Genomic DNA, 120,367 nt, shown 5'->3' on the forward strand with positions numbered 1-120,367 from the left:
CAGAAAAAAATGAGGACTGCTAAATAACTTCCCCAAAACCGAAAGAAGTTTAGAAAACAAACTTGAAGAAACTGAAAAGGAAATGATGAAAAGGAATCTGGATTGGTGTGTGTGTGTCGAGCCAACCCCTAAGTTCAAACTGGGGTATGTGCTGCCCTGTAGTGTTGATAACAAACTTGTTGGAGAAGGAATTTTAGTTCTGGCACCAAAAAGGTTGCGGTGTTGTAGATCTCAGCACTGCTGCCAAAACATGCAAACCCTCTTTGTGGGAGAAATCATTTCCTTCTTCTGATGCTAAGTGGACACCACCCACAGATCTGATTGTATCCCAGCAGAGGCTGTTTCTCTGTAACCACAAGATCCCCTCTTCCTGCTTCACAATCTTAACCTAAAGATGTTTCTTAAAGCAGGACTCCTTTTTTTAAGTTTTGACCAGGTTGAAGAAAGTAAGCCAAGAATTGCTTGGTTTGGAACAAGCTGGCTCCTCCTCCCTCCCAAAAGCCCTACAAGAATGAAAACACATGAAGGAGGGAGGAAGGCGTTACCATTCTTGAGATACCATTAAAAAAAGAAAAGAAATGCTTGAAGTTCAACTGCGATTTCACGGGGCTAGAAAAAGTGACACATCAGATTTTTGTTGTGCATGCAGAGTTGGAGAACAAACACACGCACATGCACCCTTTTTCCTCCAGTCAAAGTTGCCAAATCTGAAAAACACGCAAAGACATAGACTTGAATTTTTGGCAAAATTGCTTGTTTGAGGAGAAATGATCTTCTCCTTTTCTGTCCAAAACTTGACCAGTCTTTTATTAAAAACTTGTAGATAAAGTGAATTCATAATGAAAGCTTCAACTAGTTAAGTCAGCATTATTTCCAGCCTCTTTGAGTTTAACAGCATAACGTTGTGTGTTAACCTTCAATAAGGGACTGAGTTGGACTGTGTTGACATTGGCTTTAGTTCTTATACGCAGGCTCTGAGTCACTTTGTTTACTTTGGATTTTATTCAGGTTACAATATCTACAGACTCCAGCAGTTGTCGACACACAGCAAAGAGCACACAACAAAGGAACTTACCTAAACTGGATGCTAGTGCTGTGTGGTAATGCTCATTCTGGTATCAATCTGATACCAAGGAATACAGAGCCAGTGTTGCCAATACTTCTAACAAATAAAGGCAGCTTATATAGGAGCGAGCAGCGTGTCATGATTTATGAGATGAATCCTCATTCATTTGAAAATTCTGAACACATTTCACTGACTAATAAATCATTGTAATTTCCACAATAATTAGTTAATACAACAAAACACACCTTTCAGTTTTTAATTAATTTTTTGGAGGCCTGAAATGTAAATGTGCAGAAGCTGATTTGGGGTCAGTCAACACAAAAAGGGCCGGACATTTTTCATAGTTCATGTTTGAGGGATATTTTTTTTATTTCCAAAAGAATAACAATAATTAACACGGTTCAGTGGGCTAAGTACTGAACTTAATCGGTAGGTACTGTAAGGTATCGACCCTCTTGCACCAGTATAGATCCGATACCAATACCAGCATTCAGTATTGATACTGAATGCCTTTCAGGGCGTGCTGTTCCCACCTTCCCATGACATCTCCCACTCCAGTGCTGAAAGTTGTGACACACGTCGGCCTTTGAAGAGGCCAAACTTCCAGTACAATACAAAGAACAGCTTCATCCACCAACACATTTAGCTTTGTGGCTTTGATCAGCGTCAGCATAAAACCCAGACAGGATTTAAACTAGGATATGGTATAAATGTGGATGTGATTAGCTATAACCCTGTTGGCAGGTGTGCTGCTGGAGTTTTGACCTCTTCTGAATGAATACTCTGCAGCTCATACCCTGTTGCCATGATTAAACAGTCAGATTAGCATTTTTGTTCCCTTCAGGGTTGCAGATACAGAAATTAAACAAATGCACTGTTTCCATCCACAGTGCTCTGAAATTGTAAGCAGGGGTTCTGCAGAACTATGATTGTCTGCATATCCTCCTCCCTTCCAAAAGTCCAAAGACCTGCAAAGATTAGTCAAAATTAGTCCGTGCTGGTTTTACCCGCCATTTTCACAGGCAGCTGCTCCCCTTGAATCCAGTAAGCGGTGAAAAAACACAAAGATGTGTACCTGACCAATCAGAAGTGTTCAGCACTGCCCGCCAAACTCCAAGTTCTGTACTTATACTGGCCCCAAGCAGGGACTGTTTAAGGTCATTAGAACCTAATTTAGACCCTGGCACATGGAACTGAAAGTCACTGAGTTATTGCAAAGATTCAAATTCCTTTGGGAGTTCCTGCAGTACTGATGCAGTTGTAAACACCAAACGTGTCATATTTTGATTTATTGCTTATTTATCTCTCCTGGAATGATAATGATAAATGGAAGGAATGAACTGCATGCATGCGGCACTAAAATAAATGATACTTAATACATGTGTCCGTATTGTAAAAGTATCGCCTAAGATTCAGTCTGAACACACAAACAGCAACTCTGCACTTGCCCACAGATGTCAGAGGAGGTTTTGAGGTGGTCCCCGTGGGCCACGTGTATGGCCGATACATGCTGGGCCGGGGCCAGAGGAGTGAAACACAACCCTGTTGTAGCAGTTGGTCCTGAGAGTAGAAAGGCCTTTCATTCACACACAAACAGCTGGTAGATAACAGATGATAGTTTTATGTTGCTTAGTGCTGCCCAGCGTGTGACAATAAACAGTGCGGATGATATCAATTAGAAATTGGCACTCATTCTGCTATGATGATAATTCCCTAAAGTTTTAGTTACAGCCTGGTCTGTTAATTATATACTTATTATTTATTTTATTAATTGTGGTTTATTTATCCAGGTTTAATAAAAATCACTGAGGTTAGAATCTCTATTTCAAGAGAGACCTGCCCAAGAAAACATGCAAAGGTTAGATTTTGGAGATAGTAACAGATTTAATATTGTGTTCAAAAATAGTAAAGGGACACTTTTAATCACATTAAAGCATCAAATCACTTTAACTTCTGGGATATCGATCTGGTTAGTTAAAATTCAGAATGGGTGAACTAGAGGGGCAGCAAAACAGGAATGACATTTTTCCCTGCTCATCTTTTCTGTCTCTTTTTCACTGGTTTTGCATTTACCAAGGATCGGTGTCACGACTGGTAGCGTGAGGTAACACCTGAACCCTACTGAGGTTACACGGGTAGTCCAAATCCTCCAGCATGACACATCAATACATGCCATTGCCAGAAGGTTTGCTGTATCTCCCAGCACAGTAGCACAGCACAGGAGATTCCAGGAGACAGGCAATTATGCCAATAGAGCTGGACAGGGCTGTAGAAGGTCTTTAACCCATCAGCAGGACCAGGATCTCTTCCTTTTTGCAAGGATGAACACTGGCATTGGCATTTCCCAAAGAATACCATAACTGGCAAGTTCACCACTGGTGCCCTGTGCTTTTCATAGATGAGAGCAGGTTCATGCTGAGCACATGAGACAGATTTGCATGTGTCAGGAGAAGCTGGAGAACATTATGTTGCCTGGAACATTGTTCATAAAGACCAGTAGGTGGTTTGGGGAGGCTTTTCCATGCAGGGCCACACAGACCTCCACAGGCTAGGCAACAGCACCCTGACCGCTATAAGAAATTTCATCCAAGGATTAATCCTTGGACTCACTGTCAAAATTTGGGAATAACTGGGAACAGCACATTGGAATTGTCCAGTTGTGTTGGCAAAGCCGCTGTAATTCATGATCCCTGACTGTCCATGTAAACAGAATAATTCTACCTTTTGTTGCTCAGTATCTTTTTAGCTCCAAGACGTTAGCAGTTAGCTTATTGGATATAATGTAGTTAATAAGTTAATAACAGGAAGGACAACCTACTCTATATTGCAAACATGTTTTTAGCAACTGACCTCCAGTCTTTTCTAATCCCATACAGTTCATTCCTCAGCTGACTACACAGCCCCACCAGCAGGGCAGCTTCCCTCTGAAGTCACTCAAATGGCTTCTCTGGCTTATGGCCTGACCAGAAAAACAGATGATTCCTCCAAGCCAGGACTGAGCAAGTACCCTGGCCTGTGAGAAAGGCACTGTGGTCGTCCTGCTTTGTTACTCCCTTTGGCTGGAACACTATTGTCATGGAAATCTCTGTTTTGTTTTGTGTGTGAGAGTGTGCACATGTGTGTGTAATACCCCACAGTGGAGTGGGATAGACTAGAGAGCTCCAACCAAGCCTCCTTTTATCTTCAGTCCACCTCACCTCCTCGTCCCACCCCAGAAATCACGAACAGAGGCCAAAACCCCAACAGGGAGTCATCGGGGTGGCTCCCAGTCACTCAGGTTATCTGATTTGGGTTGTGTGATTGTTGGGGTGGGGTGGAGCTCTCCCTCCAGGGTTTATTGTGTCACTGCATGGAGCAAGAAAAACAAATTGCATCAGTTTTAAGACACACTCATTAAAATAAAATGGAAAACAATTTGGGGGGGGGTTTACCTCACCAGAGAACAAAAAATATTTTTTTTACCTGATGTTGTTCTACAAATTTTTACGGTTTGCTTCTGAGTCAAAGGTGGGTTTGTAGAAGAGAAATACTGTGCAAACTCTGTGTCGATTTTGGAAATGAAACGCACCAATCTGTAACTCAACCCGAGGAAGTGCGGTCCTGAGGTGGACCTGAAGGTGCAGGAGCAGGGTGGAGGCCCAGACGTGGTATGCAGGACCCAAGTGAGAAGTTATTTTAAGCAAGAACCCTTCTGGAAATTCAACAGCAATGTCTGCTTCCACTGCTGTTCATCACCGGCGTCGCTCCGCAGGCCACCACGTAACAATGTGAACCATCCAGTGGGTGGAAAAACTTTGCTCTTTAATCAAATTCTAAAGCAGTCGAGAGTGTGGACTGAATATCTGTTTGCCAAACAATGAGCTTTATGTTTGCAACCAGTGCAAAATATAAAAGGTTTTCAAGGGGAGTTCTCCTGTGAAAACAGCTGTAAAATGTTGTTTTTTAGCTCCAGCTTTGACAAGTCTGAGAACAGATCAAGTGATCATGACAGTATTGTAGGTGTGCCTTGGAAAAAAAAAACTTTAACAAACTTTTAAATGTGCAGCCTAGTAGTTAGGGATGGGTATCGAAAGCCGGTTCTTGTTGAGAACCTGTTCCCATTGTTTCAATTCCTTGGAATTGTTTGCCATTTTTGCAAACGATTCCCTTATCGATTCCAGTCGCCCCGAATGACGTCACCACGTTGCGGAGCGTCATTTACCTGGCAGGAAACACGGCGGCTCAAACGCTCAAAAGTTTGGTTATACTTTACGAGAGCGGATGACAACAGGGCAACTTTCAATACTTGCAAAGTAGATATTTCATTTAAGGGAGGAAACACTACGAATATGCAAAAGCATTTGCTCACAAAACACACGATGACCTTAAATGAATGTCGTGGTTTTAATTCAGCTCGTGAATCTCAACCCAGCAGCAGCGGTAACGTTTGCACGTCCTCTCCCGTTAATGCGGCAGGTAAATAATCAACTAACAGTGCATATTATGTTAGCGCGATCTGGCTTATTACAAACCTGCCATTACTGTGCATTTAGGTGACCATGATGAGAGAGACAGAGTCTGGCTCAGATGCTGGCAGTTCTCGCTGCAGTCTACCGGTAGCGTCTCCTTTCAGGCCAGGATAGACGAATGTCACCGAGCAGTGACTAAGTTTGTGGTCAAAGGCTTGCCACAGCAGATGCCCCGATTTTCAGTAAGTGAATGTGTTTAATTGTAGGCAGGGACATTACTGGATATTCTTGTGCAATTGCTACAGAACAATTTATGTTATACTTTGTTATTGCTACAGAAGAATATTTATTTTATTATTTTACATTTACAATTTTTTTTCCTGGGGACCCTGTGACACCCCATTGAAGAGCCATAGGCTGGATCTCTTAAGATCTCACTGTTGGGTTTGTAAGGCCATGTTACTCCTAAATTTCTATCTTGTTCAAAGAGAAGATATAAAACAAAGTTCTAAGCTAATCGACCTTAGTGTTCTCCTTTTTTAAAAAGAATCGATAAGAGAATCGATAAAGAATCGAATCGTTAAACAGAATCGAAAATGGAATTGGAATCATGAAAATCTTATCAATACCCATCCCTACTAGTAGTTCATGTTTTTTCCCATTTGAATGTGAGAAACGTTTACGGATAATCTTTTTTAATGCCATTCTGTCAGATGATGTGAAGGTGATGTGAAACCAGTTGAAGCAAACATCGACCTTCAAGCCATATTGTGAGCAGTAGCAAAATCCTCAAAGTAATGGCTCAAAAAGAAGAAACGAAAGCTTGTGAAATTCCATGGTCACCTCGACTTGCAACAGAAAAGGTGAAATGATTTCAATTGCAGGGGGCAATCCCGGTTTCTGAGACCAAGGGTGCACTTACATCATCCACTGAAGAATAAATGCTTTAAAAAGTGCATTTTCTTTGCGGTGTTGTACATGTGCAGCAGCTTTACTTGATTTAAAGAAGATCAAACATTTTTCTTGTTTGACTATGTCAAGAAAAAGTCAATGACAGCTATGCAGTGTCCTACACTCTAATATGAATGCATACATAACAGTACTGTCCTCGCTTCTACCATGGCGTTGTTTTTGTTTCGGCACAGGAAAACAATGTGCACTTTGCACAGGCCTGAATCATACTAACACATCTCCTGTGAGTTCACTTGACAGTTTAGACACCAGGAATGTGACTTGTTTACAAAGTGAGTGGGTGTTTTCATTGCTGGTGAGGAAGATTTGCTGGGATGTGGCTAATTTCTGGCACTATCTGTTCACAGTTTAGTCTCAAACCATTGAGGAATGCTTGAGTCAGAGGAGGACAAAGACAACAAAAATCACGGGCTGCAAACATTACAGGAAAACAAACTTGGCATGCCTCCATGGCTGAGCAACCAGGGTAGATTTAGCGTTTTTGTCTCTTTTTTCCCCCTCTTATCGTCTTCCCTTTGGTCCATTCTTAAACTCCAGCATTTGCACAGAGCGTGAGGTTACCAGATAACCAGGCTCAGCTCATTCACTCCTGTGTTGTAGGTCACACTCTTAATGTAGACTCTTTCTGGGATTTGTATTTTCCCACTTTGAATTTCACCTCTAAGAGTAACTGAGAAACTTTATAAAGTCTGCCTGTTACACTGAACGGATACTGAGGGACTAGAGGTCTACGACGAACTACTATTAAGTGTCCTGTTAAGTCCTTAGATAGTGTCGCAGGTACTGAGGTCTTTTTGTTCGTTTTCTTACTTTTATTCTTTTTAAGAACTCAAAGTGGGATCACTAGTATAAACCGTTCAAGGCAACATGTCTTCTCCGAAGCTGAAATTTCCCCGTTTACCATTGAGTATTAAGTCTGTGAATCCAGAAGGATCAGGATAAGTCTGTGATCATGTTTTGGGAATGTGATATTTATTTGTGAACATTTTATTCCATTTTCTGTCGCTATTCCTGCTCTGGGTTATGTGGTCAGCACTCTAAACATAGACCTCTAGACCTTCCTTTCCCTGAGGCACCTCTTCCTGCTCTTCTAGGGGGACACCAAGGTGTCCCAAACCAACCAGGAGACATTATCTGTCCACCGTATGCTCAACCTGTTCTAGGGTCTCTTCCTCAGTCAGACATGCTCGAAACATGTCACCTAGGAGACATCCAGGAGGCAGTCAGATGCCCAAGCCACTTCAATTTACTTGTTTTGATGTGAAGAAGGAACAGCTCTACTCTGAGCCCCTCCCAACTGACAGAGCTCCTTAACTTAACCTAAATCTAAAGCAGAATTCATGCAGAGTGTGTTTGCAGTCTGCTGGCTGTCCGGGGATGGCCCATCTACCTGCAGTAAGCTCTGTTTTCAGGTGGAAGCAGTGCAAAGTATGTCATACAACTGGTCTCTGGGGCACTTTTGGTTGTGTTCTTGTTGGTTCGTCACCCTGGAGAGGAACGAAGTTATAACAGTCACTGTCCAGGCAGTCACTGTCTGTGCTTTTCATGCTGTATTTTTCTTTCAGTCACTACTAAGACCTCATGGCCGTAGGGGTGAGGTGGGTAGACAGACAGCTTTGCTCTTGCTTCACAACAGCAGAATAGTACACTGTCCACATTACTTAAAACTATGCATCAATCTGTCTGTTAATCTCGCACTCCCTTCTTTCCTCATACGTAAAAATGAGCTGTGTCCTAAGGTGAGGATTTCAAGGATTTAAAATTATGTAAACTCCTCCACTTGGGGCACAACTCATTACTACTCCTAACCCATAGTGGGGTTTTCCAGCAGAGAAAACTTCAGGTGGTGTTAAGTTTTCATCCCAGCTGTTTCACACTTGCAGAGTGTGCAAGCGGGAGGTCATCACTTGGTGAAGTCAGCAAAAACACAGCATTTGCAAAAAGCAGACCCTCTGCACTTGGCAGCCCCTACAAACTCTGGCTACATCCACACTAATGCATTTTATCTCCGTTTTGGCCTCCCGTCCACACTAATCGCTCATGGAAAACGCAGCGTTTTCAAAACGCTCTCGAAAACGCATACATTTGAAAATGGTGCTGTCACGTCGCAGTGTGGACTAAAACGATGACATATGTTAGTCATATGATGCAGTCATGTGACCAATTAAACTAAGATAGCGGAGTAAATAAGCGGCAGACTAAATGAGGCAGGTCGAATCTTCTTGTGTTTCACGCATGCGCAGTACTGGAACATAAGCGTTTTCAGCCATTTCAATGTGGACGCGCAACTCTGTGAAAACGACTAAAAAAAACGTTAGTGTGGACGCAGAGAATTTTCAGATGAAAACGCAGTTTTCAAATCTATCTGGGCTAGTGTGGACGTAGCCTCTGTCTGAGAAGAATAAGTCTGGATTACTTCTGAGAATGTGAGCCAGGCTCTTCCTACACTTGTACAGGGACCACCACACACCACACCCCAAAGGATGAAGTCCTCACACACTGTTCAATATCATCTAGAGGATATTTGTGAAGCTATGTTGCAAAATGTCAAATCTCACAGCGTGAATGAGTCCTTAAAAGATTCTGGGATCCAGATCAAAAGCTCATTTAAAAATAAAGTCCCGCCTTCATTAACAACGTTCATGCCAGTTCATCCATAATGTTTTTGAGGGTTGCTTCTAGCAAACAGGCAACCAGACAAATAACCTCCTTGGTGGAGATTAAATCTCAGATACTAACACTCTATTGTGTTTCTTGTCCCTCGGCAATATTTAAGAAAACAGGGGGAAAAAACTCATGCCCAAAACTTTTTCATACCAGTTAACCAGTCCCAGTTGGATGTATTTCATTCTCAGAGTTTGTGTTCAATGATGGAGGGGTTGACTATGAAAACATTCCAGTGTTTCATTCCAACAATACATATTCACCATTAAAAACAAGCAACTGAGTAACACTCTTCCCAAAACAGTGTGGTCAATAACACTAAAGTGGAAACATCAAGCAATGAGTACTGTACATCAGAGAGCAGTGAATCACAAAGCGTGGACGTCTGTGTTGTTGGAATAAAACCTTTTAGTTACGCTTGGCTGTATCATTTCTACAGCCTAGTGTTAGTTTTTCAGTGTTGACGTTTGCTCTGTTTCTCAAACAGATTATCTGTCCCGAGGGAGACCAGCGAGGAGCAAGTTTGGTATGAGATAGCTTTGCTAAAGTGTGTGTATAGATGGCTGTCACTGTTAAAATCATCATTCCAGTGCCTGTCTAAAAGAAGCCTGTGGTTCTTTGTTTTGTTTTGTTTTTCATCTTACACTCAAAATGAAAGTGAAGGCAAGATTCTTAAGTGGTTTGGGCCTCAAAAATATATCTGCAGGATCTGATTCATTAACTGGATAGATTTTTTTTATTGTTATTATCATTCTCGGCAGATGGACACCCATCCCCGAGCCTGAATCCGCTGGAGATTTCTTCCTTTTAAAAGGGAGTTTTTCCTTCCCATTGTTGCCAAAGTGCTTGATTTTTGATGATTTATTTTTTTTTTTGGGGGGGGGGGGGTTGTATTATTGTAAGGTCTACCTTACTCTATAAAGCCCCTTGAGGTGACTGTTGTTGAGATTTGGTGATTTGGCCCGTTCTTAAACCTCTAGATGTCAACAATTTTTTCTTTCCTGCACTCTATTTGAAATACATACAATACTCAAAGTTACAGAACTCAGTGTTACGATCAAGCACATACCATTGTGATTCAGTGCAGTCAGATATGTTGGTACTAGCCCATTAGTTGTACAGAGATAAAGTTGCTACATTAAAAATGCCTGTTGTCATTAGGCTTATATGAGATCATTAAAAAAACGAGTCCATGCCTCCATCCCTGCTATGCGATGAAGGTCTCGTCTGCAGTCACTTGAACCTCACCTGCAAACACACCTGCCTCTCATTCCCTTGAAGTAGTTATCAGCAGTCAGTTGTGTTTGCACAGCCACACAACTGTCTTCTGTCTTCTTGTTTGCTTGTCTTTTGGGAGGGGATTGTATTTTCATATTTATTTACATGCAGTGACATTTACTTTCATGGAGGTCTATGCCTTTATTTTTTTTTTATTTATAAGATAAAATCAAAAAACAGCGAAGGTAGAATATTCACTGTCATGGAAACCACCAGATACTGTACGTGGACTTACTGAAGGTTCAGTTTGGTGAGTTTATTTACAGTGAATGATGCACAGTCGAAAACACAAGAATAATGTTAGTGATACTCAAACACAAAGCACTGCTCACCGTATTCCACAAATAGGTCTCTCCAGGAGAAAACATGCATAAACATGCTCATTTATTCCAGATATTATTGTAATTACTTATTGTCACTAGATTACACATGCAAACCTGTCTCTGGACAGCTGACAGTGAGCCAGTTAAACAACAACAACATGTGGTTATAAGTTAAAATTACACCAGCTAATGTTAGGCTCAAGTGTCCTAAAAATCACACTTTCTAAATAGTTTCTGATTACAACAATGTTAAATCCACTTCCAAGAAAGTTTTTTAATGTTAGCTAAAAGCACCAAATTGAGGCTAACAGCAGCTAACAGGGGCGAAAACCACAGCACTTACCTGCAGACACGTTCAAGATATACTCAAAAAAATAATCAAATATACTCATATAACAAAAATATACTCAAAGAAGAACAGTGGCCAGACTTGTTTGTCCTACAGCAGCTAACGTAGCTAGGGTTATGCACTTGAACTGAGAGAGGTAAGAAAACTGAATTCAGTTTACTGCAATCAACAATCTTGTGACATGTAGCGGTGAGATTTTACACGCTGTGCCTTTGAAGTTTCAATATCTATGAAACTGAATACAGTAATGTGTAATTCATCAGCTGCATTCAAAAACTGCAGCTTCCTTGGTCTGATATTTTTCTGCAGTCATGTCTAGCTTAGAAGAAAAAGTGTAGCTGTGGATCAATCGCTAACATTAAAATGACTATCCCATTTTGTAATGCAGAGTCTGTTAGATTATTATGATTCACTGAGAAAGCTGCTGAGTGGACTTGAGTAATCTGTCTGTGAAGGTTCTCAGTCATCCAGGTCATCGTAGTCAAAGGAGCTTGCAAAGAAAAGCGTCTGGACTTCTTTAAGTTACTTGAAGACGTTTCACCTCTCATCCGAGAAGCTTCTTCAGTTCTAAGGTCAAATGGTGGAGAGTACCTCCTGTTCGACTCCCATCACCCTCTGGAACACAAACTTGGAGTAATTAGGACCCTACACCACCGGGCAGAACATGTTCCCTCTAAGCCTGAAGGAAAAAAGAAGGAACACACACATGTAAAGGAAGCACTCAAAACGTGCAGCTATCCTAAATGGGCGTTCTTAAAGTCAGCAAAGAGGCACAGAAAAGAAGACCAGACACCAGCGAGGGAGGATAAGAAAGACAGACGCAACAACATTGTCATCCCCTATGTAGCCGGTGTATCAGAGAAACTCAGGAGAGTTTTCTCCAAGCACGACATCCCGGTGCATTTCAGACCCAGCAACACGCTCAGACAAAAACTGGTTCACCCGAAAGACAAAACGCCATAACACAAACTTAACAATGTGGTGTATGCTGTACAGTGCAGCGAGGAATGCCCAGACCTCTACATTGGAGAGACCAAACAGCCACTTCACAAGCGCATGGCACAACACAGAAGAGCCACCTCCACAGGACAAGACTCAGCAGTCCATCTGCATCGTAAGGATACTCTTTCGAGGATGCCAATGTTCACATTTTGGACAGAGAGGACAGATGGTTTGAAAGAGGAGTGAAAGAAGCCATCTATGTCCACTGTGAGCGACCATCTTTGAACAGAGGCGGGGGTTTACGACACCAACTCTCTGCCATCTATAATCCAGTTTTGAGATCCCTTCCCAGACGCCTTAACGCCCACTCACATCCTGGGCCACCTGATCTCAGGAATTCGCATGATAAGGTGGGGCCAGGTTTCACAATGAACACACCCGAAACTCTGGCTGATTGGGTCCCACACCCAGTTTCACACCTTGGCTCAGTGGATTAGATGAACATCAGGGGGTCCTTTTGTCCCTCTGTGGGGGGTCACTCCCACTAGGTTTATATCTGGGACTCTCCACCATTTGACCTTAGAACTGAAGAAGCTTCTCGGATGAGAGGTGAAACGTCTTCAAGCAACTTAAAGAAGTCCAGACGCTTTTCTTTGCAAGCTCCTTTGACGACTTGAGTAATCATTAATACATTTGCCCCACCTTGGCTTGTCCTACTGCAGGAAATCTCAATACTGTGAAATAGGGCTATTGTTACGCCATAGCCTTAAACTTTAACCCTGTACAGCACAGCACTGCCCCAGGACAACAGAAAGTTTTTTTAAGACAGTACATGTGAACTTAAATGATGCCAACCAATCAGAGTGTTTGGGAAAGTATCACATTTCTGTCCAACCACCACTTCCAGGTGTAGGGGCAAGTTGAAATGTGGTCCTAAATATAAAATTGCACAAAGTCTGTGCAATCCCAAAAAACAAAACAAGAAGATAGGGCAAGCCAGTGGTGGGATATCTTAAAAGTATGAAAAGAAGAGAAAAAAGCAGAGATCCACAGCTCGCATTCCAGATCAAAATCTTATCTTGGACAATACAATATAATATATCACTCTGGCCAACATCACCTCAGCTAGTCGTGGCAGATGGCCACCCCTCCCTGATTCTGGTTCTGCCGGAGCTTTCTTCCTGTTAAAAGGGGATTTTTTCCTTCCTGCTGTAGCAGGAAGGGCATTCTCTGTAGTGTTCTAGGTTCATTACATTACAATATAGACCACCTTAAGGCAAACTGTTGTTTTGATTTGGCACAGTATAAGTAGAACTGGATTGAATTGAACACGGCAAGATGCAGGGTTCCTGTGGGCATGTGTACCTCTGTTTTACAGCACAGAAGAACTGTTTTGGAAAGTTTTACACAGAATGACAGCAGCGTCTTACAACATGAGAATAAATAAAACATGACATCAGACGATTCAAACCTAAGTCCGTATCAAGTCATATAAGGAAATACGTTTCAAGTGTTTTTCAATTCTTTGTTTCAAAATGTTTGGAAGACTTTCTGATATTTGTATTGCTTTCTAACAGTTGTGTAATGATCTACGAGTTAATAATTTTCTCTTTTGTTTTACACCATTGTTGCACAAATATCTTGGAGAGGGGATGTCTGTAATATAAAACTGTTTGTCCTGGCAATAAAATGGCCCAAAATGAGTCAGAAAATTATGTTTAATAATTTCCACCATGTTCCATCAAAATGTGTGCGCTCTCACTCCCTCTCACTTTGTGTCATTTTTGGAAAATAAGAACTGCTGCACAGTACCTGCTCAGCCACAGGTGGACAGGGACAAACAGTCAAAGCATTTAAACCAGGATTTATGATGTGTATTAACTCCATATGGTCCAAAAGTATCACAACCATTCTAAATATATTTCATTTCTAGTGTGAAACTGTAGGGACTAGTTATTCTGGGAGCCCTCAGCAGCTGAAGAGACAGACATTCCTCTCAGGACCTACCTTCAGTAGTTTCTGCAGGTTTCAAATGTGTTCATATGCAAAAAGAAGCTTTTTGGTGAATTTGACACTGTCAGGTTAGTGCAATTACTTTTATATGCCAGAAACATCAGGCATGCAGTAATACAGACTCGGCAATTCATACACACTCAACATGTCTCCTGTGTGAAGTCTGTTTGCTTATTTGTGTGTGTCAGCTCAGTCTCGCCATGAATTCCAGCTAATCGTTCCATTTTCTTCCAGGCCGCTCTCTTTGTTTCCCCTCGCCTGTAAATACAGTGGGTGCAGACATTAATGTCTGCCCACATCTGTCCACTGTGTAATCACAAATTCTCTGGAAAGCTGCGGCTAACTTTCAAATTAGTTTATAGAAATGCTAGATAAGCATCACAGGCAACAAGATCATTAGGAAATTTTTGAATTTCAAAACATTTTACGCTAAAATGCACTCAGTTTTCATCAACGGCAACACCAATGCTCAGACTGAGGATAACTTGCAACAGTTTCAGGAAAGACTAAGTGTGTCCTTTAGCCTACTTATTTCTGTTGCCATGGTGGGAGTTTTGTCAGTTTAGTCATCTAATGTTTAAAATGAAGTTCTATGAGAATCTGTGCTATACGTGGTGTGCACATCACTTCAGTCTTTGCACTCTAACTTGTCTGACAACTTCAGGAGAATGTTGGCAAAAGCACGTGCAACTGATTAGTGTATAAGATAATCTGTAGAATAAAAGAGGATGGTTGAAGTCTTAGTTCAGACAATGAGATAATGTTTTTTTGTGGTTTTTGTTTCCCATAACAGGAATGTTGTTTACATGGATTGGGCAGTGTTTCAGGAATGCAGGCTGTTCTGAGGAAATGACTGTTGTCTCCAGAGGGAACTTCTACCGGCTGACTGGAAATCCAGAGGGAGAAAGGTTGACAGGGAGAGACTTTAATGGCACATTCAAAGGTTTCCTAGGAAAAGGAATACAATCTCAGATTTAATGGCATCCCCATTATTAGGTGACTTGGCATTTCGTTTAATTTCTCTCCTTGAAATTGAAAACAAAGAGTGGTAACAGCCCAGTGAGTTGTGTCATTTTTCAGTATGACGAGAGAGAGGTTTGGTTTTGTGTAAGTACAGAAAACAAGAGTTGATTATTTGCTTTTCTGCCCACACAGAGTTATAGATTGCTAAACTGTGGGCTGGGTGTTTCATCCTGTTTGATGGAAACACATAATTCTCATTAACCTGACGTTGAGTCAGAGGGGGTTTGCGGATAGAAGAAAGCGGCGGCTGGTTAACTCAATTTTCCCTTTAGATCATTCTTATAGAATGCAGAGAAGAATAAGTGGATAGAAAATTATTCTTAATGAGCAGCACTGATTTCAGTTTTTCTGAGGCTCATTAGGTGCAAACTATGGTGCCTAAAATATCCAAATCCTTTATAGCTTGTTGCCTGTCAGTGGGATCAATTTTAATGTTTTAATTCTTTGCACATTTGTTGTTTTTGTATTTATCTGGCTACAGTATATGTTATTGTTACTGTATGTATTTAAATGGTTATCAGCTGCTGGTGTAATGTACATAACAAAGTCATAAAATATTGTGATATTTGGGAATCCCCATATGCCACTCCCCTTATTGATATGTGTTGTCAATACAAACAATGGCAGTGAGAAACATAGTTTTGAATAGCTCTATATGGGATTATTATCATTTAAAGAGAACCCGAATGACACCCTGGATTCCAACCCAGGACCTTCTTGCTGTGAGGTGACAGTGCTAACCACCAAACCACTATGCTATTACTGCTATAAGAAACACTGCCCTGTTGCATGTGATCAAACACCTACACTGGGGCCTCATCAGGCAACTATGACTTTCAAGCTGACAAGAAGTCATTTTTTAAACATACTTTTTGAATTGAATATTATTTTAAAAATCAGTCTGGCACTCCTGCAGGATCCTGAAACTTTTTATCGCTTTGACAGCTTGTTAGATGGGCAATCTCTTGCAGCTGTTCAGAAGCCTTCAGGTTGAAGGTGATGAGGATAATTTTCCACAAGATGAAATCCTCCAAACACAAATGTGCTTCCATATAGCTCCAGTAAATGCATCCCACTCTAGATATCGAAAAGTGTGGGAAAGGTCCAAACACATTGTTCAAGTTAAAGAACTCCAGGCAGTTTCAAGAGAGCAATCAAGTCAACAAAGTCACCAAATAAAGAGCACCAATATTGTGTTGCTTTGTTCAGTTTTCTCTGATGGAACGTCTTTTGCTTTTGAGCGTGTTTGAGTGTTAAACCTGCAACAGGCTGGCAACCTAGCTATATGTGACAGCTGGTATAAGCTCTGCCAATGTTGAGTCGGATAAGCATGAGAAAAAAATGGATGGATGGAGTAGATAACAAATAAAGTAAAAACAAAAAAGGAAAGGGTGTCTCACACAAATGCTTTCATTTCCAACTACAGTTAAACAAAGGCTTTTACCACGTGTAACATTACTAAACACTACATCAAGGGGGGCATGAACAAGAACCCATGTCTAATCTCCTCACTGTCATGACAACATCACTAAAAGGAGGGGCAACATGAGCCAATCAAATTTCATGTGGGACAGGGCCACCCCTGGCCCTCCCTTTAGGCCTGCCCCTGGAGTTGAGTCTGACCAAAAAAAATAGTCTACCTACCTCAACTTAAAGCACTCATTAAAACCAAAGAGTGCATTAGGAAACCACACGGCCAAGATTGAGTCAACAAGACAAAACAGTCACAAGTCAAAGATACCTAAAAAACTGCTGTTGTTTTTATTTCACTATTACAAACTACTGTTGCTTGAAGTTTAGCAGTTTAGCTCTCTGGCAGTAAGAAACTGCTGCACATTTCACATGAACTTGAATAACAGGCCAAATTCTAAATTAGAGCTCAGGGAAATATCTGGTGCTGGATTTAAAATAACGAGTTAAGGTTTAAACAGATACAGAAGTACCCAAATTAGAACTACCATCACTGCAGTTTCCATGTGATGACACAGCAGTCCTGTGTCTACATTTTGTTTGAATTAGAGAGAGAGCAGTCTGGATGCAACAGCGTGTTTTTGCCCGATCTCAGAACATTTTATGTGCCCTGTATTTGTCTGACCTAAGCCTGAGTTGTCGTTTCCCAAGCAGTCCCTCTGGTTTCCTGAACTACCTCATGCCCGACTCGCTTGCTATCTAATGATCTTTGGATCTTTTGTCATGTCTTGAGAAACAGGTCTTTCCCATGTGACGCCATTAAAGCAAGTGTTACTTATTTGGGCTTGTGGAAAGGAACAAGGTTCTTATCATTTTAAAGCTGCAGCACACACAAACAGCTCAATTAAACATTTCGATTAACAAGATTAGTCAATGACATTTTTTTCTGCCATCTACAAATGAAAGCAAATAGATGTTACACAGTGTATAAAGCTTAATGTGACAGTACTGAGATGTACATGGCAATGAGTATTTACTACACGTGTCTTTCAGAAGCCAAAACCCAGTCACAAACTGCATTCTGATGTCACATTAGCACACATTTACAGACCATTAGTACAGATGAAATATGATGCTGGCTCGCAGAATCACTTCTTCTTTGTGTAGTTGCTCCAGGCTGTACGTCAGTCTGACTCGTTGGATTTCTGGTTTTCCATTTTTTTGCCAGCGTACTGTTCATGTGTATCACTGCTGAGTGGACTAACAAGTAAGTCAAATATTAAAATGTCTGTCAGTAAGAAAAGATACTGGGTTTGGATGATAAACCCCGTCTTTTGGGACATTACCGCTGTCACACCGAGGGTAAGGCTGTGTTGACTGGTCAGATGGCTTACCAAAAACACACACAGAAAAAAAGAAGAAAAAAATAAACCAAGGCAAAAGATTTTAATGGGACTTTCCAGAAGAATGTAGAAGCTTTTTGAGTCCAGCCCACTGGAATGTCCTTTCTCAACCAGCCTTTAGTCTATGCTGTTTTAGTAAGAAGTATTAAAAAAAAGGACCAGAAGAGTAAATGTGGAAGCCAACGGAGACGTGACCTCTAATCTCAGTGTTGGTATCTATAATGTGTGTGTGAGAGAGAGGCGGGGGTGGGGGGGAGCAAACTGGAGTTTTCAAGGCTAACGTTCTGTGCAGCAACAGAGACAAAGACTTCGATTTCTACTGGCTTGAGGAGACTTGACATCTGTTATAGGTGGCAAAGCTACACGTCTAATCTGCAGGGCTTACCAGGTAGAAGAAAGCGCGTTCACCATCTGAGAAACACTTTGATTTCTCACAGTGATTTTTTTTTTTATTTAACCTTTATTTAACCAGGAATGTCCCGTTGAGATCAAAGACCTCTTTTTCAAGGGAGTCCTGGCCAAGAGGCAGCACATTTCAAGACAAATACATACGAACAAACAAAGTTAAAATTACACAAAACAATTACACATTATTGAGGCAGCCTGTAGGCCTTTGAGTTTGAGTTTGAGTGATGCATCTGGAACCAGTCAGGCTGAAGTCTAGGTCACCCCACCCCCTTATCAGTATTTGAGTGGAGGGCAAGAAGACAGAGGGATGAAGGAGGGCAGACAGAGAGACATAACAAGACAAAGGTCTAGACAGAACAGCAGCCAAAGGCAAACAGAGATTTAGCACAAAGAGGTAAAGATTAAGCCTGAGAAAGAGCCATGCTATGAACTAAACACAGCAGACACTTTACTATGTACGCTTTGCCAGTACCAAGTTGGACACCCTTTATTTAGGCTTTCATTGCATAGATTCAACAAAATGCTGAAATTCCACAGAGATTTTGGTGCATATTAACCTGATAGTGTTGCACAGTTGCTGCCGATTGCCATGATGCAAATCTTTGAGATCTGGAGACTGTGGAGCCCAGTGGAGGTCCATTGTGGTGCTCAAGAAACCAGTTTGAGATGATTTTAATATTGTGACACAGTGTGTTGTCCTGCTGGAAGCAGGCATCAGATGATAAGTACCCTGTGGTCATAGAGGGGCGGACATGGTCAGCAACACTTCTCAGGTAGGCTGTGGTGGTTAACCATCCACCACCACCAGCGGCCTGAATGTTTGATACAAAGTAGTTTTTTTCATGTATTATATGCCAAACTCTGACCCACCATGTAGATGGTCATAGCAGAAATCATGGCTCGTCAGACCAGCCAGAGTTTTAACAGGTTTGACACAGTGTGTGACCAGAGACGCTCTGCTGCACATCTTGGTTGAAACGAGTCGCTATTTGAGTTACTGTCGCCTTCCTATTAGTTTAAAGCAGTCTCTGCATTCTCCTCTGACCTCTGACATCAACAAGGCATTTTCAACCAGAAAACTGTCACTCACTGGATTTTTTTTTTCTTTTTCAGACCCTAGAGATGGGATTGTGTGAGAAACTCCCAGCAGATCCCGTCTCAAAATTCCATCTCAGCAATTTCTGAAACAGTCAGACCAGCCAGTCTGGCACCAGCAATAACCACATTAGTTAGATCACTTTTCTTCCCCAATTTGATGCTGTCTTTGAACAGTTCAGCAGGTCATCTCCACCCTGTCTACATGCTTAAATGCAGTTGCTGCCATATGATTGGCTGATTAGATATTAGCGTTAATGTGCAGTTGAACAGGTATACCTAATAAAGTGTCCGGTGAGTATATGTCAGTGCAGGTAATTAACATTTTGTTACATTAATTGATACTTTTATGCTCACTAATGAACAAATAAAGTTCCCTCTTATGTTCCACAGTAGCAGAAATGATTGTGTAAAATCAGTGAGTGACCCTTTAAGGTCCTCTTTTGTTTTGACGCATCCTGAGAATTTCCCAGAAGACGAGTACTTCAAAAATAATTCCCATATGTTTCAGAAACACTACAGTGACCATATTTTCATCAGCCTCAACCCACACCTGCCTCTGCACACATCTCACCGTCATCTCTTAATGAAACTATTAGCTGACGCGTCAAACAGTGGAGGACTTTAAACGGCGAGTTTTGCTGACTACATCTGTACACTGTTTAGTCTCGCGATACATAAGTCATCATTTGCTGAGAAGCGTGGCTCCCACACACATGTGTCAGTTTACAAACATAGTTTCTGGAGCCGTTTCGAACCAACTTGTTAAAGATGTGATTCCACATTTAAGGTGGCCGTGTTAAACACACTGAAATCCTCAGCAGTGCTAAGCTGCTGGGTCCTACTGTAGGGGTTTGGGACAACCCTAAAGAGATCCCAAGGTATCAATTTAACTGTCAATATTTAATTTTTAAAAAAAGATTTTTGCATTAAAATCAATCAGTCTGAACAGAAAAAAAGTCTCTATATTTGAATTCCAGAACTGAATGTGAGCAAACTTATCTGGCTATAAAGTTAAATCTGTAATCCAGGATTTGCCTCCCAAAACGAAAATACATGGAGCCACAAATCTGCCTTTAAAGTTGGCTTCTTCTGTTTTTTTCTTGGCCCAGTTGTGACGTTGGCCCCAGCAGCAAGCGGGAGGAGCCGGAAGAGGGATTACCAGACCCACCATGTATTTTGATTCGACCATCTGTTGCCTTTGTTTCCTTCAGATGCTCGAGGAGGAGGAGAACGCTGTAATCCTTGTGCACCGTAGAGGTCAAGTCCATGTCATCGCAGTGGCTGCAGAAGCCAAACAGCTCATTCACAAAAGCAGCAGCATCCTCAGTGTATCCCTTTGAAATGCGCTGTGCACACGATTGCAAGCTCCAGGGAAACTCACTCCCGGCTCACTGTGAGACCTCGGATTTTGTATTATTTTTTATTAAACGTGTGATATACGTTTGGTTGTGCTGTTGCTGGGACATAAAACACATTAGCTTCTGTGCTCTGCAGCTCTGACTGATTTTTTCATTAAGGGAAACAAATGAGAACTCTGGGCATGCAGTGTCCTCTGAGGTATGCTGTCTGTGGGGCTGGAGGAGAAGTTTTCTTCCCCAGACTCTGCACGCTGAAACCTTTCCTTCACTCAGCATCCCCCCCCCCTTTTTTTCCCCCCTTTTTTTAATAGACATCTGCTGGCACTTTAAGCCATAACGTTTTTACCATGTGCCCCTGCAGCACCACTCTGGACCTTAAAGAGGTCCAATCTTTTCCCAATGATGAGCCAAGCGAGCTGCTTTGGGATTTTTAAGAGAAAGAAGAAAAAAAAACAACAACGTATGAGCCGCAATATAAAGGTGACTTGATGATTCCAAAAGCATGTACCTGTAGAAACAGGTATGTGAAAAATGAAACACTGCTATGTTTGCAACCATTTTAAGATTTTTATGATAAAAAAAAAAAAAAGCTGGATCTACTTCGAATGTTTCCTTCTCTTTGGAAAGAGGTGGTTAGCTCATCCAGGCTTCATCCAGGCTTCAGCTGCATCTGACGGAAAAAACCTCAAAGAGAGCAAAGTTGAATTTGTTTTCACCCCCTCCTCTCTCCTTCACCCCACTTCCTAACTCACATAAACTGAGTCACGTTGGAGAAGTGCACTGTTAGCACTGCTCTGGCAATAGGGTTTGGAACTTTTTCCACGGTGTCATTTTACTGCCATTGAGGCCTTTTTGCTTCGCTAATGCGTTGCGGTAACCATCAGGAGTGTGGAAGATGCACTCAACTGTTCTGAAGATGCTTTTACTTTCACGACTTGAATTATAGAGCAGTGATTAATGCCTCGCGCTTAGGTTTTCATCCTTCTGTCAGTCTTAGGTTTCTCAGTGAACCTGGATGATGTCTATTCCTGGTACGTATCATGACGGTGACATCATCCCACAAGCCTGAAACACTAGCCTCCAAGCCATGCGCTGGGTTTAACATCTGGATGTTTTTTTTCTGCTTTTGACAGCCAGAGGTGTATCTGCAATCTGTTAGCATCACTCTGCAGGATGTCATCACGGAGGAACTTAAAGGTTAACAAAGTAGTGTCATTAAGACACTATTAAGACACCTGCCGTTGGGGTTAAAACAGAAGAGGGCGCTTACGATTGTTAAGATTAATGCCAACAACTCCTTCACTTTAACAACCCAACATGTTGATTTGAGCTGTCCAAATGAAATGCTCGCTTCCGAAACATCTGGAACACATTAAAGAGAAAAGCCTGGGTTCACTTGAACATATTGTAATACTTCTTTAGGCGATAGTTTGGCATTTACTATGTCTCAGAGAATCAACTCCACGGGACAGCCTCATTCTTTAAAGAAAACTTTCCATAAAATGTTCATCAGAATGTGTGTAAATGCAAAAGGTTAAGGGGATCCCCACCGTAAGTAGACCTTCAGCAGCTGTTGAATCAAAAGATTCCCCAACCCCAGTTTTTCACATGGTTAGCCAGGATGTTCATACATTTCTTTGAGTCTTATTTATTTTGTTATCATCTCACTGTCTATGTATGTTTACGCAAACTGGAAAATTGGGATAACAGCTCCCGGCAGTGCTTGTTTTGGTTACTTTAGGGGGGAAAACTGTTTGCATGTGTTATAATATCCTGTTATCACCAATATCCTGACGCACAGAGTGGACACAATAAAAAAAGAGCCTATAAAAATATGGAAAAAATCCCAACAATCAAAACACACCCTATGAGCAAGCACTTGGCAACAGTGGGAAAGAAAAACACCCTTTTAACAGGAAGAAGCCTCCAGCAGAACCAGGCTCAGGGAGGGGCGGCCATCCGGTTGGGGGCTGAGAGGAGGAAGACAGGACAAGCAATGCAGGCTTTAGTTATCAGCTTCTTTAAAAAGGAGGTCATTGTGAATAAATAGAAACACAACAGCTAAATAGTGGAGATGAAATACGTGCAGAATAATGTTAATGCAGGGCGTGACTTCTGAATGGACGACAAAAACAAGACAGCAATTACCATCATGACTTTTTATTAAGATTTATACGTCCTCTTCCCCTTAATCAAGTGACACATTCCTTACTGAAAAATCACCATCTGGTATTTCAGAGGAAGAAGCTAAAGCACAGAGCTCCTACAACTCACAAAGTCAAACATCCGTATTAAGAAACAGTCATCTGTGCGAAATGTCTTTCACTTAACTTATCGGGCAGCTTTGGAACATAAAGAGGTCTTCTTTTTTTTTTGCCTTACATGTCTTTGTATTCCCCAAATCCTGCACCAACCTTTTGGTGTCCACGATCATTTCTTTGTGGAATGTTTCTCTTTTGCTTTGTTTTTTTTTTTTTTTTGTTTGTTTGGTCTTTCCAAATATTTGAAACAGACTGAATAAGAAAACCAGAGAGCATTTATCATTTCACAACAAAACCGAGTGCCCCAGTAGAAAAATCTAACACATCTTTGGTCTGTCATGAGTGTAGATTCTGACAGAAATTTAAAAAAAAAATAATAATAAAGAAAAGAAAATACAATTTACGTATGAAATGCAAAAATTTCTTCAAAATTAGACAACAACAGGCAGTCGAAGGCTGCAGTTGTGGACTGAAAAGTACCGGTATCTGAGTCACACACACACACACACACAGACACACACACACACACACACACACACCAGAGCATTCGTTTGCCGGGAAACCTGCATGCCGAGTCAGCATGTTTTTTTGTTTTTGTTACAGGACACTCATAAGATTCTAAAAGACTGAAATTTGCAGCAGATTTTCACGAAAAATGAATTCATTCCACTTGTCACCCAAACACACCACCGCTAGATCGACCCCTGTTCAATCCCAAAGCAGAGTCAGAAAACATTCCCTCGAGGTAATGCTAAAGATAGTCTCGTCTAAACCGCAAGTTGCCATGAAAATGTTCTCTTGTTAAACCAGATGAGTAAGTGGACCTTCTAGCCCTCACAGCCACTTGCTGTTGAAGTAACGGTTTTATGTTGGGAAAATAAGAAACACGTATTTGATTTGTAGGTCGAATGAGAGGATCAGTTCCACTCTCTGGTCAAGTCAGTTACGTGAGAAGCTCTAGCTGGCACCTGGTTTAGCTTAGCACAAAGACTGGAAAAGAAGGAAAACAGCTAGCCTAGCTATTACTAAAGAAAAGAAAATCTGCCAGCACTGCAATAATCTATATTCAGCACATTGCATCTGGTTTGCTTAATAAGTACAAAAACAAGGGTTAAGGACAAGTTGGTTTTACAGGAGGCAATTTGATGGGCTACCTGTTCAAGAGGTAACAACAAAACAACTAATAAAATCAGTAACTAGAATGTTTCCACATCAGTTTTTCAACAGTTTTAATTTATGGGAATGTATACATCCATTTTAATCATCAATGGGACAGAACCAGGCTACCAGGCTCCCGATTATTTTATTTATAGCCTAAAGCACATTTAAACAACAGATGTTGACCCGAAAGCGCTTTAGAGACAGGAACATTAACATTTCAGGTCTCAAAAAAAAGTTTCAAAATACATGAAAGGATGAGGGATGTGTTTTGTTGTATCAAGTAATTACTGTGGAAAGTAGTTACAATCACAGTAATCAGAGTAGTGGTAGTGGTAATTAAAATGTATTCAAAATTTGCAAATTCATGCCTTTATGGGTTAAAGGTATTTGGTATCGGAAATATATTGGCCCTGTATTTTGATTGACACCAAAAAAGTATCACACTACTAATCGTCTATGAGTGTAGAAGCCCCGCCCACTTGCTGGTAAAATCTTGTTTATTAGGGACAGCCAATCAGCTGGAAGTTTGCTTAGAAGCTAAAACTGCATATTTCTTAACTGAGGGAGTGCAGTAAGGCCCAGTGTGCTAATAATCTCCTCATCCAACTAATGCCAAGGAAGTGAATTAATGCATTTCTTTGCTATGGCTTTAGGAAAGAGACTAAGTATTATTTTGTGAGCATTCAGTGTTGTAAAATGCTTAATATGAACACAAAACTCGGGTAATACACGGGAGGAATGTGGTCTCGTTTTAACTATATGATTACAAGTTGCTCCACTTAAACTACCTGAACACTTTTCATATGAAACTTACAGATACACCTGCTGCTACATATAAAGAAACATTGTTTTGTCCATCAAGGACAAGGGAATTGATCTGCACAGCGTTACATTCCTTAACCCACACAACACATACACACCCAGGATGACCTAACAGTATAATAAAAAAAAGGAACATGTGCAAACTCGTCTCGTAACTGAGCTCATTCCAACAATTCGCCCCGTAAAACACAAGCCACACTGCAGACGACAGACAACGGTCCCCCTTAAAGGCACAAACGTCACGGAGAAAACAAAAAAAGGACTCACAAAATTACACGTTATCAGTACATTTTTCACATGGTGCAAAGTTTAGACAGCCATTTGTCTTTTTCGTTAAAGTAACTAACGTGAAGTATGAAACGCCTGAGCCACGCGAGCAATCGACAGGGCTAATTCCTCTTGAGCGTACAGTGCACTTCTTTGGCCAGGAAGTACTGATGAGGACATTCTGGATAGTTTAATGAAAGTTGTTGAAAGTTCAGCTAAAAGTTTAAACATTTTACACTGGATGTGACTTCAATCAATCACCGGTGGAGGCCACGCTACACAACACTCAAGAGAAAAGGGACGACTTTAAAAACAGAACCCGTTTCTACTATAGATCCACTATGAATATGAAACCTATACTCTTACTTTAATGTAACCAACACCTTAAATTATGTCAAATAAACAATATGCTGTGTGCTGTGTATTTCAGAAATAAAAGATACAGTAGGTCTTAAAAAGAAAACACACAAAAAATAATAATAAAACATAAACTTTTAATCTATCAAAGTGAAAGAGTGACTGGCTTTGCATGTCTTTCCAGTAAACCCACGCTTCATTCATCTGCAAATGTTTTGTTTTGTTTTTTTTAACTGAACCATTGATGAAAGAGTCAAGACTTGAATCTCCCTTTCCTTTTTCCACTCTGTGTGTGCGCATTCCCTTTTCTCTCTTGACATCCTGACCCAGAAAGCAGTCCGGTGTCTTTACAGACAGTCGTACATGCGCAGGGTGCGCTCCAGTTGCTGGACAACACGCTGGTAAAAGGCTATCTGCTCCCTGAGGTAGGCCTGCATCATGTCTTTGAAGTCCACCTCTCGTCGCTGATGGAAGTGGCTCATTTCCGCTTGGAGGGCAAAGCCCACAGTCCGGCAGCGTTTCCTAATGCCGTCAGCCTCATCCTGGTCCATTTTCCCTTCATCACTCATCCGCTGGCTCTCCTTCACCTTGGCAAAGGCACCTGTGTCAAGAAAAAAAAAAATGCCAATAGGTTCTCATTAACTCGGTGGCATGTGGGGCAATGCACGTTTGTTTTGATTTTACTCTCCGAGCTTCTGAGAACTGCATTTTTTATTCAGACGTAATAGCGAATGACACAAAAACCTCAAAGATGATGCCCTGTGGGCATTTTTTTTGCCAGGCTTGCAACACTTTTTCAAATGTTTTACTCTGTATTTAATAGCGTCTCCAACAAAACTCCATTAAAGAGAGAAATTTTGGTGACCGCCACATAACAAGCTTTCATTACGCTGAACTTGACATTCAATTTAGAGCGATGATCAATATGACTGATCAATCAAAATGGGGATTTATAATAAATCTTATTTTAAATGGAAAAAAAACCACCACACAAACACACACACAGATATTAATAATTGCTGTATGTGTGACGATGTCTGAAAAAAAGAAAAAAAACTGACTTTAACTGAATTAGTTACATGTAAATTTGTAATTTTGTTGCACAAGTACAATGTAAAATGTTACCTTGAGTTGGATAAGCAGAGGAGTTGGATAAAATAAACCTTTTGGCTTTTGTTTTTTTTTTTTTTTTAGTTGTGTTCTACTCAAAATGATTGCTTTATGTATATTGAGGGTGAAGAATTACCATTTTTGGTGCACAACATGCAGACATATATACACACATATACACTAAAATCATTATAGTAAGACAATTAAGCTTTGGTTGCTCTGGAGAGTCTGCAGAAAACAGCTCAATAGTTTCTTAGGAATCACTTTATAGCTCTGGGTGAAACGTGAAAGTGCTAGCAGAATTATACAGAGTGACTTATTTAAAACAAGAAACATATTTCCCAGTACCTCTATTGTTTTTGGGAGGATGCAGAAATCTAAAATGATAAACCAAGCAAATAAAAGAACACTACTGCATGCTAAACACCATGTTTTTGTCTAATTTGCTAAATCTAATCCTTAAATGCCAACCCCTTTCACCTCCCAATTAAATTGTCTGTGGTCTTTTTTTTAAAACCAAAAAAATCCCCATATGCTGTAATAAAAGATAAATACAGCACAGAAACAGTCACAGACTTTTATTACTCACCATTATAGTACAACATGCTATATCGCTATGCTGATTTTAATATCTCAAGATAAACATTGGAACCTTCTCCCCAGACATTAACTACTGTAAGCTATACACTTTACAGGGTAGCACACCGAGGAAACCACACAATCACTTCTTGTTTCACTGCATACCAAACGTCTACTTTCAGTGTGCCTACTGCTAGTCGGGACCACATTCACCCAGACTGCTATGAAGTAACTTTCCAATTGCCGAACATGGCAGTCGGATGGCACGTCGCCATTGCTGCATTTCCCATCAGACCGTCAGCCTCAAAAAGCCTGAGCTCAAAATCAGGAAGCAGGACTAGTCTGGACAAGCTAGGTGTTCTGCTTTGTAAGTACTTGCCTGACACTCATCCATTAACTGTAAATCTGAGGTCATGCTACACGGCATTTCATTCGAAACTCCTGGCAGAAGTGTGGGAAAGCATGAATAGCAGCTGGAGCCGGTTCCAGCAGAAGAGGCATGTGGACTGCAGTCTGTAGCTCTGACCTACATTTATGTATTCTGTTTTCCACATGAGAGGAAAATGTGCAGCACAAGAAAGCATGTCTGCGGGACATAAAGGAAAGGCACTCATAGCTCTGTGTGTGTGAGTGAGACTGAAATCATAAAGAATCCCACAACAGCTTGACGTGCTCTTCCATGCAGCTAAACGTCCTCTCTGACTTCATGCAAAACTATATAGTAAAATGCTGCTGCTTAGCTTTCCAAAGCAACAAAAAACAATTCCTCTCTTGAAATTCTTGGCACAGCTGATGCACAATCTCGCCACAAAGAGAATCTTGCTTACAGCTAAACACAAGAATATTTAAAGCCACGAAATCCACGAACAAAATGAAGAAGAAGTGCATCAGGCTAGAAGTAAAACTGAATTAGTTTCCAAGTGTCGTACCGTTTCCCTGTTTTACATATGCTCACTGATACACAACCAGTGGTCTGGAAAGTTGCTAGATTTGTTTATCTTGCCTAACCAGACCAGCTACCACAGTGTTTCACATGTGACAGATTAATGGGCGTGTGTTGGAGAGATATTAGAGCTCTACAAGAGGTTGGAGAAGGCTTTGGACACAGAGTGAGTGAAAGAAAGGAGGAGGAAACAAAAACGAGAGGCAGCGGACAACAAGAAAACTTAAATTCAGCAGCATAAAAATCATTCTTCCTTAGCAAAAGGACTTGGGTGAATAGAATAACTAGCTGAAGATGGTTGGTTTGTTTGCGTTCATGTAAGCGATTAAATGCTTGTAGTCCATATTGTAGCAGCACTTCCAACAGCTTTGACTGAATCGCCACAAGTAAAAAGGATTATGCAACCTCCTGTGATCCACTGCTGCTGCCATCACGCTACTTCTATTGTCTTGGAAAATATTTTATAGCGTGAATGCCTGTGCGGTCAGGTCGCACAGTTTTTGATAAATGCAATTATACATTTGAGGTTTAAAATGAAGAGGAAATGAGTGAAGACAGTTGAGATAATAGACATTGCTACATTCCTCATTCCCACAGCCTCTCACTTAGCCTGGGGTCACTGCAGGGCAAATTCGGGAAACGCACGTCTTCACTGAGAGCGGAAAGTCCGTGTTTACAGCATGTTTTGATTGTATACTTCACTATTACTGTGTCCTTATTAAGCACTGTCATTGGTATTTTTCTCCAGAGACTGCAGATTTCTTTATGATCCAGACATTATAACGCAGCACTTTTTAGGCAAGTGTGTCTAATTTTAACTCTGTGTCATCTGGATTCCGGTCACATTAGATTTAAATCAGCCCTACTGTTAAATCCTGAAGTGTAGTCATCTTTAAACTGAAGCGGAGCCTCTTCAGATATGGATAGTGTGTATAAATCTAAAGACAAAGTTTATTGGTTTGCTGCACAGCTGCACTACGTGTTGTCATATATAGAATGAATCAGCTTGTCTGGGTAGCGAGAAATGTAGAACTATACTATGTAAATTGTTGCACATGAATCGTAACTGTGATCTCTAAATACTATGTGAATGGCTTTTATAAAATTCTAACAGATGCATTAAACACATTTTAAAGAAAGCATGAGAAACCAGCGACTTACACCCTCTTTGGTTAGGGTTCGGTTTACGCATCAAAACAACTTGTTTTGATTTGGGAAGAGATTTTGGTTTGGGATAAAATACAAGTAGGGATGCATCAGTCTGATAATGGATCAGATATCGTTCCAATACTGACCCAAAAAGGTCGATCAGACACAATAAGCGATGCAATCGGTGACAATAAGCTGATTCATTCAGTTCAGTTCTATGCTGCTCCGTGTTTACTTAGCCACACCACAGCAACAACCTCAGCACTGGGAGATACTTACCCACAGCCAGGGTAATGGTGTTGGATTGGAAGTGGAAATAGCTGAGTTGGTGTATCCCTAGTTAGGAATGAAGTCATTCTCACTACTGCCACAAACACACATCACAGGACCGACACTAGACCTGAGAATTCGTTATCTTTAGGGTGTAGCTCAGTACCTCAGGTCATGTAGCAATTGAAAGGCTGGTGTTTTGATCACTAGCTGCTCCAGTCTCCATACCAAACTATTCTTGAACTACATACTGAATCCCAAGTTGCTCCCGACGCATTCACCAGAGTGTCAATGCATGTAAATATCAGACAGAAAGAACTTTGACCAGGAAAAAGTGTTTGTGTGAACGTGTGCATGAATGGGTGAATGAGGCTTGTTGTATAAAGCGCTTTGAGTGCTCAAGTTGAGTAGAAAAGCTTTATATAAAAGGTATGTGACTCTTGGAATAGTATAGAAAGCTTTATATTATTAACATTCGACTGCACAATAGTGATGAAAGGGGCCCATCCCTATGTCACAGAGCAAAAGGCAGGGTGCACCCTGGACACGTTGCTATATCACAGGGATAACACATAGAGATAAGCAGCCATTCACATTTATATTCAAACCTATAGCTGGGTAACCTGATATGCATGTCTTTGGACTGTGAGAGGAATCCAGAGTGACACAGAGGTGACACTTGGCCTGTCGCCAATACTAAGCAGTGCACTAACGTGTGACCCATGTTAGGGCTGTGCGATATGACCAAAATCTCACATCCCAATATAAGAATTCTATCGTCCCGATAACGATATAAATCACAAAAATGTAACATCTTCTGTAAATTCTGTGAATCTCGACTTGCAGGAAGTGTTTTCAGCTGCGCATCATAGCTGGAGTCGAGTGTTTTAACCGATGTATGAAACGATACAACTTACTGTATGTCTAAAAATGTAACGGCTGCCGTTTTCTTTGTGAGTATTTATTACACGGCGTGCTGCGGGGAAAAGCCTGTTCTAACGTTTGAGTCTAAGGTTTATTTATTAGCACCTGGCGGCTCTTTTGCACTTCTCATCCGTAAATAATCTGCTCTTTCACGTGATTCAGTTTATTTTGAAAAAGTCTCAACAGGATCTTGAGCTTTATTGTGAAAGGTTTATTTGGAACATAAACAAGCGGTCACGCAAGGGTTTTACCGTCGTTGTTGCTAACCACAACGCATAAAAACAGGCGCTTGTCCGTCCGTAGTGTGGTTATATAAAATATAAGAGAAAGAGAGAACTTTTAAGAAATCAATATAACCACTACAGTGACCATCAAAACGATGAAAAAATATTGTCGTAAACAGTTTATTTTGCGACACCACGAAACAAGCGATAGCGTAAACTGAACCGATAGACGTTTTTATATCGTCATCCGATATATATATCATTATATCGAATATATGTTGGATGACCATGATTTTCAAACACTTGAATAGTCACCAAGTAACAAACTGTCAGTCACAGATGTACCACAACTATGCAGTCACTGGAGAGGAATAAGAGGTGGGGTGTGAAAACCAGTGGAATAGCCAGCTTTTGCAGCTAATTGATGGCGTTGTGAACACTTTTCTAAAACAATAATTAGCTTTTTTTCCCCCTCCCTACCAGCACTAAGTTGAGCGGCAGTGAGCTGAACAAAAATGACCCTGTTATTACAAAATCAACACTTCCTCAAGAACTATTAAAAGTAAGGTTTAATTTGACCTCGCCTTTTTAAAGAAATTCTTTGCAGTTCTCTAGAGCTGTGTGCATGTGTGTTAGTTAAACTGTACTGGGCTAATATGTGAAATGTGCAGTCTCCAGTATGTAATGACATCACTACTGCAATGAAAACCACAAAACACATACCCCCACTTTCCCTTTAGGACTCAGAATTGGCAAATTACTCTCTCTCTCTGAAAAGCAAAAGGAAAAATATCTTGCAGGTGACGACATGACATTTTAAAATCCATAAAAATGTGCTGCAGTCGCTGAACTGACGGACTTGTATAATACTGTATGTGATACTAGAGTAGTCGTCTATAAGCCTTAAAAGTTTAAATACCAACAAGAAAGCCATTCTGAGTCTGCGTAATCAAAATGAATCTTCGGCGAACAGTAAAACAAACAAATCTGGAAATACTGTTTCAAAGATTTCAAACACCGGAAGGACTAACGTGCCTGAATAAGATTAGTCTGTGTTATTCATACTGGACAGAGGTAAACAGAAATATTTCTAAACTGAGGACAAGTGAGGCTTGTCGCCACAAAACACTGACCATTAATAATGGGCTCTGTGTGTGTGTGTGTGTGTGTGTGTGTGTGTGTGTGTGTGTGTGTGTGTGTGTGTGTGTGTGTGTGTGTGTGTGTGTGTGTGTAAAAGGGCTGACGTCTGTGTCAAGCACCGCAGTGAACTCATGACATATTTGTTCTTTGTTGGCCTCTCAGCTTTGAGAATGTAAACGGCAAAAAAAGAAAAAACAAAGTGCACTGTGGAACTTGTGTAATTACACAAACAGTGTCATCACATGCTTGTGACGAGGAACGGCCACAGATGTTAGAATAGAAGGATGGGGCCTTTCTTTTATATAATCATGCCACCTTTCATTTGTAAAGTTGCGTTGTGGTTGCCACCCATGGGTTTTGAAACCAGATGTGACAAGTGACTCTTGGCCTTTTTTTAAAAATATACTCAATAAATCAATAAAGTCATCAGGAGCCGAGGACACCAGAAGTCTCTTTACAAGCGCAAAGATCAGCCCTCTGGTGGCCATTAACTAGAATGCAGATGTTAAGACGTTCCCTCACTGATCTCACTTTTCAGAACTGGAAGCTACACATGTCCGTCTTCATACTGCCTGGAAAAAAAAGAAAATATACCAGTAGTACTGTGTACTATGTTTTAGTTTCTTTAATGTTTATGTGTTCTACTAGTTGCTGCGAGCTATACTAGCCTCCACCATCTCTATCAATACAGTTGCTCTTTGTTAGCTTTGTTTGTTAGTTAGTCGTTAGCCTTGAGAGATTAGCATTTTTACCATCGCCATCTTGTTTTAAAAAACAACAACAACAACAAAAACGCAATATAATGCTGTACTGTGAAATCACATATTCATTGGCTAACAAATGCCTTCACCAATCAGCATACCACAGGTAATCCTCCATTTTGAAATATATGACCAAAGTTTATAAAATAAAACTGAACCCATTAAGTGTTTACAAAGTTCAAAACAGAAAGCTATTTCCCCATAGACTTCTATATATGTGGAAGCCTTTTTGTCACCATAGCTATCGCCATCTGGAGGTCAAAAGGCACTTTCACATTAGCTTTTCTTTCTAACCAGGAATCTACGTCCATGTTTTATACCATCTATAGTTACACCTGAAAGTGTCTAGCTGGTTAACTGCTCAGCAGCCTAAAACCTAGCGCGCTAGCAAGTCTTAAATATGCTAGGGCCACTTCCTGTATACTGTGCCATTTTCTTTTCCCCCCCCTACCCCTAATACTTTGTTATCAGGGCTGTATTTTGTTTCATCATGGATGCATTACAGAAAACTGGATACAGACTCAAATTACTACTAATACTTATGCTCATGTGTTTTACCATAACTCTATATTTCAATGACATCACAAAAAACAACTATTATCTATTCAGCTCCAAGTCTGTTGCTATTAAAAGCCTTTAAGCTGATTCAGTCCAGAACATGCCTGTAGAAGCACTTATGATTTTTATTCAAACAAGGTAATAAAGCACAGAAATCTGAAGACAAAGATAAACACTGACATTTAATCTTAATGGAGGAGAGTACAGGAACAGAGGGGGAGGGGGAAAAAAAACAGGAAAGGAAGGGAACATCATGTGCAGAAAAGCTGAAAATAGAGAAGAAAAAGAGAAGAGACATTTCTTCAAGAATGTATGACGGGGTCAAAAGGACTCTGCGATATCTGCCGGCGTTTAAAGTTGGCCTTAAAAGCCTCGAGGATAGACAAACATGAAGAAAAAACCTCTGCTGAGTTAGCAGAAAATGTAATAGTGTTTACAGCAGCCAATCAGATACACAGATAAAACGGAGCTGGAGTTAATGACCTGAGCTGGAATGCGCTCACAACCAACTTTTATCCATCTCAGAAATGTTATCTTTAAAGTCAATGCAATGCATGGACACACACACAAAAAGCAAACGTCTCGAATTTTTCAGTACTTTGAGGATGAGGAACAATTTTAAAATAAAACAGAATGAGTAATAGTCCAAAATTCCTCTGCACCCTGGATAATAAGTTTTCAACCATGACAACAACGCTTACACTCGCAGAACTACAACAAAAGACTTCCAACAGCTCCAAAGCACAAACTGAATCTCTTAATTGAAGCCATGCCCTGATGTGTTCAACAGCTGTTCTTCTTTTTAATGTTTAGAGAGACTCTAATCTTAAACTACTATATATTTCATATTTACACAGACAGAGTTATAAATTTACCCTCGTGCCAAACATTTATGCTAGCATGATGTACTCATTTATTAAGAAAGATATGTACACTTATGCTTCTCGCTGGGTGGGGGTGGGGTGTTAAGTCACAACGCTCCCCTTCAAAGGGATTTATTTCAATTCTTTTCAAGTCGGGTTTCCGACATCTGTATGTCGACATGAAATCAAAAGTTGGACTGGACGAGGATGAAAATATTTGGCATTTCCAGTTGCCAACTGGAGCAAAATGTCTGGCCTTGTTACAAACTTAGCTGTTCAAACTACCTCACAAAAGTTCAGACAACAACAGCATCAGTGCTGTCATCGCATATCATGCAAAACTAATGAGCAGTTAGCATTAACTGTGACACCACGGCTCCTTTGTATAACTATTTATTACTAAGATTTGTGAGACAAGAGTCGGGTTGCCTTGAAATCCCTCTGGGTTTTAAGGCTTTCTGTTGTGTTTCTGGTTGTGACATCAAATTCATATATAATAGTGTCAGCTCTTCTTCTGTGGAATAAATGGAGTGTTTACTTTTGTCTAATTGGAAGTGTTGCAATGGCTGAAATTTACAAGAAAGAAAGAAAAAGTAAGACATGCAGTTCTGATAAAGAATGTCTGGCCAGTATGACTTTAAGGTTGTTCCCGTGGTCAAAATAAATTCATCCCTGCTTTGTGGACTGCCTACCTTAGTCAGCACCAATTAAAGCTTAGACATAGTAACAAAACAAAAACCTGGAAACCACCACAGTCCATTGTTAACTTTGGAAATGTCTTAAAACTAAATTCTTTTTAAAGGATAGTAGGGGTCAGCTCCTCAGGCTTCAAATGGCCCTCAAACTTTGGCATCTTTGGGACCTTAGTGAACACTTTCTTGATGACTTCAGGGGCTCAGTTGATAGTTTTAGGTCACACTAAGTAAAATATCAACTAGCAGATTATGGTAGTTATTGGGTGAGAATCATCAGACAGCCCACGATACAATGATATTGCAATACTTTTTGTTAATTTTACATTTTGTGACATGTTGAGTATTGTAATATCATATAAATCATATATTGCATTTTATCACCTCAAAAGCAAATTATGTGCTCAAAGTTAAAAGCTGTCAACAGCTGTTCAGTCCTTTTATCCAATAAGACAAAGTTATCTTACTTCAGTTATTTATTCTCCTGCAAAATGAGATAAGATGGAGTCAGTCTGCAATCTGCCATCTGTTTCTTATAATTGAGCAATTAACTGTGATAAATGGTCAAAAATCACATATCTGTTGCTCTTAAACATAAATTCATACTTAATTATCACATTACTGCTCATCAACCCCCCAGCTCTATAGAGTTATAACCAGCATACTGTTCAAGTTGAGTCAAACCCCCTCAGGTTTTGCTCGACATTGATACAGACTCATTCAGACTGACGGCAACATGCTGACAATCTGTCTGCGCTTTACACCATTCCTCATTCACCCAGTCATACAAGCACTTTTTTCTATGCTTAAGTTTTCTGTGTTTCCGGCTAGGGCTGCCACAAACGATTATCTTGATAGTCGACTAGTCACCGATTATTTTTGCGATTAGTCGACTAATCAGATCACGCATCCATTGGGCGTAAAACGTACAGCTTACTGCACCAGCAGCATCTGCTCTTATATAACTATCATTAGCTTACAGCTTTAAGTGTTTAAGGTATGTGCTAACTAAAAATAAAGACAAGATGATAGTTTATTAAATTTTAATGAAATTTGCAGATTGTTTCGGTGGAGTTTAATAAACTGAGCCGTCTGCTCCTTGCTATCTAAAATATAACAGGACACTGGAGTATATTCTCAAGCATCTCACACTTCTGATAATCAGTTGTCTGCTTGACGTTTATTCAGTTGTGTAAAAACTATAACTTTAATCTCAGCCAAACCGATTTACTCAGGAACAAATAAAATACTGAAAAAAGCCAAACAATAACATTTTTAAGTTATCTAAGTGACTTATGTATGTTTAACCTGAGTAGCGAAAGACGGCGGTGGGTTTGAAAACGATTTGTCGGGAGTCCGGTGCTCTCACGGGTTCTAGTGAGCCTTGAACCCCGGCTCGCTATTGAGCAAGTTTACACAGCAACATTCTCGCCTGAAAATATGTTAAACGTTTATTTTGTGACCCAGAAAGAATAATAAGAGTAATATTAAAACTAACTAGCTGCCGCCATTGTTGGAAACAGAGCAGAGCTGCGCCATGAATTCTGGGATGGGTTGGGCCACGAAGTATACACCCGACCCATCCTTCAAATCTGGGGAAATGAAGGACGCATTTGTGGGCCGCATTTGTCGGAGTCTACAAATGCGGACACAGGAGGATGCGTTTCCTGAATTTGGACACAGCTACGATACCGGACACTGTTCCTTCTTCTTCGGGGTTTAACGGCAGCTGGCATCCTTGTACATGCAGTGCTGCCATCTTCTGTTTCAGTCCGTTATTACACTCTTAAATCCTACTACTTATTCCTGTGTGTTTTGGGATCTTACAAAGCTTCAAACGATTTTGATAGTCGACGTAATCGTGACTAGTCGACTAATCGTGGCAGCCCTATTTATGGCAAACATTCACGCATGTTCACACTCTGATAGATGTATCTACATCCACACTAGCCTGGATAGATTTGAAAACGGCATTTTAGTCTGAAAACCCTCTGCGTCCACCACACTAGCGTTTTCAGTCGTTTTCACAGAGTTGTACGTCCACATTGAATCGGCCGAAATTTACTTTATTTACTTTACTCATTGAAACGCGGCGGCAAAAGGTCGAAGAAAAGCACAGAGTTTTTTTAAATGGACTAACAATGAGGTGGAGTTGTTGCTGCGAGTAACACAAAAGTACAAAGTTGCAAAAGCAAGTGAGAATTAAATAATTTGAAGAAAAGCTATCTGGAGCATGTACAAAACTGATATTAATCTGTAATATGGCTGTCAAAATTGAGAGCAAACAAAACAACTGCTGTATAATGCCCCCAGCTATCTTTAATTGGTCACATGACTGCATCACATGACTAAAATGCGTTTTCGAAAGTCTGCGTTTTCGAGTGTCCACACTGCGACGGGAAAGCTCCGTTTTGAAATGTATGCATTTTCGAGAGTGTTTTCAAAACACTGCGTTTTCCCTTGGGAAAAACGCCATCTCAGTGTGGACGGGAGGCCAAAACGGAGAGAAAACGATGCGTTTTCAAACAAAAACGCATTAGTGTGGACGTAGGCTGAACCACCAACCTGCTCTACCTCCTGAGCTGCAGCCACCCCAGCACCCGAAGTTGTAATCAGTTGCAGAATGTGAAAAAGAAATCAATATAATAAGCCACAGATTGTATACTTTTGTTGTCATACATGCAGTAGTAGATTTCACACATGAACTTTGGCTGATATTTGGAGAATGAGGTCAAAGCAGGTGTCTGTTGTGAAATGTAACGAACAGCAAGACTGTGCACTCAAGACGTGTTAGCGCCATAGATGTGCGTTGGCCTAGGTGTGTCTCTGCAAACACAACGAGCCACAACAGAGAAATAGACAGACAAAGGGAGTTTATCTCCCACTTGACAGCCTGTAAGAGAATGACCAAATCATCAAAGAATGAAGCCTACTGTCATCCATAATTAGTGCACATAAGTAGAAGGATATCAGGTAAAACAGTATAAAGCTATAACATTTGTCAATCATTTTTCCTTTCGTTTTTCTCCCAAGTGGAGTATACTGAAACAGTAACAGTAGGCTAATAAAATACATTGGCAAACCAATACCTAGATCTAGACGAGTTAACTTGGGCTGACGGAATTTCCGATCTCTATTAGTGGAGCAGAAAATTAAGAGACTTATATGAAGAATGACACCTTTGAACTAAAAACTTGTATAAAAGACAGAAAGATAAAGAAGAAAAAGAGGATTACATGTTAGTTAGTGGCACGTCAGCTGTACTTTAGCTGGATTGGATGTAGATATTGTAATGCAGCTTTATAGACGGGGCAAAAACACCATTCTCCAAGCTAACTGATGTATCTTATTCCAAGAACAGCCAAACTATGAACAAATACAGATGGCAATGGCTTTTAGTTTCCATTTATTCATGACAATGCAAGCAAAATAAAGGCAAGAAAGCAGAATGCAACCTACACTGAGTAAGAGTTTGTTGCGAACACATAGAGACCCTAAAACATCACATTTATTATTTCAGATTAATTTTACATACCGAGATAGAGACACAGACAGACCAGAGCTTTTAGAGGGCAAGGTGAGCCACCCAAGCAGCCAGGACAGGCAGGCAGAGGCAGAGCTGGCCATCTAATCCGCATTTCAATCCCCAGCTCCTAAGGTCTCCATGTCAAAGTGACCTTGGGCAAGATACTGAACCCTAAAATGTCTCTGAGACATCCATCATAGTGGAATGTGTTCATAACAGTTAGGAAGTTCACAAAGTCAAAGAATGAAGCACCGTATGAATGTGTGTGTGACTGGGAGAATGACTTTTATTAAAAAGTGCCTTAAGTGCTCGCTTAGAGTAGTGAGCACTCAAGGCTTTGATTAAAGGATCGTTGCTACCAAGTAGCTCTAATTTTCAGGAGTTTTTGGAAAAAAGTTACAATTTGGAAAAAGATACAGTATAATTTAGATTTTTGTACAGTTGCATGTTCCACTCGAGTTGTAGCGTGCTCTCTCCTCTGTAATGTAACCACTGGTTAGGCAGTGGTACAAACAGAATAGCAGTGCTTGATAAATTCATAAATGGGTAACTCTGCAAAAAGAAAGGGAGAGGAAGGAGACACAGAGAGTCATTGGGCACTTCCAGCATGAAGAGAAAGTATTGGTTATATTTGCCAGTGGGAGCACCGAATCATGTTTAGCCTGCTTCAGATACAGCAGTGCAAACAATGACTCAGCCTAACTAGATTTATGGACATAGGTGATATCAGATGAACAGGTAAAAACAGCACCGGGTAGAAGCCTAAAAAAAATATCACAGAAATGTGTGATAATGATATTTCTGACACCCAATATTACACATTAAATATTAAACAATATTACACACAATACTCTATTTGCTCTTCTATTTGGAGAGCAACTAGCTAGTGCTCTAGCTAGTCTTTCAGCCAAGCTTGGTTGTGTGCTTTTGGGTCATATATCATTAGCTGCTAGCAACAGTACTAGCTAGAGTACTAGCTAGTCTTTCAGCCAATGTCGGTTGAGTTACTTGTGTGCTTTTGGGTCATACATCTTAACTGCTAGCAACTCTTCCATCAAAGCCTCATTGTACTTTACAATATGTTTATGACTCAAGCGGTTAAACATGTTTGGAATTTCCACCTTTAGCGGGGACAGTTTTCTTGCATATTTTGGAAAGCATTGCGATGTGCTGGAGATTGTTGAAGTAGTTCCAGTTTTACTAAATCATTATTGGAGGATGACACACAGCTCTCAATGTCAAACATTTCTGGGCTTGCATAATTTTTTGTATTTTTTTAATTAAAAAAAAAAAAAGCTATACAGTGACATCACAGTAAAATGTATACCAGTTATCCTTGACAATATGCTATGGAAAAGCCCCAGTATTAAATAAAAACCTTCGTCTTGTTCTTAGTTTATTAAAAATAGTAAATGGGAACAGTAAGCCAATTTCACACTAGCCAACATAACAGTGGGCCACCCCTTCCCATATGGAAAAGATATATATAAATCTTATAAAGTTTGTATCTGTCTTGTGTGAAACTTGAATGAAAAGCATACAAGAGTGAAAACACATATAAGATCCCTTGAAAAATTATATAATGAAACTTTGGATACTTACTAAAACAATATATGAAAGTAATGAGAAAGTGGCCACTTTCATGAGTAAATCATATAAGTTTTTACTATTTCTTTTCCATATGGGTTGTTTCCAGTTTGAAACCCTATAAAGAACACTGTCATCCTATTTTCAAGTTTAAGCTGTTGCAATAATAAAACATTTATTTATCTCTCTCTGATATGGCAGAGCAGCAGTAAGTTATAAACAACACAGGCTAATAGTGAGGCTACCACCAATGTGCACACTCTGGCTAAGCAACGGGAACTAAATTCACTTAACTAAAATTAAGTGAAGTAGACATGAGGAAGTTTTTCTGCCTGTCAGGTCTAAAGGGTGGAAGTTTGACTAAAAGTTGACTCCGCTTGTGGGGTAAATTATTACTCCAGTGAAGTGGAACTGGTCATAAAAAGAGCAATAAGCAAATATTAAAACTTACGACTAAGGAGGGGGGGGAAGTATTGTTACAGTTCCTGTGCAACTTGCCCAGCACCATCAACAGTTTACCAGACTTTAAAATAAATAAATAAATTAAAACAGAAAACACTGCACATATGTTATAGCTCTACAATTCAATCGGCTCTTACCCATGCTTCACAGTGTGACCAGTTGTGTCGTTTTCCATGTGCCACAGCAGGAAAAGTACAGATGCCAATAAAATGGTTGCATCTAGGTGAGCTTTTCAGTGTCTTGGTAGAGTGCACGCTGGGACACTGGCCAGTCTTACTGGGATATTCGACTGGTGCAATTTCTAGATCAGTCGTAATTAACATTTACTCTAAATTTATAACTCTAACACTAGTGTCTGCCTGCCAAGTTGAAACTTGATTATGGCACATTTGCAGTAAACTTATGCTGATCAATGTGCCGAAGCAGAAGACTCAGCCTTTGTAGCTACACACTAACACGCCAAGTTTAAACTTGAGAAGCCAGCCTCGCTAGCACACCCTCTTTGGTATTCTGAATTATGGAATATCTTTAAAGCATAATTATCACTTTTTGACAGAGAGGTCTCAAACTTTATTGCCATTACGCTCACGGTTAGCGGTCACGCTGTGTACTGTTAAACACTGTGCCAATTTTTTCCATATAAGCTCATTTTACTTGTAACTCGTGCCTTTTTTTTTTTAGACTAAGGCTACAGAATTTGTGCTTCTCTGAGAGAAGAAAGGAGGCGGCACTGGTAAAAACTGAGGACTCTGAGACATCTGTGATCTCCTTTAGTGTGAAACAACATTGCACTGGGCCAGCACAGACAGGAATGCAGAAGCATGTGGATAAGCTGTGTGTGAAGCCAAGGCGCTAGCCTTTGTCAAGATTTATGAGTGAGCCAACAGCAGCAAAACACCTTTGCTCTCCAGAGTCACTACAGTCAGAAAAGGGAACTATAATCGGCCAAATTACAACTGCCATAACTTGTCCACTCTATGCTAACGAAATGCAAGGCTAGTTGCACAGACTGCTGTTTGTGCACCTGCAGAAAACGCTGCCTTTGGCTTTGGACTTTCACCAACATATGGAACGTTAATCCTCGACAGATTTGTCAGATCATATTAACGCCATACGCGCTCCTGGTCAAGTCTTTGGAAATTAACCAAAGAGCTGTGTGGTTGTCTTATAAGTACTAGAACTAAAAGTTAGATGGCTGTGTGTTATCTGCTCAAATCAACAGGGCATTTGGCACACACATTTCCCCGGAGCTGGAAAGCAAAATATCTTTTTATTCAAAAATGCACATGCAAGAGCCTGCATGTGGTTTTGTTATGCGTTGCCATATGGAGGACAACTAACCTCTTGTCCATATTAAAAGTCTGGCCTGCTAAAGGTGTCCCAGGGTAGCTAGTTCATTCTCAAACTGCATAATGATGTGGTGTGGATCACAGGTTTTATCCAACTACAAGCAGCTGCTAAAGTAGCAAAAAGACAAAAAGTCCACTCCTTTAAAAAATAAATAAATAAATAAAAATACAAACTGAACAGCTTAGTTTTACAACTAAACGGTGATCTTGGCCTTACTTTGCTCTACATGTCATTCTCGGATGATGCAGATCCCGATTTCATGCAGAGCCAACACCCCTGATCTCATCTTACACAACATGTGACCAGATCATCTGGTCCGATACCCTCGCTGTGGAGCGCGTTGGTTTCACTCTATTGTGTTTTCTTTTTATACGTATTCAACCCCTGAAGAGCTGGCTTTTGTGTAAGATCAGTGCAGTGATTGTCGCCAGGTACAGAATCTACAGAACATGATCTCTACCCAAATTCTCACAGACACTGGACAAAAAAATAAATAAATAAATCACACATGTAATATTTAAGACCTGATGAACGCTGAGGGAGCGCAATGACTCCAATCATTCAAAGTGAAGGAGCGAAGTGAATTTCAGAGGCCAGGATGACTAACAAACAAGTGATTGTAAAAGGCATCCCAACTGTAGCTGGGAGTGCTTAGATCCGCCTCACACAAAACCCTCAGAAGGTCTTTATTGTCCAACAATGCAATGTTATTTACTCTTCACATCAAGACTTTCAATTGTATTCAAATGAGATCAAGGTCTAACTAAGGGATTTGTTTTGGCAGATGTTCAAAGCACAGCGTATGCACCGTTAGGAGATCAAGCATTTGAAACCAGGATAGATTTACCTTCTCTTGTATCTAAGCCAAGGAAACTTCCCAGTCAAAGAGTTCTGATATGGGCAGATGTGGGACAAGGAGAAAAAGATGTAAAGAGAATAGCGAAACATAGTTGAAGCATGTGCGGCAGCTTTGGCTGCAGACTGATTTCAAGGCAGAAACCAAAAGTGAATGTCTGTTCAATTTGGATGAAAACACAAATGGAGCACACCCTCAGATTTTCCTGACACTGCCCAAAACCTCACACAACCTGCGTGGCTCGCTTGCCCACCACCAGTTAAAATTCCTGGAGTTCACATCCTGACATGGATCACAGTTAAAAATCAGCTCCTGTAGACCTCAGCGAAGGCAGGCAGGGAATAAAGAAAAAGCCATAAGGGATGAAGGAGGAGTGTACCGGAAAAGGTCGACCTCAGATCTCTGTGTTCCGACTGTTGCCACAGCTGTATCTGGTTCAGCAGAACACAAGTCCTATCAAGGGGAGTTATGTGGACCGACAGGGAAGACTCAGCAGAGGGGGGGAAAGGGTCTCTGCCTGAACAAAATACAGTTTCCTACAGTATTTATCACCTCCTGGTTGGGGTGAGAACTATTTGTAGACACTGCTGCCAAATCAAATTTTTTATGTAGATTCCAACATCATGCTTTTATTACATCAGTGTTTCCTCACACGCAGACTTTACTGGGGTGGGCAGCCCAGTTATATCAGCAGCAGCAGCCCAAGGATACAAGGCAAATAATTTTAACATAATTTTGTTTGTCAGCGACACCTACCCACAATCCATTTGCGAGTTGACAGGCTCCTCGCTTTTATTTTGAAAGGTTAGTCGCTGCTGACCAGCTAGCCCCGGCCTACAGGCAAGCTGGTTGCCAGGTTTCTGTTGTAGTGGTCATGTTATAAATTAGCTTCTTCTACAGAGAGGATCCTATCCCCTGAGTGTGCATACTCAGATGTCTGGTAGTCGAAGGTCTGCTGAAAGCTGGAGAGGAACTTTACCCATTAGGGAACTGGCACATGTGCTGCTACATGAGCTCAATGATCCTGCAAAAGAGTAGAGGAACTACTGTACTACTTACTACTGCATCTACAGCTGTAGAACAGGATGGTAACACTGGCATTTGTTCCGCAAGAGTCTCACTAAAGAAGCAGCATTATATTGTTTCATTATTGTCATGTAGCATTTAGTGATATTATTTGCCTTTTCAAAAGGTATTATTTAAAAACTTAGGCAAGCCTTCACCCTGCAGGAGCTGTACATACGTAGATGAACACACATGGGTATGCACGGATGCCACAAACACAAATAAAATCTGAATCTGTTGGAAACAGTGTGGTTTAAATAATCCAGGCTTAATGTTGAGTGCTAAACAAAAACATCTTACCTGAAATGGTCAATCACCCCCATTCAGGTATTACACATGAACTTATAGAATCAAAAGAGCAAATGAACGCCAGGCCTAACAACTTTGATTCTTTGGGGTAAACACTATTTATTCTGTTTACTATAATGTCATATAGTGGAGGTGAATGGATTATACATTTCAATATCAGAGTCCGACCAATCTCGATACATAACACTGAAACCATCTGCATGACCTGATACTCTGAGGTTGAAAGATTCCCCGTGGTTTGTTTGTTTGTTTGTTTGTTTGTTTGTTTGTTTGTTTGTTTTTGGGGGGGGGGGGTCTTGGTGGACTGGCCCTTTAATTTCATTCAGATGGCTCACATTTTCTCTTTTGTTCCTGGGTGGAGTGCTTTCGTGTAACTAGCTGTATTGTAACACGAATGACCTCTGCGATAATACGCACCAGCTGTTTGAAGGGAGATAATAACATTTACCAACAGCGTTCCTCCTTCCTCACTGGCAGCAGCCCCTTCCTTCCTCCTGAACAAACTCCAATCGGTTGATGTGTTGTTTATTTGAGAGCTGACACAGAATGCTGATTTATCTGTGCTCTGCTCGAGCGTAAAACTTTACAAGCTCCAAGTTTACCAGAACTCCATGTAGGATTAAGAAAATTGGGCATCTCAAACAGAAAATTGCATATGCAAATAAGGAGCAGCACAGTTACAAAACAATGGTGCGTTTCATGATTTCAGGTCAATAAATGTACTCGTTGCACATTTCTATGCTAATATCCAACTGCATCGTTTTTGAAAACTTGTGCAAAGGGTAATGTGTATTTCACATTTTCAAACAGAAGCAATAATATACTAAAAACTATATACTAGTGCATACAGTACTGTGAAAAAATAGTATGTGCACCAACCATTTTTAAGGAAGGAACACATTGAGAAAAAGCAAAGGTATGCCAAATTAGAACTGAACTGAAAGTCCGTGGGAACAGGTTTTATGGAGGGATGAAACCAGATTTGAAATCTCTGATTAAAGAGAGAGACATAATAGAGAGCCATCTGTAAAACACGGCAGAGGCTCTGTAATGGTTTGTAGCCGTGTTTTAGCCAGTGGTGTTAGGTATCTTGTCAAAACCAAAGGAAATGCAAACACACCAAAGGACCATTAGAGTTTGAGTCGCCATTTAAAAGCATCTAATTAGCAATTAATTCATTTTTCAGCATGTCAACAATCCCAAACACACTAAACACACCTCAGCTATACTGAAGTAGTTTGAGAGCAAAAGGTAGGCAACATGCAAAGAACTGTTTTGAATATGCTTCAAGAAGTCTGGAGAACTATTCCTGAAGACTGGTAAATTACAACGACGGTTGAGGGTTAGGCGTTCATTTTTGATGGTTAGGGTAGGCTAGGGAAAGCGTTATATCAATTCAATGTCTTAACTAAGAGATTAAAAAAAAGTGTGTGTGTGTCAGCACTAATTTGTTAGTTAAAACCTGGAGAACGAACCAAAATACTGTAATACTAGCTTGACAACCTACCATAAACATGCCTCTTATAGTGACTACACTGACTACAAAGACCACTTCTTGTCAATGACAACCAAGTAAACATGGCTGACTGTTGTACCATTAAAGTATTACACGAATCTGTTTTTATTTTTTCACTGATGAAAAAAAAGCAGTAAATCATCTCAATTAAGAAACTCAAACTGAAGAATATCTGGCATTTTTCCACATAAAATTACTAAAATGATTCTTATTACTGCATCCGTCAAAAAAGTGAAAAATATAACAGGCTAACACTATGATTTAATCTTGGGCTCAGGTATTGTGTATCTATGTGTCTGTGTCTGTCATGAGGGGAGGGGAGCTATGGAAGGCCTGCCCTCGTCTGCCATCCATAACAAAATAAACTGCACGGCTTGAGCAACAAAACATGATTGTGAGCTATCAGCTCACCATGTTCCTATTAGCAGACACTTTGTTTATTATTCCTAACAGTTAGCAAAATGAAACGCTTTCTTGTTGCAGCTGATGCAGGCTCTCTGATTACTGATGGATAAGTCACAAAATTTAGGTTAACAAAATGACATCTTGAACCAATTAATCCTTTACCCTTCAGCACAGCTTTCTGATGAATTCAAATTGTAAATGACATGTCAGAAAAGCTGATTATGTGGCCCAGTGTGTGGCTTTGTTTGTTTGAACAACCGTATTAATAATTGCATCCAGCATATGGATGCAATTATCGTTACGATTTCTGACTCCTGTGGCATTTGTTTTGCTTTTTTTTTCGTGCACAGATTCATCAGAAAATTCTCTGACACGTTTAAATTTCTCAGGCTCACCTTTCTGTAGATGAATGATGTCGGGGAAGTTGGCGAGCAGGCCTTGATAGAGCGACAACTTATCCAGCATGTGGAAGAGGTCATACTTAGGTTGCTCTGCAAACAACTCTCCAATGTTCTCATAGGTGCGGCCAGTATGGGAGATGGCATTGTTGAGTCCATCTGACCTATAGGGAGGGTCCAACGTGAATGCGTGGCTGATAGACTGGAAGGCATTTCCAAGACGCTGGAACTCTTTCCTGAATCCACCCAGGTGTTTGCGCACCAGCTCCGAGGCGACGTGTGTCAGCTGCATAACGCTGTCGTCCATCTTCCTGGCAAAGGCCTTGAAGTTGTCGACTCGTTCCTCGACGTCCTGAAGGTCCTGGTGCTCTTTGGGGATTTGAAGGGTTAGCATGAAATGCGCGCCCACCATCTCGTCCTTCTCCGCCCTTCTCTTGCCCAATTTCCACTGCTTGTCATCAGCACACATGAGAAAGTGCTCAAAGCCTTCATATTGGGAAAGGACTGGGTGACTGGTCATGTGGTTCATCCACAGTATCAGTCGCCTCTTGCGCTTCTCAATGAAGTCTTCCTCGAATCGCCCCGTGGCCTGCTTCTCGGGCAGGTGAGGCACAGAGATCACAGTGAACTTGTGAAGCAGGCGGTTGTACAGCCAGTCAAAGTGTTTGTAACGTCTGTAGACGGGACGCCCTGTATGACTTGGTGTCACCCGGTACGAAATGTAGGTCTTGATGCCCTTGAACTTTGTCTGTTTGGTGGGATCCTCAATGGAGCAGGAGAAAGGCTTTGGATTCTCCTTCCACCGGGGCCCTAGGGGACCCATGTCAATGGAGTAAGTCTCAGCTATCTTTGCCATCATTGGGACATCACCCAACACAAATGCCTCTACCCCTGAGCGGACAAAGCTGGAAAATCTGTTCAAGTTCCTGCCCACCATACTGCCCTTCCTAGAACTGGTGATGCTATCTTGTCTGGATGCCGGCTTGGGTCGATAGTGCACATTGGGATTGTTGGTCATCGGGTTCTCAGGGGCATGTCCATTGGCTCCAGGATTCCTGGTGTGATCAGCATCATCCACAACAGTGGACCTGTCATCCCAGTCATCCCAGTCGTCATAATCGTCATCATCATAATCATTCTGTGGATAATGGAGCGAGGTGTTTGGAGTGGAGAAGTCCTTTCCTAAAGAGCCCGCTGGGCTTATGGAGCAGTCGGTAACATTAGAGTTGGAGCGACTGCGTATAATTTCCACATAAGATGCAGGGAAGATACCCCTCTCTCCTCGGCTGTTCTCCCCCTGAAACCAGCCGTCCACTGAGTTCTCGTCAAAGATAATCAGTTCCTCATTCTCCTGGATGCTAATCTCCCCATTGTTTTCGCTTAAAAAAGTATAGAGGGCTTTGGCTTTCACTGACATCTTTGATTACTCCCGTGGCTGCGAAACCAGAGAATTCTACATGCACATAGTGCTTAGATTATATCGATGCTGCTGTCTCGGTGCATGCCACATTGGAAACATTTGACACTAGCTCACTGTAATATTTAAACTCATATCAAATGGCATCGCAGCTGTTCGATCGTGTGTGCCACAGCACAATATGACCTATGTAAATTTAATGATCTGACACTAGATAAACACAGAGCTTGTCAAAAGTTACATAAAACTATTACTTCTATCTGCCAAAAATAAAAAGTCTGAAACAGGCCTAGGGTAACAATTAGTATACTCAGCCCATTGAGGCTGTTGATCTATTATTGCATTATACTAGCAGGTCTAACAAGAACTTTAACCTACAAAAGATCTGTAACACAATAGGCCTCTCAATACAGAAGGACCCCGTGTCTCCTTTCTCATCACAAACACAACAGGTTCAAAACCAAAAGTGTTTTCACCGAAGAGCTCCTCCAAAAGCGCCGACGGTCGTTTTAAAATCCTCTCAAAGTGGGCTTCAGCCTCGCTGTTAACTTATTGTACAATTGTGTCTCATTACCGAGCTTTAAAACCATCCGTGATGGGACTACTTCCAGGATAAAGTGGCCCGGTGTGAAGGAAAAACAGATGGATGAGTAATGGTATCCCTGTGCATTTTTAAACGCCGCATTCCCTCACACTGAAACTTGCTGCGTGTTCCTTTGTAAACAGGTTCCTGCGCATCTTCAGTCGATCCTTTTTCAGCAAAAGCAGAAAACGGCCAAAAACAATCCGCGCCCACTAAGTATCAGCACACGCCACGAGCCGCTGCTATTTCTTGGAGTTTATTCCTTTGCGAGCGGCAACAAAGTAACTCTTTCCATGACGTGCGGTCAGACAATTGAAGGCAACTTCGCCTTTTTTTTTCATCAGCTCCTTTATATTGTTTGGAAGAGGCGGAACAGGCTCGATGCCGCCCCCTCCAGGAGGGAAGGAGCATTACATACAGTGAAGATTACAACATCCAAGCACAATTTATGTCGTGGGTTACCAGGCATATTATAGTTTTGTATTTTCGAGTTTAGTTTGTTTGTTTTGTTTATTCTTGTATATTTTGTCTTGAATAATGAAAATAAATACCAGGTTTCTGAAAATAATGAAAGAAAAACTATTAACTCAGAAAGTCAACTTAAATTTTAAAAAGTATAAAAAAGAATAATAAATTATACTTTACACTATAGTTAAGCTTAATGTTGGCGATAATTACGATTTAGTGTATTATTGTTATTGCAGTGATGCTTACTACTATTAAATATAGTCTTTATAATTTAGGAAACCTACTTCCTATTGGCTACCACAATAACGTTGATATGATATATATTTCAAAGCTTCAATAAATTCTTAGACATAAGGTGTTAGACTATCCAACCGAGCAACAATGTAGCCGTAATAGTCTCATTTAAGTGCTGAGTTTAAACTGAATTTATATACAGTACATGTTTATGTGGCCTCCTTTATACTTTTTAACTCCTCTACATTTAAACGTTGTTGTTTTTACCCTACTTTATTTATTTAACACGTTTAGCACCGTCAAATTTGCTAGGATAACTTTGAGAGTGTTTTGTTTTTTGTAATAGTTCCACATAAGTGACCGATATTATTTCTATCGTGTGAAAAAACAAACTCCGGGTTAGGTTGAGCTTTTTTGTCGGCCAACTGAAAAACGCCACCCGGCAAAAATGATGACAGCGTGACGTTTCGGCAGCACCCTCCCTGAATGTCCAAGGTATCTGTTTACGCTAGCTTTGTGAAAACTAACATCTCATAAAGTTTACTGCATTGCGTTTGAGTCCAGTATTTGTGTATAGTTTGTACGAAAGCATGTTTTTGTTGCAAAACGCGCTAGGGTCAAAGTTCCTAACTGGTTGCATAGTTAGCAACCAGAGCGTGCTAGCAGGTTTAGCGCGATGCAATGCTAGCAGCTAAGCTATGTGACTGGCCAGTTGTAGTAGTCCGTAATAGGAGGCTTTTCTGGCCTTTTTCCGCGAAGTACAATCTAGACAGATGCCCCACTAGACCAGGGCGTTTGGTGCTTGATTATATTGGTATTACCTGTGCAATATTAAGCTTAAATTAAAAAAACATCCCGTCAATCAGCACATGTTTGTCCTAGTTAAGTGTGTAAATGTTGTACAAGCAAAGTCACTTGTACCCGCACTTTCTATAGACTATATTTGATTTAGAGTACATACAGGATGATCCTAAGCTCTCGGTGATCGTGGGGGGCAAATTGGACTAGATGTTAACATTGCTACTAACGCTGGTTTATGAAGGTCAAATAATCGGCCATGACATACTTAATTTGTAGAAATTAGCTGATGAATTATTAAGGATGTACAGATTATGAAGAAGTATTCATAAGTAGTCACGTCATTATTAAGATCATGAATATGTAAAACGATTACCCATGGGCTTTGGAAAAATAAGAGTTTAATTTAGAAACGAAATCCTCAAACTTTAATTATAAATACGTTAAAAATATAGTGTTATGTGTGAAGTCAACTAAATCTGCCACTGTGTGGTGGGGAGTTGGACTGAGATCTGTGGTCTGGTGATATTTTTAAAAAGCAGCTACAAATTCGTCTTTACAAACTTGCTTATGGGTAACTTTATGTTGTTATATTTTTGGCATTTTGTTATGAAGCACTTTTTGATATTTGCCTTGAAAGGTGCTGTAGAAAATGTTTTAATTTACTTTAACTTTACTTTTATGTTGAGGCCAAATAATGTGCCAAATGCAAAACAACCATGACCATAAATCGAAAGTGGGACACTAGTCATATTATTTCATATAGTTTTAATAAGTTGCTACAATCCAACATTGTAATTTAAATGAACATTCAGAGATAGGTAGATGTGTCCCTATTTCAAGGGAAATCGAGACATCGAAACTCTTTCCGCTCTTTATCACACTATCTTTGAACACATGCTGATAGGCCTGAATCATTCAATATGGCTTAAATTTAAATGCGCAACCAAACTGTCAGAAGATATCTGCAGTAAATTAAAAGCACATAAACACTGGTGCATCTCAACAAACACTGAGCATTAGAATATAATGACTACGTTGAAGTACATATTGTTAATCTTTCAAGCTAACCTGTACAAGAGCTCTAGCACACAAAAACAGATAAGCCACTGGGTTGCCTGTAGTCTTACTTCTCAGACCTATTAACCACTCTTCCTTGTAATATAAAATAAGTACTGGGGTGTTGATTTTCAGTGCCCTCATGGATGACCTGACCCAAGCCCTCTCGGCCAGCTTTGCTGTGTCCAAGGAGCCCAACAGTACAGCCTGCCCCCACCCTCGGCTGGCCCAGTACAAAAGCAAGTACAGTGTGCTGGAGCAGAGTGAGCGACGGCAGCGTTTTCTTGATTGGCAAAAAAGGTAATCATCCAGCTCATTATTTAACATCTACATAGTCTTACCTGACAGTTTATTAGGTACATATTTCCTGGACCCTCTTTGATATTCCGAACTGCTTTAATTCCTCATGGCACAGATTCAACACGGTACTGCAAACAGTCCTCGGAGATTTTGCTCTACACTAACATGATTTTGTCACACAGTCGCTCCAGATGTGTCGGCTTTGTCCAGGAGACAAATCCTCTTCACCACTGTGAAGGTCATTTGAGTACAGTGAACTCGTCATGCTCAAGAAACCAGTTTGAGATGATTCTTTATGACATGATGTGTTACCTTGCACTGTGTCATCAGAAAATGAGTAAACTGTGGCCATAAAGGGATGAACATATTCATCAAGAACACTCAGACAAGCTGTGGCATTTTACATGCATCAGTTGGCACTAAGGGGGAAGGAGCGTGTCAACAAATATCCCCCATACCATCACAGCCCCAACTCAACTCAGATTTATTTATAAAGCTTGTTTTGGTAAATGTGAAGCGTGGGACACTTCGAAGCATCTGATCAGCTCACCAGAGGGACCTGGAAGCTGAATAGGGTTGTAAGAGGTCAGAGATGTAGGAAAGAGCCAAACCATGAACGGCTTTTCTTGAACTCCATTCAAATCCTCACTGGCAACCAGTGGAGATAAGCTTAAACAGGTGTAAAACACTATATGTTTACACTGCGCCATGCAAAAGCATCTCAGTGACTCTTTTTCCATTTCTTATTTTAGTAAAAGGTTAAACTATGTCAACCATGCACGGCGTCTGGCTGATGGGGATTGGACGGGGGCAGACAGTGATGGGGAGGAAGAAATGGAGAAACAGGAGGAGGGAGAACGAGCACAAGATGGCAACACAGAAGAGGAGGAGATGGAGATCGAGAGGAGGAAGCTGCCAAAACATTATGCAAACCAGGTCAGTGTTTGATGCATGGACATTGCTGTGTGAAGTTTTGTTGAATTCCTGTCTTTTCCAGCAGAGGGCGCTTGAGTCCTAAAGTTACAACTCCGGTCTGGAGAATAGAGCAGGCAGATCCCAACAAACAAAGCATGGAACAAAGAGTTTGTTTGTGTGGGAAAGTTTTTGTTTCTGAGTCTGAAAGAAAAGTGTCTTTTTTGGTGTACTAACTTCTGAATACTAAAGCTAGCTAAAATGTGGCATGACAGTCTGTTATAAAGTGGGGCTCCTGGTCACCAAACATGAAACTCTGTAATAACTCACACTGTTGTGTTCATTGTCATTGTCATTCTTGTAGGCTTAAATAAAGTTTTGATGAAGGTGACATGTCCCTTTTCCTCCTCAGCTCATGCTATCAGAGTGGCTAGTGGATATACCATCAGAGCTGGACACTGATTGGCTGATGGTGGTCTCTCCTGTGGGCAAAAGATCTCTGATTGTTGCCTCTAAGGTAGGAGCCGTTCCTCTTTTCTTTGCCTCCACGTTGATGCCTGTTTCTGAATTTCAGAATCTAGCGAGTAACTTTAAAGTCATCTCTTTAAACGTTCCTTTTTTGTAGTCACTATTCACAGCGATGACTGAAACAGAAGGCTTACTGATTTCTGAATTTTTGAATCATCAGATTGTCATCTTGCAGTCCTGATCAAAAGTCGTATCAGTCTTTGAAAAACAGCAGTCAGTATTTCCTGCAGTTTGAGTGCAGTGCTAAAGTGAGTGTGTTTGGAGAGGATTGTTGTACTTTGCATCTGTTGCTTTTTATTTCAACGCTGCCTTCGTGGTATTGCAGAGGACGATGTGGATTGTGTCTGTGTTTGAAATGAGCCACCTTGTCAGAGGTACGCTGCCCAATATCTTAATAATGTGGCAAACAGTTTGAGAGAATTTTCCTCGAGCTGCGATAAAGAGTCACAGTCAATAGATTAGAATCAGTAGATTAAATTAGAAAGATGACTGTGTGCTCCAGAAATGATTAAAAAAAGCAACACGGAGGTTTTTAATATGTGTCATGCTTATACCACTTTTCTCCATTTAGAAAGTGAAAAAATAAAGCGAAGAATTTGGTTTAAAAGCTAAAAAAAAATACCTACAAAATAATCAGATGGGATCTTCTTGAGCGTTTTTTGGTGGTTTTCCTCTTTAAACTTGTGGCAGCGTGCTGATTTTGAGCTCAAGTAGGTCATCGGCACAGGTCATCCATCCATCATCACCAAATTTCCAAGTTGAGCTGACTGTGTTGTGTTTGCATTGCCATTCATTTAACTTGCCAACTAGGGATGGGAATCGAGAACCAATTCTTGTAGAACCCTTTCCCAGTAGTCCAATTCCTTGGAATTGTTTGTCTGCATATCGATCCTGCTTATCAGTTCTTGCACTCACAGCTGATTTCAGTTCATGTGTCAGAGGGAAATAGCAACGCAGTCCATGGCATGGATATAGACATATTATTTTTATTGCACAAAAGGACAAGATAAAGGTGCACACTGCACCAAGGATAGAAACCGCTGCATTATGCTGCTTACACAACTTCGGTTCTTTGCAAGCATCTGCACAGACAGCATGCTAACGCTAAGCTAGCCAAGAACCCAGAGTGAAAGCTGAGCGAATGCCGACCCCAGCAGCCAGACCCTGAACTTCAACAGGTAACGAGCAGATGAGCAGTCAGGCTGCAGCCTCTCTTGCTACCTGTTCCCATTTCTAAAGCAAAGTCACTGTAGCGATGTCTTTTTTCTTCATCTTCACTCTGTGTGGTCAGCTTTGTATTGTGCTAAGAGAAAGATCTTAGAGATGTGTCCTCATTAGGGATTTGTGTTGGTGTGTGTGGTTGTAGCCTCAGGTTTATATTGTTAAATAATGATCATGAAACGGTGTTTCAGCTATTTTACAGAGTAGCATGAAAGTAATGCAACCTGCAGTATAATAAATTAGTTTTTCCTGGGAGTAGTTAAATGATGTACTGGACTACTTTTAAGAAAGGCGTTCTGTGTTATATGTTTAATGATGACTTTTTTGAGCAATGACTCCAACACTGATCACACCAAAGAGGGGAAATATCTTTAACAAACATGCACAAACATTTGACCCACAGTATGCAATTAATTTGCATGAATGTAATTTTTTTTATGCTGCTTACCGATGGTGGGGACTGCCAGAACCGAGCCAATGAGAAGCGATAAGAGAATTGGAATCACTGAGTTGTTATCAAGTCCAAACCTTATTGCCAATAACAAAAAAGCAGGGCGAGTTTGAAAGCGGGAGCTTCAGAGGTGCAGAGGAGATAAAATACCTGACATTCATTATTAATATCCAAAGTTTTTCTTTCTGTCCCTTCTTTCTTCCCTTGTGTTCTTTTGCTGCTGTGCATATAATCCTGGCTGTACCAAGGCTGTAAAAAATTGGAGAAGGAGAGCAGAAGTCATAAACAATATTAGTGTGGTATATATTGGCATCACCAATATACATTAAAACTATTGCTCAATAAGTTTAGAAAACTTGGTAACTGAACTTTAAAATGTGCCTTTTTAACCCTAAAAAGGAGCAGTGAGAAGAGCAGGTTGCAGGTTCACCTGTGGATGCCTTTTTACACCTCCTTTCTTCCTTTAGATAAGTCTTGTTGACGACCAGCATGATTTAGTCAGAGCTCAAATAAATAGTGAGTTTGAGCTTTAAAGAGGGAGCAGGAGTGCACTGCTGTACCAACAAAGGATTTTAAAACAAAAGAAAAAAATCAGGAGTGTGATTACAGCACACTAAGTGTTTCATCTTTATTATTTTGTTTTGCAAAGATCATCTGAAATAAGATGCAGTTCATTAACCAGCAGTGAGGAAAAGTATGTCGAATAGAAGGTGTTCCGAGAATGAACCGTGCTGTGACAGAACTCCAAATTGACGAGTAAAAATGGAGTCGAGTTGCGTGGAGGCAGGGGGAGCGGTGATCCTCAGGACGACTTCTGTTGATTCATGAGAAACGAGAAAGTCAAAAACCCAACCGCAGACAAACCCTTTAAGATCTTATATCCTCTGTAGAAATTTCAATATCATCACCAAGACATCAATTTAGGGAAGTGAAAGCAGCTATCGTAGCCTCTTGTGAAAAAGTGCACTTGAGGGTTGTTTTTTTTTTCCTCAGCTGTTTATGTGATTTAGCCTTAAATATGCAATTTACCTGATGATGTTGATGTTCATGAGTAATGGCAAGGCTGTCAAATGCTTGGATGAGATTCCTTGAAATTGTAGTCATGTCAAGGAAACTGAACTGCACCCATTTTCCCTCTTACTGCACCCAGAAGCTGGTGTTGTACTAGTGTTACTGAAACCACACACCCTCTGATGCAACCATGGAGGAAATCATAATGACTGTGCATCTACAGTCATCTGGTTCCTTGTTCAATATATCACGGCTCGAGCTCGCTGTCAATGAATTCCCTGAATCAGCACCAAAAACAAACAAAAAAAAGGTTACGAGATTAAGATGAAGATGTTTTCCATGTCCTGAGGAAGAGTGAATGAGACTAAGTATTCACGCTTGATTAAGACTGTGGTCCTCATACTGTTGGTGAAACTGTGCTGTGAAAACTGAGCTCCTTCTCTATATGATTACCTCTCTGTAGGTTAAATGACTGATTACAACTACATTACAATTAAAAACTGACAACATGAGTCATAAAAGTTCTTGCTCCACTTATGTAAAGAGCTTTGCCTCATTTATTGCACAGAGGCAAGCAGTTAATTTGATCATAGGCATTTTGCAAGGAAATGCAATATTGTGACACATTTAGTGATGATACACTCGCTGCTTTTTTACGTCACCTTGCTACTTCCGCCAGACCTGCCTTTACGCTGTAGTTATAAAGGGTCAACTGTGGTGTCTCAAACAATGCTCAGATGCCACAAATATCCCCCACACTATTACACCACCATCAGCAGCCTGAGCCCTTGATACAAGGCAGGATGGATCTGTGCTTTCGTGCTTACGCCATCGACTGAATGTGACAGCACAAATTGAGATTCATCACACTTCTTCTGCTGCTGTAGCCCTTCTGCTTCAAGGCTCAGCGTCATGCTGACCGGAAGAGATGCTCTTCTGCATATTTTGGTTGTAGCGAGTCATAATTTGAGCTATTGTTCCCTTCCAGTCAGATTGAAGCAGTGTAGCTGTGCTCAGTGTAAACCTAATAAAGTGGCCAGTGAATGTAAATTATCTCCTATGATTAGATTTCAATGAGCTGACCTTACATGCGGAGCTCTAAATGCACTGCACTTGTCTGATAGCTGCCTTTGATGTATGGAGAAAATAAGGACAACCATGAGGGGAAAATACATTCTAGTTATTTTTCTCCCTTTTAACAGTTGAACATAAACATTGTTAAAGCCGTTTCTAACTCCTGCTCTTTAATGCTCACATTGACAGAATTGTGGAGACATGTAAATGAAATGATAACACTGGTTTCTTCCCTCCTGTATTGTTTCTGGTTTTCTTCTAAAGGGTTCCACTGCAGCGTACACCAAAAGTGGCTATTGTGTGAACCGTTTCCCCTCCCTGCTGCCTGGTGGGAACAGACACAACTCTGCTATGGGAAAAGGTAGGTGGGCCCGACTGTGTATTTGGATCTCTATAATGGGCCACATAGGCATTTTAACAACACGAGGAAGTGATCGGCAAACAGCAGGTTCTCCCATTCACCTGTGAGTTTATTTCATTTCAGCCATATTGAAACAGCTTCCAGGCGCTTTTTTTATGTGATAATCACAAAGCTTTTTCACATCCTTTTCAACTCCACCTATATTAGTGGGACAATCGGTACAGCTCACTACATGGGATTAGGCAAGTAGTTGACAGGCTGGAGTTTTGTGTATGAAGTACAAGTGCAGATGATTTCCATTTGATTAGACGATGTTATCATTTAAGAAAAGAAAACTATGGAATGTGAGTTTCAGATATTTCCGTTAGTTTAGGCAGCACTGCATTTCTTGTGAAGAGATTTTTACTCAGATTAAAACTACCAAAGCGGAAATTACTGAGAAAACCTGATTTCAAGTGGGCATTTACAGAAAAGAGACAAGTTTAAAAACCTGACAAAGCAGTAACAAAGAGCCAGAGCAAACAGTTCAAAGGAGAAAACCACTGCTGACCAAAACATCTTTGTGATTCCCCCAAGACCTTTGGGAAAACATTCAGTGGGCTGACAGAATGAAAGTTGAAGGTTTGAGTCCTGTTACATCTGGTGTAAAACTAACACTGGATTTCATAAAGAGAACATCAGACCAACACTCAAACATGGTGGTGGTAGTGTGATCTTCTGGGGCTGCTTTGCTGCTTCAGGACCTGAACAACTTGCTGTAGTTAGTGGAGTCTAAAAAATCGTTGGATTATGCAGCTGTACAATGATCCATACACCAGCAAGTCCACCTCTGACTGGCTGAATAACAAACTGAATGAAAGTTTTGGAGTGGCCTAGACAAAGTCTGGAATGGATTTGGCATGACTTTACAGACCATTCATGCTTATGAACCCCCAATGTGACTGAATGAAAACAATTTTGAAGAGTGAGACAAAATTATTATTATGAGTTATTGCAAACAGTTGGCTGCAGTTGTTGCACAAGCTGATAGGATTAGGAGGTAATTACTGGGTCACAGATGGTCAGGTAGGTTGGATAACTTAAATCCCTTAATAAATGAAATCATTATTTAAAAGCTGCATTTTGTATTTATTCAGGTTATCTTTATCTGATATTATATTTAGTTTGATGATCTGAAGCATTTAAGTCTGTCAAATATGCAAAATAATCAACAAGAAATCAAGAAAAGAGTAACTACTTTTTCACAGCAGTGAATATCTGATCCTTTGTAATATGAAGTTATACCTTCTTATTTGATTTTATTGATTGAGAATGAAGTTGTAATAAGAGTTTAAAGCTTCTTTTTGTAATGTGCTGCATGCAGACTACACAATCTTGGACTGCATTTACAGCGAGGTGGACAGAACTTACTACATTCTGGACGTCATGTGCTGGAGAGGCCACCCGGTCTACGACTGCCCAGTAAGATTGTCTTCTAATCTTCCAGCAATCCAGGAATGCTTGTCTAATTGCATAAGTAGCAGAGTCTGGGACACAGATGTGCCTTATGTTGGGGGGGTTGTGTTGCCATGTTGTCCAGTTCATTGGCTCAGAAGGTGAAAAGCAGTTTTTTGTTTTCACTGCTTGATTTCTCGTCAACAGACCGAGTTCCGTTTCTTTTGGCTCCAGTCCAAAGTCCAGGAGACCGACAGCCTATCAGAGATCACCAAACGCAACCCTGTGTGTACCAGCAACACAAATCAAAGCCTTTTTCCTTGTGCCTCCATTTTTTTAAAGTCCAAGTTTATTGTTTGTTAATTGGGACACTGCAACGTGTTTACACAGTCACACATTGTCTGCATTGTGTTTGTTGTGCCTTGCTCATTATTTCCACATATGGTTTTAATAAAATCCCAAACTTAAATGTGGAACTCCTCAGGCCAAGGAGAAAAAAGAAAATCAGTCCCCCAATTTTTTGTATTAAATGCGCCCTAAAGTGACACATCTTTAAGGTTATGGATGTTTGTGGAGGCCTGAGAGAGCTTGAGTTCAAGGTCCATCTATTCATTCTTAAGTGTTTGTGTGGAACTGCCAAATCTGCTAAATCAGGTTCAGTGCTTACTGAGTAGATTCGTCACTGGAAGGCAAATTCTCACATGTGACAAGAGGGCAAATTGTGTTTTGAGCTAGCAGTGTGGTTCTCTGATTTTTGTTTGGTCCCACAGTTCCGGTTTGTGGGGCTCCAGAGCACAGACTGCACAGCAGAATCAATAAAGGCAGCCCTGGCAGCAGAGTACAGCTTCAGTGTAAGAGCAGACTGTGAATTATTTATCTCCAGTTATTCTTTAAATGCAAACAGTGTTTCATGTTTGCCTTAATTCTGGTTTTCCGGTTGCAGGTGGATGGTCTCCTCTTCTACCATCGGCAGACCCACTACACCCCTGGCAGCACCCCTCTGGTCGGCTGGCTTCGCCCTTACATGGTCACTGACATCCTGGGTATAGAAGTTCCTGCAGGACCTCTCACCAAGAAGCCAGAATATGCCAGCCATCAGCTACAGCAGATCCTGGAACATAAGAAAACATCAAGTGAAGTCCGCCCGGTCAACAGAAGCGGAGGGTATGAGTTAGAGTACCTGTCCACTCCAAACCAGGGCAGTGAGGACACTCTGAACTCTTTGAAACAGACGCCAATACGAGAAGCATATATGGAGATCTGAGTGGGAGGCTTAACGAGATGCAAATTCTAAATGGTGGTGAAAGCCCATATATGGTTCTTTAGAATTTCTTCTGAATGGTTCTGCAGATCTGACCAATTGCAAAGCTTGAAAAGACTTTCCTCACACAGTATTTCACCACATGCATATTCCTAACATCATACGTCTGCAGCTGCAGTTAGAATAGAATGAGAAACGTGTTGGCATAAATGGCCAAAGTGCAGCACAGTGAAGGTTGTGATCTACCCTTTTTTTCACTTGAGCAGGGTCTTGCAAAAGAAGCATCTCATCATTACTGTTGTCAGTTTATGCAGGTTTATTGCAGAAATTTTTTGGAGCAGTTCGCTCATTAGCTGAGCAAACGCTACAGAGTCTGCAGAATGAACACTCAGCAATTTGGAAGGCGCGGTAATGCTGACTGGTCACATCCTGTTAGTTAGTGCTTATCAGCAACAGGGACATGGGTTTTTACGATGTAATGTTGAATTTGAAATTGCTTAGGAAATGTTTTAAACTGTGTGTATTCTAAATAAATGTTTTTTTATTGGCCTTTGCTTTGTTACCACAGACTGCTGGATTTTTGCAGTTTTGTTAAAAGACTAAATCAGTTTGATTTGAGACATTTTGTCAAAATATTAGTGCAAGTTAAACATGACATATTTCATTGTAATATAAGTCCTTCACTGAAAAGCTGGCAACATTGATAACCTTAAAAAATATACATACATGTTAATGTGGATACATAAAATGTGTTGTGTTTAAAAGCCCTAGGTAGACAGTTCAGACTTGATTGCTCTGTCAGTATAGGTGTTGAGTAGGTGATGTTTCAGTGTATGACTCGTAATAATGAGAGAGCACTCAATAGCAGCATTCATGAGCATCTCCTGTGAGCTGAGCCACATTTGGCTTACTGAGCCATTTGCATAACCGTGAAGAGGAGGGTGGAAACTGTCAACAGGAAAAGACGTGAAAGTGTCTGTTGGGGTTATGTTTCAGCAACCTGTGCCAGCACATCCTCTGAGCAGGCACGCCACAGACGATTGCCTGAGGTTACCACATCTAGGCTGTCTGATGTTGATAGTGTCTTTCTAAGAAAGAATACCTTTCACCCTTTGCTCCCATAGTATTTTTTTTTAAGTACCTCGATTCTGTTTTCAATTATTCGTCTATAATTTCTCTATAAATTAAATTTAAGGTTGCTTAATTAGTAGTCATCCACAATCATGATTCAGTGAGGGTGGGGCATGTATACTTTAGTAATGCCCTGACCTTTTCTCTGTTTCCACCAGCAAAAAAAAGACTTAGCCCATGAAATACTGCTACACTTCCTTGATGGGCAGATCATTTTTCATAGACTGTAACCATCTCCAAGTTGTGGTTTCTAAACACACAGCCGTTCTGCTGACTGTTACTATAGGTCTACATTAATGTTCATATTTTGGGTCAAATGTTTAAACAAAAATGTAAACTCTACTATTATCTAATCTTTTTTTGGCTGCTTCTTTTAGAGGTTGCCACAGCAGATCTCTCCCTATCTCCAGCCTCCTTTTCTGACATACCAACCCTTCGCATGTCCTCCTTTACTACCTACATGAATCGTCTCTGTGGTCAACTCTTCAACTCAGCTCGGCCTTCTGTTTTTTCTTTTTTTTTTTGTCAGTTTGTGTCCAAACCACACATCATAACAAGTTTCGTTACCCCTTTGTAAACCTTTCCTTTCACTGTATCCTCCAGTCAAAAATCACCCCTGACACTCGTCTACACCCACCACATCCTGCCTGCACTCTCTCCCTCATGTCTTCACTTCACCACTTCATCCTCTTTGTAGCTGCCCTCACGTTTTCATTCACTAATCCTCTGCACTTCATGATCTACTAACTGTCCTCCATCCGTCTTTCTCAGACTCCCATTTTCTACACTTATCGGTTCCTCAAAGTACTCCATCTTCCCAACACAGTAACTTCACTTGTTAGTGAATTTCAGTTTCTGTCCTTAAACTACTCTAGCCTTCTTGCACGTCCTTTTCAACTCGATCTCTCGGCCCGGCCTTTTGCGTCCAGCCTCACGTTCAGTGCTGTGAAAAATCTATTTGCCTCACTTACCGCTTTCTTTTTTCCCATATTTGTCACACTTACATGCTTCGGATCAAAGAACATCAAGGAAATGTTAATATTAGACAAAGATAACCTGGCAAGCCATCCAGGTCCTGAAGCAGCAAAGCAGACCCAAATCATCACACTACCACTTGACCCTTGGTTTGATGTTCTTTTTATCAAATGCTATTAATTATATGTCAATTGTAAACAGGACTCAAGCCTCCAAAAATGTCTTCGTTTTTGATTTTGGCCAAGTTTTTTCATTGGATGCCCTTCCTGATGCAACACTGAGACATGAAAAATGGTCCTGTGCCATATGTTTCTACCCAGAGTTCTTTGCGCCCCAGCTCTTACTTTTCAAGGTCCTGTGTTACTATAGATGTTCTAAAAGTTCTACCATCCTGTGTTACCCAGCCTGAAAAACAACCTGAAAAAGATGTCCTGCAGCTCTGTATTGGCATAGTGATGTGGGTTGACCCAAATAATAGGAGAGATGATGCATGAGCGTTAAACTGGAGGGGGACAGGATACTGGGGCATAAAACTTTGGTAACAAAAATAGACTTTGAAACAGGGCATGCTAATCCTTTTTTTTTAAACAGCATGTTATAGTTTTGTTTTTTTGAATTATCTTATAAAAATGGCACTTTTATATCCACCCTTTGATGCCTCCATAGACCAGCATAACTGTCATGTATTTGTATCAACACTCACATTTTCTATACCTGGAAAAAGAACATAATTTTCTCCTTGTCTTGCTCTTACAGCAGTATCACTATTGTTCTCGCCACCTACGTGGAACATTGACAGGTGAAAACAACACGTTTCAACACTTCTCTGGGGTAGACTGATTCTGGGAAACGTAGATCACTAAGTGTACAATGCAGCTGAAAGAAGTTCAGCATACCACATTTACACACGATAAGTCCTGGAAAGCATGATGTGGTTTGTGACGATGAATCAGTTAATTTTTTTTTTTTCTTTAATGAACCATAATTTGGAAAAACTGCAAAAAAGCAACGTTTCTGCAAGTGTTTGCAGAGTTAATCCCCCAGTTTTCTTGCATCTGCGGTTAAAGGTTTCTGCAAAAATCTAAAGAATACGCCTTGTGTAATCCAGAGCAAATTGACAAATGCAGTTCATCGAGTACAGTCAGATACTTCCTCTTTCACCTCTGTACTGAGAGACATGTCAAACAGAGCAAAGCGAGATGTGTGGTTACTGCAAGAATTCCGATATGACTCAGCAGTACTTTCCAGGAACCGAGCACCTGCCAATTCACAGATACACTTTTCATCGTGCTGTCAGTCCCCCCCCTCCCCCTCCGCTCACACACACACTCACACACACACACACACACACACACACACACACACACACACAAATGCTCTGATCTTTACGAAAACCTTGTTACAAGACGTTTAAGGAGTGAAGCAGATTTGTGTTTCTTCTGTACATCTCTCTCTCTGTGCACGTCTGACAGTAATATCAGTGAGAGCAAACTTCATCTGTGTGCCACGTTAGTAAAAGAGTGTAAACTGCTCTTCAGGTCATTAAATCTCCTCAGTTAGCACGCATAGCACTAACATCATACAGCTTCATGCAGCACTGAGTTCACAGAGTTTGGCTAAGTGTGTTTGTGTGTTTGCGAAATCCATTTAGCACCCATTTTAGACTTGATGTATAAAGCCTGAAGTGTCATTAACCCGCATTATGTAAAACAACTTCCATCTTGTAGCGAACTGATTTTTTTTTTTTTCAACAACTGTAGAGAACCTCATCTTCCTCTCTAGCTTTTATTGATTTGAGTTGATTTTTATCAACTATAGAAATCTTAATTTGTCACAGGTTTACTGCGTCCTTTTTTTTTTCTTCCTTTTAGTCAGATTGACACTATGAGGGGGAAGGGCTAAAGGTTTACCAATCACATTTTCCCAAAGGATGATGTCAGCTGGTTTCACAGGAAGTCTATTGTTGTCCACTCCCTTTTCCCTTTGGTTTTCAAGTCAGACTTTCTCACGCTTCAATATTTAAGGTTTGCTTATTGTGGGGGGGAATAATCGTGCATTTCAGTGTTCCTATATTTGATGGCCTACAGAAGCACGTTGACAAACACTGCCATCTTCCCTTCCTTCTCTATCTACCTATGTTGAGATAAGCCCGGCCTCTCACTTTGTTTTGCATCATTTTACCTTTGCAGTCTCGTTAAAACACCCAAAGGCGTGAAATGATTGCCTTCAATAGCTTTGTGGTATATGCAATCTCCTGGCTGCGCTCGAAATAACCTCCCTGCTGAACTATATGAGCAGCCCATAATATTCCAAGGGAGACCTGTATTGTGTCTGTGGCTCATGTTACAGTGACTTTATCGTGCTCTTGGGTATTTTCTAATTCTTATGATGTCATGCATTTCCTGTAAACTCTACTAGATTATAATGTAGCAAGGAGGAAGCAAGAGTTGAGAGTTTGACTAATTAAACTGCTATAAGTGCAACCAACTATTATGGATGGGCCAGCTCATATTATTATTTGTGTCTTCCCACTTTATGTAATGCATTAATAATGCGAACTGCTGGTTTGGCGAGTGCAGCTGTGATGTAGACTCATAGCTGATGAAAAATGTGCACAAAGCTGCACACTATGAATGCAGATTACAGTGGCTGAAAATTACAATAACATTATGCTTCAGATTGCATGTACCTTTAAGAAAGTTGCAATGCACAGCTTGACAACCTCAACAAACACCATGACATTGCTGTTAGTCCTACCTATGGCGCTTACTGGCTAATGGTGATTCTGGTGTTCATTGGATTAATTTTGTTTTTAACTGAGAAAAACCTGTTTGAGGCCGCAGTGCCAGCTCAATGGCGGAAAGAATAAAAGGAATGTTAACCCTTCATTAATAGGATTTAAAGTTCTTGAATCAGGAATAAAGCTTGGAGTCCAACAAACAAATTAGCTGCAGCACTGTGCAAAAGTCTTGAGCCACCCCTTATTTCTTTATATTTTGCAAGAAAAATGGGGAATAGGTGGAGCAGTTTATTGAATTATGTGAGAACATCCATGGAATATGAGGAATTTATAAGGTATATAAAGTAAGTACAATTCTAACACGCTTGAGGGTCAATATTTGGTATGGCCACCTTTATCCTCAACACAGCTTAAACTCTCTGAGGCAGCTTTCTTGTCATTTCTTTAAGTATCTTCAGGAATAGTTCTCCAGGCTCCTTGACGGAAATTCAAAGCTCTTCTTTGGATATTGGCTGTCTGTTGTTCTGTTTTCTGTTAAGATGATCACACACTGCTTCAATAATGTTGTGGTCGAGGCTCTGGGGAGGCCAATCCATGACTGATGGCATTCCATTCTTTTGTGCATTTGTTTTTTAATATCCAGATATGTTTTTACAGTGTGTTTGGGATCGTTTTCATGTTGAAAAATGAAGCTGATGCCAATCATATGGTTTCCAGATGGTACTGCAATCTGACAGTACTGTTCTGAGTTTATAATTCTATCAGTTTTGACAAGATGTCCAACACCACTGGCTAAAATGCAGCATCAAACTAAGAGAGCGCCTCCACCGTGTTTCACAAATGTCTATAGAAAGTCACTGTTGTACCTCTACATGACCTCTTCTGTGCTTATTGATGACCATTTTTAATGTTCAAATCTGGAATCATCTCTTCATAAGACATGATGCCACTAATTTTCAGTATTTACCTCAGAGTTTTCTTCACATTTTCTCTCTTTAAGAATGGCTTCTTGGCAGCCACCGCTCCACTGAGACCATTTCTGACAAGGTTTCGATGAACAGTGGATGGATCAACTACAGAGCCAGATCCTGTCTCGGGTCTTTGCTGCTGTGGATAGGTTTTTTTGTTTATTTGTTTGTTTGGGGTTTTGTTTAGTTTTCTTTTTTTTTTTTGGGGGGGGGGGGGGGGGGTGAACTATTTCTTTTTATGTCCTCTGGTACCACAACTGGTATGGTTTTGCAACAGGATGCTTGTAACTACGGAGCCCCGCAGGGGACATGGGAGAAAAAAAATTAGGGAGAAGAAAAAATTAAGACGGACTTTTGCGAGATCTCTCGCAAAAGTCTTGCGAGATCCCGAGTTTGTTTTGCGAGATCCCGAGTTTGTTTTGCGAGATCTCGCAAAAGTCCGTCTTAATTTTTTTTTTCTCCCTAATTTTTTTTTTTCTCCCTAATTTTTTTTTCTCCCATGTCCCCTGCGGGGCTCCGTAAAAAGAAAATGTGCACCCTTGGAAGCAAAATATAAAGAAATGAGCAGTGCCTCCAGACTTTCAAATTATTGTTTTTTCTTACCATAGGAGAGAAGGTGGGCTAACAAATCTCTACCTTGTACGCTAAAATATGCTAAGCTAACAATTTAATTGCACTAGCTCTTACATAAAATAGCCATCAGTTTTAGCTAACTCCTCACACTCAACAAGGTGTGTTACTAAGATTCTATTTTTTAGTTAACATGTTTAAAAATAGCCCTACATCCTCACCTGAAAATATAGCTAGCATGCAAAGATATATTTTCAGTCAGCTAGTGCCTTGCTGCTAGACGTTTACACCTGTGTACGTTTACAAAGTTACAAACGTTACAAAGTGTACGTTTACACCTTTTGCTTCTTTACCTACATTACCTTAGAAATATTAGAAAGTAAGTAAATACAGGGCCAGACTCGCTGATACCAAAACACATTTAACCTAAAAACGCAGCTTATTTACGGGTTGTGATTACTTTCCACGATATTTAGTTAATACAACAAAACACATTCAACCTGTTCATGCATGTTCATAACTGTGACAGAGATAGGTCTCTCTCTTATGCACTTTGGGTAAACTTATGTGGTTTAAATGTACCATAGTGTATGTTTGAGGTTTATTTTTTTCCATTTCCAAAAGAATAATTTACCAGTGGGCTCCATACCCAACTTAGAGGATAGAAAAAGTAATGCCAGCATTGCTATTGATACTATAAATATTTGGATTGATCCGCCCAACTCTAGTAAACATTAAATGTTCATTCAAACTTGCTAGAATTAGTAGTAGTAATATAAAAATAAAACGTTCCAGGTGCTTTAGGATAAATGCTGAAAAACTATAAATTTCACTTGAAATATAGCCTCCCTAGTCAAAACTACTCACTTAATTAGATAAATTGAGATTAACAGAGTTCAAATTTTGTACTTACAGGAAACATATTATAATAATGCATATCACTGAACGCACTTTTCACGTGTTCTTTTTCAAGCAAAGCATCCTTTTATGTTTAACCGATGCTAAGAGTGACGTTTTTTCCCCTGTTAGTTTTCTATTTTTATGAATGAAGGCGGAGGTCAGTGTGCTTTCGTCATGTTCTCGACTTATCCACTAGGGGGGGGGCGCAGCAATACGCAGAGAGAAAAGCCTGCTGTCTCTCGCGGTGCTCAGGGTCGTGCGCGTGTCACCGTCTCACAGCATAAAGGCGAGGTTCACAGCTTCAAAACTTGCGATACATGGCTTGGAGGAGGCAGCGGGCAGCCGCAGTCCGACGTGTGCTGAACACGGTCTGAACCCGAGCTGAATGAAGCGAGTCCTCGTCTAGGCTGTTCCGAGCGCCGTGCTTTTCCCCCCTCCTTCCCTTTTCCATTTCTAATTTCCTTCTCGGTGAAATCTGACACATCAGCGGCTCGCTCGAGTTTGTAGACTGGTAGATTTATGCTAATTGGCCCGCGTGCTTCGCGATCGCAGGCGGTATCAGAAGCAAACACACTCGGCTGAAAACTGTGGCGTTTTTAAATGCCTTCAAGTTTGTGAGCGAGAGGGACAACCCTCCCCCTCCTCTTCCACCTCCTCCACCACCTCCTCCTCCAAACCCCGTTTTTTCACACGAGGGACAGACACACCGACATCACCGCCATCCTCTGCTGTATGAAACGGATCAGTGTCGGGAAGGAAACAAAAAAAGAAGTGGTCAAAGATTTGACGGGAATCATGGCAGCTACTTTATCAGCGGAGGAAGAGCAGGTAGGCCCTGAGAGTCCGTGTCTTTTACACTTCTTCGTTTCTGGGTTATGTTGGCTAACAATAAATAAATAAATAAAAATCTTTCAGTCTCGAGACTCTACCTGGAGGCTTTTTTGCCCTGTGTACTGCGAGTGCGCAAATGGTGGCTGTGCTCCGAAACGGTCCTGAATGCCGAGCGGAAATATTGTATCGATTTCTGGCGCATTACTGCTCTCTTTGCATCACTGTCAGCGGCTGAGCTGATGGGCTGCAGCACAGGCCGAGCTTGTCTTTATCGCCCCCCTAGAAAATGGAAGGGAAGGGGGGCATGTTTGTTTCGTGTGTCGTAGTTAAACACGGTGTATTGACGGGAAACTGCTTGGCCGCGAGAGTCGGAAACGCTGGCCGGTCTTTGACAAAATGTACACAGTAGAAACTTGGCTCAGCGTAAAGAGTCATGCCGTGCCATCCGAGCACATTTTAACGCACATATCGCCGCACTTTCCAAGTTAAGGATGGAGGAAGTGCGTTTCTCTCAAATATTTCAGTACTTTGTTGTTTGCTTTAAGTAAAAATAGCCGTGCAAACTCTGTCCCCACACTTTTAAACACCAGCTTTAAGTTATCATATCGTTTTCGACATTATTGGCCTGTTTTTCTACTTCGAGGCTTGGAAGTAGTGAGAAGTGGGAGAATTCTGAGAAAACTATTCCAAGAACAGGAATTGGCCTATTGGCTCATTCTAGGCTTCAAGAACTCTGAGCCCGAAGAACGGAGCGTTTATTCTAGGAATGATGAGACTCTTGATTATTGGAGCAGAAGGATTTTCTTGATAAGTCCCTTAGATGATGGACAGATAAGCAGCCAGCCTTTGTTTTTGTTTGTTTGCGATAATGTCTGAACAGGTCCTCAAGTGTAAAGATTTACTTGTTTGCTCTTTTTTGACTTGTGATTTTTGAGTTGAATATTCCTGCGATTTCAAGTATTTAATCATATGAGGATGGAAATCTTTTACAGACCTAGCTATAAAACAGAGTGTAGTAGTAGAGTTATGCATGAATGGTAGAGGTGGGCAGATCGAAATATCGATGGTATCGATGCCGATGCTGGTATCGGTATCTTACATAGGCGAGTTCAGACTCTTTTTAGGGGTGCTCAAGTGTCCCTCAATTTCATCACACCACCCCTAAAGAAAACTGCCCAGTGTTCTTGGTGTTATGATGATTCAGTCTCTCACAGAGGAGTTGCTTCTTCAGCAGTGTGGTTTGTCATTAATACTCTAGATAAGACTTGAGTTGCTGCACCAGAAAGAATATGCAGGGGTAATTTCATGACACAAATCAGTGATTAGCTTAGCTAATGTAGCCTAAATCACCAGAGATTATTTGCTAATTTTAGCTTTTCAAGCCACTAGTCTGCTGGCAACTAGTGATATACCAGCAAAGGAGCTGATGTACTTTATTTGCGCACTTTTTAGTTTGTTAAAGATTTCTATTCCGGTTCTGCGCTTCATTGTTTGTCTGCAGTACAGCTCCTGATCCAGGTGAGAGCAAGTCGAAAGGAAGTTTACGTCCAGTAGCAGCCTGTAGTCAGTCTGAATATTGTTATAAATGAGGAGCAGTTTATGCCTTTCATTGGTTTGTAAGTTCTGCTTCGCTGTTACAGTTGAACTTTTGGGTAACAGCACAAAGTCGGAGAGAACAGAAGTGAGCACAATGAAGACGGCAGAGAGAGGAAAACAAACGGGCAAGAGTGAACCTGTAGTCAAGGTCAACAAAATTATAAAGGAAGTGTTGCTTCCGTTTTGCCCATATTCTTTGATAATGATTTTTTTTTTCTCACTCAGTGTCTAGGTGGGTTCTCTCCAGGTACTCTGGCTTCCTCCCACACTGTAAACACATGCAGTCAGTGGGGTTATGTTAAGTGGTGATTCTTAACTGCTCATAGGTCTGAATGGTTGTCTGTCTGTGTTAGTCATGTGACCGTCTCGCAACCTGTCCAAAGTGTAGCCCACCTCTCGCCCTATGGCAGTTGGGATAGACTCCAGCCTCCCCACAACCCTAATAAGTATAAGTGAAAGAGAATGGATGGATAATTTTACATGCATTTAATGGAAGCTTTGTGTGCATACTTTATATTGTAAGGTAGCCCCTACAACAGTCATGACTCCCTATGAGCAAGCCCTTTGGTAACAGTGGGAAGGAAGAAACCTCGAGCAGAACCAGGCTCTGAGAAGGGAGGCTATCTGCCGCGACCAGCTGGGGTGAGGGGAGGAAGATGGGACAAAATACATGCTGTGGAAGGGAGCCAGAGATTAATAACAGTAATGATTCAATGCAGAGAGGTTTATTAACACATGGTGTGGGAGAAAGGTGACTGAAGAAGAAATACTCAATGCATCATGGGAATCCCCCAGCAGCCTACACCTATTGCAGCATAACAAAGGGAGGATTCAGGGTCACATGATCCAGTCCTGACTATATGCTCTAGCTTGCAGAATGGATTTTCCACTTTCTGTATTGAAAAATGTTGCTTTAAGTGCTTGAGGATTTGGTTGACTTCCTCTATGTGGTTAAGAGACTGAACCAGTGTCGTGCATGTTTCTTCTTTCTCCTCGCAAACTGTTATTTAACTTATTTTGAAACGTTTGCTCAACATGAGTGAGCCTCTGACTCAGATTTGATAACTAAAGTGTTTGTGATGTGCTATTCGGTATTGGCTGTTTTCAGGAAAAATAGCATGTGTGCAAAAATGTAAATAGAAATGTAATTGAAAATAGCACCGAGATGAATGATCAGATAAACTGAGACTGGGGCCACGAAAGACTGTAAAGTCTGTGTACTGTGGGGGGAGGAAGGGAGGTTTCTGGCAGAACATCTCAGAAATAATTAGGTTAGTTTGTAATATGATTGGGTATAAAAAGAACATCCCTGTGAGGCTTTTCAGTCAGAAGATGGGAAGAGGCTCAGCGCTCTGCAAAAGACCGCATGGGCAACAGTTTAACTAGGATGTTTCTCAAAGTAAAAGTTTAGGCTTCTCATTATCTGTAGTACATGGTATCATTAACAGATTCAGAGAATCCAGAGAAATCCCTGCACACAAGGCCAAAAACCAATATTTATCGGCCCTGATTTTTCTTTTTTGGGCCCTGGGGCGGCTCTGCATTTAAAATCAAATGCTCTTCTGAGTTTAAAAAAAAAAAAAAAAAAAATCTGCGTGGGCTATGGGAGACGTACCAAAAACTGCATTTACAAATGTGAGTTAAAACACAATGTGAGAGATCCAGAAATGCTATCAGCTTCTCAGGATCCCAGCTCATAAAAGATGGACTGAAGTCAAAGTGGAAAAACTGTGGTGGATGAATGAAAACTTGGAATTTTGATTTGGAAGTCATGGATGCTGCAATGCTGCTATCTGGATAATTTGTCAACATACAGCCTGCAATGACCACTGACATTGGTAACTTGGAGATCAGTGAAGGCAACATGAATGTTATAAACAGGTTGCATTTACTGCCACACAGGTTTTCCCTTCTTTCTGGGACGGCTTTGTTTACTCAAGAACTGTAATGTCATTCACATTCTGCACATATTGTAGCAGTACGGTTGAGTAGTAAGACCAGCTGCTAAGGTGGCCTGCCTGCAGTCCAGATAGGTCATGCATCATGAAATGCAAAGACCCAAAACTGCCTTTGTGTTTTTTCTCAATTACATACAGAGTAGAGCAGGGCGATATGACCAAAAATATTTATCACGATATACATTTGAAAATTTACGATGACGATATAATTGACACTAGACAAAATACTTTACAACTCCACAACTTTATTAGTGCAACAAACCCATCAATGTATTTTCACTTAAACAAGCAGCCGTTTTTTATGTGCATTAGTTATATAAAAACGTAACAGTGCAAATGCAAATTCCTTGCTGACAGTTTAACCAAAAGGCATTTCCAGTGGAAACTGGCCGACATATCCTCAGCATAACCATGTATAATATCCACAAAACTTAAAAATAGCTTATACACACAATACGGTAATATTATGTTGAAGCACAGTACATATGACTCCGCGAGACACCTGGCTACAATAGCCGTAATGCTCCGACAATCCATCAAGCGGTGCGGGTTCGTAGCTTAGCAAAGTCGTACTGAAACATTTGACAGATTTTCATTTCGAGGTCAGTAAACACAACCAGAATTCATACATAAGGCACACGGGATTATAAGGGGCACTGTCGATTTTCAGAAAAATCAAAGGATTGATTTTAAGTGTGCCGTATTTTCCAAACAACACGGTAATAACGACGGCCTGCTAGCATGCTCTACCAAAAATAGTGCTTTGTTGTGTATCTGACGGATGAAAGCCAGACCAGTTCCACACCACTGAAGTTGCAGCATTTTTACAAACCAGTTCTGGTTCATCCGTTTCATTCAACGATCCACTTTCGCTCTTCTCATTCTGTGTCGCCGCCATGTGCGTATGTAAACATAGGGCTGCGCATTCGCGTTTTACCCATATTCTATCGCGATATTTCATTTTCTTATCGTTGCCCAAAATTACACCGGTATTACCGTGAACGGTATGATATAGCCCAGCCCTAATACAGAGTTTATATGATTTGCAAACAAATGCATTCCACATTTATTTACATTTAAAGATTAGTTGTGCTTCTTTTGTTTTTGTTTTTTTTGGGGGGGGGGTGTTAAATGTAAAGTTAGCATAACCATCTGTTCTCAGAAATCAGTGTTTGATCCTCTATGGGTTGTCGTACAGTTTCTGGTATTTTTTTCCACCTCATTGATGTCACTGATGATACTCGAGATAGTAGAGGACGTTTCTCAATATAATTCAGTTAAAAAATAAAAATAAAAAATAATAATAAAAGCACCACAGACTGCTGCCTCTAAAAATAAATTCAAGTTGAATCAACAGCAGTCTAACTCATTCATGAAGGTAGGGGTTTATGTATGGCTGTCGTATTAGATTATGTAAGATTTCATCAGCTTCTGGTTTAGACATAACCAGTTGAAGTTATCTCGCTGTTAAGCTTACCCAATTATTTCGAAATCCAGCGTCAGCAGAGCAGTGCAGTTACTGTGGTGGAATAACTATGACTTTGCAGAAGCTCGATTTCTCATATATACTACTTCTCGGTGCCAGTCATGCTCGTGCTTTCTCTTTCCACCGAGTCCTCATCATCTGGCCAGCAGAAAGCTCCTTATCTGCCTGCTCCATTTCCTGTGTGAGCCAGGGCCCCTGCTAGGGTACCGGACGCCCTCATTACATCTGCAGCCGTGTGTGTGTGTGTGTGTGTGTGTGTTCTCTTGGGAGTATACACTGGTGTAGTGGTACTTCATTCTAAAGGCAGCTGTTAAAAGTATTTCCACTAGACTCTGGGTGGGGGGACTTTATGAGTTACAGAGTGTGTGTGTTGAGTAGAGTCTACTCCCCGGAAGCAGCAGAGTGAGGGAAAGTGGGAATAGGGAGATAGTGACGTTATTGACTTCCTGTTTTGGTATTGACTCGTGCCAAATGGGACTCAGTGAAGTGAATCGAAGGCGCTTGGCAACAGCAGTCCTACATTTGTAAATAGATTAGCATGGCATCTGTAATCAAATAAATGCTGGAAAAACCATGTGACGGGCAGCCATGAATCCCGGGCGGGCGGGGGGGGATGATGAAGAAATGCATCAGCCTTCTTCCTAAGATCAAAGTGTAAGCATGACACTGCAGACACCCCTGCAGCACTGTTTTCAGTAATCCTTCCATAAAATATAAGCTGACACACTGATACAGTCACCACGAATCCTTCTTGGATTATAAATACAGTGGACTGATTATTGATGTCAGTACTGAGACATTCAGGACCAGTTCTTATAACCAAGCATTGTGGTACATGTGAAAATTCCAGTTTGCACATTAATCAGGTGCTTCATTATGTACCATTCAACTGCTGGTTAATGAGAGTTTCTAATCAGCCATATAGCAGCAACTCGGTGCATTTTAGGCATGAAGAACTGATCAATAAGAACCTGTTGCAGTTCAAAGTGAGCATCAGGATGCGGAAGAGAAGTTGGGGGGGGGATACAGAGACTGGTATGAAAAAATTAAGCTGATGGGAAGGCGACAGTGACTCAATATCCACTTGTTACAACAAGAGGTGTGCAGAAGAGCATCTCCGAAGCCACAACATATTGAACGTTGGAGCAGATGGCCTACAGTGGCAGGGGACCACGTGGGTGTCACAACTGTCAGTTAAGAAAGGGGAAATTGAGGCTAATTGGACAACAGAAGAAATTTGAGGTGAGGGTGAGTTGGCTTGTCTGATAACCACTTGTTACATCCATGGTGTGCAGAACAGCATCTCTGAACCCACAACATGTTAAACTTTGAAGTAGATGATACTTGTTCACCAAAATCAGAAAATAAAAAAAAAATTGGAAAAATTTTGCATAAAGAATATGAAAAAATGGAGCCATCTCCCTTGTATTATCGTTTCAGGCTGGTTGTATAATAGTGTGAGGGATATTTTCCTGACACACTTAGGTCTCCTAATGGCAACTGAGCATCCTTTAGACACCTGAAGTTACTTAGATTTTGTTGCTGACCATGTCCATCCCCGTCTCCTGATGGCTGCTTTCAGCAGGATAACAGAGCATGTCACAAAACTTGGATCTTGAATGTGAGACTGAACTCAGGTGACCTCCACAATCACCAGATCTCAATCCAATAGAGCACCTTCACATAATGGTCGTGCAGTCGACAAATCTGCAGCAACTTTCTGATGCCATTATATCAATATGGAGCAAATATTATTGTTTACTGTAAGCTTATTTGAAGTAAACATGCACAGAAAGAATTGACTTGTTTTACTTATAACATGTTGGGCCTCAGACCCTCATCAGGCAAAGTTTATGCAAACAGTGCTTTGTTTTTCTGTCCAGTTAAGAGTTTTTGATCCTGGTTTACTAAATACAGTTTTTCTACTGATGACTGGACAGAACAAAACCTTTGCACATGGATCTTAACTCAGACACAAGGAAGATGTGACTGGGATGTTTTATTCACAAAAATGAATAGAAAGTAATCACGATAACTGATTGGCAACATTGTTGCTCAAAATAGTCACCCTGGAGTTACCTTGACATAAAAAGTATAGCAGTATTGGATGGTAATTGCAGCTTACCACGACGTTGTTCCTTGGAGACAAATTGCAAGATTATTTAGTCATTATTGATGAACTACTTTTTCAACATGCATGCTCGTAGCATGGTGGGCAGTTGTGGCAGGAGCCTTAGTCTTAGAAGAACGTGGGTTGAAGCAGCATAGAATAAAGGTTGTCAATGAATGTAGGGGAATGTACTATAATAATAGTCGTGTGGCATGACATTTGGATCACACAGAAAATAGGAGTGTAGAGGATAATGTGTGTTAATCAACTTTCAGTTGTCAAAGTGGAAATGCTGACTAAATGAATGCATTGCCAGTATGCTGCTATCAGTAATGATTTCCACAATGCAAAGTGCAGCATTATAAAGGTGTGAAAGTGATATCATGGTTCATTAGTTTCTTGAATCTGTTAACTCCTGACTGCTGCTGATTATAGCCCCTTTCTCCCTATAGCAGACATCTTCCTGTAGCAGTGACCCCTTTAGGGTGGGGTGTTGTAACATGTTTGTACAACTGGATCTTTGCTTTTAGCGCTAATAATCAATCACAACTTCATCAGTTAACTCCCAACACAGGAGGTCGCAACCACAGCAAATCTGATCAATTATTTATTGTCTGTCATCGTCCGCCACAACCAGCGAACAACACTCACAACAAAAACAGGATTATGTAACGTCAGGCCAGAAAATGTTTCTCTCTGCAGTCAGGATGACTTGTGACTAGATACAAACTCATTCTGTGCTCACAGAAATCCCTCTGGCTATGGCAGGACACATAAGCTCGAATCAAGTGGTGTTGTTTTTTTTGTTTTGTTTTGTTTTGTTTTTGTTTTGTTTTGTTTTAAGTAATTGAACTTCAAGGAAAAAAGAAAATCTCCAGTTATTTCAAAAGTGGGGCAAGTCAGCCAAATATTTATGCATCCTCCAGGAATTGAATAAGTCACTCCTCTGCAGTGAGTCTTCCACAGCAATCCGGTGTGCTATCATGAAAACAAACTGGTTCATCCTCACATTCCACTCTTGGCAGATATGGCCCCAGTGTAGAAAAGCCAAACAAGACTGGCTTCTACTGGAACACAGGGTCACCACCTGGAGTTGGCAGGCTGTCCTTAAAAGGCTATGAGCAGCTGTCAGACCGCTGAAGTTTTTGGAAACCTGAGTGTACCTGAAGGTAACCTGACAGGAAGCGGTCTTTGGCCAACAAAAGAGCGCAAACGCTTAACGTTGCAGCAACAACAAAGAGCACAAGGCCCATATTAAATACCTGTTGTGCTTTTAGATTTGTAGACTAGAATTTTGTAATATTAGGAAATAGCTGTACTCGGAGCCAAAGCAAAGGAAACATCCCACGTTGAATGTCATGAAATGTGCTGGAGAGGTGGCGGCCAGAGGAAGAAGCCAATAAATGTTATGAATCTGGATCATTTTCTTTAAAGTTGCGAGTTGCGTCAAATGCGTTTGCTTTGACTGAGGACTTCGCTTGTCAAGCCCACTTGCGGATCGCATGTATGTTAGATTTTTTTTTTTTTTTCTTGTTATCGCTGAGTAGATTTATCACAGTTTTCCCTGCAAATATTTCCAATATATTTTAATGGAGGTATATCTAACAAAACAAACTAGTCCGAAGTCCACTGCTTGTGTATCGCACAGATCTGCAAAGGGCGCTGGGTAAACTGGACCTAGCTCCGTGGTCCAAAACAGGACCTTATTGGTTTCGCTTGTTTCTGGTTGTTGGACCAATAATGGACAGATTTCTTTTGTTTGTTTGTTTGTTTGTTTGTTTTCCATCTCTCTAAACCCTGTTGTTTGGAATCTGGCATACTGGATTCACAAGAGAAATCTGCAGACACGGTTGTCACTTTTCCGTGGCAGGAATTCCAGGCAGGCATGTGGCGGGGCAAACATTTAGAGGAATGGACCCTTAATGGCCCATTTTTGTTTGCATGTCTGTGTAGGACACATTAATGAGTTTGCAGTAATTTTGTGTCGGCAGCTTTTCCCCAGCTGCTCAGAAGAAAGTACCATGAAGTACATACATTCAGAAGTATCGCAGCAGGTGTATCTTAATGGCTCATTCCAGGATTTTTATTTTCCTTGCTCTTCTCTGTTGGCCATTCCCACATTTTATGACACATTGTATCTTCTCTACAGTGAAAACCTCATAACTCATTATACCCTCCCCCGCTTCCCTTCCACATTTTTTTCCCATGAGAATCGGATGTCAACAGGCCTCAGCCCTGTCAGGTGCAATCATCCCTCATCCCTTGCATGCTAAGGCCTCTTGAACAGAGCAAAAGCTGCAGGCCCTCCTGCTTTTGAAAGCACTAGCTCTGCCGAGGGGAGACAGTGGCATCCTGTCTTCAGGCTCGGCGCTCATCAGGGATCGTTCTGTATTCCTGAAGAGCTGCGGATTCCCTGAACTTGACTTCCTGTCTCCCGAGCGTGCCCCACTGCTGCCGTGCCTGAGCAGAAAAGCGGAACCCTGTGTTTTCTGAAAGCGTGAGCTTTCATTGCCTCCTCCTGTCGTCTTTTTGAAGGATTCACTTGGTGCTGACTCGCTAACGCAGAGATTGGAAGGGGAGGGGGGGGCTGAGGGAGTGTATATAATAAGAGGGGAGAGGCAGGAAGCCCCTGAATGACTGCAGGCTAAATGCAGAAGTTACTTCCAAGATGAGCTGAAGGCCTCGAAGTTAAACACATTTTTCTAAATTACAAGTGCAGCATGAAGCCAGCAAGACATTAAAGGTATCACAATGCTGAAAGCACACTTTTTAAAAGGGAGAGAACTTTGTTACTTAAGGAAGTTATAAAAACATATTTATAGGCATCACATGTGACGATCCCACAGAGGAGTGCCGTGAGTTTGCAGTTCCCTGCAGCTGTGCAGAGCTTTATGGAGTTGGCGCATGCAGCGTTCGTGTTTTGGCTCATTTTCATCACTCGTGGTGTCATTTTTGGCTGCAGCAGTTTTCAGCTGGCTGTACCTGCTCAGCACCATGTGGCACATAGACAAAGTTAACAAAAGGCTAGTGAAAATATGGAGTGTTTGGGAGCTAAAGAGCCAGATGTTTCCCTTACTGTTAGCAGAGACCACAAAAGGGGAGCAAATATTGGGCATTAATGCCAGATAACCCCCAGTAATCATAACATCAGTTGCTGTTTTCACGCTTCTTGCCATTCTGTTTCGGTCCATTAGAGATTCTTTCCTGTAGTTGCAGCCAGATTTCCTAAGAAACCAATTATCATCTTCACCTCAGATGCAGAGTTTGATGGACAATTAATCATCTTCTCTTGAAAGAATAATGCTGACACGCAGTTCCATTTCTTGGAACAAGGCACACACACCTTTCAGTTCGAGCAAGCTCAGGACACACGACTTTACCCGTGTTGTGTGGGCTTTTTTGTTTTGTTTTGTTTTTTTATAAAAAAAAAAAAAGCTGGTGCTCCACAGCTAGACAAGTAATTTCACTGCCAAGTACTATTAAAAGTCTGTGCAGCCTTGTCATTAAAGCAGCTTCATGTCATAAACACCAGTTTGCAGGATTCGGTTATCTTCCCCAGCTCATGCTTCAGGCTGCAAGTTTTATTTCGAGCAACAAATGTCTCCCCGTAATGTACACGTGTCCATTTGCATGTGTCACTCCACTTTTGTGTTCATTTTGGTGTAAATGTTTACTTCATCTTCTTTCTGCTTGTTGCTACATTCTTTACTTCATTCTCAAGGATATACAGCAGCATATCCCCCACTGCAGCAGGCCATAACATTGCATCAAATAATCTCTGGGGCCGTAGATAGCACTTCCTTTGAGGATGTATCAAGTTCAAACCCCCAGTTTCACTTCCTTCCTGCTTGACCCTCAGATTTTGGGACAGCAGAGTTTTCTGACAACATCTGTGTGTGTTTCAGGCTACCAGGCAGTTTCTGGAGGAAATCAACAAGTGGACCAATCAGCATGGAGTGTCTCCGCTGTCCAGGGAATTGGCCGTCAAGTTCCTCATGGCTCGCAAGTTTGACGTCCTCCGAGCCATCGAGCTGTTCCACAGTTACAGGGTAAGGGCATCAGTCATTATCAGCCCTTTCCTCTGTCCTCCCTCTGCTGCTGTGGATTCATCCCCTTCAGTTGAAGGAGTCTACTGTAATTTCAGCCTACAGCTAAGTTTACAAGTCCCCATTAAATCTGAGGATACACTGAATATGAAGCTGGAAGTTTTGGAGGGTTTTTTGTTTGTTTTTTAGTACATAGTATTTAAACAGGTCCTACATACAGTTCAGTATCAACAGTGCTACGGTTGTGTAAAACATACCTGCCATGTATGTTTAAGCTTGTTAAACGGGTGCATTGATACAAGGCTGTTCTTGGCTTTGTCCTGGCAAGGTTTTGATTTCATTTACATAACCGAACAATGTTATCTTTCATTTCACCTGGGTTTGCTGTGCCACACACACGGGAGTGGCTAGAGCTCGAAACACTTAAACGCAATAGATAACATTCAGTATAAGTGGGTTTTTTTTTTTTTTCTTTTCCCATTTTTCTCTCCCTCCCAGCAATATTAAAAACCAAAACAAACAAAAAAAACTTCCCCAGATCTCACCTGAAATTTTATAAATAAATTTCAGATTCAGTTTTTTTTCAGGTTTAGAACAAAATAGTTTTCAATCTAAGAGAAACTGAAAACGCCGGGCAAACTAAACACAATTTAAGTGGTTGGCAAGTTTTAATTCGCACTTTGACTACTCCAAAATCTCAAAGTGTGGGTATATTTAAAAAAAAAATAAAGAAAAATCCTGAAACTAATTTATCCCACATTTGAAGGGGGGGCACACATCCTTATGGTACAATGGTGAGATCAGCTAAAGGCAGAGATTGGATTAGTGTTGTCACTGTGGGCTGTGCAGATGGGTGCTGTTTTTATAAGGCCGCTCCTCTGCTTTGCTTAAGGTCACAAGCAGGTGAAAGAACACCTTAGTGACAATGATGTGATATGTGACGCTGCGCCTCCGTCAGCCAGGGTCAAACTGCACCCAAACAAGCCCCCTGCGTTAGGTTAGGTTTAGCTCCTTTAAAGGAGGGAAAAAAATTGAAGCCCTGACTCATCTCAAGCTTATAGCAGTTGTTTTGGTGAAAAGATGGTTTCCAGTTAATAGCTGCTCTAAATTTAGATTTCTAACTGAGAGCAGCAGACTGTTATGAATCTGTAACACGTTGCTTCTGACGTATAACTACAGTTTACTGACTTGTTCCAAAGAAAATGTACACTTAGTGCTATATTCTGGGTTTCTGTGTAGTTTTTATAAAATCTGCTGCAGTTGACAACAAGCGTCCCTCTTGGTTGACGAGTGTGGGGTGTCTTCACTGTGCCCAGAAATGGCAGCACAAGGCCCTTTTTCATTGAGCATATTTCCTCAGAGGCTGTTGCCAAGCAAGAGATGGCCTGAGCAGATGCATCACAAACCTCGGGGCCTGACACACACACCAACTCGCGCACTTATTTTATTTTTTAATTTTACATCGGGGGATATTTCAAGAAGCGGTATTCAGGCTTTTCAAGCTTTCCAGAAAGCTTGTTGCGAATCAAAATAGGGGCTGGTTTGGTCAGCTGAGGTTATGAAGTCTGTCTAAAGGAGGAACATGAAGTTTCACATGTTGGGCGTGCATGCTAAACCATGTTAACACAAAAATAGTGCTGGATGTAACTACTTTGTGTTAGAGGTCAAGTGAACTAGATGGCACGTGACTTTTTTTCAGTTTACTTTGTGGGGGTGGGGTGGGGGTGATCTTGTCTTTTGTATTTTGGAGCCTTTTTGAAGCATAACAGGCAAATGACAGCTATTCATGTCAAATAGACATGGCTGATCTTCTCTTTTTTTGCTTCCTGTTTGCTTGTTGTGCTCTTAGCCACCTCCCTGGGGAGAAATGCAGTGAAAAAAGTTTAAAAACATACTGTATATCTGTAGCATGCTGGCTGTATAATCTTCTTGTGCGGGGATATCGAGAGATCACCAAAGAGTCAAAATGAAAAAAGGATTAGGTGAATCTGAGGACTCACCTGACACTACGTGTCACAGAAAGGACATCTGGTGAAATGACTATCAAGTCAGAAACTGATAAAGGTGAAACTTTCAGGGCATCAGGTCCTACTGCAGGTTTTGTTTTTTGGGGGGTTTACCCTCTAAATGTCAATACTGCTCAAAATATGAACATGCAGAATGGCATTTATCACATCGACAAACAAAAAGTTGCCAGGCAAGTTTCACACAAATTCTACCTTCTTAATGATTGTACTTGTGGCACCGTCCTTTTCTTGTAAAGTCATTTCAGTCATCAAGGTAGCATTCACCAGTGAGTAGCTGGCTCGCTCATGACCGCCTTCGGTGTGACTTTAAGAAGGATTAGTCTCCCCTACCACGCTGCAGCTCATTTAACACAGCTTAATGCTGCGTCAGCACCAGGACGAGGCTGGGGACAAGTCATTCGTTAGGAGAATGGGGGAAGGGAGGGGGCTTGGAAGGAAAGTTTCCAGTGCGCTGTTTGTTTGGAGGGTTAGGGAAATGAGAGGTCGGCTTTAAGTGTTGCCATAAAATGAAGAATCGAACCTGGTTTAGTGCTGCGAATGTGGCAAATGATAAACCTCAAGGATCAATTTGCCACTTGTTCATTTCCTATTGTACAATGAGATGCTACTGTGAGGTTTTAAAATGCACAAAAACATGTTTTTCCCTGTGATGATGTTAAATAATAAACAGGAAATGCATTGCAGTATGCAGGGGGTTATTAGTCGGGGTTTAATTATGGGGACACGACAAATTTTCTGAAGTCTTTTTGCTGTCAGGGTTACTATCTATAAACTTTAATAGTTGTGGGTCATAGAAAATGTAGCATCTTGCAAATATCCAGTTTTAAAAAACAAATCGCCTCGCAGATCACCCCCTGTGTTTACGGTCTGAGGCCACAGATTGTTATATGACGGAGTGCAAAATTGGTACGATATTCTCTTAAAGACATCGTAGCGCCATATCACCCCGATAGAGCACTTCATTCTCACCCTGCAGGTTTACTTGTGGTCCCTGGAATATTTAAAAGTAGACTGGGATGCAGAGCCTGCAGATTTCAGACCCATTTGGGGAAGAGACTCTCTCTACTTTTAAGATTAGGCTTTAAAATGTTCCCTTTTGATAAATTATATAGTTGGAGCTGGATCAAGTCGTGGCAGATGGCCGCCCCTCCCTGAGTCTGTCTCTGTTGGAGGTTTCTTCTGTTAAAAGGGAGTTTTTCCTTCCCACTGTTGCCAAGTGCTTGCTCATAGGGGTTTGTCTGATTGTTGGGATTTTCTCTGTATAATTAAAGTGTTTACCTTAAAGTATAAAGACCATGAAGCAACTGTTGTTGTTGGTGCTATATAAATAATTATAAATAAATAAATCTTCAATCATCTTTAGAGTGGCAAGTAAGCACTTCAGGAAAGCTGTACGGTTTAACCAAGAATGCTTTTTGTGGAAAGGGAGTGTTCTAATATGTAACTCTACAGTTTCCTTCTGACGTATTTCATGGAGTAATGGCAGTCTAGTGAAGTCTGAATCTGTACATCCGTTACCATTAAGACCCGAGTGCTTACAGTCTTAAAAGGAATAAAAGGGTTGCAGAGAAATCGTGAGCTGCAGCAGTTCCCGTCAATCTGTAGAAAAGCTTCATTTAAAACTAAAGGAGGCGTTTTAATTTGGCCAATTTCAACAGCGGGAACTCAAAGTATCTCTAGTTTAATATTGTTCACAATAAGTCTGTAAGATCAACTATAATTGAAAAGACACGCCTAAGCTGAAGTTTAAGACTTTCCACAGAAAGTGGAAGGGGGGGCTAGCAGAGAGGAATCCTCCCGGCAGGAAAGCCAGGCAGGTGATTCACTATTGTTCAGAAAGGAATTCACCTCAAAGTGACGGCCTGTTAGAGCTGCCCCACAGCTTGCCTTCACCTGCTGTGATCTGTTTTCTTCAGGAAACGCGTCTTAAAGAAGGAATTGTCAGACTTCAGCCTCAGGAGGAGCCTCTGCGGTCCGAGCTGCTCAGTGGAAAGTTCACTGTGTTGGTAAGTGCGTTCCTGAAATATCCTCCACATTTTTAGATTCATTCAAGGTGTAATGTGTAACGTGCCCACGTGGAAATGTTGTGTATTAATATTGTGCGTGTATATGTTTAGTCAATTTCTACAACGTACCTCATCCCAGTGATTCCAGTGACGTTTAGTGTTTGTGTGTCTTTTCATCAGGCTTCTAATGCTGCTGCGTTAACAACAATAACAATGACTTTACTTCATTCCTTAGATTGAATGTTCAAAAACTAAGCCCTCATCCTGATGTGCTTTTTGGGGTGCAGGCTATTTGTTGACGTTCCAAGTGTGTTTCCTGGCCTTTTGTCAGCCAAATTGTGACCGTTAAAGATGCCGACTTCCACCGCACACACATGCAATCACACGCGCACACACACATTCCCATTTTCCCGCATTTCCCTTTTTTCCTTCCCCGCTGACGTGCCACAGCGGCATTGATGCTACACATCCTCTCGCCTGACGTCGGAGTTCTCCAGCCTCGGCAGCGGGCTTCACATCCTGTCTGGTGTATTTTTAGCCCTCGTGCCAGAGAATACAGGCTTATTTACTTACAAAGGAGCTTTTTCCAGAGGATCTCTGGTCACCAGCTCCACTCGAGTGAAGAGCCTCGGTTCCCCGGGCACCCCCATTCTCAGCACAGTTCAGCTTTGGCTCAGAAAATGCATTCTGTCTTTACCCCAGGAAGAAAATGAAGAGATCCAAGACCCGCGGCATCAGTAATGACAACAATTGTTCATTCTGTTGAACTGTTGACAGCCCTTTCTCTGAGCTGGCAACCAGCCAGCATGTGAACCAAAGTGCCCCCCTGTGGTCATTTTTCTTTTTCCATTCTTTCTTTTTGCACTTCTGTTTGGGAGTTGTTGTCACACTTAGCTCTAGTAAACTCCTTCGGAAACCACACAGTTTCTAAGAATGGCATCATAATTCATGCATTTGAGACACTTGAATGCTAGATATAAAGATATTCAGAATAAGGCTGGTATTTCTATGTGTGTGTGTCCATCTTGCTTATTTTCTGCCGCCTTGCTCATAACTCCACAATAAACAATACAGAATGAACCCAGTACTAATAAACAATCCCCAATTCAGTACAGGGGGTGGGGGGGGCAGCAGTTGCCTGGAAAATTGTGACAAACTGCTTTTGCTCTGCTGAATGATAACCTGCCAGTATTGTGTGCTTGTGTATTTTCAGAGTGTACGAGACCCTTCAGGGGCCTCCATCGCCTTGTACACAGCCAAACTGCATCACCCCAACAAGACAGGCAACCATGTGGTGCTTCAGGCCCTCTTCTACCTCCTGGATCGGGCTGTGGAAAGGTGAGGAACATGGATTTCAGTGAATGAAGCTGCAACAAAACGGTCACATTTTGTTTTTAATTTTTGGTGAGAGTGTCGGGTAAAGTACTGGGTATTTGTTTTTCCTTGAAATACTGCATAGTGTGGCATTGTAGCCTTTAAACGTCTTACTTAAACACATCACTCGCTTTATTTCAGTGAAAGTTTCTTTTCTTTGAAGGAATCCTATGACTCAAATTTTGTACATGAAAAGACAGTCTTACTGGAACTTGTTTAAGTCTTCCCCAAAATGACGTTTATCTGCCGTGTGGGGAATAAGTTCCACTTGACAGCACGGGTAGTAGTTAACTCATTCACTGCCAGCCATTGGCAGTGAATGAGTTAAACCCATTGACTCATGCACTGCAATTGACGGCTATAGACGTCAATGGCAGTGAATGAGTTAAATGACCTAATGAAGATATCAAAAACCGGATTTTTTTCCTTTTTGTTTTTGTGTCACAGCTTCGAGACTCAGAGGAATGGCTTAGTGTTCATCTATGACATGGCAGGCTCCAACTACACAAACTTTGAGCTGGACCTCAGCAAGAAGATTCTCAACTTGCTCAAGGTTTGGGATTTCAGTGCAGTATAGTGAATAGGTGCTGTAAACATCAAAAATGAGATGCACATGCTCGGATTATTCACAGGACCAGATGTAAACAGTACTTTCATTGATCTAAAGGAGCTGAAAGTCTTCATTCCTTTCCAGGGCTAGAGTAACGGCTAACTGCACATTTATTTCCATCTTAGAAAGTAGTAATCTGATTTATTTATGGATGTTTTGTCTTCCAGGATTTAAGTAACTGTCCAAAAAGGCAAATGAGTGGCTCACTGTGTGAGTTGATAGCCTTTAAAGTATTACTTAATCCATATGCAGTGGCAGTGGTACTTATTTTTGCAATTGCCTGCATTTAAGTGAGTTACACTTTAAACATGTAGCAGTATGTCCGCTGGAGTCAATAACACGGACTATTATGTGGTCACATCAGCAGCAGCGGGATGTATTCTGTGCCCACATATTGATCTCTGTGGAGCAGCTGTTGTCCTCAGTCACATACAGTACACATACTGTGTACTTAATACCTAGTGCCAAGTTTATCTTATGGTACTTGTGCATCTATCTCCTGTGTTTACACTCTAAACACAGGAGAGGTTGCCCCTTAATTTACAATATATTAATAAATATAATCATGAAGTTTAAAATGTGAGTTCTAAACAAAGAATTTGGTTTACTGTAATTTACCATCTTTGTCCACCAGGGGGCATTCCCTGCCAGGCTGAAGAAGGTGCTGATCGTAGGTGCCCCGGTGTGGTTTCGAGTGCCCTACAATCTGCTCAGCCTGCTTCTCAAGGAGAAACTGAGGGAGAGGGTAAATGTTTTGACTACTTCTCAAAGTAGCTCTTCAGCTTCATTTTTATGATAATTTATTAAGTAAGGGAAGGCAAAAGCTTCATTTTTTTTGGTGGTTTTTTTATTTTTGTTTTTTTTGTTTCTTTTTTTTCCCCTCAAATGGCAGGCAGTGAGTGATTCGGTGTACCAACTGTGCTCTGTGATTATGAGATTCTTTAACTGCTTATCCTCCTGCCTCACACATGCTTTAGATGTTGAATCACTGGAGTCAGGATACCTCCTACATTATTACCAGTCATTATTTTATTAGCATGGATTTCTTAAGAGCCACTGTGCACGGGATGTATTTATTTTTATGCTAAGAGTAGGAGAAAAACTGATATTTAGGATAAAGCAGGCTTAAAACAAATGGTATCCTGTTGCTTTTTTTAATTGGTTCCATATCATGAAGTCAATTTTACATACGCAGGTAGGGGTGGGTTTTAATAATCGATTCATCGATTAAAATCGATTCTGGCTTGGATAACGTAATATAGATTCATTAAAATCCTGAATCGTTTTTTTTATATAAATATATTTTGCCCAAAATGCCAGAATCTCTGGTGAAACATCACAAAATTTTGACAACCACCAAACATTTAAAACAGTAAATGAGAGCAGGTACACGGCTTCGGCACAAAGACGTAAACACACTGCGCGGACCCGCGGATCAGAATCGGTGAGATGTCTCCTTTCTCACCTGACGGCACGGACACGGTCGGGGCTGAAAGCCGACAGCTCGCTGATTCTGTTTCGTCAGTCCGTGCTTTGTGTTCACGCCCTTTTTGCACTGATTCTAAAGCTGTTAGTTTGATCTCTGTCCAAACAATATTGACCGAACCAGCAGCAAAAGAAGATCCAAACTAAGCTTCACATAAACATCGTCATGGACTCCCTCTGACTCTTGCTGTTTTGCTTCCACCACAATAAAATCACACTTCATGCACAGCTCTCTCTCTCTTTCTCAGTGTACTTCAAGAACAGTTTCCCGTCTATCCCCGAAATCTGTTTTCTGCATTATTCACTTGTTTGTTACGCACAAGACAACCGTTATTTACAGCGCTGTCGGCCGATGTTTTTGTTTGGGTTTTTTTTTCCCCTTACTTCCGAAAAGAGAACCTAATTTCTGCCGTTCAACAGGCTTCTGAACAAATTAAAACTTTTTAAAATTATACAAAATGCAAAACGCTCAGCTGTGTCTCTAATAAAACCGCTGTAACTTCAGAGGTAATGTTCATAAGTTGATTAATGGTTTTCTTTCGTTTTTGATGTACTGCAGAATATTTTAATAAAATCCCAGGCCAGGAAAATCACCTTCATGTTTTTTCTGTTTTATCTTCAGCTACTTTGACACAAAGGCATCTGCTGTGACGCTCACACCTTTGATAAAGTCTTGCGAGTGTCAGCTTCCTTTTTATAGATACAAAAATATGTAAATGTACTGATCTGAATTATAATATTTCTGACTGTCTGAGGCAAAATTTCCCAGATTCAAATTGAATTGAATCGAATCGATTCAGGACCTTGTGAATCGGAATCGAATCGATTCTAGAAATCGGTGACGATACCCAGCCCTATACGCAGGTTCCTAACTGAGTGAGATGACACAAGTATTTGCATGCCAGCTGTAGAAAGACTGCAGCATTTTCACATTTATGTAAAGTGCACAAAAGAGAGATCCAGTTATTGTAGTCTGCCTTCAAGATATGGTAGTGCTAACAGGTTAAACTCACGGGCAGAGTGCCTTTGACCTTTTATGCCGTTTTCTTTGCGGGTAAAAACAAATCCATCTCAGTCTATGTCTCTCCTAACTCCAGGTTCAGATGGTAAAAATGGCCGAGCTGCGCCAGCACCTCCCCAGAGACTGTCTGCCTCAGCACCTTGGTGGCCTGCTACCTCTGGACGCGTACAGCTGGAACCAGCAGCTACTGGCGGGCCAGAATGGCAGAATAGACCCTGTGGATGAATTGGTGGGCATCCCCTTTGAAGATGCCTCCATTCACGTCCCCGGACCAGAGTCCATGCGCCCGCAGGAGCTGCTGACGCACCTCGGCAGGCTACAGCGCTCGGGCATCCATCAGGAGTACGAGGAGCTACGCAAAGAAGCACCACCCGGAACCTTCCACTGTGCACAGTGAGTTTAGAGCAGCAGGCGCACATTCAGTGCTCACTTTAAAATCTGATTCTGTCTGGCTGAGCAGAGCTGCCAGAAAGATTAGTTTATTAATACCTGTAATCTTTTTATGCTGTAGGTGCAGCGTACATCCTGGGAAGGACAAAAATTAGTAGCATTGTAATGTAATCTATTCCACAGCATGTCCTTTAACCCCGACTTCAATAGATGACCTTTCTAATATTTTCAGAATGTTTTGTTTTGTTCCTTATTGGCATTTATAAAGTGGAATGTATAGCTGTGCTTGGTGACTGCATCTTTTTCCTCATTTTGCATACTTAGCCTCTAGTTTTCTATAAATTCTTCAAGTCTTCTATAAATTATAGACCTCACTTCAATGTCACATGTAACTAAGTAGCACATGACCAGAAAAGCAAAACTTTAGTTCAGTGTGTGTCGACTGTTATTGTAATTGTAAACCGCATTGGGCGGCAGCATTAAACTTTTGTTTTGTCTACAGAGCAGCCTACAATCAGGAGAAGAATCGCTACGGCGACGTGTTGTGCCTTGATCAGACGAGAGTTCGTTTGAAACCCAGAAAGAATGAGGTAAATGCTGTTTTAAAAAATGTGCATTTCATTTGATCAGTTCCATACGTGGTCACTCTTAGCTGTCAAGCTTAAAACTTCTAACTGGCTACTGCACTCCCAGTACTCAGCGGGACACCTACCAACTAGCTTATAAAGCAAACGTGTAACCAAACTGTTGGATTTTCTCCTCTAAAGTCTCTAATGCTCCGACAATTGAACTGACATGATGTGTTTGGCATTCTGTTGACCTTTTGTGACTGAGTTTTGTTGCTCTCACAGAGATCAGACTACATCAATGCGAGTTTCATGGACGGCTACAAACAGAAGAATGCCTACATTGGTACTCAAGGTACGACAAGTTAATTTATTTAAAAGGACTGTTTTGCAGTGTTATGCCAGTGGCATAACACTGCAGTCCTGTTAATGAGCCAAACTGATATCATCAGTAATGTTAAGTGGACCCTACAGCCAAATTAGTGTGTGACTACAAAGGAACCTTTTTAAATGAGGACATTTGGTCATCAGTCTAAGTGGGCACTGTTACTACCACTGCTGTGTCATAAATGGCAATAAATGTAACTGAAGCATATAGGTGGACAGTGGCAGTAAGCTGAGGTGGACAGTTTGTTGCCCAATAAAATAAATATTATAATAACAGAAGTTAATACTTTCAAAGGTGTATTTCTAATTACTCTACAGTAAGTTACTGCAGATTTCTGATTAATTGAACTCTTCTGGAGTAAGGTTTTATATAAACACTTACAAGTACAAGGAGAAAAATGTTACTAGGAGGTATGTACACTGCTCAAAGCATTGTCAGTGTCTCTGCTGGTAACATGAGGTGATACCTGAACCCTACAGAGGTTGCACAGGTAGTCCAGCTCCTCCAGGATTCCACATCAATGTGTGCCATTGCCAGAAGGTTTGTGTCCCCCAGCACAGTCTCAATAGCACGGAGATGATTCCAGGAGACGGCTAGATACTCTAGGAGAGCTGGACAGGGCTGAAGAACGCCTTTAACCCATCAGAACTGGTATCTGCCCCTTGGTGATTAAAAAATGACCTCACGTAGGCCACTGGTGTGAACATGTCTGACCAAACAATCAGAAACAGACATCATGAGGGCGCTATAAGAGCCTGACAGGTGCATAGCACCGTTGAACCCGATTGGCATTTACCACAGAATACCAGAATTGGCAGGTCCATCACGCTCCATGCTTTTTACAGATCAAGGCATGTTCACCCTGAACACATGTGACAAACATGAAAGGGTGTGGAGAATGGGAGAATGTTGTGCTGCCTGTAATATCGTTCACCGTGACTGGTTTGGTGGTGAGTACCTGATGTCATCAGGCATGCATAGAATCACATGGAGGCCATACAAACTACTGAGTACTCTTGAGCTGCTGTATCAACACTGTATCACTTTTTTCGTTTGGGGTTTTTTGTTTTCTTTTTTTCTCTCCAGGGTTTCTTAGAATTCAGCCCTCTGTAGATTATCATTTCCAGCCAATGATGTAGCACCCTTTCATTCCTAACACAGTACAGAGTTGTTGTTTTTTTCCCACATTAAGATCTCACGTGTTTTCAGTGTGTTCCTCCTTTCTTAATTTCTTTTTAACACTATAGTTCAGGTAGAATTGTATTTGAACAGCTGGGAGTGAGAATAATCACTCATGCACTGATACGACCAGTTTCTGATGGTTTTGCAACATGTACCAAAACGCGCTCAACACCCAACCTTGCACAAAACTTTACTTGCAGTGCAACATTTCTTCTCTCACTACAGGAATCCCTAGGCTTCCAGGAACATTTGTAAGATCAGTGGGAAGAACAGTAACACTAATGACCATGCACCTGAAGACCTCTGTAGTATTTTACTTAAGCTTGTGTCCATAAATACGCCGTCACCTCTGAGAATGCTGGGAAAACCTTTGCTCACTTCTGGGACTAACAGTTGCTGACTGTATGAAGACCAGTTCTTGTATAAATGCCCAAAGTTAATCTGTTTATTTTCAGAAATGATCATGTCATCCTGATTTCTGAAGACATTTCACTGCTGTAATTCAATGATTCAGAAACGACTGCTAAGACCATCAAAATTATTTGGCAGTCTTACACAATGAGCTGAATGTTTGTCTTTATTGTGGGTTAATGTATCTCATTAAGGAGCTACTCCATGCAGTTAAATGAGTATGACTCATTACGCTGGGATCAGATTTTAATTTTATTTATTTTTACTCACTGTAATTTTGATTGTCTTCGACTTTGGTGTTTGTATTGTGCAGGACCACTAGACAGGACCTACGGTGATTTCTGGAGGATGGTTTGGGAACAAAATGTCCTTGTTATTGTCATGACAACCAGGTAATGGAGTTGATGAACTAAAAGTATCTGTTTTGATTTTTAGAAGTTGAATCTGTGTTAATTTTGTCAAATACGTCCTGACCCTCTGTCGCAGGACCGACGAAGGCAGTCGGAGAAAGTGTGGGCAGTACTGGCCTCTGGAGGAAGGTGGACAGGAGGTCTATGGCCACATAGCAGTAGTGAACCAGAGGGTGGACCGCCACAGCCACTACAACCACACCACTCTTGAACTGCACAACACTGAGGTGAGAAAAAACATTTTGCTTAATGTTGCAGCCAAAAAATATCTGGCATTGCCTGAAAAGCACCAGTAACAGAGTGGGATTGATATCCTCATCATATTCTTTGCGTTCCCTAAAATGTTCAAAGTACTCCACTCCCTGGTTCAGTTGAACAAGCAGAATGCATTTTCTGTCGTACATATTTTCTATCATAAAGCGTATAACCTGTAAAATTTTATTTGTGTATTCAGACATGTGAACAGAGACAAGTGAGTCATTTCCAGTACCTCAGCTGGCCCGACTATGGCGTCCCCACCTCAGCAGTGACTCTGATTGACTTCCTGGGAGCTGTGAAGAGACAACAGAGAAAAATGGTCAAGGCTCTGGGATCTCAGTGGACAGGCCACCCGCTGGGACCGCCAATGGTGGTCCACTGTAGTGCAGGGATTGGGAGAACAGGTGAGATGCAGGGATAAAAACCTTCTTCTAGGGCTTCGGGCCGTTTTATACCCACCGTGCAGTGCCTCACAAACTGCACCCAACAGCAAAGTTGTCTGCTGTCGCTGCAGCTGGGATGAACACAAGTGTTGTTCCTGTCAGTTTTTACCACTATTTTAATGATCTAGTCATCCAGAAGCTCACGTTCACAGATTATACAGAGCTAGATGGAGCAACAAATCTTGCATCTTTTCATTTGAAAAGATGCAAGATTGCTTTAGTGGTGAGAATACTGTAGCAGGTACCTGCATCTTCATGGCTTGCATGAATAGATGCATGTAAAGTGACCAACACGATGGGTGTGCTTGTGCTTTAAGGCCTCAGTCACACAGTCTTAGCAACCCATCACCAACCACAGGTTGCTCAAACAAAATCTATATTCCCTGAGTGGTTGGAGACTGGTTGCTGGCTGTTAGTATGTGAACTAGCCACACAGCGAGTACTGCACCAAAAATTCTCCTTACTTTGGTAACTAGCAGATTGTTGCGGTTGGCCCTGATTTGACTACCTGTCTGCAGACCCTCATACAGAGAGGGTTTGTCTCCAAAATAAGTCATGCCTTTTGAAAGGTGTTGACTCCAATGCTAAACCACAACTTTTACTCTGATGGGAAACCTTCTGTTTCTAGTTTGCGTTGCATGGCTTCAAAATTTCTTACCACTGAGCAAGCAGTTGCAAAGTATTTTCAGAGAAGTTTGCATGATGATGCAGACTGTGAGTCGCTGCAGCAATCTGCTAGCAGCCAAAAGAATCGCAAGGAGGTTTTTTGGTACAGCAACATCCTGCAAAGAGTAACCTGAATATTCTGTTTTCCTGAATGAGTATGTTTATCAGACTGTATGAGAATAAGGCTTTTAACCAACATGATAGCGTTTCATTGTCTGTAATCTTAAAGTGTTGCCACTAACCCGCTGTTGTTGGCAGGTACCTTCTGTGCCCTGGACATCTGTCTGTCCCAGCTACAGGACGTAGGCTCACTTAACGTGTGCCAGACAGTGCACCGCATGAGAACACAGAGGGCCTTCAGCATTCAAACCCCAGACCAGTACTACTTCTGCTACAATGCCATTTTGGAACACGCCCAAAGACAGGGCCTCATCCCAGCCAATCAGTGAGCTTCAGCCATGACCTTCTAAACCAGTCCATGAGCCCTGTGATTCCTGCAGTCAAGTCTGTTAGCTCCAAGCCATGTTTTGTGATCAGTTAGCCCAGGAACTGTAACTTCCTCACAGATGCTGTCCTTACAAAAGATAAAAATAAAAACTAGGCCATAGCTTTTTGGCAGACCAAGACTGTGATGATAAAAGGCTTGATTGTTGACATAGTGTTTTTAATGATGACGTTTCTGGCAATGTGACGTTTTTGTTTATTTGCTGAACATGTCTCCAAAAATGCACGTCATTGTGGAGAAACTGCTCAGCGCAGCACAGTGGTGTTACATGCGTGAGATCAGGTCCAAGATCTTTTTTCTTTTTTTTTTTCTTTTTTTTCCCAAAAGTAGTTTATCCCATTGAACCTTTTAACATGGACACACAGTCCAAAAAACTGCTCTTTCATTTTCCTTAACTGCTGCTGTAGTGTTTCATAAGTGTTTCTTTGCCATAATAAATGCCACCTCGGATGAGACGGAACTGTGGCTGCCATCTTGTTTCATGTGTTCTTGGACAAATTGTTCTCAGTGCGGTTGGGAAAAATTGGGGTAAAATTGCTTGAACCATTACCATGGCTGTTCACTTTGGAAGCGTGTCTATGTTGAGTAACGGTGTGTCGTGATAAATGTTTGAGCTTTGGGAGAGTCAGATTGGGATATTTTTCCACCACTGTCCTTTCTCACGTGTAGACCTGAGGGGGGGGGGTGCTTATACCACTGGAACTGCGGTTTAGGCATGCAGAGCGTGCTTTAGGCAGATGCAGCGGGAAAACTGATTATGCTTTTTCACTGACTTTCTAATTGGGAGCCAGCAGGCTGAAGACCGACTAATGACCGATTTGGCTGCAGACGTCGTAGGTGAAAACGGCAATGGATGGTACGAACTACTTTTGCATAGTCTCAGGAGTGTCATACCAAACACAAAGTGAAACCACAGTCAGGATAGAAGCAGTTTCATTCCATCAATGTATTCTCCTCCAGCCCAAATAAGTAAAGCACATCCAAAATGAATCCTCTCAAATCCCAAATGGCATCATTCATTTCAGTCCATGATCGTGCCTTTTTTTTTTTTTTTTTTTCTTCTTGTTTTTCCCCCCTTGATATTTAGCAGAAGGACCCTTTCTGCTAAATATGGAGTCATGGCAGCTTCGCTTATAGTGAGATGGGCCATTGAGCTTTCGTTATTGTGGGAATGTATTCCTAAGCCCCCCACATGCATCCTCACACACTTGCTTAGAGCAGCCCATGCTGCAGTTACTATGCCATTTAAGCATGCATCTGTACATCAGTTAAGACCTCATGAGTAGTGCAATACTTTTTTCTTTTTAAAAAACAAAAAAACAAAAACATGTCTTAGCACTTTGAAATAACTATTCCCAACATGCTCTGAGATTGGTCATTATGGCAACGGGATTGGAGGAGGAAAACCGTAATTATTTTGCTCTACACGTGATGCTGGGATAACTTGATTGTTATTGTAAATTTAGTGATGATTAAATATAAACAATTTACTGTAAAATGAATACAAATCTGCATAGTGCTTTACTGGGACAAACCGAGCTGATTTTTACTGGGAAAACCAGACAGCGAGGGTAGAATAGTTGAACCAAGCACAAATCTGTGCCTACACCTTATGAAGTCCTTCTGGGCCATGTGAGCATCAGAAACTTAAATATAATTTTCATTATTATTGTTGCTTTCAGTTCTCCAGACTGGATGTAATCTGTGCTTTCATTTGGTCCCAGTATCTTGCCATTATTATTATTATTATTATTATTATTATTATTATTATTATTATTATTATTGAGTACATGTACAAAAACTTGTGTTTATGCGTTGGGGCCAGGGAAGGGGGGGGGGTGTTCTTTGCTACAGAATTCATATTGAATTTGCTTGTAGTGAAGTTTGTTTTGTTTTTTTCTGTCTACCATCCTTGTGTGTACTTTTTTTTTTGTAGACTTTTCCTTTAAATGATGAACACAAATGTGCGCTATTTTATTTTTCTATTATTCAACAGCTGTTTTCATACGATTAGCTAGGATTATACAATTATCTACATTAATTTTATATTTGTTCTGTTATAACCTGTTTATCATTCGTATGACTAGTGATTAAAGTTATACTGTATTAAATAAAATTAAAAAAAACCTATGCCAACCTGTGTCTTTGTACAGGCGGTGTGTTTCTTGGGTTTCAAAGCGGCACTTTTACTGTTCTTCACTGAATATGGTATCATTGTGTCGACAAACGCAGCTTCAGTCTTGTACTTAATGCAATGACATAAATGAAAACATGACAATTATAAAAGTAAAGCTAGGAATAAAAGATGTCTCTCACATCGTGCGCATGAATCAGTTTTTCTGATTTTAAATAACGATTTGAAAGCTGCACAACGGAGCAGATTTAATGGTCTGCTGCTGTTGTCAAACCCATAAGGCAACTTTATTGACTTGGTTCCTGTTCACTGCGCTCAGCTTCTTGAGGAAAAACGTTATTGCTGTACATTAACTGGAGCAAAACCTGCAGGCTAGTTTAAGCAGAAAACTCAACCTGCATTGCATCATGCACAGCAGCATGCCTCACTCTCCTCAATTCACACCAAAACCCTTCCAATCTCTTGGTCTGCTTAAGTTGTTTCAACCTCTTCACCATGCCTGCATCCACCTGTAAGCGCTGGGGATTTTTTTTTTTTTTTTTCCATCACTACCCAACTTCTCTGGTTTCATATTTGTAGAGAGTGATGAGCCTCGAACCACCAGCTGCATTTTTGCTGTAATAAATCAATGGTATAATCCTCTGATACCAAATGTATCATTTGACACGAGTTTTTGAGACCTCTGCATTGTAAGCAACAAATCGCACAAGCTTGAGCAAACTGATATTTAAGTTCGGTTGTAATTTATCAGAAGCTTCAAAAAGCACTCTTAATTATTTTATTTTTTTAAAGCAAGTCAAGTATCTGAATACATTATTGAAGAAGCTCATAAAGTTACACTTTGCTAGTATGTGTATGGAGAAAATCCCAGAAGATCCACAGTTTCTAAAATACTGGGACCAGCCCATCCATGACACGTCCAAAGTCTCCTAGATCACTTCTCTTCCCCATTATGTCAGTTTGAACTTGACCATGTCTAAACGCATTGAGCTGCCCCTATGACTCGCTGATAAAGAGATTTACCAGATTCTGAACAAGTGTATCTAAAAAGAATGGCTATTAAGTCTATATGAAAAATCATTAAGCAGTGACCAAATCTTTACCCAATTGAACACTTTTTTTTTTATCCAAAAATAGCAACGATCCCTCAGAGTGACCCAGATTTTCTCCCTGCGCATTTATTGGTAATAACTAATAGCAAACATAGCTTTAAAAAAAAAAAAAAAAGTAGCTTCTCGCCACAAATACAATCGTAGAGACAATATGATCTCTTCCTTTATATAGCATTGATACGGGGCTTACAAAGTGCAGAAATAACTATATAGCTATAGACTATTAAATAAGAGGAAGGTTGCTGTTTTCACTGTCTACTAAGGCATTGTGATTGTAGACAGTATTAAAACAAAAAAATAATTTTTTTCCCTTTATAATTACAGAACAGTCTGCGCAATGAGCTCAATTACAGAACTTTTCAGTAATTTCACACATTGATTTCTTACAGTTTAAGCAGCATTTCTTTATCATACAGAAATCCAGAGGAGAATTGTTGACACTGCATTTCTTTCTCCTTCCTTCAAATATCTCCGTGATTAAGTCCAGTTCTTCACACTGACAGAAAGCCGACTTTCACTGGTAGAGCTTCGTGTGGCCCGCGGTGTAAAATGAACTTGACACCCCCACCGCCGCCCTCGGTAATCCTCCACCAGTATCGGAACTGCAGGTTTTGCGCGTGGTGGAGAGGAGGCTGTTTCCCTGCGATGCTGCCTCGGTTTTTAGCGGGTCATATTCAAACGCAGAGTGACGTGTCTTCCAGTTTGCGCCAATGCCAGTGGAGAGGGGGCGTGTCCAACTATTTTGTTACAAACACGAATCCGGAGTAAGGAGTCTTTTTACTGGGTATGTAACGGCTGCTTAAACTAAATAATATCAAGAGTGTCGCTGCGTTACGATGCGTGTGATTGTTGCGAAGGATCTGAGGGCGGTCTGGTGTCAGTGGTGGCTTTTTTTTAACATTCTTATTATTTTGTGCGCGTAAATGAATTGCGAGGCTCTTGTTTCGCGAGTAAACGGCAGCAGAATAGCCAGCTTCTTAAGGTGTTGGCTGCTTAAATGTGCGGGATGGCATTATGTCGGCCAGTAAACAGCCTCCCGGGGCTGTGTGGACACCATCTGAGGCATCCCCTCTGTCTGCGAGTCGAAGCATTTTTGTCTGCAGCGTTGTGTGAGCGTGTAATGGATCGGCAGGGGGAAGGAGGGGAGGGGGTGTAGTTGTTGTGGTGAGACAGGTTAGACATTTTTACTCCCGACTAGTGAAGTAAACAAAGAGAGCTGCAATACGCGCGGTGGTTCTGTCTGCGGGACCCGAGAGAGGGAGAGGGGGGGGGACGCGGAGAATGGCGTGGCTCCGGTATTGCCACACAGCTCCGCCGTAGTTCTCGTTTCGTTTGACTTTGGCATTGTTTAGTAAGGACGACCGGATCGGCTCTTTCTGTCCGCAAAAGCCGCCGTGCTGGCCGCCGAGGCCCCACTGAATCTCCCAGTCAACCGGTACTCACGTAAAACAAACCGCGAGTGAGTGAGTGTTTTAGTGCCGCGAACCCTTTTGTTTGTGGACTCCGCAGCCAGCGTCGACCGAGCGAGTGCGCGGTGCAGACGGGCTGGCTGGTCCTGCTAGCTGTGCGCCTCGGTGCTGGGGCTGTCTCCGCGTTTCATCCAGATGGGAACTTAAAGGGGAGCACTTTAATGTTACGCTTTTTGTTCGGTTTGGAGCGTTCGTGGAGATGGGTGTAATTATAACGGGGGGAACCAACTCGGGATAGTGAAGCTGTGCGTGTGTATGTGTGTGCTGCAGCCGACGGTCGCAGCTGAATCCTCTGCCTGGGCTGGAGGGAGGAATCCCGGGCTGCTGTTGCAGCTCCGCCTGTCGTGGGCGAGGGTTTATTTCGGAAGTTCCACCTTTTTAGGGGATTTGTAATGCGGGATCCGTGCAGCGATTGGCTGCAGTGCCTCCCACTTCCCCGCCCCCTTACTGTGGGAGGGACACAAGCCTTAACGGTACAGCCCGCCCACAAAAGTCACGTGCTGCAAAACTCCAGGAAGTAGTTAATTGTTTTTCGAGATCTATTGGTTGGGTGGATGGATCGATTACTTAATGAACGTTAATAGGGAAAATGCAGTATTGCAAACAGCAGGGCAGACAAAAAGAATTAATACATAGATGCAAAAACTAATTTAAAATAGAAACCAGAAAGACCGAAAATTCCAAATATTTATTTATTTATGTTTATATTATAGCTCCAACCATCACAGCATTTTAAATGCATAGGTCCTGGACAATAGCAGCCACTGCAGCAGAAAAGTCCTAACTTTTTTTTTTGTAAAACAACTCCTTGAAACATTTTTTGTGGGAAGTTGAACTGTAAATCTACTCTTACACAATACCGCCAAAGGAACCCTGCATCTAAGCATTATATTTTACATTAAAATTCTGCAGACTATCTTGCATGTAGAAAAGCTGCAATGTGGTATGATGTGATGCTGATGCCCAGTGTGTGCTGTGAACTAAACTTCAACTAAACTTCATCTTAGAAGAGCCATACCATAGAGCCCCAATCATTCTGTTACTATATCCATTGAGTCAAAAAACAAAGAAATATCAATAATCACACTTGTCCTTTATTTATTAAGTAGTTATTATTTATTGAACATCCATCAGTTGTGCAGTAAACAACATGGAATATATGTGGATGTGTTGCTGTTGTTGATTGTTGAGGTTAAAAGACCAAGACTTACAATTTAAACCAGTGGTGTCAATCACATTTTACACTGAAGACAACATACTGTATACTTTGATCATAAGTGGGTGGGATGAGTAAAAACATTTTTTTACATAAAATACAGAAAAGATTCTACAGAAAAGGTTCTGCCAATTCATTGACCAGACTGTCCTGTAATTATAAAATATGTTTTCATGAATTCACAGAAAATGTACTTGTACCCCCATGGACTCAATGTAACAGAATCCAAAAAACAAAACAAAACACAGAATTGTTATAGTACATAGTGGAGAAACTGGAACTTTTCTGTAATATAACTGTTTATCTATTATTTAATTACTTTAGCTTAGTAGTAATGGAACTGGGGTTGAGGGGCATAGTTGGAAAACCTGTAAAACTTATGAAAATACAGTTAAAAGTTCAAAATCTATGCATTCCTTCTCAAAGCTGGCCAGTGGGCAGGATTGGAGTCTTGGCTGGGCCAATTCTGGCCTCCACGTCTTATGTTTGACATCACCAGTGGATGCTATTTAAAACCCAGTAACTGCCGTCTGTATATTAATGTTCAAATTCATCTTCAAAGCAAGAGAAAAAAACTCTCAAATGCTCTTTAAACTTTTCCCTGGTCAGTAACATGCTTATTCCTCTTGATAAAACTCATGCGGCGCCTTATCTAACACCTCCGTGACCGTGTTATACCTTAATAATGGACAGGCTGTGCTTTCTACGTTCGTCTCTAAACATGGTGCTATTATGCTTTCCCCATTTATACTGCAGCTGAGCCTCTCCGCTCTGTGCTGGCATTATCGCGCTTCAAGTCAAAAGGGTGTGCTTGGTAACTGCTCGAGAAATCTTTGATTGACAGTTCAATTTCACAACCGAATACGTCGCCCCGCCCTTGTCCGGGTTCTTCGAACAGACTGACCAATAGCTCCTAAAAGGAGGACCGCTTTTCACTCCAGGGTGAAAACCCCGCCCACCCCAGCTAACCGAACGGAGATTGTTTTCGTTTGTAGGGGAGATTCTCACTTTGTAGCTTGAATTGTTTATTTCAAGTAATACTCCATCGATTAATTGCTTTTTGCAGATACACTGAGTTTCTGTCTTCTCCAGTCAGTGGTGTAGCCTTTCACCACGAGCGAACGGATTATCGTACCATCATCACCGAACTTCTGCTTGCTATTTGGGAGAGAGGGGTGAGTTCATTCAGCAAGCTAGTGTTGGCAAGCTAACTCCCTCCGGTCAGAAGACGTTTTAACAAGATCACGTAGATGATCGATGCTTCTTTGTATGCCGTTCACTCATAAGTTGATCTAAATCCATCAGTGTGGCAAATCAATAGCAAATATTCGCCGTTTCAGCGAGAGCCCACCAGATCGCTAATGGCTTAGCTGCATGTGCTTCCCTCTCCTAGCCCCGGACAGCGATCGGTGTCAGGCTACTCATGTTGTTTACATTAGCTAGCTGCTAGCAGACAGCAAACAACTCCCGTCGACAGAACAAGTTCCCAGCAAAGTTAATTAAAATAAACAGTATACATTTATTTTAGCCTGACCGTTCAGCAGGGTGCCTTGCGTACGAGTTGCTCTTGGCTCTTACCTGCTGGAAAATGGGAGTGTAAACGCGCTGAACTCCTGCGCCACGCTCTAAATGGCGGGCGTGGGGAAAGCGTAACTCGAGGTCGCTGCTTGTAAAGGCCTGTAAACGGGACGGGAGAACCGCGGTTGTGGGGCTGTTACCGTGTAATAGACACAACCGCGTTTTCATATTGGAGGACTGTAACGTTACTACACTGCGCTTCTGTCTGTAAATACCACAGGCTGGCTTTCTTTGGCCGTGCGGAACGACTCGTTTGCTGGCACGGTGGAACTCAGCTGCTGGTGGGAGCAGAGAGGAAGCGTCAGAAGCAGCAGCGCACGAGCACTCGAGTTTATCATTGTGTTACTTTTGCTCGACACACGCGTGTAGAATTTTATTAGCTGCCTGACTTTATCGCTTTTATCTTTTTTTTAAGTACGCCATTCCTTCGAGTGCCCGCGAGTTGCCGTCGTCTTGAGGAAGTTGTGAATGGCAGACCGACTTCCACGTTCCCACAGCACCTGTTTGTCGGTGACGTAGGCTGTGTGTCTCATTGGCTGCTCGGAGCGCGAGTCGTACATTCAGTTCATGCTAACGTTGTCATCCATGTATCACGTAGAGACACGGGACAGATAAGACAAGGCACAGGGGATCCGCGACAAGCCACAAGTTGTCGTAGAAATATTTTAACCGGTATTTTTGTCAGCGGCGTAGCCAGAAATAACAGAAAAATACACAATACACTTTGGCTGCGTGTTGCTGAGGGAGGGGGGGCGGGGTATAATTAAATCATGTTCATCGATTCATTAACGTGGCTATTACTTTAATGTAGCAGTTGATTTAATTGCCTGTATACTGCCGTATTATTATAGCTAATACTACCTGTGTATATTATGTATACATTTGAAAACTGCAAAATAATAAGAAACTAGAACTCTGACGAAAATTAAAGTTTATTATTTCCATCCAAAATACACTAAAGTAGAAGCTGAAAGCAGCAAAACATGCAAGTACTTAAATAAAGTGCAAGTACACGGAGCAGTATTGGAAAGTAGTGAATTACCCATGATTAAATTATTATGGTACACACATTTTGTAGCTTCATCAGCTACATTATTTGTGATTCAAGTCCTTGTTTTAGCCAGTTTTTTATGTGCACTGCTGGAGTGGTAAACACCATTTTTTCATTTTTACCATACTCCTGTACAGTTGTCTTCTTCCCTTTGAAAAATACTGGCTAAAATGTGTTATGTTTTTAATTTAAATATGGGCAGGAATATTTGTAAAACTAACTTAAGAAAAAAAAACTTATTAATCAGAAGGAAATTCATACACAGCAACCAGGCTTCCCCCACACATAATAAAATCAAAATAGAAAATTCACTAAATACAAAATATGTTCCCCGGCCTCACATGGGAACTTTTGCAGTAAACGTAACTTTGTGGCATTCTTGCTGCGGCGGGCAAGAGGGAGGGTACAGATAACACTGGTGCAGAAGTGCACAATGCAAAACAACAAAAAGACACCCCCCCCCCAAAAAAAAAAAAAAGAAAGAAAAAAGAAAGAAAGAAGAAGTGGGGACTCAAGACTCCCAGGTGCTGTATCCTGTGTGTAGTTCACCTTTGCCTGCCAGCTTTTCTTGAATTCTCCAAACATGCACATGGCCGAACAGCTGTTCATGAAGCTCCATATTCATGCATAAAATTTGGATATAGTTTCTAATGAGAAAAAAATGCTGTCAAAGTAGTCAAATCACATGTTAATGAATCAATATGGTCACATTTTATTGACCTTGATAAACGTAGAGGCTTCTTTTTGGTGCTGAAAGCATCAGACGTTTCAATAAATCTGCGTACTGTGAAGATGGTTATGCAATCATTTTCTGCCACAGCCAAACAAGAAAAGTGGTTCACTGTGTGTGTGTTTGTGTGTCTATAAATTCACAGTCAAGCAAAAAAAAATATATTCCCACAAATTCTTGAATGAAATTGTTAGTGTGATGTAATCAATTCAGATAACTTCTCAGAGGTCTGAGAAAATGGGCTCCATATGTTGCTGTGTATTTACAGATCTCGCAGCTCTCCCGAGTATGCGTACATAATGAAGCGGCGTGGGGAGGATCCGGAAACGGTTTTTGCGTCCCCGCAGCGGCGCCTCGGTGGCAACGCGGAGGCTTTCCAGCATCGTGTCCTGGCCCCTGCTCCAGCTCCGGCTGTGTACGAGGCCGTGTCTGACAACATGCAGCCCACAGCAGGCGTCCAGTACTCCGTCCCACAAGGATATCAGGTACACCGCGTTGGCCCGCTCAAGATTTATTTGATCGTTTTGTTTGAGGAGTTATCATTTAGTGAGGACATAGCAACTTTTCTTTACTAAGCACTCACAACTCATGCTCCAGGCTTCCCCACCTGTCAGCTGTGCACATTCTGTCTATGTGTCTCAGTTTATATCACCTTGAGGGGACTGTTGTTGTGATTTGGCACTACCTAAATAAAACTCAGGACTATGTGGCACTTTCACATGGTACTATTTGCTGTACTTTTAATAAAACCTCTCTGATTTCCTAGGTTCCCACAGTGGCCCAGAACAGTGGCGGGCATGGGCACACTCCAAGCCCAGCTGTCCATGGGGGCTCCCACCACCACAGCCCGGCAGTGCAGTCCCACGGGCCCTCGGTGATGTCAGGGCACACCCATACAGTTGCTCCTCAGGCCTCTGCACAGGGCCAGCAGCAGTTCCAGAGACTCAAGGTCTGTAAATCTAATTTTACTTTTACAGTTGAAAATGCTAAAGAGGTTTGGGGAAATTAACAAAGCTACATTATTAGAACTTCTCTGGAAATGAGTTTATTTTTAAGTCATTTGCTTTTTAGTTTGTTGTTTTTTGGTAGCTTTTATTTAAATTTGCACCATGATTGTAAAAACAAATAAGATCCATTCATAGTGATGGTTCATTATGCCTTAGACTGAAACATTTAAAATGTGTGGTAGTAGAGAAAATCTGCCCTTTTTAGGCAGATCACACATCAGTTGTGAAATTCAGTTCAGTTTATAGCTGATGCAGGTACCAGTGTTTTGGAAAAAAAAAATCATGGCACATAAAGCTGGCTTTCCTCTCTCTCTCTTGCTCTCCCTAAGGTGGAAGACGCTTTGTCTTACTTGGATCAAGTGAAGCTGCAGTTTGGCAACCAGCCACAGGTCTACAACGACTTTTTAGACATAATGAAAGAGTTCAAATCCCAAAGGTGAGGCCACGGTGGTTTTGATTAAAGATTGATCCCTTAAAGGTTGACCGATTTTCTAGAGCAAATTTAAAATTTGATCGTGTTACCTACAGGAGTAGACGAATAAATAAATATTCAATGGCAGGAAAGTTATAATGCAGGTTTTTTTCTTGAATCGTATTAGCGTACAATTAAAGTGAGCAGTTAAATACAGTGGGGGAAAAGTATTGGGGTTATTTATCTAATTTATTTACATGAGTTTTTTTCGGTTCATCGTGAATGGTAGCGGCTCCATACTGAATCCAATAACCTCACGGACGGTCGCACTGGAGTGAAGTTATGATAATACGTTTTAACGAGCCGAGGACGGCGCCTTAATTTAGCACAATTGCAATAAAAAGCTTCTCGACACGTGTTAAACCACAGCAGCGACATTCTCGCTTCTAAACTGCGTCTCTGAGCGAACAAATTGAGAGGGAAAGTTCCTGAGCGAGCTAGAATAAGCGTCAGCGGATCTTTTCAGTCATGTCACTTGAGTTTGGACACGGTTTGCAGTTAAGTAGAAGAAAAGCAACAAACACTTTTGCAAACATACAAACAGAAGGTAATGGTATTTCAGGGGTGAAGCACCTCCGAGTCTGCTGCTTAGCGTAGCTTAGCTTAGCTTAGGATAGCTTAGTTTTGTTCGAGTTAGCTTGTTTCATGCTAGGTTGGCACTTTCGCTAGCTGCTGCGGCCGCCGCGTAGCGAAGTAAACAACAACAATGATTCGTGGTACTAACGTGGACCTAGACATTAAACGTTTTTGACCAGTCGTTTATTTTACTTTTTTCCCCTTCTCCATAAAACGAGCTGGCATTTTTTTCACAAGCAACAACTCTTGTACAGTTAGCACCTACAGAGATGCATTTATATGGTTTAATTTAAAGTCCTAAGAGTACACACTGCTCTTGATGCCTGAGATGTTGCCAGGTTTTAAATGTACTCGAGATGTCTCCCCAGGTATAACTGAATTTTCAAATTCTTTCTGCTTTTGCGTTTCCAGTATTGACACTCCCGGAGTGATCAGCAGAGTGTCACAACTCTTCAAAGGTCACCCTGACCTCATCATGGGCTTCAACACTTTCTTGCCTCCCGGCTACAAGATCGAGGTCCAGACCAACGACCTAGTCAATGTGACGACACCGGGTCAGATCCACCACATCACCCCACATGGCATTTCAGTCCAGAACATCCCCATATCGGGAGCTGCTCCCCAACCTCAGCCTCCGCTTCCCTCATCTGCAACCACCACTGCTCCGCCCCTTCTAACACAGCCCACGCCTGCCAAGACCAGCAAGGTGAGAATAAAATGTGGTGGAGTAGAAACTTTTTTTTTTTTTACTGTGAAGCATGTGTTTCAGTACACTTAAAATCTTTCCTGTTTCAGCCTCCTCAGCCCCAGGCGTTAACACCAAGCAGCCAGAGCAATCCGTCCATCCCTGCCTACACCTCTCCCCGTTCGCCACCTATGCAGCTCCACCCACCACTCAGCGGGACCCCCACAGGCCCACCCATGCAGAACAACCAGCCAGTGGAATTCAACCATGCCATCAACTACGTCAACAAGATCAAAAACCGCTTCCAGGGCCAGCCCGACATTTACAAAGCCTTCCTGGAGATCCTCCATACTTACCAGGCCAGTGTCTCAAAATGAAAGCCAGAGTGAAGTTCTAAAGCGTTTCTGAGCTTAAATTTTGAATTTACATTAAAAGGAGCTTTTAAAGAGGACCTTTTATGCTGATTTCCAGCTGTTTTTGCTGTAGCCCTGTACTGTTCCTGCATGCAGTGTCAAAATGTATGGAAAAGCTACTGTTTTTTGTTAGTGCTGCTCTTGGTCATTTAGCCTGGCTTCTACTATGGACTACACAGAAGCGGCCACAATTCATGTAATGAGATATATGACAGGAAAAATATTTAAAAAGCCCAGTAGAGCGACTTTTAATCACTCAATTTGTTTGTGTTCCTCCACCCACAGAAGGAGCAGCGTAATGCCAAGGAGGCTGGAGGAAACTACATACCAGCTCTGACTGAACAGGAGGTTTATGCTCAGGTGGCCAGGCTCTTCAAGAATCAGGAGGATCTACTCTCTGAATTTGGGCAGTTTCTCCCTGATGCCAACAGTTCAGTGGTGAGAAAATCCATGTATTTAATGTACCGTATTCTACTCATGAGTTCAGATTTATTAGAGACACCTTAAACACAAAGGTAAAGTTTATTCATTAAAATCAGCCTCTCAGAATAATGTTCCCCCCGTAGTCTGTGATCTGTCATGTTGATGCGCTCGTGTCTTAATCTGTGTTTTGTATTCGTCGTAGCTATTAAATAAGACCACTGCTGAGAAGGCCGAGTCTGTACGAAACGACCACGGTGGCACTGCCAAAAAGCTTCAGCTCAACAACAAGCAGAGGCCCAATCAGAACGGCTGCCAGATCCGTCGCCATCCCACGCCTGGGGCCACGCCCCCTATCAAGGTACATGCAGTCTCATACTGCTAAGTCCAATTTGGTTTTATTTCCATGTTTTATGTGAAGTGTTTCGCAGCAAAAATTTTCTAGCACAACTTCACCTGCTTCCAAGGTGCATGGAAGGATGAAAGAATTCACAAAGCAGGAACTCCAGCAACACTTGAGGGAAGATGATTATTAAAGTTGTTCGTCTTCCCTCAAGTGTTGCTGGAGTTCCTGCTTTATGTGAAGTGTTTGAAAGTTTTGGTTTTTAAATTATTGAACCTGTGTCTTGAATGTCGTTTTGGGAATGCTGCAGAAGAAGCCGAAGTTACTGAACTTGAAGGATTCCTCAGTGGCAGAGGCCAGCAAGCATGGAGTCGGCACAGAATCTCTGTTCTTTGAGAAGGTGAGTTTGTATTTTGTTTTTTAGTTTGAATAAGAGGAAAGGGGAATTAAAAAGTGGATCGTCTTCCTCCATCCCACCCTGTCCCTAGCTTCTTTTGTCACACGAACCCACTGCATGTCCTCCTTCACTACATCCATGATTCTTCTCTATATTCTTCCTCTTTTCCTCCTGCATGTTAGCTCCATATTTTCCAGCCTTTGTTCCAATATATACACTATCCCCCCTCTGCACTCCTCTGTCCAAACAATGTTTAACATAATCACAGAGCAACTTAACTTTATTTGCTAGTTTATCCGAAGAGCACAGGCTTTGTGTTGGTGGTTCTTGTTGTTCTCAAAAACTTGACTTATGCCACAAGACTTGAGCAGATTTTTATATTTTAGGTGCGCAAAGCCTTGCGAAGTGCAGAGGCCTACGACAACTTCTTGCGATGTCTGGTCATCTTTAACCAGGAGGTGATTTCCAGAGCTGAACTGGTGCAGCTGGTGCTGCCGTTTTTAGGGTGAGTAACTCGGATCACGTAAAATATAACTTTTGCAGTAAATTTGATAGATTTATTTATTTTATTTTTTGGTTGTGTGTTTTTTTTTTTTTTGTTTTGTTTTGTTTTGTGTTTTTTTTTATATCTTTCTGTTAAACAGAAAATTCCCTGAGCTATTCAACTGGTTCAAAAACTTCCTGGGGTATCGTGAAATGTCCCACATTGAAACATACCCCAAGGAGCGGGCTACCGAGGGCATCGCCATGGAGATTGATTATGCTTCCTGTAAGAGACTAGGCTCCAGTTACAGAGCCCTGCCTAAAAGCTACCAGCAGCCCAAGTGTACAGGCAGAACTCCACTTTGTAAAGAGGTGAGAGAGGAGTGGACATCCAGGCGCTCATAAAGCTACTGTGTTGTTCTTTAACAGCAGTTGTCCTTTTTTCTGCTTTGATTTAGATTTATCTTGTTTATCATTTCTGAAAGTAGCTGTTGAAACTCGCTTGTCATTTCTTCCTGGTTGATTGGTTCGCATTTGCAAACAGGATTTGTACAGTAGGAAGGGGAGGGGCTTCTGTACTCGCAGCCTGAGCTGTGTGCATTAAAGCCCTTATTTAGCTTCTCTGCTCTCATTGAGTTTAGCCTTTAGGCTCACAGGGATAACTTGTACATGAGCTGAAAATTCTTTCCTTGGTTGATATAACGTATATGAATATAATATGCAATGCTGTCAGAAAATAAGAAAAAAATCTTTTTAATACTTTAGAGTGATATTGGAAGATTGTATATAAAAAATTGGATTTGCAAAAAAAAAATTAATTTCATATTTTTGTAGTTTGTTGGATCCGTTTTTGCTTAACGCTAACAGTCAACCTCATCCTCATGAATGTAGTTTGAGTTGACGTCTGTATTAATTTTTGTGTTTTTTTTCCTGCTGTGTCCAGGTCTTAAACGACACTTGGGTCTCCTTCCCCTCCTGGTCTGAAGACTCCACTTTTGTCAGCTCCAAGAAGACTCAGTATGAGGAGCACATCTACAGGTGTGAAGATGAACGTTTTGAGGTGAGCTAATACGTGTAACTTGTGTTAATGATGACAACAAAAAGACTATATCCTTGAAGGGGGAAAAACATTGTGGTAGATGCTATTTTGCCTTTCCAGAAAATTTCCAATTTTGAAGTTAAATTGGAATAATGACTGAAAAAATCTCTTGTCCTCAAACAGCTGGATGTTGTATTAGAGACCAATCTGGCTACCATCAGAGTGTTGGAGACGGTGCAGCGGAAGTTGTCCCGCATGTCCGCGGAGGAACAGGCCAAGTTCCGCTTGGACAACATGCTGGGTGGCTCCTCAGAGGTCATTCACCGCAAGGCCATCCAGAGGATATACGGAGACAAAGCGCCCGACATCATTGACGGCTTGAAGAAAAACCCTGCTGTTTCTGTCCCCATCGTTTTGAAAAGGTACAGCTTGAATCAAGGGCCAAATCATTTACTGTATGTCTTTAACTCACAGTTGCTTTGTCTCTGTGGAGGTTAGAAGATTAAAATAACATGAATCCATTCTGTGAGTTGGCCCACAATTTATAAACACAGTAATCCACACAAGGAAGGGAGCACAAATATCATGTTGGAATGGTTAATCCAAAAATGGATTAAGAGAAACAGAATGATCTGGCACCTACCTCTGTGTCACGCGCTGAAAGATGCAGATTGTTGTTTAAATTGTCATTCAGATTTGGAGTTCTTACATTACTTTTCTTTTCAAACAGGTTAAAGACAAAAGAGGAAGAGTGGCGGGAAGCCCAGCGAGGCTTCAACAAGATCTGGAGGGAGCAGAACGAGAAGTATTACCTTAAGTCTCTCGACCATCAAGGCATTAACTTCAAGCAAAATGACACCAAAGTGCTTCGATCAAAGTCCTTGCTCAATGAAATCGAAAGCATCTATGATGAGGTCATTTTCTTTCTTTCTGTGATCATTTTCAGCACTTGGCAAGCATAAAGGTTGACTATACACTGCTAGAAAATTTTTTTTACTGAAGTTTTGTTTTTTTTGCTCTGCAGCGTCAGGAGCAGGGCTCTGAGGAGACCACCACTCCAGTCACAGGCCCCCACCTGACACTGTCCTACGAGGACAGCCAAATCCTTGAGGACGCAGCGGCCCTCATCATCCACCATGTGAAGCGGCAGACCAGCATTCAGAAGGAGGACAAATACAAAATCAAACAGATCATCTATCACTTCGTCCCTGACATGCTGTTTTCTCAGCGGGGCGAGCTTTCAGATGTAGAGGAGGAGGAGGAGGAAGAGGAGATGGAACTGGAGGAAGGAGCTTCTAAAAAGCACAACGGTGTCCCGGGCAGCGGGAGTCCCTCAAAGTCCAAGCTGCTGTTCAGCAACACGGCAGCGCAGAAGCTGCGCGGCTGCGACGATGCCTACAACCTCTTCCTCGTCAACAACAACTGGTATGTCTTCCTGCGGCTTCACCAGACACTCTGCTCACGTCTGCTGCGGCTGTACGAGCAGGCGGAGCGGCAGATCGAAGAGGAGGTCAGAGAGCGGGACTGGGAGAGGGAAGTCCTGGGGCTCAAGAAGGAGAAAAATGACAATCCAGCCATCCAACTAAGACTGAAGGAGCCCAGTGAGTAACAGTATACCCCGATTTTGTGTTACATTTGTTTGCTTTTCCTTTTCTGACTTTTGTACCATGTCTGTTTGTAAAGGTCCTATCAATGCTATCCTCGTAAAGTGCTTAAACGCAGCGCACACGATAAAACCAGATTCAACAAAAACATAATAGTTCAAACACAAAGTAAAATCTTAGAACACTTGGCATAATGTTTTAAAATGGAAGACGCATGACAAGACCTAAGTGTCGTATCAAGAGTTTGACGTGAAGTCTTTAAAAGTGATTTGAGAGAAGATACTGATGAAACAAGTTGCCGTTTATCAGGCAAGTCGGACCACGACTGCATCTCTCGGTCACCTTTTAGCTTGAGGTGGAAACAGTCTGCAGGCTGTGCTCTGGTTGCAGGGACTGCATTTCCAGTATATCTCTAGGCCATGAAGAGCTTTAAATATAACATGTAAAATGTTCAAATCAGTTGTTAAACGAATGTGCTGTGACTGTAGGAACAGTAAAATGTCAGTAACATGTAGATTGAGGAAAAACTCACCAGTAGTTTTTGTAACAAAAAGTGGAAATGTTTTTTCCCCTCATGCTGTTCCACTTAGTGATCTGTTTTTATTAAATATTTCTTCTCTCCAGTGGACATTGAGGTGGAAGATTACTACTCTGCTTTCTTGGAGATGGTTCGGAATTTGCTGGATGGCAACATGGAAGCATCTCAGTACGAGGACTCTCTGAGGGAAATGTTCACCATTCACGCTTACATCGCGTTCACGATGGACAAGCTCATCCAAAGCATCGTCCGGCAGGTATTGGCTTGTTTTCTCAAGGAAAGAGCTGCTGTAGTTGTTTACCAGCCAGTCACTAACTCTCTTTCCTTCAGCTCCAGCACATTGTGAGTGATGAGATCTGCGTCCAGGTAACAGACCTCTACCTGGCAGAGAGCGCCAGCGGAGCCACTGGAGGAAGCTTGTCCACACAGTCCTCCAGGAGCTCCGCAGAGACGATCTATCAGCGGAAAGCCGAGCAGCTCATGTCTGACGAGAACTGCTTTAAGGTAAATAAAGTTGCCGCTCGCTCTCAAACCTAGCCATGGCATGACGGCAGATTTTTGCTAAAGCTTTGGAAATATGGAAATTGGCTCATTTAAAGTTTAGAAGAGGTACTTAAAAGTAATTTTCCACAAGGCTGCAGGACTGGTTCCTGCACAGTCCAGATGTCAAACTTAATTTGTTGCTGTGAAGAACGTCCTACTTTTACTAACTGGAGAGTTCCCTTTTTTTTTTTTTTTTTTTTTTTAATGTGTTTTGGGTGCGTTCACTGTCAATAAATGATCTCCACATTTTAAAACACAAGCAGTATCGTTCAGTCTTTCCCTTGGCAAAGACTGTGAGATTTACACAGCAGCCAGGTTTGTGACAGACACGTGCAATCAGCATGACTTCTGTAGTAGGGTTTTTTCATTGAGAGTACATAAGAGGGTGTGAATCACCAACCAGTTCCTACCCTCTAAAATGGTTGCAGTAATGGGGAGTAAGGATCACCATTTGCACTCACTCATTGCTTCCATTGACTAAAGCTGCTAAAGCCACCTGTCACCAGCGAGCAGATTTGCTTTTTGCCCTACTTTCAGCTTCGCTTTCATTAAAGCTTCACTTTACATTAAATATTTATCCCATTTTGTTAAAAACAGAAATTACCCAACTGGTTTTATAGGTGAATACCTAAAACCCATTCATCCTGTTTACTTTGACTGCAAACTAACTTGTTACGAAAGAGAGATGGAAACTTCCACTGAACACATCCATTTCCACTCTTTTTATAATGTGTTCAAAAATCTGAAGCTCAGTAAATCTAAAAACTGGAATAAAAGAGTAAAATGTTGCAGTATTTCCTGTAATCTGAGCCCTCAGGATATTTTTTTAATCTGACACATTAAATTATTTCTTACTCTTGGATAGAGAATATCATAGACTTATGGTCTGTTGTCACTACACTGAGTCCAACTACTTGCCAGTTTTTAGCCGAAATCCAAATATCGGATCAGCCCATCTCTTTCTGACGATGTTCTTTTCTGTCCTTACTTTCTCTTCGCTCCTTAGCCTTCTTGTTTCTCTCCACTGTCACAGAGTGCTGGTTTAAAGGGGATCGTTGGTGTTCCCTCTGTGTTGAGTCCTTATTTTTCGTTTGAAAAGTGTCTTAAACTGTCCGTCCTGTTGCTTTCTCAGGTGATGTTTTTGAGAAACCGAGGACAAGTGCAGCTCACGGTGGAGCTGCTCGACACAGAGGAAGAGAACTCAGATGAGCCCATGGAGGCCGAGGTAAGAAACACAACGGTAAATCTTGAGTGTCAAGGTCCATTAGCATCAGGAACTATTTTTAAGCCAATAATCCATCTACTCTTTTGGGTTTTTGGTTTTTTTTTTGTTCACATTAAGGATTAAAAAAAACAAAACATGGCTATTATATAAATGATGTGTATATGTTTAATAGGTCCCCTTTAAATAAACAGGCTCTGTGATGTCTAATCAACTGTAAAATGGCAACAATGCTGCACAAATGTTGTTTAAATACTCGCACTGATAAGAGTATTTGTATGGCAGTAGCAGCTCTTCTTTTATTCCCACACTGCTGAAATGTGGCATTTTATTACACACAGTTCAGTTCACTTAGACTAGTCATTTAAAGGCCTGTAATCAAGATAACCAGTGTGTGGAAATACTAGTAAGAACCTGTTGCCAGACTTGTGGTAATACTGGCGCAGTGCTCGTGTTTTCACACTCATAATGTGTGTGTTAAACTTGGGTTTTGTGCTTGTTTTCTGTTTGCAGCGTTGGTCTGATTATGTGGGACGCTACTTAAACCCAGATTCCACAACTCCTGAGCTGAGGGAGCACCTCGCTCAGAAGCCAGTTTTTCTTCCCAGGTGCGTTTTCCACATTTCATCGCTCTCTGATGGGCCACGCCCTGTAAAATTCAAACAGGAGGCTTTTGATTACAGCAACCCTAATTGACTTGTCCTGACATATTCCTGCTCGATTTCATGAGTCACTCTCATCACGTTTGTCTAAACCAGGAATCTGAGACGGATCAGGAAGTACCAGAAGGGCCGAGAGCAGCTGGACAAGGAGGCCTGCGAGGGTGGAAAGAAATCGCTGGATAAGGAGAAAATGGAGTGCATGTTCAAACTAAACTCATACAAGATGGTCTACGTCTTTAAGTCTGAGGATTACATGTACCGACGCACTGCCCTGCTGCGAGCTCACCAGGTATTTACCAGCTAGTGTCGTTATTTAGCTGTTATGCCAGAAATATTTCTTGGTTACAGCGTTCCTGTATTTATCATAAGGGAGGAAAGTGAGTGACCTTTGACCTCCCATTCATTCTGTTTCAACTCTTGGCTCTGTAAGATGTCAGTGAGGGCGGAGGGCTTGGGCTTAGTTTGAGGTTTCTGTGTTCAGTGAGTAGAAAATCTGTTTCGTGACATCAGTCTTGTTTTTCCTCAGTCACACGAGAGGGTGAGCACGCGACTACACAAACGCTTCCAGGCCTGGGTGGAGGCGTGGGTCAAAGAGCACGTCACCCGCGACATGAGCGCCGAGACCAACAAGTGGCTGATGGGCGAGGGACGTGAAGGCCTACTGCCCTGCAGCACCACCCGTAACCCAGAGGTCCTTCACTTCATGAACATCAACAAATATCGTGTGAAATACAGCACACCTAGCAAGGCACCGTAGCCAGCCAGACCCACGAGGGCAAACGGAAGCAGACTGACTTTTGGGGGGTTTAGGTCTGATATCAAACAGGAATAGAGGTAGAGACGGAAGGTCGTCAATGTGTTTTTAAAGCGGACATGGGAGCACAATTAAGCTAGCTGCCGTTTGTGTTGAAACCGGGGTGGGCAGGATTACTGAAATCCTTTTTTTTTTTTCTTTTTTTTTTTTTTTAAATTTTAACCAGCGTTTTTAGCTGGGCCCATATTATTATTATTATTATTATTTTTATTTTTTTTTCTTAAATTTATTTTTCCCCAGGGCCTTCGGTGCCAAAACTTAGGAATGGTCATGTTCCAGTCGCAGACCTGAGCTCTTACCAGCACTCAGAACCACGTCACAAACTTCCTCGAGCCTTTACGACAGAGCTTAGCGACATAAGAAAAGAGAGTGTGGTGCTTTTTTTTTTTTTTTTTTTTTAACTTTATCACGGCTGAGCTTCAATTCAGCCTTAGACAGTCTGAAGCCATCCAAGTAATCGAGTTCCATCAAAATCAAATACACAGGGATTTATTTATGAAAGTGTTATTCTGTAGTATTTTCTGTAGTATTCACTGAGAACAATATGATGGACAAGTGCACTTATTTAGAAAAAAAGGGGGAAACTGTTCAGAAATTTTGTTTCCCAGATTGAAGGTTTGGGGGGAGCTCGGTAAAGTCTGAGAGATCTGGTTCAGACATTCCTGTGTTACGGCCAAATCACAATCATGTCTCATCAAGCAGACTGAAAGAGGGTTACAGTTTCTTTTCCAAAACACATGGCAGCACTATTAGAAACGGTGCCTGAGCTCCAAACCGCGTTGTCGGGTTAACTTAGAAAAAAGCACCGTTACATCTAATGTTTTAAAAAAAGAAAAAAAAAGGGGCCTCACAACACTGTTTGGTCTCAGACTGTAAAATTGTATAGCTCGTGAATGTCAGATACTGACATGTATTCCAGTGTGTGTGTTGTGTATATATATTATATATAGTTCTATTAACACACACAATCCTCGCCGCCCTGGAAGTCAACCTTTTTAAGATGCCCTCCGCCAATACACCAGCTTTAACACACTCAAATACGAACACACAAACACACACATGCACATCTTGCTCATGCCCTCATGTTGTAAATACACTGTGTATATAGTCTCAGACTTTTTTATGACAGATCTGTGTTGTTGTGCTAGTAATACTTTCCAAGCTTACTGTGGACTTTAGTGATAAATGGCTAAAGTTAGTATGTATATGAAAAAGATAAATCCAAGACCATTTATTACCGTTTTTACCAAAGGGAGTCGATTCTAAAATAGCTGTTTTTGCCCCCTTTGTGTGTTCCTTTATGTCTTTTGCTTTTTAATTTCTGTAGTTAAACATGGGTGGTGGGGGAGGGGAGTAGAAATGTATCCAGGTCTTTCCATTTATTTGAAACAAAACCATCTTTTCTTTTCTGAGTGTCACATTTGTTTTCAATAAAATCACTGCCCCCGATTTCTGACAGCCGACACCGTCCGTGGTGATGGTGGGACTCATTTTAAAGTTCAGTGGACTCCACCACAGTCTCGCATTGTGATGCACGCTTTCCTCCCTGGATAGATTTCTGCTGTAAACATCACCCCACACCATATTTTTGATAATGGAAGAAGTCACATGAGCATGTCTTTAGTCCCTTTATTTAGACATTATTTAAAGTAATAATAAAAATGACATTTGTAGCCTATAGAGATCTTTTATTGTGTTGAGTGATTTATTTTTTTCCACACTTTCATCTCATCTTTCAGTCTCTGGTTTGCAGTTTTATTGGTGGGAAATATTATGAAAGTTCATAAAATGCAGTACTTCTTTACAGCCCGCGCTCTAAATACGTTATCACCTGTATTGCACCGTAAGAAGTAAAACAAAAAAGACCAAGAAGAATGATTTCTACAGCAAAAATTACAAACTCCCCCAGTTTGCCTTTGAGTTGGCTGAACAAATCAAGTCAGCCAGTTGCTCCTCAGTGCTCTGGAGTTGTTTATTTCTATATAAACACTGCCTGGAATCAAAGCTCGCCTTAATCAAATACAGCCCATCTGCATTAGTTTGCATGCCTATATGATCTTTATGTTCACACACATTTGAACTGATGTTACTGACCTATGAGGGATAACCAGGGCAGCTCGGTGTTGAAGGAGGAGAAGCTGTCGCAGGTTTTGTACCTACACCGTGTAAACCAGGATTGTTGCAGCTGCTGACTGTGCTGCAGGAACCTTTCAGTCTATTTCAGTGAAGCACTTTAAACACCACTAACTAAAGCAGAATCTTCCTATGTAAGATCAGCTGGCCTTTTTTTGCACAGCATCTTAAAAAGGCAGGAGAAGTTTTACCTTTTAAGTTATGTATTCCTGACCCGTTATGAAAGAGAATATACGTGGACGAAGAACTTAACGCTATCAGAGTGCACAGTGCACCTCAAACAGAAAAGTCTCTATATATGTTCTTTCCATCACACTGAAATGTCCAAACTATTATCCAGAATATGTAAACATAATTGTTTCTCCATTAGGCAAAAAGCTAAATTCAAGTATTAAAACCTGACCTGCATGTGATGAGCCTGATATCGAAGTAAGGTTGAAAAGTTAGACCTTTCAAATGCTGTGACTTATTCTCACAGGGCGTCTATCCTACATGGTATTAACATTTACACACAATGCACATTTTAAAGTTTTCTCCACTGAATTATCAGGAAACACATCAAACACCCAGAGTAGCTGTGCTCGTTGCTGTTACTCAGTGACTTTAAATTGCAGCAATTTTGCTGCTTTTTTTGAAGCTTAAAGTTGGCTAAAGAAATGTTTTGCTTTGAGAGCAATGCTTTGGTTTTAAATTGTGTCCACTTCCATGTGACGGTCTCCTGTACAAAAGTTCTGAGGGTTAAAAAATGCTGGAAAAATTACGTATATTAAATGTGGCAGGCTGTGGCAGTGAGTGCTTAAAATGTTTAAATTTTGATGGTATGAAGAAAAAAGGAAAAATTGCATGGCTTCCTTAAAGTAAAGATGGGTTCAGCTCATTTGTAATGTACTTCTGAGTGGATCAGGTGGGAGTCATGCTCTGATTCTTTGAAAGATCCAGCAGCTAAGAAGCTCATAATAGGCTGTTTTCGATTTTAGCCAACAAATTAACTTAAATAATTAAATTATTTTTAAACTGGCTAATTTACCCTTCTATTATCCCGTCCAGGTCGCACTGTGTAGCTAATTGAATCTTTATAATCCACTGCCATGCTCTTCTGGGAAGTGCTGGGAAAATGATATGTTAATAGGGCTGAAGGTCTCCACTGACTTTCAGCGTGCTTTTATACAGTGAGCAAGAAAGCTGTTTTAAATTGCATCTGTCAAGATAACAATGTCTTTCTAAGGACGTATTAGCATGATTATTAGCACAAGGGGAAAGTTTAAGAATTCCATCATGAAACTGTCAGTTCTCCTAAAATCCTGCAGAGGGCGACCTCACCCTGTCCACCAGCATCCCGGGGTCACTTGTGTTGAGTTTATAAGGACAATTATTATGCAGCCTCACAGATGAAGTCAAGTTTTATGTCTTTTGATTTATCTGTGTTGTGTTAATTTGCAGGATGGATGTAGTAGGAAGTAGGTGTTAGACTTTGAGCCTCACTTTTACTGAGAAAAGACATTTTAGGTTAAACAATAAACTCTTGCAAGACTGATGTCTGTATTTGACAAGATTCATACTGGTGTACTCAGTTGTTTGGAAACTCGTATTACACAGAATCCTAAGTGATTGAAATTTAAAAAGCCAAACATTCAGGTTACCATTAAATTGAGAGGAGCAGGAATTCAAGAAGCAGAAAATAGCAACAGGAATACTTTATTTCTTTGTTACGGAGATCAAATGACCATTTTTATTTTATTATTTTATTTATTATTGTCACCTGGCAGAATTCATTTTACACAATGCTGCCAGGTATCCAATGAACTCTGAAGAATACAAAAAAAAGAAACTGTTAGACCCTAAAATGCAACATGTTAAGATCAGTGGATTTAAATACAAATCCACTGACTGGATAAAAATATTTGCTGCTCCTGCATGGACGTCCAATTTGGTGTTAGCTCATATGATAGATTAGAGCAAAAGTATACACTGGTCACTTCATTAGTTACTCCTTGCTAGTAGTAAGTTTGACCCCCTTTGTGCCTGGTGTGACTTTGCAGCCCATCTGCTTCAGGCTTTGAGAGGCGCTCAGAGATGCTGTTCCACATCTTCAAACCCTGGCCTTGCATTACCTTTATGTCATATGGGTTATCTGATCAACCCGATGTGCTTCACTAGCACCTGCTCACATGCATACCTTGATTGTGATGAGTAGTTGGCTGAGTCTGGCCATTTTCCTCTGACATGTGGCATCAGCCTGGCATTTTTGCCCAGAGAACTTCTGCTCACTGGACATTTGCTCTTTTTCAAACCCTTCTCTGTGAACTCTAAAGATGGTTGTGTGGGAAAATCCCAGGAGATCAGAAGCTTCTGGAATATTTAAGAGTAGCTCGCCTCACACCAACAATTAGCTTAAATCTCCTTTCTTTCCCATTCTGGTGCTAAGGTTGTCTTGAACATCTCTACATGCTGCCATGTGATTGGCTTATTTTTACACAACCACAGAGAGGCTGCTAATATTTAAATATGATGACACATCCTTTTGGAAAATCGCAAGCAATGAAAGTACCCAGAACTTGTATTGGTCTCACCCCTGAAGGGTGCTGAAGTTTAGCAGGCAGGACTTGTCTTTGCAGCCGGCAAGGAACAGTAGAAACAAAAGGACCCAGGACGAGTTCAGGTACGGGTCACTGAGTTCTTCTAGGTGAAAAGGCCTCTGTGGGTGGTCTCACATACTGTACAGAAATCACTGAAAATGCCCCAAAGCCTCTCCCCAAACTTAATGTACCCTGACCCTTTCAGATCCTTTCACAACATTTCCACTCAGACTCACACACACAAACACACTCAGCTTTCCCCCACTTTGCTGCCATAGCGTTGAGGCCCTGACAAGGAGTGAGGCCGACACATGGCAACAGAGCCCTCCATGCCTCCCACTAACAGCGCTAACAATGAGATCCTCAAAGGCCGCAGCAGCTGAGGGGGAATGGACACCCCCACCCACCCAAGCTCTTCTGCGTGATTACTTCCATGTAGTGCTACACTCCTGAACTTTCAACAGCTCTCTAATATGAGCACTTCCACAACTTCTGACTCGGAGAGCAAACCTATTATCACAGCCACAGAGATTGCATTGTGCTCCGTGCTTGGCAGCCTTGGCGCTCACAATGCAGAGCAATTAACTCGCTCAGAGTGACCTCATAAGTTTCTGCTTGTCTCTTTTGTATGTGGAAAGGCATTTAATTGTCTAAAAATGCATTTTTTTACACTCTTTCAGAGAGAGGGAACTTTTTAGTGGAGCACAGAGTCTCGGCGGCCATGACGTACAGTCTCCATGATGGCGGTTTCCCCTGTGTACAAGGCCTGTGGTATTGCTGCATACGGATAGATTATCCAAACCTTTTTGTTAGAGGTGAAGTATTTTTGGATTTAGTTATAAGGTTTGAGGCCTTGGCAGATTCAAAGAATAAGAAGCGCGAATCAGAGCTGCTATTAATAACACAAAGCACTCATCACTTTTTTCACACGGACCATATGTCTGTGTGACTTTGTGGGTGGATGTTGTGTATGCAAGAGGATTTTTGTGTATGGCGGCGGATGCACAGCTGAGACATCTGCCTGGCTGCTTTGTCTCAATGATGAGAAAGCTCTACCCTGCAGGCTCCTCTCTCCTCCATAAAAGGATTAGCCGAGTCCGGCACTCTTGCATAACCGCTGCGAGCTCCTGTGCTTAACAGACGGTTTAATGTGCTCAGCTCCAGCGACTTAGAGTAGTAAAACAAAATCACAACAAGTTGTTTTAACTTTTTTTTTTCTTTTCAGAAAAGGTGCTGAAGCCAAGAAGGTCACTGTATTTTTGTAATAGCCACCAAAAGGCAGCACCTGTAGTTACAAAATCCTACATCCTAAAAAAAGTTCTTTCCTGATCAGATTCATGGGCTCACTCATTTGTCTTTATATTCAACAAAACATTAAGTCCGTTTCATAAATTTTGATCATTCTAAGTGTCTGAAAGTTGGATAATCCAGGCGGTGGCTATGTCACTATCTATGGCTGTCAACCCCTGGTTAGCAAGCTACAACGAAACCGTTTGAGTCCACGGATCCACAGACACGGATCTGCTAAATAAGTCGAAGTAATAGATAATAAAAGGGCGGACTGCAACCAAACTAAAGCACAGTGATGGAAACTATTTGATGAAACCATCAAACGACTAGTGGCCACCAGAGGAACTGCAGTTTTCTCTGCATTTTTAGCTCCAGAGGTACCACGCAGTACTTGGCTGTTTGTGGTACAGACTAATTCACTGCAGGAATCTTCTTGAATCTTTTTCTTTGGAAGTGAACTGCACTTGCATTTTATGTAAGAAATATTTGTTTTATTGTTGATGATGTACAACTGAAAGGGTGGCGTTATGACAGAATAATTTTTCTAATGACTGTCAGCATCGTCTGTCTCTCACAAGAAGAATCTCGAAAACATTTCCAATGGGACATGTGTTTTGAATCCTATTAAAACATTAAATCTTGTGACTGTTGCCAGGATTCCAGGGAACAGCTGTATTACTGATGCTCTGCCCAAAATAATCAGGGGAACACTTTGGTTAGCACTTCTTTTCTTTAAAAAAAAAAGATTTGCTGTTCACAGTTTTGGAGGATCAAACTCAGTAAGCCTGCATCAGAATAAACAAAAAAGAAGTTCAATCCTGGCAGTGCTCCACGAAATGCTAAATTTATTTACATTACTCTTTTGGGTAGTGCCCAATTTAAGTGTCTGCTAAAAAAAAAATCATCCCGTCAAACCATGGAGATAAATAGTAAACATTAGTGCTGTGACAAGCAAGCTGTGAAATAAATTGGATCTAGACAGGAAAAGTCCTGCTTTGCAGTAGCTCTCAATCATCTGAGTGTTCTTGAATGCAACTTTAAGAAAGATTTGTCAAATTGGTACAAGCTTCCATGCAAATTACTCTAACATCAAAGTGACACAGACACTGTGAACGCAACCAAATGCGAAACAGTTCCGAAAGCTTCTGCGACCGTTTCCTGGTAACAATTAATGCCTGCAAGAAAGTTTGGAAACAAAGCCAAAAATTAAAGGCGATTTATTATTTACCACAGACCACAGCACCCGTGCAATCTTGTCCTCGCCTCTGGGCAAGACTGTTAGTCAAGTGGCAGAAATATAAATGGTTTTCTTTATTATCGGTGTCATCATTTTTGTTCCTGTCCTCTCCTCTCTGTGCCGGCCGAGTTCGTGCTGAAATACATGC

General features: G+C 41.3%; 4 protein-coding genes across 6 annotated transcripts; 3 read left to right on the top strand and 1 right to left on the bottom strand.

The window, feature by feature from the left end:
- Positions 1-22,899: 22,899 nt before the first annotated feature.
- On the bottom strand, positions 22,900-48,627 carry snx33 (sorting nexin 33). Its single transcript, XM_085462449.1, has 2 exons — positions 46,308-48,627; positions 22,900-26,224 (listed from the first exon to the last, which is right to left on the bottom strand). Exons 1-2 carry the CDS (start codon positions 47,725-47,727, stop codon positions 25,971-25,973), a joined length of 1,674 nt encoding a protein of 557 aa, XP_085318575.1. The 5' UTR covers positions 47,728-48,627; the 3' UTR covers positions 22,900-25,970.
- Positions 48,628-49,379: 752 nt separating this feature from the next.
- snupn (snurportin 1) lies at positions 49,380-59,971 on the top strand. Its single transcript, XM_085462450.1, has 9 exons — positions 49,380-49,507; positions 51,005-51,169; positions 51,922-52,105; positions 52,494-52,598; positions 56,631-56,727; positions 58,091-58,188; positions 58,369-58,446; positions 58,932-59,012; positions 59,105-59,971. The coding sequence occupies exons 2-9, from the start codon at positions 51,012-51,014 to the stop codon at positions 59,423-59,425; spliced, it is 1,122 nt and encodes a 373-aa protein (XP_085318576.1). The 5' UTR covers positions 49,380-49,507; positions 51,005-51,011; the 3' UTR covers positions 59,426-59,971.
- Positions 59,972-66,893: 6,922 nt separating this feature from the next.
- ptpn9a (protein tyrosine phosphatase non-receptor type 9a) lies at positions 66,894-94,623 on the top strand. Its single transcript, XM_085462451.1, has 13 exons — positions 66,894-67,534; positions 78,593-78,736; positions 82,677-82,766; positions 83,980-84,104; positions 84,588-84,693; positions 85,385-85,495; positions 87,333-87,649; positions 88,149-88,236; positions 88,498-88,567; positions 90,507-90,585; positions 90,680-90,830; positions 91,058-91,265; positions 92,229-94,623. Exons 1-13 carry the CDS (start codon positions 67,439-67,441, stop codon positions 92,417-92,419), a joined length of 1,776 nt encoding a protein of 591 aa, XP_085318577.1. The 5' UTR covers positions 66,894-67,438; the 3' UTR covers positions 92,420-94,623.
- Positions 94,624-96,431: 1,808 nt separating this feature from the next.
- Positions 96,432-114,661, top strand: sin3aa (SIN3 transcription regulator family member Aa). 3 transcript variants are annotated; one of them, XM_085462452.1, is made up of 21 exons: positions 96,432-96,505; positions 102,034-102,250; positions 102,532-102,714; positions 103,102-103,208; positions 104,232-104,526; positions 104,616-104,864; positions 105,204-105,356; positions 105,544-105,699; positions 105,992-106,081; positions 106,465-106,583; positions 106,723-106,933; positions 107,505-107,621; positions 107,784-108,022; positions 108,331-108,514; positions 108,625-109,201; positions 109,829-109,998; positions 110,073-110,246; positions 111,418-111,510; positions 112,021-112,115; positions 112,266-112,458; positions 112,696-114,661. In XM_085462452.1, exons 1-21 carry the CDS (start codon positions 96,432-96,434, stop codon positions 112,924-112,926), a joined length of 3,927 nt encoding a protein of 1,308 aa, XP_085318578.1. In that variant the 3' UTR covers positions 112,927-114,661. The 3 variants fall into 3 exon arrangements, with proteins under 3 accessions (XP_085318578.1, XP_085318579.1, XP_085318580.1); XM_085462453.1 differs by lacking the exon at positions 96,432-96,505 and adding an exon at positions 98,441-99,581; XM_085462454.1 differs by lacking the exons at positions 96,432-96,505; positions 102,034-102,250; positions 102,532-102,714; positions 103,102-103,208 and adding an exon at positions 103,371-103,741.
- The last annotated feature ends 5,706 nt before the right edge of the window (positions 114,662-120,367 follow it).

Source organism: Copadichromis virginalis, linkage group LG7 (assembly GCF_057382275.1).
Source record: "Copadichromis virginalis isolate Kocher_CV1m ecotype Utaka linkage group LG7, C_Virginalis_male_GT1.1, whole genome shotgun sequence".
Taxonomy (NCBI): Eukaryota; Metazoa; Chordata; class Actinopteri; order Cichliformes; family Cichlidae; genus Copadichromis; species Copadichromis virginalis.

Bases quoted from the DNA above. Each gene is read 5' to 3' on its own strand.
- snx33 (XM_085462449.1), bottom strand. From the start codon at position 47,727: ATGTCAGTGAAAGCCAAAGCCCTCTATACTTTTTTAAGCGAAAACAAT. The intron at 26,225-46,307 runs GTGAGCCTGAGA...TTCTTGACACAG, and splicing joins CATCATTCATCTACAGAAAG to GTGCCTTTGCCAAGGTGAAG.
- snupn (XM_085462450.1), top strand. From the start codon at position 51,012: ATGGATGACCTGACCCAAGCCCTCTCGGCCAGCTTTGCTGTGTCCAAG. The intron at 52,106-52,493 runs GTCAGTGTTTGA...TTTCCTCCTCAG, and splicing joins CAAAACATTATGCAAACCAG to CTCATGCTATCAGAGTGGCT. The intron at 59,013-59,104 runs GTAAGAGCAGAC...TTCCGGTTGCAG, and splicing joins CAGCAGAGTACAGCTTCAGT to GTGGATGGTCTCCTCTTCTA.
- ptpn9a (XM_085462451.1), top strand. From the start codon at position 67,439: ATGAAACGGATCAGTGTCGGGAAGGAAACAAAAAAAGAAGTGGTCAAA. The intron at 67,535-78,592 runs GTAGGCCCTGAG...TGTGTGTTTCAG, and splicing joins TATCAGCGGAGGAAGAGCAG to GCTACCAGGCAGTTTCTGGA. The intron at 90,831-91,057 runs GTGAGAAAAAAC...TTGTGTATTCAG, and splicing joins TTGAACTGCACAACACTGAG to ACATGTGAACAGAGACAAGT.
- sin3aa (XM_085462452.1), top strand. From the start codon at position 96,432: ATGCCAGTGGAGAGGGGGCGTGTCCAACTATTTTGTTACAAACACGAA. The intron at 102,251-102,531 runs GTACACCGCGTT...CTGATTTCCTAG, and splicing joins CCGTCCCACAAGGATATCAG to GTTCCCACAGTGGCCCAGAA. The intron at 102,715-103,101 runs GTCTGTAAATCT...GCTCTCCCTAAG, and splicing joins AGCAGTTCCAGAGACTCAAG to GTGGAAGACGCTTTGTCTTA.